This window comes from Parasteatoda tepidariorum, chromosome 11 (genome assembly GCF_982258835.1).
Source record: "Parasteatoda tepidariorum strain Cologne lab strain chromosome 11, Ptep-v5.0, whole genome shotgun sequence".
Lineage (NCBI taxonomy): Eukaryota > Metazoa > Arthropoda > Arachnida > Araneae > Theridiidae > Parasteatoda > Parasteatoda tepidariorum.
This window is the reverse complement of record NC_141765.1, coordinates 12476448-12620626: the sequence shown is the minus strand read 5'-3', so window position 1 is coordinate 12620626 and position 144179 is coordinate 12476448. Positions and strand designations below refer to the sequence as shown.

General features: G+C 28.1%; 3 protein-coding genes across 12 annotated transcripts in view; 1 reads left to right on the top strand and 2 right to left on the bottom strand.

The window, feature by feature from the left end:
* Window positions 1–18175, bottom strand: part of LOC107448402 (transcription factor EC) — a 25345-nt gene extending 7170 nt beyond the window's left edge. The window contains exons 1-6 of one of the 9 annotated variants that reach the window (XM_016063581.5): window positions 18113–18175; window positions 9137–9224; window positions 7902–8127; window positions 6876–6923; window positions 5243–5342; window positions 2737–2812 (exon numbers count right to left, since the gene is read on the bottom strand). In XM_016063581.5, the coding sequence (XP_015919067.1) occupies window positions 2737–2812; window positions 5243–5342; window positions 6876–6911 (212 nt within the window). In that variant the 5' untranslated portion in view covers window positions 6912–6923; window positions 7902–8127; window positions 9137–9224; window positions 18113–18175. The other 8 variants (XM_043042944.3, XM_016063579.4, XM_071187420.2 and 5 more) reach the window with 8 other exon arrangements.
* Window positions 18176–26262: 8087 nt separating this feature from the next.
* Window positions 26263–82361, bottom strand: C3G (C3G guanyl-nucleotide exchange factor). 2 transcript variants are annotated; one of them, XM_043042948.3, is made up of 19 exons: window positions 82231–82361; window positions 80807–80967; window positions 76606–76778; window positions 74455–74602; window positions 71186–71277; window positions 69063–69281; window positions 61494–62091; window positions 60388–60547; window positions 56277–56548; window positions 53772–53890; window positions 48702–48807; window positions 47123–47198; window positions 41425–41596; window positions 39817–40084; window positions 36264–36358; window positions 33768–33948; window positions 32811–32908; window positions 29690–29821; window positions 26263–28092 (listed from the first exon to the last, which is right to left on the bottom strand). In XM_043042948.3, exons 1-19 carry the CDS (start codon window positions 82250–82252, stop codon window positions 27951–27953), a joined length of 3234 nt encoding a protein of 1077 aa, XP_042898882.1. In that variant the 5' UTR covers window positions 82253–82361; the 3' UTR covers window positions 26263–27950. The 2 variants fall into 2 exon arrangements, with proteins under 2 accessions (XP_042898882.1, XP_042898881.1); XM_043042947.3 differs by lacking the exon at window positions 82231–82361 and adding an exon at window positions 82011–82059.
* A 20526-nt stretch (window positions 82362–102887) lies between these two features.
* Window positions 102888–143866, top strand: LOC107448389 (uncharacterized). The gene is made up of 4 exons (XM_016063560.4): window positions 102888–103045; window positions 134280–134513; window positions 137076–137246; window positions 142659–143866. Exons 1-4 carry the CDS (start codon window positions 103009–103011, stop codon window positions 143021–143023), a joined length of 807 nt encoding a protein of 268 aa, XP_015919046.2. The 5' UTR covers window positions 102888–103008; the 3' UTR covers window positions 143024–143866.
* The last annotated feature ends 313 nt before the right edge of the window (window positions 143867–144179 follow it).

Below are 144179 nucleotides of genomic sequence, written 5' to 3'. Positions count from 1 at the left end.
AGAAAATGACATATTAGTTTAGAAGTTTTAAAAACAGTCATTTTAAGTTAATGGTAAGTAACTTAACTTAAGCCTTTATGTTAGATGAAAATTAATTGATTGTATAAATTAGTCTTTTTATCCACTGTAGAAAGAATCAAATTTTTTTGTGTTGCTGATATGCACAGAATAAAATTTTGTATAATAATCAATCATTAAATAAATAAATAACTTTGATTACATGCAAGCATATTACAATCATACATAAACTTGGTATTAGGTTAATATTTGCTTTCCCTCCTTACATTATTAGCAGTTTAAAAAAAATTCTGATAATACTTCAATGTCCTGGCATTCATAAGCCAGGAAAAAGATAGCCGGGATAATGACAAATTCGCCATTTTATAGCATATAACTTTATTTTATTAATTTAATATTTTGGCCTAAGACGTTTATATTCTGCAGAAAACAACAGGATTTTTTAAAATAACTCAGATAAATCTATGTAGTTAATGTTATTAATGATCTCAAGAAGCCAGGAAAATGACAACACATAAACCTACTCACCTTGAGAAATTTTTCGAAATAGATTTTGAACCAGAAAATTAGTTCTTTATTTATGCAACGAGTCATGTTCATATAGGAGGGTATCTAATGAATCCATTAACATAATATATTGATTGCCGGCTCTATCTATTTTGGTCATAAACCAGTAAATAAAAGTAGCCAGGAAAAGGACAGATTTTCTTGGGACAAACAAATTATTGACAGAAAAAATTAATTTAAACGAAGTTTTTGTAAATAATACCCTCTGCGTATATTCTATAAATGCTTACACTGGTTGAGATAAAAAAAATTAGATATTGAAAAATTTATGGGAAGCTTTGAAGCTGGTTATTATTGGAAACATTGTTTGGGACATGCCAGGAAAATGACATTTTGATATTCAATTAAATTTTTCAACTATACAAAGCAGTCAATGCTAGTGCAAAGTCATTTTAAAATACTAACAGCGATGCTATTTATAATTTTTTTTTTTAAAAAAAGTTATTTTAGTATTATAGTATTAGATCTTGGAGCAAGGGACAGTGAATTGTCATATTTCGTGAGATAGCATTTCAATTAGATTTTCAATTTTTCACTCTGGGGTTCATATTTCAATGAAAAGAGTTTCTGTTCTTGTAACCGTGAGAACTGAATAATCGTTTAAACGCATCCCTTAAATAAACTTCATTTCGTTTTCTCAAACTGTATTCTCACCAAGATGTTATATAATATACTGGACGATTATATACTGACCGACATTTAATATGACTCATTGTTAGGGGTAAAAATTGCTTTAGAACAATACTTCGGCATTTGTGAAAAATTTAAATGCTAATTTAATACATCTCAGATCATTATTGAAAAACATACTTGAATTAAAAAAACCTCTTCATTTTACTGATATATTTTAGTGATTTAAAACAGCCTATAACTACACTTCGAAATACACAAAAATATATTACTTTGAAACATTTTTTACTGTTTTCATGGATCTTTTAAAATATATTACATAAACTAAAGGATGCCATCCCAAAGAATAATTTGAATAGTATATATGAAATAACATTTAATTCATTATTATAAAAACGTAAAGTTAAGAAATGAGGCATTTAATTGAATGCAGAACTTCCATCGTATTAAAACAATTTTCTAGATAAAATGTCCCTTTTTTTTATCTAATTAAGAGCCTTGTACGGTCAATCCAGATAGGATTTACAGCTTATCATTCGTCAACTCTGTAGTTTTGTAATTTTGAATTTAACTCATAAAAAATCTTGAATAAAGCATTTGGAGAAATTCACCTTTGAGTAAAACTAATCCTCGTTTGCATAACATAAAGAAGAAAACCAAGATTAGCCTAGTGACAAGGGGCCTCTAACCCAGGATCCGTCTGAGTTTTCCTCCTTCGTCAGCATTGTGTTTGGTGTCAGCATGGAGTGATGCATAAATTGACCAGTCATCGTCTGGATATGAAACTGGATCACCTATTGAAAAGCAAGCACTCTACTTTTTGAACCATCCTGTTGCCCCATTTGGAAAAGGCATATTTGTTAGTTTCCAATGTAAATAACAAAAAATCTCGAAGCTTTTCTTGAACCTAGGCCTGAATATAGTACTATTTATTTAAAGGTGTGAAGTCTAATTAATGTCCTAAAAACCATGATTAATTTTAGCTCCAAACGGATGAAGCCAATGAGAAAAACTTGAGCGGCGGTGACTCAGAAGATAGTGTTTGCCTTCCAATGAAGTGACACACGTTCGAATCCCAGTGATGGCTGGTTGATACGATCTCTGCTCTTAAATCGCACCGACCACAGTGTTGAAGTAAAATATCCTCAGCGGTAGACGGATCATAGGTTAGAATATCTTTATAACTGTGGAAGATCTTCGTGGTTTCCATGTAACGCAAATGAGGGTTAGTTCCATCAAAGAAGTCCTCCACGAAGACTAATTTGTCCCAATGCATAATCCATTAGTTCCCTTGTCTTTTGGGTTGCGTTCAAAATTACAAGGTTACGGTATTAAACATTGATAGTTGTAAACCCAGAATTGGGTCGTCTGTTCAATGTCTGTTATAAAATAAAATTTGAAAAACTTTTTTAAAGAAAAATTTAAGCACTATGACTTGAATTTATTACTCAATATTTTGTACTTTTTAATCTTCTACTTTATCCTAATTGAGTGAGGATAAAAATATGTTTTTATACTTACGGATCATTTAAGTCTGGTAATAGCGTACCTAGTTCTTTAATTCTGTCATTAATGTTAAATCGTCTTCGCCTTTCAACTAAAAAGACAATTAGTATAATATGACATTATAATTATTTTTCTACAAAATAACTAATAAACTGTAGTAGCTAATTGTCATTAACAATTTCCATTTTATATCCGATTGCAAGTACAAAATTAAACCATCAAAAGTCATTAAAGTTTGATCGGTAGATGATTAATGTGCGTAATATCACCGAAAAATATGTTCAAACTGTAAAAGACTCAAAGACAAAATTTGCAAAGAATCATTGAAGTAATCCAATTATTGTCATTAATAATTCACACTTGACATGTAGTTACAAGCAGAAAGACAAATAAGACCAGATTATGTTTTGAAAGCTTACACTGGTCGGTAGCAGTTCGATGTAATTGTACTAAAAAATGCTGAGTTTGGAAATATGGAAAACAATTAAGTCTAAAATACTCTCTTTGGTTATTGAATTAAAACTAATATTAAATCCATCACTCACATTTTTAAGCAATCAGTATTATTAATGAGTTAGTATTAAACAATTGCTAATCATAGTCTAAGAATAAATTATTAATTTAAAATAGTGAATGAATAAAGATTCGAGGATCACAGTCGTCTTTTGTAAGTTATGTCAATGAATGAAAATTAAAGCTTAATTAGTTCTACTGAAATGGTATCCATAAGGAAGATTTAAATTAGAATAAAACGCATATGTATATTAAAATTATGATATCACGTGAAATAAAAAGCAAATTTTAAAATTTTTCTTACTCAAACTGTATTTAAAAGCAGCCTTTTAGAATCAACAGTGTTTTTTGCTTGTCAGTAAGCAGAAATTTGTGTTACAAGTTGAGGAAAAAAAATTTTTGACCAAAGAAAATTTAATAAACACTTCGAGATACAGAGGGGCAGACAAAAGAAAACCGAACATACACTACGAAATATAATGTGGTTTATTTTATTTAAATGTAATTGCCGAAATCGTTATTATGTACATTTATCATTCTGGAAGAAGAGACTGTCATTGGACAAACAGTAAACTTTTCATTTTGTGACGTAGCTAAGTAAACTGTTAACCGAGCTTATAGCCAAAACGTAAATATTTTCCTCATAAAGACCTCATCTTTGCATTTAATCTAAGCAGAATCCGATTCTAAAGCGTTTACAATGAGGTTTACCTTTCTCAAATAGGCACAAAGCAGAGTTGTTACGCAATCGAACCTGTTGAACCTCTTTCCTGGCTTCTGAGATCTCCTCAATATGGTATAAAGATTGAAAACGAAACTGTTAGGAAACTCCGCTCCATTCTAGTTGCATATCCAAATCTTGTAAAAAGAGGCAGGTCAGTGACTTTTCAGTCTTTGTGCTCTTTATCGTCGGCAAGAAACCAAAACAATGTTTCTATAGTTGAATTCTAAAACAGGAACACCATATATACTTCCCCCTTCTACCATAGATATAGAGGGTCTGCCTATATTAGGTCCATTTGACAGAAACACATTGCTCTTCTTAGTGTTACCGTTGCAAATGACTAAAGTATGCAGTCATTCTGTCAAACCCTCATTCAATTGATGCGGAGTCCAATTTAAGCGATATTTTCAGAATTGCTTAACTTCTTGAATTTGCTGTCGATAGCCTTTTGTCCTGAACAGTGTTAGCTATGAATAGCAAACATTTCGTAAGAAATACCTTCATTATGTTCACTTTCTGGCACTAATTATACTCCTGCACGTTGTTCTGTACTGAAAGAGTCATGCATGTTTTCATTTCCTTCAAGCATTCTCGTGCGAATAGTTAACCAGCAACCAACTGTGTTAACCAGTTGTAAAAGAAGAGCACACAATCTGTAGCACGCTTCTCTTACCTTAAGCTGTAAGCCCGTAAAAGGGTTCAACCAACACTACTTTATTTCAGGTGCTATATCGCGAGTTTCTACCTTTCCTTTGGGCTATCCTTGGGATTAATTTGTAATATTATTAGTAGAAGTAGAGTGCACCAAAAAAAAACTTTAAAAGAGAATGAATTAAAAAAATGGACCACTTTGGGTAACCTTTGATCTAATGATCGGATCTTCACGTTCTAGGACTTAATAAAACTAACATTTAGAGGTCCGAACTTTGGATCTCCTGATGAAACTATGGGGACCATATTTCCCAGATTTCAGCCAACCCTATATTTTGGGAATGAAAAATATGAATCCGTTGAAAAACATTTATTTTTATCGAGAAAAAGTTCTCTTTTGGGTCTAATTTCGTATTTTAAAATATCGTCTGCACTAATTAATTAGCATAATGAAGGTGACCCCCTCGAACCATTAAGATTGAGTCCCAAAACATGAAGTTCTGAAAAAGATCGTAAAATCAAAATTTATTCAAAATCGTCAGTTTTTATTAGTTTTTTTTTTAAATTTTTTTTTTTTTGCGCTTTGTGCATTAGAAGCGATCATTTGAATGGTGAAAATGTCTTCTTACTTACTCATATTATGGTTGTCTTTCTTTTGTCTGTCTTTAACTAGGGAAATTGGGCTTTTCGATAAATAGACTTTTCTTATTTTTGGCCATTTTAAATCATCAGACTGAAAGAAAAGTTTAAAAATATTTAATTTTTAGCATCGAAGTTTTGTCATAAAGTGAAAAAAAAGTACGCCTTTAGTTTCATACCCCACTCATGCTCGAAATTTTCTGAAAATATTTTGAACAATATGTCGTAATATCAAGTGGGGGAAAATACTGTCAAAAACTGTTTAAAAACTATTTTTAACCAACTAAGTTAATATCTAATATTTATAATAATTTTTCTACTTTCTTATATAAAATAAATTACGAACTTTTCTCTTTCAAAAACCGTTTGAGTTTTGTTTCTACGTCAAACAAAAGTTATGATGATTTAAAATAACATCAATATTAGTTATTAAATTATGTTTTAACCTTTTTCTCAAAACTAATTTTTCAGTTTTTTTTCTTTCATTTTAAATGCAGCATCTCAAAATATTTTAGATAAAATTACTTGAAATTTTGCATGAATTTTTTCTATACTAATGTAATGAATCTATGAATCTAAGGAATAGGCAACGGAAGAGTGGAATAATATAAGTCATTTTATATTTTATTGCTAAAATAACAATATTTAATTGCAATATTGGGCCTTTTTTGTCAAATAAGTTTCTGTGTTTGCTGTAAAATATCTGAATATTAATATTATGTCTAATGCTTAGTCTATTCCCTAAGTAAGTATTATAAAGCAAGAATAATGAAAAAAAAAAATTCTTTAACAATTTATGAGATCATGAAAAAAAAAATTTTAGTCTCTTTTCACCAGTTTCCACCATATTTTTTTAAAAAAAAAATTCATGTTCTTTTGCATTTATACATCTGTTAGTGTATAACATACGCTACATAAAAAAAATTATAAAATGAAAATTTTAACATTTCGTCTCCGAATGTATTCTGATACCTTAAATTTAAAAAAAATAAAAATGAAAAAACGTAATTAAATAAATAAAAAAATGATAAAACTGTACAATATTGAACGCAGTACAAAATGTCAGGAAACTAATACTTCCAGGTAAAAATTAACTACTAAAGAAACTAATATTCCAGGTAAAAACTATTTTTATCATTGCATGCATTAAAATTTATGGCGAGCGTATATTAGCTACTCTGGAATCGGAAATGGAGGGGAACAGCCATACATCTAACCAAATGCATAATATGCTTTATAATTCTATAGAGATGCTTGAAATCAATTAATGATTAAAAAAGGATACGAGAAAACTACATTGTAAAGTAAAGAAATCATGTAATGTAACAGAAAATCCCTGGCAGCAAAATTAGCTAGTTCTTTAGGTAAATCGCCAAATAAATAAACAACTGTAAAACAGCTATATCTGGTTCTATTTAAATGCAATTTTTGACAATTATTATTAGAAAACATCAAACTAAATCATTAAGAAAATTTAGAAAAATAGTATTATAAATAACTATTATTTCACAGCAATATATTCAATTGTAAAAAAGAATATTAGAAAACAATTGGTTTGTTGCATAAAAAAATAATAAATAAATAAAAATTAGTCATTAAAAATAGTTGTTTCAAGATCAAAACTTACAGAATCACTAGACAGAGACTTGCAGCTATCATCCATAACATATATCCCCTATAAAAATTTGTTTTTCCTTATAAAAGAAATAAATAAAAAACTTTTCATAAGGATAACATTCAAAATGAATTTTCTTTAATTATTTTTCAGCTGTTATGTCACACATTATAGCTATATTTTAGCCCTAGTTACAAAGAAAAATTCTTAAACTATTTATTAACAGTAATTCTATTTAAAATCTCTCTAAAATGTTTATACCGAGCGAAAATTCACAATAATGTCTATATTATATCTATATACACACACATATATATAATATAAACATCATATTTATTTATTTTTTTAAATAATATTTTTTTTAAAAATTTGACTAGGATCACCATGAAAAAATATAAATTAAAATGAGTTTTTTCTAATAGAGTTTCATAGAAAAACTATCCGCAATGTCATAATTGTCTGACATAGTATTTTACTTTTTTAGAGCAAGTTTATTATTTTTAACTTAATATACCGATTTTATTACAAAATAGTTATTCGAAATAGATAAATCTCATCGTTTTTTCTATAAATTCTAATTCCGAGTTTCAGTTTAAAATAATAAAAAACATAAGACTCTGCTTGTATTGTTTTACATTCGTGAAGTTCTAGATCTTGGAAAAATAAATTCCGATAAAATCAGAAATGTTAGAAGTTCCGAATAATATATATATATATTTCTTTAAAAAAAATTATAAACCAAAAATGTATAACTTTTTATTGTTTCATACGTAAAGTGTACCCTTATAAGACTATTCGTTCGCAAAAAATTTTTTTTAAATAAAATTTTTTAATGTATTTTCTAAGAATGTAAAATGCAAATTCTTAAGAGAATCTTATAGATATTAGGAAAGGTAAGCCGCTTGAAAAAGTGAATTAATATAAAACTTGAATCTTGAAACTATTTTTATAATTGAAGAGTTGAGTGGATGAAGAAACCAAGAAACATTTTACTGAATTTAAAATATTATTCAGTAAAAGGTGAAAACTATGCCTTACCTTTATTTTTTGATCGCAAGCTTCCAATTGGCGAAATCTATCTATCCATAACCCTCATTTAAGCTTTTTGCGTAATGGCATTTGCATTTTTGGCGTTTTAATTTGCTGCCAAAAGACAGGTTTTCTAAAGTTACTCCTCAGCTGTTTATTGACAAATGCACTTGGACCACTCTTCCTCTCCAAAAACGCTCAAAGGCTCTCAATTGATTTCTTCATCCACTCAAACCTTTGGAATAAAAATATATATCACAATAAATGAAATTTTTATAGATAAATAAGACTAAAGTAAGAACTTTCTTAAGATGAGTTAATCTTTGATGTTCTGATGAATAAATTTAAACTCCCTCTGGAAAATCTCGATTTTTTAACTCACATTAAACCCTTTGTCCATTGATAACAATATTCTTCGCCATTCTCTAGAAGTTTTTAAAAGAGGTTTTTGGGAACATGGTTCCGATTGGTGACAGATTTTTACTATAGGAAATTTTATTTAACATCTTCGAATACAAATTAGATCGCTCTCATGAATTTATCAGTCCAAAAGTTGAGTTCTTAAAGTGCTCAGTCAGAAAATTAAACATATAAATTAATTTTTCTATATTTGCACCTGATATAAGTCAGACATAGTTTATAAAACCTTTTGACTTTCTTATTTTTGGCACAGTTGATTTGTTGATAGTTTTAGTATAGTTGGTTTTGGCTCATTTGCCTTTTTTTGTCTCTATATTCAATCAATTAATTAATTAACTGCTAGATCCACCAATAACTAGATTATGAAGAATTTTAAGGTTGTTTTTCAAAGCTTTATTTTCATTTTTTTTTCTTTTTTGAAAGAAAGTCGCAGTTTTAGTGTCATAAACTCTAAACCAAGATTTAACTTATCTAACTGCAAGGAATTGACAAAAAATTTAAACCTCCGTTTTCAAAATTACTAATTTGACGAATTTTTTTACCTATATGATAATCAAATAATAATTTACTGTTTACTTATGATACCAAATTTCTACTTTATGAGAAAATAAGAACCCTTCTTTTTTAGATTACTGCATTTTTTCCAATTGAAATTTCATATTATTTACAAAAACATACCAGAGATTGATAAAATTTAACCTAGCTGTAATGAACTACGCTAGTTAGTAAATAGCATACTAGTTCATGAAATGAAAAAAAAAATTCGGACCTTAATACAAGTTTAACATTGAAAGATATTTAAAAATAAGGGAATTAATACTTACCTTGCTTCAGTCTGCCAAAATTCATAATCGGTATAGCTTTTTTTCTTTTATTCAACAAACCCGTAAAATTATTCAGAAATAAATGTTCCTATAATGGAAGAGTAGATTCTATGTTAGAGGTTTTTTGTAATAACCGCACTCAAATATTATATTAAGAAAACATGTAGAAAATGAAGTAAAAAGTACACTCATTAGAAGACACAATTTCATATTTAAGCGAAAAATTAAATAAAAATGGTATTGAAATCTTATAAACCACTCTTGAGAAATACAGGACTGAAAATTTTAAAACAAGTTTGATTGCATGAAGAAACTTGAAGGTGCTTCGAATTATCATCTTCCATTTTCATTCTGATTTATCCGACTGTCAAACAGGTTTTGATATTTTCAGTCTACCGTTCTTAAAAATGATTTGTTAGATTTTGATAGCTTTTTCTTCCATTAAGTATTAATTTGGAATCCCTAATGAGGGCATTGCTTTGACTAAATTTTTGATCTGGATCCAAAAAATATATATTAAGGGAGGTCATAACACAACAGTTTGCATAGTCAGTCCCAAAAATGAGTGTGTCTCTGCAGTGCATTGCTCTGAAAACAGCAATCAAGTTGCTTTCAAACCTCAAACGATATTTTGAAAAGTCGTAATCAAAAAGGTCAGAAATCGTATATTTTTGCAAAATTCGTAAAGATATAATAGGTGGAAACAGTTATGAACTAGAATTGATAAGCAAGAAAGTAATATTTGATCGGTAATTTGCTTATTTGCCATTGTATGGATTTTGCATTACAGTGACCATATTTTACAAAATAAAATGTTTGAAAGTGCTGTTCTTCAAAAATGTATCATACGTTAAATTTCTTTTGGCAATCACAGTCTACATTAAAATAAATAATATAAATTCTGAAAGTTTTACTCTTCTAAATTGTAGTTGTCATTTATTTACTTCGCACCAGACATGCACACTGGGATATTAGCGACGGTTTGGGAATCATCCCTGAGGATGATCCAAAAACGTGTCATCGCAATTTTGATTCTCTACAGAGGGGATGGCACCCCCGCTTCGGTAGCCCGACGGTAGAAGAGTTTGACTAGGACCAATACCGCACACCCTCAGTCCCATTGCAGGCTTATCAAAGTGGTCACCCCTCACACTAACCGTAACCAGTGATGCTTGATTTCGGTGATCTGCTGGGAGCTGAGTCTCAACGATCAGTCCACTGCTGAACGCATTCTTCTTGCATATTTAAAAATTTTAAGATAGAGATATATGGCAGAAATTACATAACATTTCAGTTACATAAAAGTCAGATGGAATTATATTTAATGAATATGTGGAATATATATTATCTGGTTATTTACTATCCGTCATGTTTTTTACATTCCTAGCTCGAAAGTAGATATACAAGTAGGTAAGATTTCAGACTTACGAGGGAAATTAAAATTCTTGTTACAGTTACAGTCAATGTTACGATTATATTCGATACTGCACTCCCGCTTTCTAATACTTTTAGTCCCTCAGTGGACTGGTCATGAAAACAAGGTTCCCAGTAGAATATCGAAGTCAAGCATCACTGGCTGCGGTCAGTTAGCGTCAGGGTTACCACTTTGAGCAGCCTGCTTAGGGTTCGAGGGTGAGCGGTATTGGTCCTCGTTAAACTGTTCCATCGTAAAATGCTCGAGTTCGTGCGCAGGTCGTCGGGCTACCAAAGCAGGGGAACCATCTCCTCTGCAGAGGATCAAAATTGCGATGTCTTCGGATCATTCTCAGGGATGTATCCCAGACCGTCGCCAATAGCCCAATGTTCAGCTCCATTGAAACGTACATAATTTATCTACCTATCTAATACTTTTAATAGGGGCGAGCTATTAGAGAAATAGGAAAATTAATGCGGAAGTAGCAGGTTCGAGTCTAGTCATGGATGTATCTTTATGCAACTTTTCTCATCTTTGTGTTTTCAACTTTGACAAGTCATTATTTATTCTACAATAAGCATGTGAATAAATATAGAAAAGAAAGTAAAACTATTTTTTTACTATATACCAGAAATGCTTCATACTTTGAAGGTCTATATAAAAAATACTTACGTAAATTTCAACCGATTACTAAAAGAGGTTGCAACGAAAGGTAGTGTAATTTTAGTAATACATTTATTAACCTGTTACAAAATTTTAAAACATCAGGCTTCATAAAACCGCGTTCAATGCGTAAGAAAATTAACTAAACACCCTGAATAACTTCTGATAAAAAGCTTGGTACTAAGGTTCAACTTATGATTTATTAATGGTTTAAAAGACCTCATATATGTAAATTAAATTTTTAGTATCGGACGCAAAAACGTACCTTCTCTAAATAAACATACCTTTTTCAACGAATTCGGAATTTTTGACTCCTCCCTCCAAGGAAATATGGTCAATCTGGTGAATATAATGCTAATAGTATAATCAAAAGAGCGATCGAAAAATTGAGCCACTTAATGTTAATTCTACTTTTTGCTCATTTCGTTGTATCACCACAGCTGTTTAAGAGAGTAAAAAAAAAAAAAATTACGCTCAATTATAAGATTTGTATGTAAAAAGAATTCCTCTCAAATATTAATTTTTTCATAGCTATTCTTATTTTACAATTTTAAAAAAATCGATTGTTTTTTTTTTAAATTGTAAGGTATAAAAATTTTTATTATATTTCAAACTAGGTAATTTTAAAGGACAAAAACAAAATTTAGACAAATAAGTCAATTAGTTCTCGAGAAATAGGAATTTCAGTTCATTTGACTGTAGTGAAGTTTTATTGCTTCGACCGATATACGAAATTTGAAATTTTAACATTTGAAGTTATTCAGAAGATATTTTTTTTTTACAATTCAAACAAGCATTTTTAAATTGAAGAATGATAAATGCTTAGAAATAAACGTTTGCGAAGTATACTTAGTAGGTTTCAGGTAACAGGTTCATGGAAAAAAAGAAATAATTTAGAGCTGTGTGGGACTTTAAAGAACATGGTATTGTAAAATTCATCAAAATTCAGCGAATTTAATGCGCTGGAGGGTCGATGCTGTAAGAAAGTCCTTTTGGGAAAGCACATGGGAAAAGACACTCGCTAAGATAGATTGACTGTGTTGAGAATGATCTAAACATTCTTAGGGTTTAAAGTACGAAAATAGTAGCCAAATGTTGAGATGCTGGGAGAAAACTTCTGGAAAAGGCCAGGGCTTATCCAGGGCTGTCGAGCCCCTGAAGAAGAAGAAACGAGTTAAACAATGGCTATCATTATTTTTTTCCCACTCTATTAGCTTTAGAGATATGGGAAAATATGAAAAAAAATAATAATAATAAAATTTACATCTAGAGCCTTAATCTTTTAACTACTCATCTGAATTATCTATTGAAAACAAATTTTACAGATTGCTGATAATCCCCATGATTTGAATAAAATCAATTCCCAAAGATATACATCGGAAAAAAAAATTATGTTTTTTTTTGCCAAAGATGTGGTTTTGTATCTGATTTTATAACTTATCCTTGTGAAAACCAGCTTCCAATATATTGAACAAATTTTTGCCCAATATATTGATGTAATTTTATTAATCAAAATTATATTTCAAGGTTTAATTTTCATTTTTTATACATTTACAAAGCGATTGACTATCTAAAAATATAATTGAATTTATTCTTGTTGGCCGAAATTTTTCAATACAATAAAAAATTATAAGAAAGGTAAGGTAACCTTTTAAGAAGTTTTTATAGGGCATATAAACATCTTTTTATTTCAGTCTCTTGGCTTTTATTTCATGAACAGATATTGAAGAAATACTTTATAAAAAATATACTACATTATATAAAACGAGCAAATTGATAATTTTTTTATGTAATAGTTAAAAATAATTTCAAAAATTAATTAAATTTAATTAATAAAAATTTTTAAAAAACTTTTTTTTATCGCATTTTGAGTTTCATTTATTTTAAAATATAAATATCCTCGCAAAAACCATATTTTCTGCCAATATTTAAAGCTTGAGCCTTAGAGGCTAAAATTAGTCGGCACTTATTGATTCATATGTTTAAAACTTGCGGACCGGCAAGTAATATATTTCTTTAATTATCCTTCGACAGAGATAGGTATAATTAACTGTAGTAGTGAGAATTTACACAATGTGCATAGGTTTTTTAGATTTCAAATACTTTGAAGTAGAAAAGAAAATGCACGAAGAGCCGCCAGCGGCTTACGAAGTGTTAAGTTTTAACCTCCAAACCACTAAAATTGAAAAAAAAAAACTAATTTAATTTTTTTTGATTTAAAAAGTAAGCTGAATTTAAATGATTGCTGTTAAAAAAAAATTTAATAAATAAAATAATTTTTCATAAACAATTTTATTTTCAATTTTTTTTCTATCATTTGGAATTAATATCTAATTTTTGATGAAATTTTATCCAACAATTTTCTAGTAATAAACTCAAAATACCTGACATTATTTCATTATCAATATTCACATTTAATTTGAAATGAGTCAGTCTAAAAGACTATGAAAATATAGACTATGAAAAAGCGAATTCTTAAGATGGTACGTTTTTATTCACTACTATCTTAAAATTACTGAGTATAAAATAATTATTATCGCTTCATTTTTTTAAATCCCAGATAAAATGAATCTCATTTTTAAAAATTCTTCGACACCTAATTTTTACAAAACTAATACAAATTTTAATAATAATGCTGTTATAACAAAAATAATAGGAGTTTCGTAAAATTAATATGGACTGAAATATCATGCCATTTAGATTATTTAAGATGAAGTGAGTCATTGACCACCAACACATCATTTCATATTTTGATGTAATTCAGCATGTGGATATCAAAATGTGCAAAACCAAATTCGAAAATCTTTTTAAAGAAAGTTCAAATTACTTCTAGTTACTTATAATTAATTTCAACCAAAATTATAATAAAATAAAATAGTATCATAAAATGTCTAAAAAAATTATGAAAATATACAAAAGTAACAATACTTAATTTAAAGAAAAAGTATTTTAATATTCCCAGTTATTTACCCCAAATCATATACAAATATTATGTCCTTTCTAAAATCACGAAAGGCATCGAGAATTTTTAACAATATTGTAAATATTATTTTGCTTTGTAAATTAGCAATTCCTAACTCTCTTTATTCACCATAAAATCTTCGTCGAAATATTTATAATATTTGTTTTTAAACAGATATTTGTGACAGCAACTATAATAATATCAAGTTTTTATTATCATCAGTAGTCATTTATTAAATGCAGTTAAAATAACTGTATTCGCATGTGGGCAGAATCCTGACAATTTTGCAGAAAAATTTCAAAATTGGTAATTTTTTCTCCCTACATAACTAAACATCCGTCCAATAAACTACTGACCTATGCCGGTTTAATGCATTGCAGATGTTACTGAAACACTAAATTTTTACCCCTTTTCTACATTTTAATAAAAAAATTTTTAGCCTAATTTTTTGATATAAGTAAATGAAGAATAAAAAAAAAAGTATTATTTTAATTCATAGTCTATGAGTCGAATAATAAGTTACAAAGTAATGCTGATTTAGGTTTAGTTATCTTGGGTTAAAAGGCCGTGATCCATATATTGCATTATTTATTTCGATGCAAACTTTGCATAAAGTGTAAATTGCTGTAAAAATTAAACGCATGATCCTTTTTTGAAAATCAGAAAATACAAAAGTGCATTTTTAGAAGCTTGTAAACATATATTTGACATTGTATGAGCTTTCACTTTCTGTTTCAAATAAAATTTTACATTATATCACTTATCTATATTTTATTAAAATTTTTATGTGCCTACCTAGGCTAATATTGTGACTTTAAAGAAAAACATTTTTTAATTTGTAGTGAATGTGTTAAGTAATAAGTTACAGAGTAACAATGATTTAAGTTTAGTTTAGTTATCGTGAGTCAAAATACCACAAATTGCATTATTTATTTTACTGCAAAATTTGTATAGACTATAATTTGTTGTAGAAATTAAACGTTTGCCCCCTTTTTGTAACTTAAAATTACATTTTTACAACATTTTACATATATATTTGACATTGTATGAGCCTTCTATTTGAAGTAAAATATTAAATTTTATCACTTATTTCAATCAAAATTTAATGTACTTAAGCTAGACTAAATTTTTGACATTAAAATAAAAAAAAGTATTTTTATTCGTTGTCTTTGAATCGAATAATAAGGTACAAAATAACACTGATTGAATGGGTCAAAAGGCCGTGATCCACTATTTGCATTATTTATTTTTTTACAAAATTTATATAAACTGTAATTTGTTGTAGAAATTAAAAATTGACCCCTTTTTGAAAATCAGAAAATTTAAAATTGTATTTCTACAAACTTGCAAGCATCTAATTAACATTATATAAGCTTTCACTTTCTGTTTGGAATAAATAAAAATTTGCAGTTACTTATTCGATCCGAAAACAAACATTTTAAAAACTGTTGTTATTAAAAAAGTCAATAGCGTTTGTATCCTTCTAGAAATTATAGTCTACAAATTATATAAATAAATATAATTATTCAAATCATCAAGGTTTTCCAAAGTATATTATAAATATATATAAATATAAAATGTGCTTTTGGAAACTGTACTAAGTGATAATTCTGCTCTTACAGAACAATGCTAGTTTGTCTCATAAAACTTTTATAACTATATTAAACACAAGAATGCAAACACAAAAAAATGATGTAGTTTTGACTCAGCTAATAAAAAGAGGAAAAAATAAATACTGACCTCTATAGAAGATGCTACAAAATAACTGGGGGGAGGGCAACACCAGTTGCAACAGATAATAAAATTGAACTTCGAACCCTGTTATCAGATCTGTTTGCATTTCTGATTATGGTTCATACGTATCTTTCTTTGTTTTTTATTCTTTCTAGACAATATACTAATTTAGTAAATATAAATTTGAATCAATGCTTATTTCTTTCCCTTCAATTTTTCAAAAGAAATACGGAACTGAAATTATCGAATATGTAGTTCCATGCATGAATTTCATGGGTACTTTTCTTTTCTATTGTCGCTTATTAAGTTCGCATATATGAGTATTTAATTACCGAAAATTTAGACAACAAAAAGTATAATATACTATCTCCTCATAATTAAAAAAAAACATTTAATGACAAATTTTAAAAAAAAACATTAAATAAATAACAAATTCTTGGAAAAATGCATTGAAACTTTGAAAACACAATACTAAGAAATACCTCAAAGCTCAGAAAATGTTTGCTAGCTCATATTCAACCGCATCAGTCCGAGCCCAACACGAGCTTGAGCTACATAGTTTCAAGATTATTTGATGACTTTTACAGATTAAGCTGTAATCATATCCTCATCAAACAAGACTGTTTCTAGAAAGTTAATAGCTCACTCTGTCTAAACAAGAATCAAAAGTGATCGGATTGCCATTCTCAAAATTAAGTTTGCTGCATTAATAATTTCAGTCAGCGTGGGGACCGAGGGTGTGCGGTATGGGTCCTCGTTAAACTGTTCTACCGTAAAGTGCTCGACTTTGCGTGCAGGTCGTCGGGCTACCGAAGAGGGGGTGCCAAAGAGGGGGAATCAAAATTGTGATGGTATGTCTTCGGATCATCCTCAGAGATGTTTCCCACACCGTCGCCAATAGCCCATTGTGCAGCTCTAGTGCGACGTAAATGAACTACTACAACAACAACAGCATTAATAATTTCGTATTTATTGGTAAAATTACGCCCTCCAACTTCATAATTGATAGCGCAACAAATTCGCATCATGGTACATCATCAACGCATAGGTTTCCTAGTTTTCCAACCTTACGTATAGGTACAAATTTGCCAGAACTAACATTGAATTTTGGGTTTGTCATTAAAAATTGCATAAAGGAATATAAAATTTGTGCACCTAAAAATTCAAAATTTGGTTAAAATGCGAATTTTTAATTAGCATTTATTATTACACCCCGGGAAGTATTTAATTGATTTCGCTCATATTGTGCTAATCATTGAAAATTATATTATTTATGAGGATATAAACATTTGTATATCTGATCATTCCAAATATTTTCGATCCTATTAATTTAAATGATAAATAATAATAAATCATTATGAATTATTTTTCTCGGGAAACAATATTTGGGTAAACAAGTATCATAAGCTGGTGCAAGAAATATTGAATTTGCATCACTAGTTTTTAAGAAAAAAGGCAAAATTTCAACCACTTTCTTGTATATGGGGTCTTTCTTTTTTTTCAAATTGTGGTTACTGTGCATTTTTTTATCCGAATCCGTCAAAAAAAGGTATATTTATTTAGAGAAAATACGTTTTGTGTTTGATTTCATTACTTAATTCAAGGGCATCAATAATTAATTAGAATGTTTAAAGTGTACCTATAATTGCATTTTAACTATCGAAAATCCGATCATATTAAATTTACGGCATAGTTATGAAGATATTGCAATTATTTTGTTAACGTAAATTTAATTTTATTTGCAAAGATTTTTTTAAATAAACATATTTAAATCATGATTATAATTTGAAACCTAGAGACAAAACAGTCAACAGTCTGATTATTACTTGCTTAGAAAGAAAATTAATTTTTCTAAAATCATTTTAAAATGCAATTAAAAATAAATAATCGTTATTAATAATAAAAATGTGATTGTTCTTTAAATAGGTTCGATTATAAATCAATTTTGTCAAATCCTGCTACCTATCGTAAAAATAACCCTTCCTTAACAAACACATTTTTACACCCTAAAGAAAAATCTATTTACAGTATTTAGTTAAAACTGAAAATGTGCTTGATACAGAATTCTTAAAGATGCGTTTTCATCAGCTTAAATATAACTCATAATTTATATACAGTATGTTATATAGTAACTTTTTTTACTTACTTAAATCCATTCATTAGTTAATTAAGAGTATTATGTCAAAAGTGAAAAATTATTAACCTTTTTGAGCCGCTTCGTCGACAATAAATCAAGACTAACATCCCATTGTTTTATCTATGTAGTGGCATTCTTTGAAGCTTATTTTATTCGGCGATATTTTCTTAAACCTCAGTTTCAAAACATCTAAAGATTTGGCGTCAAATGGATTTAATAGGATGCAATCACGTCACACAAATAAAATAAATAAATAAAAAAATTTTTTTGAATGAAACATATAAAAAAGCATTGCTTTGAAAGCGCATCTAATTTTTTTAAAGTAAATAAGACTTGTAAAAAAGGAAGCAAAATTTGTCTGTTACTCCTTTAAGAGAAATAAATGATTATTTAACACAGTTCGAGAAATCTTATCGATAAGTATGAAAGCCGAAAACGTGATGTATTAGTGCACATGTACAGTGGGCGAAAGAGAGAAAATAAAATTAAAGAAAAGACCACCTTGTATAACTTTTGTTCTACATCGGATCTTCACGTTTAAGGACTGAATCTTATTGATTCAAAAGGGTGACCTCAAATATGCTAATTAGTGCAGATGATATGTTAATTAGACACAAGAACGTACTTTCACTGAAATAAACCTTTTTTCAACAGATTTGGATTTCTGACTCCCAAAATATAGGGGGTAGCCATAATCTGGAAAAGGTGGTAATATCGATTTTTAAATTTACAACTTCTTTAAAATTTGATTTCTCAGGAACTATTCGACCAATTTTACATACTTTAAAATAAGGTAAATATTGTATACCTTACAATTCAAAATGTTTCGACTATTATTAAATAAAATAATAAAAAATAATAAATATTTACTAAAATTTGTTTTTTGCTTAGAATTATCTTTAGATAAACGTAATTTTTAATTGCGTGCAAAATTTTTCAATTTGTTTAAAAAAAATTTTAAATATGGCGAAATACGCAAAAATTAAAATTAACATTAAGGGGTCCTAACTTTGAATCGTTCTCCTGATCAAACTGTGAGGATTATATTTTAGGGGTCAGATATCTGAATCCGTCAAAAAAAGGTATTTTTATTCAGAGAAAATACGTTTTTGTGCCTAATTTTGTAACTTAAAATATCATCTGCAGTAATTAATTAGAATATTTAAGGCCACCCCCTTGAACCAATTTTTTTATATCTGTCGTTGAACAGCAGATACAATTATGGGTTTACGACTACTAATGTTCAACTCCGCAGCCTTGTAATTTTGAACCAATCCAGAAGACAAGGAAACACCTGGATCAGTAGCCCCAGAGGTATTGATTTGTTATGGGAACATGGAGGACTTTGCGACTCGACAGATTTAACGTGCATCAGTCACCATTTACTACACTACTTTCTAGTCTTCGGCCAGCTGGGATCGAACCCACGAACTCTTAGACATGCGCCCAGTGCCCTACCAACTAGGCTATCAAGGCCTCCCCTTGAACCCTTAAAATTGAGTCCTAGAACGTGAAGATCCGATTATTAGATCAAAAGTTTCTTTAAGGCGATCTGTTTCCTTTTATTTCCGCAATGCACAGTAAAAGACGTTATAGCAAAAGCTCACAATGGCTGTTTTATAGTGAATTTGTTGTAAGCAAATGCACATATTTAAAGCTAAAATGGCATTAAAAAGACTAAAATATGAAATAGAATAATGGTCTCTCTTCCTTTTATTTAAAATACATATTCATAGTAGACCGATTTAGACTGAACGGGGAATTTTCGCAAGAAAAATACCCCGTTCAGTCTATTTTCTGTTCACACTAAATTTTTTTTTTTTTAATGGCGGGTGCTTGGGATTTGTCCCATTGGCCACAGAAATGCCAGAACTGCTACTCTCTTCTCGTTACCCAGTGGCGAAGCCACGGCGGTGGAGCAGCGTCGCCCACGTCACGCAAACCCGTTTATAGGGCAGGTCACATTCACACAAAGAGGAAAGGACATAGAACACAGAGAGTGAAAGAAACATCCATGCCCTGAACAGGATTCGAACTCGAGCGCGGCCAATGGCTCCGCAGACAGACACGTTAACCACTCGGCCACCTGTTCACACTACATAAATGAAGTGAAACAGCTTTTGACGTCATCGACAATACTGATTTATGATTTCCATAGTAAGTTGTCAAGATGTGTATATATATATATATATATATATATGAACGGATATATCAACAGAAATTCAAAACCTAGTTTTATTTTATGAAATTATGAGCCTCACTTAGTTAGGCTTTTATTTGTTTAATCATTGGTTAAAATACCCCCTCCCCCCACAAAAAAAGACTAAAATACAGTAATTCATAGGGAATTGGATTTTTTTACACTTAATTATTTTAAAAGTAAATTTACAAGAAATTTCAGGTATTTTGAGAAATAGTAAATACTATTAAATATGCATAATTGATTAAAGGGTAAATTTCAAGAGTTTGATAATAATAATACATTCGACTTTAAAGGAACTGAAGTTATTAAATATTTTGCATTGCTCTGTTTGTTTTTAAGATGATAGTGTCTTTTTGTACTACGAAAATGAAATTTCTTCGGTTATCATAATAACTCCTTTTCTCCTCTCATATGATCCCTTTTACATTTTACCATAGCAACTGACTACAAAAGAGCAGTTCCCTAAGAAATGGGGAATAACAAACAATGCAAATTTTTCATAACTTTATTTAAAATGCCAGACGATTTCTTTCTTTGTTAAATCATTTAATAAAAATCTCATTTAACTGTTTATTTTATCTCTACATGGCGGAGAATATACTTTGATTTACTATAAAAAATTTTCTTGCAGCATTATATTATTTTGTTAATGCATTTAACAAATTTTATATTTTCTTTTAAAAAAAAAAAAAAAGACATCATTTTACATATCAGAAATTTGCCTTCATTTTCCTTCAGTAATTCTTGAGATTTAAATTTTTAGTAAATGAGTGAAAAGAAATTCAATTACTTATAACTTACAAGAAATTGGGTTTTTTTTTGGAAAATTATTAAAATAAATAAATAAATAAGATAGCGAAAATTTTTACCTGCTTCTTGAAGTTTTACTTTTAAAGAATTGTAAAAGATCTTCAATTTTCAGCATACAAAAAAAATTACAGAAAAAAAACTTTCTTACAGCAAACAAAAAAAACTGTAAAATTGATGAAAAACGGCATTTTTTCGAAAAATTACCCTTTTGTATAAGTTGCATATTGCAATTTCAAAAATCTATTTTTTTATATCAGTTTTCTGACATTCTTTTGTAAAGCTTCTTTTGAAATATATAGCGAAGAAAATTTTTTTTTAATTGCATGGCACTATTGTCTTCTTTAATTTTGTTGAGATTGATGTCACATAGCATTTTTGAAGTTGGTTAGAACCAGGGTATCATGTGATTTGAGCCACGATTTAAATTTTTTACCTCATTAAAAAATTAAAATAAATACGATAATCTACTAAGAAATTAAAATTTTGCGACATGGTCAATATATTAAAAGTGCTCATTGTTAACATGATTTGAGATAGTATTTGTATTTTTCACCTTTTTGAAAATTAAAATAAATGAAGTATTATCTATTATGAACATATAATTTTATGATACTGATTAATTTATCATTAATCAGCATTACAATTACTTTTGTTTTAAAATATACTTAATTTAGAAACGCATACTATTAGGTATAGTTCACTACAATATAATTAAATAATAAATACATATTGAATAATAAAGTGTTTAAATACATTTTCATTGCTTTCCCCTTCATTAAAAAACATAGTGGACAAAGTTACCCATTCAACTAGAATAACTTTGTCCATTAGATGTCTCGTGCTAAGAACTACCTCTAATGTAAATTTCTAAGAAATGTTACTTTTGCGAAGCAAAATGTGCAAAAATATACTTAAGAATTAATAAATTATAATCGAAACTATTTTTAAGTTATGCACTCTCTAAACGGCTAGATTCTCGTTATAAAAATTTAGCAGGTAACTATTGACAGAAATAACATTAAAAAAAAAAAAAAGAGTACTAGCTGATATGTAATATAACTAACGATGTTTGGAAACAATCTTCATCAAAAAGAAATTTGCCTTACCGTTTCCTTGACGATGGAGTTTTGAAAACAAAGTCGATCAGAGAAGTGGTCGATTCGTCAACTTTTTCAAGAGAAGTAAACAACTTCCCTTTGTCTATTTCCTCAAATACGAAACTTTCTGGTCATCATCACTGCAAATCCTTAACATATTTGCCTGAAAACATTTCCTCCCAAGAAATTTCTCCATCTCAAAATTCATGTCAGCAACCTTCAAGTTCTATCGTTTTTCATAATTTGAATATTTTGTTTCCTAATTGGATCAAGAGTAGAGATACTTGTAACTTCCTAACTACTGAAGTCAGAATTGCGCTTTGACACTCTGTGACTGTGCGAGGTAGACCAAGCAATCCCTATATTATAATGGATTATGGAGCAACATTACCCAACATAACATTTAAGTATAAAAATTCCACAATCATATTCTTCAAATAGGGCTCAATGTTCTATGAAACACAAAATTGAAATATGAAAAAAAAAAAAACTTACCTGTCATTTTTATAGGCTTAACGGATCTTGTTAACAGTCACTTTACATACAAACTAATCATTTTTGCACTGATAAACTATCACTGAATGGAAATATTTCTTTACTTTAAACTCTGTTAATGAATGGGCAAAGTAATTCTTCAAGAAAGTAATAAGAAAATAAAGCAGGTGTTCACTTATCATTTACTTTTTAATATCGTTTATAAGTATACTTATGACTAACTTTCTGATCAAAATGTTTCGCATTCCAAACATTTTAAACACAAATTATAACTAGTGATTTCGAAAGCGAAGCCAGATTTCAACACAAATTCAAAAATTGGGCTCTATTTCGATAAATGAATTGTGGCACACCAAATTGAGCCTTATTTCTAAAAATGAATTGTGCCTAATTCCGATACTACATTGAGCCTAACTCCTATAGCAAATTGAAAACGATTTCGATACTGACAAGTGAATTTATTTTGATACTAATAAATGAATTGTTTCCGATTTTGATAAAGATTTCTGAGCTTGTTGAGTCAATGTTTTTTAGAGATTCTGTAAAATTACACTGGCAGGCCTTGTAGTGGGCCAAAAAGATCAGGATATTTTTTTTGTACAGTACACAAGTACCAAGACTACTTAAAAAAAAAAGCCACAACAAACTAAAAAAGTATAACTTTCTCTATTAATGGAAATAAGGCAATTTTTTTTGCAAAAAATAATAAAATATACTATTTTTAACTTCAGAATTACTTTCTTCAGGTCTGAAGGTTTTAACTATAATTTTATTCATTGTAAGCAACTCAGAATAGTTTGATAATAAAATATAGAAACTTTTTACAGTACTGGTGCATTAAAAAAAAACCAGTATCAATTAGTCAATAATTCTTTTTAGAGATATTTAATTAAAACTTCTAATCAAGCTCTAGACTTCCATAATTAAAAAATATTAAAGCAGGTTTTTCATAAACTAAAAATGTAAACGACACACAGTAAATATGCTGCTTCAACATTTTTGTGCAAAAGTAATTTTTTTATCCTTCAACACTCCATTTGAAAAATCTATGATTATCATTGATTGGGATTGTTGATTGGGATCAATAGCTGTGAAGCTATAAAACTCCATCCTACAAGATTTGTTACTGCACAATAAAAAAGTGTATGACCCTTGAGTCAAAACGTCCTACTGTAAAAATATAATGTAAAATTGTTAAACTGCTATTTGATAAAATGACTGGATTCTCAAAATATTTGAAGCTATATGCCTGAAACATGTACAAATTTGACGGATGCACCCCTAGTTTGAAATATTGAACCAATTTTCAATATCAATTTTTACAAGCATTATCAATCAAAAAAGTTGGATCAAGAATCCAAAGCCTTTCGATTCTTCAAATCATTTTAATATCCACATTGTATTCATAGAAAACTGAATGTTCCGAACACACACAAAAATCAGGAAATGGGGACAAAAAAATAAGAAACAAATAAGATCAAGAAATTTTTTAACAGGAAAATAAGAATAACTAAGATCACATCATCAGTGGCCATATTAACCCCAATTAACGGTATTATATTATGACATATTAAAATCAAATATATTGATAAACTCCATTGTCATAAAAATAAAATAGTAGTATCACTGAATTGTTTATTTCAGAAAAAATTTAACATTTTTGTCACATTTTACACAATTGTGAAAAATATTTTAAAATTGAAGTATATGTTTTTTATTTCCAAGCCACATTGTTAATTAAAAAAGAGAAACAATGTTGATAGATTTTGTGAACAATTAAACATTTTTTCTTTGATTTCATTGTTCCATAAAAGAATAAATAACTAGAGGAAGAGAACTAACTTAGATTCAATTACAGCATCTCAATTATAACAAAGGTTGTAGTTAGATTCTACAACAAAACAAAAAGCAAGACTAAAAATAGTTAAAGCATAATAGACAAAAGAAATGAATCTTTTTTTTAATATACATATATTGTAAATAACAAATACACATATGATACAGAAATATTTTTTATTTTCCTTTGAAGCATTCAAAAATAGTAGTGTAGATAAAGCATATATTCTCTATGAATTTCATAAAGAAACTTTCTTCAAACAGAGAATTTAAACTTCTTTAAATTTTAGAACATTATATTTTTGATTAAAAATGTGCATATTGCAGATTTTTAATGCAATTTTAAATATTTTTTTGTGTATTAAATCTCTTGAAATCAACTGGAAAAATAATAAAAAGAGTCTTGCCTAAAAACATGTTTAATTTCAAAAATTTATAAAATTTTGAGTAGTAATGCAAAGTGCCAAGAAAACTATTAAAATATAACATCATATGAGATTCTGAAAAAATGCATTCCTAAAGTTGTTTTAATAAAACTATGAGTGAATACAAATTTATTAATAAACAACTTAAAAAATTCTCTTCTAGACATTGTGAGACACAATTTTTAAGTCTAACTTGAAAATGTGAAAAAAATGCTTATTAATAATAAAATGCTTGGTACAAACTGCCATTGACAAAAATTTGAAAGGAAAGGATACTTTAGAAGAATTTACATGAAAAAAAAACAAAGCATTGTGAGCTTATGATGTATTGTTAAAGTCAACTCCCAATGGAAAAAGCATGATTAAATAGTTGAATGAATGAATGATCTAAATGATATTTTAGTCATTTTGAGTAATTAAGCTTTAAAGTTCATAAATTGACAGTAAGAAAAGAATTCTACGCCTTGCTTTTATTTCTTGTTTGCAAGCTTAATTAAGGATAATCTTGACATTTATTTAAGTTATTTGCTTCATGGCATTCACACTCATAACATTTTAATTTGCTGCCACAAAAGAAATGTTATAAAGTCAACTGATAACTGTTAAATGCACTTAAATCTTTCATCAACTCCAAAAACATTCAAAGACTTTTAATTAGATTCTTCAGTCACAGAGATCTTTGCAATTAAAAGGCGTAACAAAATAAATGAATGCTGTTGAGTTAAATAAGACTAAAATAAGAACATCCACTTAACTCTCCAATTATGAAACATGAAGGACAGTGGACACATGTGTTTTTATGATAGTATTAACCATTCGTGTCCACTGTCAAGGGATAAGTAGCATCAGAGGGTTAATAAATTAACATGTGTATTATAACAAAAGTTTTAAATTATCACACAGATGAAAGACGTCACTAGTGACCAGTGTCTCAAATGTGTGAGATCAGCACCCAGGCATTTTAAGGGTGGCGATAATGAAAAGTGGACAAAATGTAATAGAGCCATTTTCCATGGTTAAAAAGTAAGGTAAGACGTTTGCATGAGAGTATTCAAAATAAAATGCTCTCACACAAATTGAAAGCTAAGCAAGGATGCATCCAAGACAGAACAATGCAGGGTAGTATGCTTAATTTAAAATGATGAGTGTAATATTTCATTGTTTGATGTGTATTCAAGCAAATTAATCATAAAAATAAAAAATAAATTTGAAGACAAAAGCTTGTGTTAAAACAAACTAACATTTTCTGGAGTTAATGACAGTTTTTAAACAGTTAGTTCTTGACTTCATTCCCCTTACAGATATTTACCCAGTAAAACAAATAGATTAAGTAGATTATTCCCAAAATCATGCGATCTGCAGTCTTTTTAATGTCAGATATTTAATATTACATGGTGATAGAGTATATATTTGGGCAAGACAAGATTAGACATAATATTTTGAGATACATACAAACATCAAAGTTTCTTTAATTGTTAACAGATAAAGAACCTTACAAATTCATGCAATTGTAAAAGATATAGTTCAGATCATTTTATTTTGTTTCAGAAAAAAAATTATGGTATAACAAAGCGAATCTGTACTCTATCTGCACTACTATTTAAAAGGAATAATTTTGTGATATTGTTTAAAAAGACACTATATTTTTATGATCAGAGCAAAATAGTATAAGGAATAAAGTAGTAAAAATAAATGCAGAAAAAAATTTATTTATTAAATAAAACAGAAATTTGTGATTCTTGTATATTTATAAGCATATTAACTCTCTGGCATTATAACAAACGGGTTTCTTATCTGCACATAATTTTTCTACACACCAAAAAACCTATTTGAATGGCTATGCAGATCAAAAAAATATATACAATGATGGGAATCAGTCACTTCTTAACATTCAAAATTTCTCAAATTTAAAAAAATGGTGCTTTAAAACATACAAATTATTTAAAAAAAAATCATAGGCTTAAAGCTGCAAAATCAAAAATTAAGCTTCTATTTTGTGACAAGAAATTTGTGATAAATGTTTTTAAATCTTTCCCTTGCATTTAGAAAGATGCTAGTATACATGGATTTTACATTCTGGGTTCAATGAAACATATTTAAAAAGTTGTAGTAAGTTTTCCATGTAGGATATAAAGTCATTTTATCAGTAAAAATGTAATGTGTTATTTTTCAAATTTAATTCCTTAATCTTGCCTCAGATTTTTGTGGGCTAGGTCAATTGTGGGAACCTCTTAAATAAGTATTCAAGTAAAAAGAGAGAGAAAGAAAAACAATAATACCCTTGGGAGGTCCGATGTCTTACAATTTAAACAAAATCTTCCAAAAAAATTCTGCGGAACAAAAAGTAAATAAAAGCCATTAAAATGCCTAAAGAGTTAATTTATTCAATCTGAAAATACAGTTACTATCAGTTGAAATTAAACAACAGTTTTTTTAATTATTAATAATTAGGTTAATCAAAAATTAATGACTACAACAAAAAGCTTTTCAATTGGAATTATAATAAATATAATAATTTTATCTATCTCTTATTAAACAAAATAAAAATTCTTTTATTTGCTAAAAGATATTCATGCTGTCTAATTTTTAAGAACAAAGAATAAGGATTGCAAAATAAAATTGAAACTTTTTTCCTAGGGTGAAAATTTAATAATATCTTAATTATTCATACATTTCCATTTTAACTCTATGTAGATATTTACTTGGCTTATATCCTTATGTATTTTAAGATATAATACATATTCAAAATTTTGAATGCATCAGTTCTTGAGTTATTTGAATCCCATCACTGTCTATAAGCTAGATAGGCAGGGGGTTAATGTAAAACAAAAATAAATTCTAAAAATAAAATATCGCAAAATTGTTTCATAAAACAATATAGTTTTAGCTGCCAATATACAAAACTATGATCATAATACAATGAAAGATCTAAGTAACTGTACAAATGAAATTAAAACAATATACAGCTTAGTGAAAAATGACTGGTGTGATAAATATTTTCAGGCACTTTATCTTGTAACAAAGCTGCCAAAAAGATTTCAAGCTGGGTCACAACTTTTTTTCTTTCTACCTCTTGGCTTAATAGTCTCAGAAATTTGCCACATAGCTTCTTCACATAAATAATCATCAAAATTGTTGAAAAATGATATGATTTGTTCATTCCTTTTGACAGGATATTGGCTATAATAAAGCAAAAATAACTTAGAATTAAATACAAGAATAAATGGGTTTCTAGAAATTACAAAGATACTCACTTAAATGAAATTCAATTTTAGATTTATATAAATTCACACATTTAATGAAAAAATACTGACAAAAAGCTAACAATTGTTTAAAAAATAAATCAATTTGTGTTGAATACTAGTATAAACTGCTATTGCAGACAAAAATTTAACAAAAGTAAAATTATATACATTTGGCTAAAATCTTTTAAATTTAAACTAAGAAAATTTATTTAACTACAATGAACAGACATGACATATTACAATAAAAAAAACTAACTAAAATAGCAAAGATGACAAAGAACATCTTGAGATCCTGATACATTACAACTATTGAATTTTTTAGAAGAATTGATTCAACAAATATGCAAAATGGTACACATATTCTGTATGAGACATATATGTTGCAAACATATTAAAAATAATTATTTTTCCCCATCTTCTAAAGGACAATTTGATGGATTATCAAGAGATAAATTGATACTTTTTTTGTTCTTTTCCTTTTTATCTTTTAAGCTGTAACACTATTTAGGTAAATTAGTTGAATAATTTTTATGCCAAAGACTATTTTTATTGAATACAGATAACTAGAAGTCTCTGCTCTCTGGTAGCTAAACATGCTGATCCCCAGAAAGTATTGCACAATTCCAATATGGTGCTTGGCAAACCAATGGATTGTTGTGAATTTCCTGTAGATGGCCTCACTGTTTGATAACAAATGCCCAACAGCTCATAAACAGCTGCTTTGCATAATAGTTTGTGATTTTTATAATAAATGTTAAAAAAATTATTTATCATAAAAATAAATTACTAGCATCATTTTTAAGTGGCACAAAATCTAAATAATTTTTGAAAATTGAATTTTTTCTTGACCACTCTGGGTACATGGCAAAAAACAGATTCATTATCCTATTTAATTTTCTAATTCAACAAATTTTATATCATCTTCTATTCTCTGTTATTTTCAAAAATAAAAATTTTCCAACCAATATTGCGCATTAATATTTAACTAGCATGAAAAAAGCATAAATTAGATTTATTTTAACTTTTTACTTTAAATAAATGCTTGTTTTCTATTAGTATTAACAAAATACAAATTTTAAATCTGTTTTTCAAAACTAAAATTTTTACTCTTATCTTCCTATTTTTAATGACAGAATACTATTTATAATGTCACAAAGTGTTTATTTCACATTATTTTTTAAGAATAGTAAACATTTATAACAACCAAATTAGCAGTGAAAATCAGTTAATCATAGTCTGTAAGAATTTTGAGAGGAGCACATAGGACTTTCTAAGATATTATTGTTAATTTGGCATTTTAAGAAAAGAAATTATAATTAAAATTATGAAATCATTAAGAAATCAACATTATCCAGAGCTTAAAACTTATATGTTTTGGACAGTTCTAGGTAGTTGCCTGGTAAAACATTTATTTTGAACTGGTAATTGATGGACATCATAAATCTCTAGTCACTTCGCATAGCTGATAAGCACTAAATAACAAATTTCGTCCAAAAGAGTCTCCATTCTTTAAAGAGGAAAAAAAGAAATACCTATTTTTGAATCTCCTCATATTATCAAGTATATTAAACTGCTGCCATCGTTTTGAAAAATTTACTGCTTCTTCTGTAAGCATGTCACTGTTGCCAATATGAACAAATGTTAAGTCTTGTAAAATTAATCCTCTGTGAAAAAAAAAGGAAAATAATTTATATGTATACAAATACTCAAATTTTAAATACTTTTGACAAATCTCAATTACTAATTTATTTTACCTCTTATTTAGTTAGAATATAATATTCGAGACAAGAGAACAATAACAGAATAACATAAGAAACACATAAAACAGAAAAAAACTATACAAATTATGGAGTATTAAAATTTTGTCTAACTCTCTCTCTCAGGTAAATACAAGTCTGAGAGCGAAGAGAGAAACTCAAAGAGATCTGAAAACACTGGGAAATTTATCACAAGGAATGGTTGTTCCTAAAATAATTTTAAAAAAACATAAAAACCTATTTAGCACCTTTTTTTATGAATTGCACAAAACCGATTTTCAGAATGTATAGAAACATTAGAAAGACTCCACTCACCACATATTTAAGTGCTCGCTTGCAGTTACTTACTTTTTCTCTTTAGTATGTTTTATAATAATGAAGGCAGGATTCAGCAAAGTAAAAGAAAGGCAATTGTCCATAATAGCTTCATAATGGAAATCAATGTAACAAAATTAACATCCTGGAGTTAAGCAGAATTTTGTGTCTAAATGAAGTTTAGACAGTTAGAGCATTTGGACAACAATCTGTCATAGACTGAGAGTCAAGTTTCATCAAAAACAAAACTTATTTATTAACATGGAGTGCATTGTTAAGATATCTATCTTAATCTCACAAATATAGACATTTACTTTTTTTGCATTTTAAATTAATTTGTACTATTCAAAATAAATGCATAACTGGTTTTAATTAATTATATCTTTACGGAAATATTTATTTTTTGATATTGTGTAATAGATATGCTTGGTATTTCTGCCAAATTAATTCTGCCATTATGTGGCAGATTTACAGTTTATAGAATTAGTTTATTTTTTGTAAAAAGTTACTTTAAGTTATAAAATTTGCAAGTGAACCAAAAAAAATATATAATTTTATACTTTGTTGAATCAAATGACTAATAATTTGCCCAACATCAGCATAATTACCTGACTCTTAGTTAACATGGAAACTAAGCAAAACATAGCTCAATGAATTTAAAAATATTGTGACATACAGAAAGAAAACAAAATTTGACAGAAACCTTCACCATGTGAGGTAACTGATTCTGTTACCATTTGCAGCCAAAATGAACAAAATTTTGAAGCTACCAGTTTTAACTAAATAAGTTCAGCTAAGATTAAAAAAAACTCTAGTGTAAAGTTGGATTATAAATATTAAATTTGGAATGAGACATATCTAAGAGCACTCCACAGTTAAAAAAAACTCAAACAAGGAAATGAATTCTATAATTACAAACTTATTTATCTTTGTGCCACATACAGTTTAGTTAGAAATGTTAGTTTCTAGTCAAATGTACAAAATAGTAAACCAACCCACATTCTTGAATGGGAAGGAAAGTTTGCATTAAACAAGAGAACTCCTTCATTTTCTGAATGGTTTTTAATGAATAAAATTTCCATTGAATTCTTTTATGAAAAACATACTTTTTTGCTATCTTCTTCAAAAAAAACTTTTACAGTTTCAAAAGCCACCTATGATAGACTAAATATTTTTGATACAGTTATTTATTGTAACTGCTGAAGAGATCTGGCTTAATAAAAAAAGTTCGTCTTTCCTTTTTTTGCTGAACTATAAGAAATATGTAAAGATACAATATAATATTTAAATGATGTATATACAGTCAAACCTTGCTATAGGGAACACGGTTTATAGTGAACTCCCGGATATAGTGAACGAAATGTTCGGTCACGTGCCTTGCTATACACGGATAATGTTATTTTTTGTGGATATAGTGAACCAAAAAAGGGAGGAAGTTGGATATAGTGAACTTTTTTCTGTCTTTGACTGATTTATTTACAAAATTTTTTGTAATAATTTTGAAATTTCTACTTCAAATTAAATACATATACCGATTTTCAAAACCATCTATAGAGGGGAATGTAGCGATAAGCATTTTTTCTTGTTTGCCTTTTTTATCTCACCTTCCCATCCCTAAACAAACTAAGCAGATGTTTCCAACCCTGGCAGACGATGCATCTGTAAGGTATCAGCGGGATCAATATCCATTTTTTTCAGAGGGAATGAGTAATTATTGATCAAAGAGTTGGACACTAATATGTGTTGATATGGCCTGCATTTCAACTCCTTTTTGCTCTCAGTTCAGTTAAAATAAATCCAGCAAACAAGTGTCTCAAATTTTACTATGGTTAGCAGTAAACGTAAAACGTTCTCCATTGATGATAAAATGGGCATAATCAGAAAAATTGAAAATGGATGCAGTCAAGCTGATATTTGCAGGGAATATAAACTATCCAAATCTGCAGTTTGTTACGTATAGAAAAATAGACAATTAATAATTTCTGCTCATGAAAAAAATTTAGATGGTGGAAAAAAGTTGAGAAAAGCAGATCACAAGGATAATGAAGAAACATTGCTGAAGTGGTTCACCAATCGAAGAAGCCGCAATCTTCCAGTATCTGGCAAATGTCGATGAATTTGCTACGTGATTTTAAGAAACTACTTTTATGTGCTCGAATGGCAGGTGAGACAGGTTTAAAAAGCGGAATAACAGAAATTCAGGAAAAATTTTCTGAGAGTCGGGAAGTGTTTCCATATCTAATGGGGAGGATTGCTCATCAGCTAAAGATTACTAATTTTTTTGTACGCAAGACGAAGAGTAATGAAAATTAACACATTATTTGCTACTACATAATATTTTTCAGTAATTTTTTGAATAATGTGTTATAAAAGGGAGGAGTTAAGGAACCATTAGTTAAATTGACTGCGTAACGGATATAGTGAACTCCCGGTTATAGTGAACCGAAACTTCGGTCCCTTGATGGTTCACTATAGCGGGGTTTGACTGTATATATATAATATTAATAATAGAATAGACAATGACTAATAATTTGAAAAGATATTAACTTAGTAAACAAATATAATGAAACACTGAACTTACATATACGGAATGCAAGGGGGACTAGTTTCAGCTAATGCTTGCCTATAAGCCCGGAAAGAGGAGGAACTATCTATCAATGCACAATACTCCTTTAGACCCTAATAAAAGTATAACGTTAAAATATCACCACATTATGACAATAAATACATGTGATAGAATTAATGAAGCTCAAGCAAAAGTGGGGATTAGTGTAATTTTTTTGCAGTTTGTTAATATATATATATATATCAACTTTGACAGGTCGATTTAATATCAATTAACCATGTTTGGAGAATTTAACTGGTTTCCTTGTACTTAAATCTTAACTGTCATTTTAGAAAGACATCTCCACAGACAGATGATGCTCCTCCAGCAATCCAGAGCTCCCATTTAAGCTCTTTCCATTTAAGCTCTTTTATTCAATAAATGTTTTCTTATGGTAACTCTTGCAATAGTACGAAAACTAATCAAACATATGATTATTTACAACAAAGTAAATTAAAAATAACAAAGGAGTACCAGAAGATTACATAAACAGTTAAATATTTGCAGTTATATCAAACTGTAATCATACAACTAAATTTCATTGAACTGACAAAACTTGTTTCTGACAGCTCATAATATGTTTCATTCATCAACTAGAGCAATTTAGGTAGATCCATCGAACCAAACGTTGGAAATGGCTCCTAATCTGATTATGAAAATATTATTATGAAATAAACATGAATTGATCAATTTTTATTTTAGGTGACATTTCTTATTGAGTTATTTGAAATCTTACTACCAAACAAAGAATCATGAAGGCATTTTACAAGCTTATTATTTAATTTTTTAAAAAGTTGGCAATCGAACAATTTAAAAAATTTAATTTATTTATAAATTGACTTCTGTTTTCAAAATGTTTACAAACAAGAAAAGATCAATGTAGCCCTATCATTTATATAAAATATTATTTAAGAATCAAAACAAATAATTTACCTCTGTTATATTTCTTTGCCATTCTAAACGTCTTATAGGTGCAGAATCTAAAGCAGATAATATAGCTAAATAGGAATTAAAGTTGTTAAGCTTCCTCAAGCATTTCATGACTTTTATAAACTTCACCACATATCTTTCTCGATCTTTTGCATCTTCTTGTTCTAGAATTCGAGATCGAGCCCTAAAAGAATGTTATGCCATTGAAAAGCACACAATCGCACAATAAAAATAAACTATTCTTAACAAAAAATTAAATAATTTTCATCCAATGAATGAAATCTTAAGCAATATGCTCAATATGTAGAGGTTAAATTTAAAAAAAAAAAACAATAGTAAAACAATTTAGCTTAGTAACTATTGAGACCTTAGGCAAAATTGTTCTGAAATTTCCCTGTTCTCATTATTATTCTCACTATGTTCGTTGTCATTAAATAAAATATGAGGAAAACCTACAGTTTAAACCAGGAGAAGGAGCAACCTAAAAAGTCACATGATTAGATCCCATACTTCAATATTTTAAATGTGATACAAATAGTGTTATTTAGTATAACTGATTTTTTTTATAAAAAGTGAATAAAGATTAGATGAAATATGAGAAATAATTTAAAAATAAGAGACATAATTTTAAAAATAAGCTTATAGGAAATTGACATTTATACAAATAAAAACAATAATAAAATAATCTTACAGCTAAGATAAATTGCAACTGTAATAGACAATACTTATGTTATCCACAAAAATTTTTAAAAAATAGATTCTCGTGGTGATGAATAAGATTATTTTTACACTTTGAGCATTTTCTTCAAATTTTTCTGTCTTTGGCTTGTGGGTGTTCATCACATTTTTTTGTACTTAGACCTGTTGCATGCCAACAGTATTGTAACTATTTATGTTATTGTAGAAATATAACTATTTATTTAAAGAAACTTATTACTTTGAAATCCTTCTCACGTACTAGAAAGACAAAATAAAATAGTAAAAAAGAACAAATATTAAGAAAGAAAGAATAAATTTTAAAAATAAAGAAAAATCATGTGTTCTGATATTGTTGAATTCCAAAATTTGATGCAGAAGTTAAATTAGAGTAGGTAAAATGATTTCACTCTCGCCTTAACTTTTTCATTTAAATTTCAACTATTATAATAATTATTTTTTATGCACAGCAATTGGTGTCAGTCAGCATGATTAGGGAATAAAAAATTAGCTTTGTTTTATAAATTTTTATTTAAAATCAAAATTTGAGGAAGTTCTTAATCAGCATTTTAGAGTATTTGTGATTAAATGACTATAGGCCCAGTCAAGCATACAAGGTTCATAAGTACATGCTGTTGTTCTGAAGTCCACAGTTAAGTAGAAAGTAAGATATTTAATGTAGAAGCAAATTTTGGGTCCACAAAATATGAATAGCTTTTTTTTTATATAATGTTGGGGTGTGATGTGTGCCTCCTCATACTTTAAAGTTTAAAAAAAACCAGGGCTAATACTTAGACAAATAAAGATATTATACATAAAGCTTGAGTAATTTATAAAGGACACGTTTAAAATAATGAATATCATTTACCATTATGAATATCAGTTATCCATATACAAGGAAAATTGAAGAAAAGTTTTATAAGAGGCAGCTGTTTTTGGAGTAATGTATAATATTGTTTTGGAGTAATGTAATTGAAGTAATTTATAATACTTTAAATTCTTACAAGAACACTTTAACTTGAAGCCTCAAACTCATGCTATAGTTTTAGTTAGCTCTATAGTTTTTTATTTAAAAAAACTGTCATTTTAAAATTGACATTACAACGATTAGTTCAAAGATTACACTGAAATAAAAAAATGGTTTTAGTTTTTAAAATTTAAATTAAACTATATTATTGCAAATAAATTATTTTGATAGCTTAAGGGGACTTTTTTAAATAGCCAAGACCTTAACAGACTATACCAAAATAGGTCTTTAAGGTTCAACAAAATTGGTAGCAAAAATTGTAGGACAAAATTATAATCATGTTGTAATGAGAAAATTTGCCTTTAGTAGAAGATGATATTTATTTTCAATTGTCCATATTTCATTCCAAGAATTAGATTTGATAAATAAAAATCATTTCATTTTTTGAAAATATGGAGCTCCAAAGTAAAAAGGATTTGTCATTTTTATGTGCACATGAAATATTCAATATCATAAATTTCGAAAATGTCTCGGAGGGTGTGGCTGCAGGGCCAAGACCCACAGGACACCTCTATCCAATTCAATTCTAAAAATAAAATATCGCAAAATTGTTTCATAAAACAATATAGTTTTAGCTGCCAATATACAATATACTTTAAGTCTAATTCTTCCTAAATTCAAAATGCTGAGTGTGAGTGTTTCAAACTGCCATTGCAGAGTTGAATGAAACAAACATAAATATTATAAGAAGTACAATTAGTCAATCATACAAAACATAACTATTCATAAAAAAGCATGCATCCAAGAGATACATAATATACAAAATATTAACAAACCAGTAAGACATTTTGTTGAAGTGCTCAGTAAAAGTTGTGAGATTAGGACTAAGATCTTCCTTTTGCTCCCTTGCCCAAAGCAACACTTCTGGTATCTAAAACATAACAGCAAAATTACAAGTTAACTTGTTTGATGCTTTAATTTTCTCAGTTCTATTGAGTTCTATTCTTTCTCAATTCTATTGAGTATTGAGTTTTCTCAGTACATCAGTTCAGTTCTATTGTTGACATATATTAAATCTAAACATCTCAACATAAGAAAAAAAAAAAAAAAAAAGAAGAAGAAAAGAAAAGGTAATCGAATATTTCGGAAAAAATAATTAACTTTGTAATCTGCTTAATACTTTATTTTTTTTGCAACTAAATTTTATTAATGTATTAGTAATATTATTAAATGGTAACTGTAATTGTCTTCTCAGTTAAATTAAGTTACTTAATGGTATGCTCTTCATTTGATAAGTCAATAGTTTTCATAGAAGAGACAATACAGCTTTAAATGAAATCACTAATTGTCAAATTATAAGGTGAAATTTGTATAAAAACGTACTTGAAATAAGAATTTAAGTAATTTTTCAATTGAAAAGCACAAGGAAAAGTTTATTTGTACAACGGACAGCAAAAAGCATAAATTAATGTAGTATTTAACACACATATTTAAAATTTTTGTGTTAAGGGTCAAGGGGATAATGGTTGTAGGCATCCAGTCAAAGGGAACATGGTTGGCAGTTTCAATAACATTTCATTTATACACTTCAAACAACAAATCCTACTAATCAGTCTCTTAATTCTTTTAATAGACATGTAATCCAGAATTAAAATTAGATTTCATTTTTCGAAAAATATTAGTATTTTGCTATTAGTAAAATTTTAAAAAGCTTTTAGTATTTTGTCTTACTATATTTAATATTTCGAATTATGTATATGTTAAAGAATCTTTCAAATTTCAGTTCTTCTTTGTGAACTTGTTTCATCAATAATCTTTGGTTTGAGCTCTAAAGTAACTTGATCTATTTTCATTTTTAAGGATTCATCATTCGTCTCCTTCCCATTCTTTGACATAAATTTTTGTTTTCATTGTTTCCAAATTAACAAAAACACAAATTATCCAAATTATTAAATCACAGTATTATAGATAAAGAGATTTTTCGTAAATGGTAGAGAAAAAAATACTTATACAATATTTCCATTTAATTAATTAAATAAATAGTAAAGGAATGGTTAGCACAAATTTACTCAGATGAATCTTAAATTTTATAACCACCGTTCAACAGTCAACCCAATTTTGAGTTTACACTACCAATGTTCAACTCCATAGTCTTGCAATTTTGAACCTAATCCAGAAGACAAGGGAACTCCAATATCAAATATTGGGAGAAATTTTGTCTTTATGCAGGATTTTTTGATGGAACTAACCCACATTTGCCTTACATGGAGAGGAAAACCGTTAAAACCTCCCATGGTTAGTATGGCGGCAAGGAGACTCTAACCCAGAGGTCGCCAAAGTGGTCTATATAGACCCCAGGGGTCTATTTAACAAAAGTGGGGGTCGAATGGAGGTCGATCCGAATCTGAAGGGCCGATTGGGGGTTGAAGAAAAAACAGTTCCTTGTACACAAATCACACATACCTAACTAAGTATGTAAAATTTGTGAATTTCTTTATAATTGACTTAATATCAGTTTCTTCATAAAACATAAATTGATAAACGTATTAAACGTATATTTATTTGGGTGAAACAAGTATTTACGTACCAGCCGCAGTGGCACGTACTCTGCACTTCTGGTTTATAAGTCATATGCATATGTGCGCTTGTCCAAATGTCACGTGTGACGAGCATTGACGTTACAAACGTAAATATCATACGCAGTTTCAGCTATCTTTGAAAACTGTGAACAGTGTTGAATATTTGCAGTGTCATTATTAAAACTTTTATAGTTTTGGATAATTAGTTATTGTTTCAATAAAACCATTCGTTTAGTTTAGATATCAATTTTAATTATCAATGCATGTAAAAAAAGAAGGTAAGCATTAATAATATGACAGCAATATATAATTAATGTACAGCCCACCACAAAACTATGGCACTCTTTGTATTTTTTTACGAAAATTACAAAATTGACCAATTTCAACAAAAATTAAAATTGACCAATTTTGAAATCAATATAGCGAACCTTGCAAAAAAACACCCTGCGCACCCATCTAATTGATTAATAAGCAATAAATCTTTAGTTACTTTACTTATTATTTCTACTTATTCAAAACTACTTATCATTTAATAAATATTAAGGTATTTAAATTTCAACATTAATATATTTTTCATAAAACTATAGTTACACAATGTACTATTATTTTAATAAATGTTTAAAATCCTAAAATAAATGTACAAACTAGAGTTTTATTTTAATTAACAGAAAATTACTTTTATGAGGGTCGATGAAGATTTCCAAAAATTATATAAGGGTCGATGATCAAAAAAGTTTGACGACCCCTACTCTAACCAATGATCTACCTACCACTGAGAATATTTTACGCCAGCACAGTGGTCAGGTTATACTGAGTGCGGAATTCGTATCAATCAGCCATCGCTGGGCTTCGATCCAGGTTCACCTCATTGGGAGGCGAACGCTCTATCCCCTGAGCCCTAACGGCTCCAAACCATAGATTTAAAATTGTTGAATTAGTTAATGAGTACCTACCCTTAAAGTGTGAGTTGCTTCTAGTGAAAATAGTAGTTTAACCTTTTGCTTATGGCTGGTACAAGTGAAGGGTCAAATAATTAGGTGCCGTAAGCAAAATGTTAAATAAATTATTCTATTTTAAGCTGTTTACACAATCAGGAAAAGCAAATTTGTTTATAATAAATGTATTCACACCTCATAACATCAAAAAAATGTAGTTATTTTTTCCAAACAGCAAAAATATGAAGACTAAGAAATTTTCAATTCAAATCACTCTAATTAGAAAATATAAATTTATCATTTTATGATTTATTGTTAAATGTAAAGTAATTATTCAGCAATGAATGAAATCAGTTGGTTCTACTGCTATTTTCTTACTTCTTAAGCAATTTTCCTTTTGGGGCGTATACTAAAGAAAAGATTCATAATATAAAAATATATTTTGTGTTTAAGGAAAAAATTAAGAATATTTTGTTAGTATTCTTCAGTATTTTTTTTAACTGAAGGGATTTCTTTTTTTTGCTTTTTCCTGTGATTACACACTTCTTTTTAGGAGCATTGAAGTAAGAAGATTTCCTCAGCATTCACACATCTATCCACACTACTGAAATCAGTTCAGGGTAGGACAATTAATTGGGCAAAACAAGTGAAAAATATTTAACACCAATTTTTAAATTGTTTGATTTAATTAAATAAATTTTGATTTAATCACAGTAAGAAATATTTTATATAGTTAAATATTCAAACACAACAAAAAGGAAAATCAAAAGATAATTTCGATTCCAAACTTATTTGACCAATTTTTAAATAACAGTTAAATTTTCATATACAAAATTTTAAATCATATAATTAAGAAAATTTTCTTTTGTACTTACTTCAATTTTTTGAAAAAGGTCAGAGTCTAAAACAGTCATCTGCTCAGCTAAATTTTCTGATTTGAAGTCTAACAATAATGCCTTATGAGTAGAAATAGCCATTGAAGGTAAGAGAATCGGAGCATTCAATAAACTTCTTTGTTTTAAATAGCATTTCTCAACAACTTTTTTCCTTAAAGCTCTGGCAAGCAGAAGATCACCTCTGCATACAAGCTGACAGATGAAATCCATGAGTAACTTTAAAACATTCTCATGTATATCTGTAAGACTGATGAAAAAAAAGTTTGAACGTTTTACCTTACTATTTTGGAATAAACATAACATTTTAAAAATTGCAATAGCAAATCTGTAATGTGTAGGATACAAACTAACCTTATAATTTTCAGAAACCTGTATCCATTTTGGTTATTAAACATTTTATCATAAAATAAATAGAAAATTGACCAAGTCTTACGCTAAGCATATATAAAGTATATAATAAGTATGTTTTTGGAATATAAAAAATACAATAGCTCTTTTGTATTATTGTATATAAATATTTCATTATACATATAATTATCATATACCAAATAATAATAATTAGAATTTTAATTTTTAATAAATATAAGAAGCATTTTTAGGTATCTCACATTAACCGCTACAAGTGTAACTAATAAGTCAAACAAAGTGTAATCTAAAAATAATTGAAAAAATAGAACCAAACATTGTCAAATTGCAAGATTTAAATTATGAATATGAAATGAATTCAGTAATGGCTGCACAACTAGGTATATTCTGCAAAATAGGATCATGTGCCTAAGAAATTATTCCAACTTAGCCATTTACATTCCAAAATATATATAATTACAGAATAAAATTTGGGGAAACTGAATATAGCAAATTTAGTATATTTGTTATCATTGTCAAAAAACATTTTTGAGAGTGTTTGATTTCAAGACTTGAAAGAAAAAGATTTTATCTTCACAAAACCTTTTGTTTACTTATAAAATATATAACCAGTTATTAGTGTGATATGCAAATAAAAATCTTTGCGCTGCAGACTAATGTGTAACACAGTTATTAAGAACATTCTAAAACGTTTTTGAAATGTATGCTCTCTTTCATGATTTCTACACAACCTATGCCCATAATATTTTTCTGAAGGTTTAATTTGTGAAGAGTACCTTTTTACCCCCTGTGATGAACTTGGTGAAAAAACAATCACAGTTTAACCCACATTTATCAAGTACATTAAAAGTCTTAATATTTTTTTCCATAAAATAAATATAAAAATAAATTAAACAGCTTAAACACTTGAATTTATATCTCTCCTTTATCCCTGTATTAATTCAACCAATGTTTTAACTGTAATATCTGATATTTCATGTTCATTTCTTTCCTTATTTTTTTTATTGCACACATTTAGTATAGAATTTCATAAACTGCGGTTTAGTAAAAGTGCAAAAGTATGTTCAAAAGTGTGGCAAATCAGGAGGCATCAAAAAAAATTTTTTCTTCATAAAATGACCAGTAAACTGTTCAATAGTAGAATATTTAATATAACAAGGCAATATTCATGCATAGAAACTGTAATAACACAGACACACGAAACTGTAAGAAGAAACTCACCATAAGTCATCAACAACCCTAACAAGTAATGCAAATGAATTTCTTGCTGCTCTTTGTCGCATATCAGACACATGTATAAACTTATTATATCTGTAGAGTAACTTGCAAATAAGATCATGAGGAGAGATGAAAGTGCGATATGTGGTTAAAAAAGCCTCTTGATAAAGGAAATCTAACAATAGACAAAAATCAAGACTTAATATTTATGTCATTTATACAACAACATAATTTTTTTGATTACATTTTTCTCTGACCCACTAACTGTAAAAGATTATATGAAACGAAATAATCACTGAATAAGAATTATTGAAATGCTATGCAAATTTTGAGAGCATCAATCAAGTTTAATAGTAAAAGTTAAAATAGAACAATTTTAAATTTAGAAACCTTATGAAACCAAGCATACTTTAAATTATGAATACTTATTTCTCTAATAATTTATATTTATCAATAAACTTTGAAAATTGAGATAATTATATACAATGCCATGTTTTTCTTTCAAGCAGAAGTGGAATCAAAAGACGGTCAAACAAAAGATAGCAAATTTCACAAAAAATGGTCAGTTCTTTTCAAGCCAAGTAATACAAAGACAATTTCTTACTAGGAAGGCCTCATATAGAGATGTGCAAATCTCTTTCATTAATTAAATCAGTGATTCAACATCAAAATTCTTATAATGTTATGTGAGATGAACGAGATTAAAATAATTGAGGTTTACTATGCAAACATTTTTGTAATAAAATAAACTAATTGACTAATAACAATGAAACTTGCTTTTAAAATATATTTGTATCATTACATAATGCATATAAAGTAGAAGTTTGGTTGATCATTTTTCATGTTGCACTTTGTTGGGAATGATAGATAGGGGAAAGCGACAAATTCAGGTCAACATAAGATATAAAAAAAAGGACTTTAAAATGTTTATAAAGTAATAAAGAAGCAACGAACTTAAATTTACAAAAACATTATTAAATATTTTAATAACAAAATTTTGCACTTAGAGTAAAAGTATTTAAGATTCAAAAGAAATATGAATAAATGTATTTATTTATTTAAAATATTTGGAAATTTTGATTTGAACACTTTTTTTCGCAGAGCAAACAATAAACTTTCAACATACACAGTAGTTTGTTGTTCATTTATTATAAGTTCACATGAATATAGAAATTTATTCTTAGTTTTAAATATCTAAGGACTACAATAAATGTTGGCACTTGTTGTGGCTAAATTTTGCTGTCCTCATTGGTATCACTTTGTACTTTTTCAGCTTCTGCAACCATTTTTCTGACCAACATGAACAAGTTTCAAAATTTTCATCAATTCATGCATAAAATCAAGTGTGATGTTTGAAGCATTTTCCCCTAACTGCTGAGGTGCCAACTTTCCAAACTAGCGATCATAAATCAGAAGCACAATAACACAGATATATATATACAATTAGTGTTTACAACTTTCAAATAGCGTAATATTAAGATGTATATACTACATAATTCTATATAGGTATATAATATTAATAAAATTATGAATTAATTTACAATTAAATTGAAAAGTAAAGCTTGTATAAAAATACTAAATTAAAAATACAACACTGAAATTTTATACTTCATTATAAAATGCTAAAATTAAATTTATTATTTGGAGTCAAGATTCCAGCTTTTTGGTTAAATTGGAACTAACCTCTATTGATTTTTTATCATCTATATTTGAACTACTAAAAATTTTTGCTCACAGTATTTCAGATTTGAACTTGCTTGAAGGGTGAAAGATAAGTTATTTTTCGTATATCTTGTTTTTGTTTACCTTTGCCGTTTTTGTTTCTAGATTTTTATTTATTGTTTTTTAATTGCTTAAGGAGTAGAAAAAAATTAATTTATAATAGTTGAAAATGACAAAATTTCATAACTTTTGTACTTAACTTCATGTAACTTTTATTACTTAACTGTAAGACAGTAATCTTAACTAGGAAATAAAAAATAATTACCGATAAATTGCATTGGTTTGCAACTCTGTAACTGCAACAAACCTTCATTTTCTTCTTTATCATAAGAATCAGGAGTTACTGTTTTTCGCCTCAAAATATAATAATTTCAATATATTCTTTTAAATGTCAGTAAACTATCTGAATGATCGATGCAGGAATCTTCTAGTTTCGAAAAACGATCTAAATGGGTATTATTAATGTTATAAGATTAGCATTTGAAACGGAACTATCAAAACAAGGATGGGAGAACGATGGATCAAGTTTCAACTGCATATAGTATATTGATTTAAATATATTTATAAGAGAAGGTTAATTTATTTTTTCTTTAATTCCATTAATAAGAAAATAGTTATGAGGGAAATTTTTTTTATTAAAGGATGCAAGTAAGGCAACCTTGTCTTCCTTTTGTGTTTTCTAAAAGTAAATGTGGGTCTCCTTTCAAATAGAAAATAAGAACACATATAGAAGGATCATTCAAAAAATAAGTTGCCCATTGTCCACAGAATGAAAAAAAAACATAATCAAACACAGGGTTGCCATAGTAAAAAATGAACAAAAATAGTTGCTTTTAGTAGCCTCAAGCATGAAAATAGTTGCCTGAACAGGAACAAAAATTTATCAAAAATAGTAGCCAAATAACTAAAATTATAGCTTAATTATTAAATACTATTATTAGGACTAGGTGATGTCAGAAATTTTAAATCGTGATACATCGTCAGTTAGACATCACAATATAGTGATGTATCGCTATTCAGCATATGCTCAAAAATTACCTATGGGAAATCTTTAAATCAATAAAAAATAAATAAAAAGGAACAAATCTAGTACAAAAGAAAATATTAATTCTAAACATATTCTACTATGACATCAATACCATTGCTTAATTTTTTCAATTAAATTAATAAAGAAGTCAAAGTAAAATCAAACCCAAGCTTTATTTAATTTTTCTTAAATCAAAAATGATATAAGATTTATTGGTTTAAAAATAATAATACTGTAACAAATTATTTTACATACATGCATTAAAAATTAAAAGAAAAAAAAACGAAAGTGGAAAACAAACCAAAGAAATGTTCACTTTAGAAAAAAAAATGTTTTTTTTATTATTTGTTGAAAAAAAAACATGCTTTTGAAACATCATTAGACCCTTTTTTACTTATTTAAAATAATAAAAAGTAGTAGTAACTAATGGTCAAATTCTGTACTTAATAAATGTAAAAATATTTAACTTATTTATTATTATTTTAATTTTTGAAAACAAAATCGACTAAAGATTTATTTGTTTAAAAATGATACTGACTATTGAACAAATTATAAAACAAACAAGTATTGAAAGAATTGTAATAAAAATTAAAAAAAAAATTCTTTAAGTACTAATGTTAAACTATTAAAAACGTCAAAACATTAATAAACTTTTTATTTAATTAAAAAAAAATTTTGTATTAACTATTAGCCAAATTTTTTTAAACCTTTGTTTTCACTTTCTCAAAAATAAAAGCAAATTAAATAAAAGTAAGCTTTGTTTAATTTTTTTATAATTAAAAAATACAGCATTTATTGATTGAAAAACAAATTATTATACTTAACTAAATTTTAATAAATTTAAAAAAACTAACTTTTTATAACAAAGTTAAATACAAAATACCCCTATTAAATTGTACCGCTTAAAATAAAAAGCAATAATTGAAAAAATCAATGATTTGTTCTATTGAGTTCAGAACGAAAATTTAAGAAAACAGCGATTGTGCAGCAATCGCAAAGTAACAGTAGGTCTACTAAAAATAATTGACAAGAATCGTTAAACCCCGACAGAAAAAAAAATGGTATGAAATAATGCAGGACGAAACGATCGCTGCAAAAGTCTCACTGAAAATTATTTACAAGAAACCCGACAATTATTTCCGACAAAATAAAATGCACAACGATCGCAAAATGACTTAAGTCCCATTGAAAATAATCTTCAAAAAACGCAAAATCCCAAAGACAAAAATGGACATAAAGAAACTATGCATTGCGTTCAATATTACAACGCTGATCCTCGCACGAAACCGGGAGTTCTGATTCAATTCGCTCTTCATCATTCAACATCACAAAACTAACATCTTAATAGCAAGACGCTATCTACATCTCTGCAGCTAGACGAAATCAAAATCGTCTTCGTTAGTGCGGTAACAGCGTTAGCCTTGTCAAGGATCCTAGCATATTAAATCGTTAAACCGCGATTGTAATCCAATTCCGGCGGCTTAAATCAGATTTCTAATGCACCGCCTAAAACGAAAGTCACTACATCGGCCTACTGATATATGCGTTAAATCGATATTTCGCGATACATCCATTTATCGCCCAGTCCTAACTATGCTCCAATTAAAAAAAAAATTTAACAAATATAAAAGGTATACACATTAGAAAATAGGTACCTAAATGAAAGTCGAATCAGAATAAAATATGAATGTTAATAGAAGAAAAAAACAATTAAAAATAACAAAACTGCCCCTCAGAGAGAACATATAACAAGTACTTTATTAAATCCAATGGAAATTTAAATTTTTGGCTCTGTGGTCATAAATGAGTGTATAAAAGTTAGCTTTCTTTTATTAACGTTCTGGAAAGTAACGTTCATTTTTGCGAAAAAACTTCGCCAAGAGTAAAAAAAGTCTCCTAATAGTCGCCTATTCCTGAAAGTAGTTGTTTTTTAGACTTTTCAGGCAAAAAAAAGTCGCCATAGTCGCCTAAGGCCGTAAATAGTAGCAAATAGTTGCATTTTAGTAGCCTGTGGCCACCCTGTAAACAGGAAGAATTATTGTAAGAGATACAGCAATATTTAATCTATTTTTCAACTACCAAAACAGCAACACTAATCCTTAAATATGTTTTTTTAGTTCAGTATAAAAAAGATCTGCTGTTCGGGAATGACGTTAGCTTTTCATTGCGGACTTTATCTGCGGGGAAGTGATGACAGGACAGTAATTTCTTTAGGAGCAAGAACAGATGAAAATCACGGGGAGAAAGATTGGGACTATAGAGTTGATGATCTAATATGTCATTTCTGAAATGCAGATGAGCATTGATGTGGAGCAACACAACACTTGCATTGAGCATACTACACCTGTGTTACTTTGACCTGTTTTTACATGTGAAGAAATTCCTGTCTCTGCCTCAATTTTCTACAGACGAAGGTATCTGTACAATGCTGGATCCATTTCCAGGCAACAGGCGTCTACGATATAGGAATACAAAACCTTATCCTACGATAAGTTATAAATTTCTGGTGGTTCTCAAGTTGATAAATAGCTGAATATTAACATATTTTTGCAAAATCTTTCTAGGTAATTATGCTTTGTTTTTTTTTATGGGTGACGGGAAGCTAACTTTTTGAATGATCTTCATAAATGACCATGTTACACAACATAAGGATTTACCCACTGCCGACTATTATTGAAATGCAAAAGTAAACGGAGAAGGAAAACTTTTATTTGGCTGGTAAGCACAGTTCTGATGAAGGCATGTGAGCTTTTGCATGGCAATTCTGGAAATAAGGAAATTATTTCAAAAAATTAGTTCTGTACATATTTGGAAAGAGTGATTTTAATTTAAGGATTAATAAAATAATGATTTATCATTGCTTTGTACAGAAAAACAAATGGAATTTTTTTTCTTATTTGAACAATGGACATAAAACTATACTGAAAAAAAGATAGAACAGTTTGAAAATACCATTTTTAGAGACCCTTGTAGCTTGAACAATCAAAGAATCAACTGATCCTCCTCTCAGATCTGGACCTTCTTCACCCTGTAATATTTAGGCAAAATTGAAATGAAAGCAATAATTAAATATTGATATATATTTATATGTAGGATTACTGAAATAAAGTGATTTTTTTTTTTTTATATATGAATAAACAGATAGACTGTGAGCACTTGACTCCAACAACTACATGTTAGAACAATTTATGTACTTGAAATGGTATAGAATTAGGGGTATTCATCATTTTTTCATTCAGATTGTTGTCAAGGAGCAAAAAGTTAACATATGATGTTATATAATACTAATACTGTCATATGTTGAAGACATTTATAGGGAAATAATTGATCAACCCATGTAAACACCTTTCATTAAGCACTGGTACAGAGCATGGACGTCACTGTAGCGGAGGCTCAGGCGATAGAGTGCTCACCAACCAGTGACATGCTCCAGGTTCAAATCCCAGCTTTGGCTGGTCTATATGAATTCTTCTCCTGGTTTGCAATGACCCCAGAGCTGATATAAAATATCCTCAGATGTAGACAGATCATGGGTTAGAATTCCCATGAGATTGGACTAACTGTGGGAGGTTTTCCTCTTCATGTAACGTGGTTTAGTTCTATCAAATAGTCCTCCATGAAGGCTAGTTTGTCTCAATGCTAGATTCAGGAGTTCCCTTGTCTTCTGGATTGGGTAAAAAATTACAAGGCCACAGAGAGAAATTGAAAATCGTAAAATCAGAATTAGGTTGGCCGTTCAACTCTTGGTTATAAGATACTAATACAAAACAGATAAGTAGAGTTATGAATTTATTTTGTAATGAGAAAATTTAGAGTCAGATTGTGCATTTTAGTCTGTGTATATTAATTTTGCCCCCCCCCCCTCTAAAATTGAGCAATTGCCATGCCCGTGGACACAATAACTCCCATAAATGTTTTTATTTATTATTTTTTTTTTCAAATTTTAACAAAGGTATCATGTAATGGAAGAAATATTTATCATAGCTTACAATATTCATGATATACAAATAAAATCTAACTCTATCCCTTTTGTGGCAAATGGATGGTTGAAATGAAGACAAATAAATAAGAGCAAATATCATATTAGAGGCATCTTACATCTGTTATTTGACTATTTTTTCACTGAAATTTGCACATAATTTTTTTTTAAATGTAGATTTTGTTTGTTTATTAAAAGTCAGTATGTATAAAAATGTTACATCATCTTGTTCAATAAATTTTGAATTATTTTAATACTTTAGAAATGTAATATCTTTTTTCTAACTATTCTTAATATCTTGATTCAAAAACTGTTTTTCACCTAAATAAATAACATTTAAATGATTTTTAATATGATATGATATGTGATTAATATAATAAATAAAATGATTTAAATCATTGATATCTTGATAAAAGAGCTTCTCATACTCTTTACTTAAAGTTGAAAAACTTCTACAGTAATTCACCCGGAACTCTTTTTTTTCTAATTAAACATTTCAAATAAGAATAATTTAAAACTTCCAATATTATATTTACAAGAATACTAAATTACATTTCTTTTCCAAATCAAATATTCAGACGGATCCAATTCATCTAATGCACCTTGAATATCAGAAGAAGATTCATTTTCAACAGGACTCAAGAGAGATTTTCCATAACTGAAACATTAGAAGTAAATTATACATATATATAAAAAAAAATACAATAAACTCTCAATAATCCATAGAATTGAGTAATTAGACAATAACTGAAAAAAAGAATTTTGTAGATACTCCTAAAGTGGTAGAAAAACATCTGTTTTAACCTATGTTAAATAGTGATAAAAGGAATTAGCATTTTTTAAACAATCTTTTGTCATTGTAAAAAATAACGTATTGACAAAAGTCTATAATAACAAGGGGCATCCAGTTAAAGTATTGTAGGCAGACTCTTAAGAAGACTGAGGCACAAACAAAATATCTTAGGACTAAGTTTGAAATTTTTGAAGCCTGATAAAATTTTTAAGAGCAATAAGGGGTAGCAGAATCTCTTGTCAACAAGTTATCATGTTACGGAATCTTACATAGTCAAAATTTCATGGAGCTCAATATGACATGATCAAAGCAGCCTTTTATGTTTAATAATATTAGTTGTCAAGAAAAACTTGTTTTTACGTTATTACTATTTTAAAATAGACAAATGAAAGTTTAACGCATAACTTCCGAGCCTTTAAATATATTTGCACACAAAATTCTAGCTAGATTGACGAGTGATGCTTGAAGTTCTTTCATTGTTAGTTTAATATTCATGTTTTTGGTTTGGGAAGAAAAATTCCATTTACATTTCAAAAATTATAATGCCAGCTTTGAAAATTTTTGTTAAAAAGTTTGCAAACATATTAAATAAGATAAATAAACTCTCTAAATACCAGTTTTAAATAACCTTGATCAGTGTTTTCATCTCAGAAAAAAAATGGGTGAGAATTTCTCACCCTTTCTCAAAAACAGGGTGAGACTTCAAAGATTAAAAAAAAAAGACACCAAGAGTCTTGAAAAAAAATCATTTCTTTAATTATAATGCATTTTTAACATCCTCTAATTTTTAAAGCATTGAATATTTTTACTGCATCATCATATGGAAAATGTTCTACATCTACTTTTTCATCAGCTATTCTCATTAGGTTGCTCAAATGCGTATTTGTTTGGTTTTGATCGTTTCTACCCACATTTGTCCGTTTAGAAGTAGAAGATATTGGCTTTACAAGGCATTTGTCCATCTTACATTAACGAGCAAAAAATTTGAACATCTTACATGAAGAAACCTTACCTACGGTAAACACATGGTTGCAGAGAAATGCCTTCTGAAAGAGGTTCCGTGGTTCGGAAGGATGGTGCTCTGTTGTTCTTAAAGGTTCTGAGCAATACTGGTAAATAGGGAAGCTAGATAATGGTACAGATGTTGAAAATAATAAAAGATCCAGGAAGAAAAGTGAAAAGAATTTTATTCTAAATGGCGCAAATGAGAAATTCTTTTCAAAATGCGAGAAATTTGCGAATTTTGAAATTGGTTTATAGAATGCGCGAATTTCTTGCGGTAATCATTTTTTAATGCGAGAATATAAAAAAATATGCGAGATTCTCCCACTGTAGTGAAAACACTGCTTGATGGATGATATTTTCAGTGCTAATTACAAATGATTGCTTGACAGTAGTATTCCTCACTTTTACATTAAAGAAAGAAAGCTGCCAAGATAGAAACACTCCAAAAAATTTTAACGCACTATGAAGTAAGCATAAATTGAGAGTATTATTTTTGGCACATTATCTAAGGATAATCTCCAAAATAAAGATATAATTTTAAAGATGCAAATGATGTAATGCAGTGCAGATTATAGACAGATTCAGATAAAGCAGTAAATATTTTTCCATGGGATTAAATGGGATTTTCTTACCAAGATAGTGCCAAAAATATGATATTTCAAAAATAATATTTATTATCATAGCAACAATAACAGTGAAAATACAGAAATTTCATAGAGAGGAAACAAGTTTGTTACATTGAATAATTTTTCTTTTGTTATTAATTGAAACTCAATCACATGACATAATACAGTCTTTTGTCCATCAAAACTACAGCAACACATCACATTTAATAAAAAAAATTAAAAAAGGAATGCTATTTTTTGAACGAACAATTTTGTATATTATACGCGATTTTTGAATAAGTTTTCAGATTCTGAATTTTCATCTTTTGTTTTAGAATGAACTATGATAATCATAAAAAAATATCCAGAACTGGTGCTTTTCAATCTCTTAACTTATCTATCCTTTCCTTATCTTTTTTTCCTTTATTCATTCATTTCGTTGAATCGATTTCAATCTTTTTCTGTTAGTACTTACAGCAGCTGCCTTGGTTGTTTCAAGCAGCTTATTCCATCTCGATCATGTGATACAAGTACTCTCCATCTATTTACCCTTACACTGGTCAGCTACTTTTCCACATTATCTACTCTATATGGTCTACCTTACTTCCCTTTTCCCTCAGACACATTGAAAGCTATTTTTTTTCATTGGGTTATGGCTTTCATGTCAATAGATATGACTGAAGCCAACTTTGAAAGTTGAAAGCAGCCACACCATGAACAGATGAACAGAAGAAAATGTTCAATTAATCTGAGAAGAGAGAATGGAGCATGCAACCCTTACAGAAAGCACAGGAAACAATTCACGTTTCCTCAATTGTATTTCATTATGTTAAGGAATAAGTAAATTTGGTTCTTCAGCTATTTTAATCTAATGTAAATTAGGTAAGTATTTCTCCATTTAATTTCAGTGAAAAAAGATGTGTGACTAGAGTGAAATGAGAGATAATGACTAAAGTAATGAGAGATTTTGGACAAAATCAACTCATTTCAAAAAAAGAGAAATAAAAAAAATAAGGAATACATTTAAAATTTAAAAAAAAACACTTAAAAATGATTAATGATATAAAATTTATCAAAAAACTCTGTATAGGAAAAAAATATTAATAAAAGTTTAGCTACTCAAGTCCTTAGCAAAATTTAAAATTTTCATTCATAAAAATCGGTTGGACACAAAATATAATTTGGAGTAAGAGGGAGGAAAATGGACATTAGCAGAATTCGGTAATACAATTTTATTTAGTATTTCTGTATGCTAAGTAAATAATGTGTGATATGACAGTATAAAACTGTTGTTCTATGTTTTACAGCTTCACAATACAGAAAATTAAGTAACATTATATTACCAAATTATTCTACTATCGTTTAAATCTTCCTCTTGCTTATTTCAAAAATTAAAATAAGGATAATAAAAAACACAAAAATCTAATATTATATAACATCAAAACCAATGTTAAATAATATTAGGGCAAATGCTAGATAATATTATTTTGCATAGAACCCAATGTTAAATAATGCAGAGAAAACAATGACTTTTTATAACTTTCTAATAATCAACAGTTGTACAAAATAATGTTAGATTTTCTGATGTTACCTAACATTATGTGCTACTTGGATATGTAGAAAGTCTTAAAAATCACTTTTCAATACAAAAACATTTGTAAACAGGGAAGACTGAGAGGGATGGGACATTTTTTAAAAAATAAATTTTATTTTCACTGGTAAAAATAAATTTTATTTTCACTGGTAAAAATAAATTTTATTTTCACTGTTGTTAGTCTCAGAATTATACCTTAAAAAAATCTTAACATACTTAAAAATCAAAATTTTATGGTAAATATTATAACATCATCTCTATAAATGAGCTAAAATCGAAAAAAAACCCAGTGTTTTTCAACATTTCCAAACAAACATTACAACAAACATTTTCGTGAAACATTAATCTAAAATTTTATGCAAATCTTTATTCAGAAGAAGATACAACTTAAAGGTTCAGCCTAACTGGTGATTCTCAAAAGTTATTTAATTGGGTTTTGAAAACAATAAAAGTAATTATTTTTGTGACATTGAGCACTATTGAAAACTTGCATACAAAATATTGGTAGGTGTTATAAAATAGCTACTTTCTGATAAAAATTCATAGGTAAAGGGCCAATCAAATATTATGTGAGCACTTAAGTGCGGTTGTGATTTGCTTAATTTTGCTGACAAGGGGAGAAGTATAAGCATAGCATATTGCAAGACACTAAAATTATCCCTTTTTATTTTTTAAATTGGAAAAAAGTACCCAAAAAATTTTAAAATTATACTTGGAAAGATGTTAAACATTACAAAAAATTTAAATTTGAGGTAAGAAAAAGGATTTCATCACGGAATTTCAGAGGTCAACAGTTCAAGGAAATCCTAAAGATTAGAAAAATTTTTAGTAAATGAACTTCTGTGCATAATTAAATATGCTGAAGGCATGAAAGATGCTGAATGAATAGATGATGACGAAGTGCCCTATGATTCATACCGAGTAAAAGAAAATAAGAAAGAAACAATGTCATAAAAGATATGCAGAAATGGCTGCAATAACCTTGAACACCATATGATTAGATGCTTAAGTGTTAAAATTTATTATTTCATGCTTCAATTGTTCTTGTAGCAAGACTTTCTTATGCACTTGAAGTGTGTTAAATTGACATTTCAACTCAAAATTTTATAAACTGAATTACAACATAAATTTTGATTTATGCAAAGTAAAATCTTTTATTTCAAATTAAAGGTAAAATACTTATTAGACTACTACAGTAAAAGACAAAGCAAATTACAAAAGGTGATAAAAAATTTTTAAATAAGCATGAGAAGAAGGTTTGAGATTTGGTTATTTTGTTGGTAAGGGGGAGGTCCGAAATTGACTAAAGCAAGCTAACATAATATTTAAAAAGTGCCCCAACTAGGGAAAGACTCAGAAACTAAAAACAAAATTGTGTGTATCCCATCTTTTTCTTATTTTTTGTCTTAAATAAGGTTTTCAATAATATATCACAAGATCAATTTTAAAGTTGGCCTTATTTTTCTTCAAAGACCCAGAAAAACAAACTAAGAAACATTACTCGCGTTGAATAATTATTTAAAAATAAACTAAATATTCTTAGAACAAAACCGTATTTTCACATATCTAAATATTTCCTACATTATCTTTCATAAATGTGAATTAAAAATTATTTTTATACATACCTAGATGTATCATAGCTTGAAGGTGAAATATTATCACTATTTTGATTATCTGAGAAAGATCCAGGGAAAGGGGTCACATATTCATCATGTTTGGAATGGTTACTATGTCTGAGAGTACCCTGCAATTAACAATTTCATAACTTTTAATACAGATTTTAAATCATGCATAGATACAAACAGAAAAATTTACATGTATTAAAAACTAAAATAATTATTCCAAAATAAAGAAAAGCATATTAAAAATATGGAAATGCTTTAGAAAAAAAGTAAAATAATTACTATATTAATTTATTAAAAAGCAATGTAATTAAAATTTGAAATATTTCAAATTTAGGCTGTCTTAATATTTATGCAAAATAAAAAATAATATCAGTCGAATAATAAAGAATTAAAAATTTGAAAACTAATTTATAAAGATTTAATGATAGTTGTGTACAAAAAGAAAGGAAGTTGGAATGATGAAGTGACATGATAACATAATTTAAAACTAAGAACTAAAACAATTCCTCATCATTTAATCCCCTTCTAAGAAAAGCCTCAAGTCCTTGCGAAAATAGATTGAAACAGCAATTAGACAGCAATGTGATATATTTTTGACATAACTTGTATAGATAAAAATTTCTCAACTAGAACACCAATTTACAATGAAAATTCATTGCCTGAAATTAGATGATTCTTTGCATTATTTTCATGCCATTATATGACACGCCCTGATTTTTTAAAAACTTTCAAATTATGAAAAGCGATAAAAATTTATTATAATTTCTTAAAAGAAAAGTGAATGAATAACTTGCTTAATAATTAAAATGCACAGAATTGTAAATGTATATTATAAAATGTTTTTTCCTTAAAGTATTTAAAATATTTTAATTTTACATTTTTCAACTTATTTATTATTTTTTCAATAAACAAGTATTTTTTAACATTTAAATTATATATCAGCCAATCATTTGTTATTTATCATCTTGATGATTTCTTGTACAGAAATTATATTCTAGCATAGAAAAACGTTAAGTGAATTCGTCTATTTGGCCTCTTTTTCACAAATTATCTTTAGTTAGTGTTTCCAATTTAATTTTATTTTTAACTAGAACAAATCTAGTTTAATTTTTAACTACATTTGCCAAATCCCCTATTTTTGGATGCAGTAAGATTTAGCACTAAGGAGAAAAGTTATGTCTTTTAAACTCAAAAAGTATCCTTTTGAATAACATAAAAAGAAATTTGTTTCATTTTAAATTAAAAATGTCAGGAATATTAATAAACATTGCAGTGCACTTGTCTGTAACTGCAGAAATCATACACATATACCTTAACAAATAGCCATACATCAGCTGGTAACTAAAGCAATAGTGTAGGAAGGGTTTTTCCTTAGTTTAGTTTAGTTCAGTTTTAATTTTCAGTTTAAAAGTTTTCTTTCATTGAAACTGATGACTTTAAATGCAATATTTTTTTATTTATGAAGTTTATATTTGACTTTCACTTCATTATCTAGTAACATTACTTGTTGAAGCGCTTAAGAAACAATAAGTCAAGTAAAAATATTTTGATAGGGACTTTCTCAAGAACTTGCCAAATCTTAGGGAAATCTAAAAATACATAAAAACAAGTGCAATTCATTGTTGAACCAGAAAAAACAGAAAAAATACAGTAAAATCGACAACTATGGAAGCATGAAAACATTAAAGACTGAAAAACATAAAAATAACAAGTGAGATATTATGAAGAAATGATAGAAGTTAAAAATTTCTGACATTTATTTGACATAGGTCAAATTCTTAGTTGAGTAAAATAGTTATTGATGCATGGAATTGAGTTTAAATCATTAAAGAGCTTGTACTACATTTTCTTAAAAAATGTTCAATAAGTTTAGCGGTATATATTTTTAAAAAAATGATTTTTTTTTCATTTAATATATCAGCAATTCTGTATATTAAAATAGGTAGCAGTTACTTAAAACTATCATTACATAAGTAGCACTCTTTTCATTTTTCCAAAAAATAATGAAAGTTATCCTATAATTTTTTATATTTATTTTTGAACTTGTTTTGGTATGTAGAAATAAAATGTCTACAAGCGTTTTTAGAATATATTAAAATTGATTTAAATAAGAAAGAAAGGATATATTAACACTTATCATTATTTCTTATTACAAAAATTCACATTTTGTATTACATTACATCTTATAAGGAAAAATTTTATTATATCTTATTAAATAAGATAAAATATTTTTTATTACAAAATAAAGCCTATTTTTAATTTGAATTCATTCCAGTTAAATTTGATGTGATTTTGATGTTTCAAATAACATAAAAGTTTTAATGTATTAGCTTGAAATTAAGAAATATTTTTAACTGTGGTGTCGAAATTTGTGTTTTAAAAACCAATGCACACATAGCAGCTAAATTTCATTACTCCTAAAATCAAAGAGCAAGCTCAAAGTTTGCATTAAAATATTATTAATCCAAAATGGTTGTTTTACCATAAATATTTTAAAAGAAATACCTTGTTTTTCTTAGGAGGGATAGATGGAGGATTATGATTTGACAAGGCATCTTTTTCACAACTTATGCTTGAAGAAGAATTAAAAGATTCAAAAAGTGAAGACTCTTCATTACTTGAAATAAAATTGCTACTAAATGATGCTTGTTGCATTAACGAAAGTTCAATTTGTTGCCAATTTGTTTGAACAACTTTAAGAGTATGAACTGAATGACGTAAAAATTCAGACTCAGAAGGTTGAGAATAGCTACCAAACATCTGCATGTATGCTCGAACTGAAAACAAAATTTAATGTATTAAGATACATATAGAAAAACAAGTTTTCAAACAGGGACATAAAATTTCATTTTATTTACTTTTCTCTTCATTTTATATAAATATTTTAAAAATGGTAATAGATGAGCTTTTCTAATAGAGTATCACAAAAGAATTCAATAACATTTGTGATAGTTACATTTCTAATTATTTAAAATTTATGCATAGGAATAGTATAGTCTTCTTAATAAATCTGAAAATTTGTGTAAAATTTAAATAAAAATAAATTGAATACAATTATTGTAAATATACTTGATTTAAGGTCCTTATTGCTAGCACTGGCGTTGTTTTGATAAATACATACCTGAATACTATAAAATAACCTGAAAAATCATATTTATTTAATTACTAGGCGAGTAAACCCACAGTTTGTGCCAGTCAATAACCCTGGTGATTGCTTTGCAATAACTATGATTTCACAGCATAAAACAGTTTTTCTACGAAAGTTGAAACTATTCACTTTAAATGTATGTGCTAAAAAGAATTTTTGTTTGCTTACGCTTGTGTCGCCCTTTCCACATTCAAACATTTCCCTGATGATTCTATTATGATCTATAAGTGAATATAAATAATTTTGCAAAGCAATCATTTTTCATAATAAAATTTAAAATGGATACATTGTTATAACAACTGAGGTGAGTACACAATAGTAATTCAATTTTTTCACTTAACAAATAGACTGATACAAACTATACTAAATACAGTACACATACGCATGCAGACTTATGTATCAATTACCTAGGTACCTCTTATAAGCCTTTCAAAACGCCTTTGTTAAGTAGAACAGATTGCACAATTCGGATAAAGAAATACCTTGTAAATAATAAAATAATAACAAAGATACATCCTAAAATACAGCATGAATTAAACCCACTACCTCCACTCTACAGAGCCTTTAATGGGTCATATCGTTCAGCCATGAAGGCCCCTTAAGCATAAACTGTTCATTAAGTTAAATCATTCAAAAAATCTCTTTAACTGTAATTTATAATAGTATATTACTGGAATTTGCATAAAAAAATAATAACTTTATAGCATTTAATAAGTTAAGACACAGTTTTAAATTAGTCTATCTTAAAATGTAGAGTAATTAGTTAATATCATAGAATTACGTTATAACAAAAAAAAACAACTGCTTTAGTTTTAAACTCTTTATTTAGAAAACAATCAAATTCAAAAACTTAATAATAGCAGAGTAGAAAAAATATTACAGGTAAATACCTTAAAATTAAGGATACAAAAATATTTTATATCCCTAATTATAGGAAAGCGATACCTTTACGACTTTTAATAATCTTATGCTGATGACAACCAAAACCATAAAGAAATTAATGTGTGAAAACTGGATCCCACAATGTAATTTCCCGGCCTATAAAAATGCACAGGAAACAATGGAAAACTGTGTTATACTATATGTTTTTATGTATATGGAGAATTATCATTTTCATAAATTCCAAATTTTCAAGTTTTAAAATATGTTAAAGCCCAGTGCATAAGTCAACTTTTCAAACCCCCAAAATATTATGAAAATTAGGGGGTCAACTTATACACAAGTAACATAGTTGGACATTTGTTGATTGTGAAATGGGTCAATATATGCCTTTCAAATCTCATATATTCTTTTTAATATGTTATGTATAATTAATTTTGCATTTTCTATCATCATATTTTCTTTACAAATAAAGGTTTTTTTAGAAACAATACTTGAAATTGAGCTCAGAAAAAATTAAGAATAAGAAAAGTTAAGCAATTTATTGAAGCGTTTCAATAGAAAATTCAATAGAGAGATTGAATAGAAAGAGAAAATTCTGTAGACTTAATTTTGTTTATACTTCTTAATTTTTGAATTTTTTTTATTTGATTTTTTCAGCGATAGACTTCTACTAACACTGGAATATACGGTAAGTGTGCATTTTTAAAATTCAAAAAAATTAATTTAATATACGTTTACAGTTTTTATTTTCTGTTTAAAAAATACTGTGAAATTATGAATTTGGATACAGTATTTTTTAAAAAAATATGGAAGTTTTAATAAAGAAAAGTTAATACTTCCTCACATTTTTTGTATAAACTTAATTTTTCACTTTCTTATTTTGCACGTAAAACTGAAACTGGTGTTTATCTAACAATTTGACACCATCTTAACTATTGCCAATTCACAACTTTCTTAAATTAAGTTGTAACTGTCTAAATGAAATTATTACTCCCCCATTTCCTTATCTTTAGCAAAAATAAATACAGATTATGTAAAGTTAAGGGGACAGGCAGCAAGGAGTGTAATGTGCATAGTGTTTTGCTGTAGAAAATGACATTCAAACTGACAGTTTCAGTACTTATAGAATTTTAGGAAGGTTGAATTAAGGTGTTTTAAAAAAATCATTACAATTAATAATTAAGTTCAGACTTGAATAATTTTAAGGAAACTAAAATGCTTCAGAAAACATTTCACCAGTTTGCCCACCCCTGACTTAATCAGAAAAAGTACCTTTTTGTATTTCATTTCATAACCTAATCAAAAGTTAGCACTAATTAATTAGCATAGTTGACATCAATCATTTGACAATGTAAAGTAATAATTTAGTATGTAAAAATTTGATCACTAGAACAAAGGGGTGATATCTTTTATTTTTAATTAAATGTATATTCCATTCCCCTCTTAAAATAACTGATAAATTGTGTTCATGTGTGATAAATTGGTAAATATAAGTGTGTCACATGAAATTGGGGGTAAAATGGTTTGTAGAATTGGGTCACACAATAAACTGATGGTAAGACTCGGTTCCCAGTGAGATCACTGAAGTCAAGTACCACTGTCTGCGGTCAGTCAGCGAGTGTGTGCCCACTTTGATCAGTCTGTGAAGAGACCAAGAGTGCACAGTATTAGACTTTGTTAAAGTGTTCAACCATAAAGTGCCCAACCATGAACACAGGTTGTTGGGCTACCAAATTGGGCAAGTCATATCCTTTGCAGAGGTTCAAAATTATGATGACATATCGTCGGATTATCATCAGGGGTGTTTCCTGAACCATCACCAACAGCCCATTGTGCAGCTAGAGTGTAACATAAATAAAGTGCTACTACAACAGAAAACAGTTCATCAAAATAAAAATAATTAGCTTTAAAATATTTAAATATGACTGATCAAGGTTATTAACTATGCACAAACTTTACTAGCTGCACAAATTTTAAAATCTTTGATGTATCAATAAAATAAAATAATAAAGAAAACAAAATAATAAAGAAAACAAAAATAACAATAAGACTAATTCAATTTCAAAATAAAATTTTAAAACTGAAAGTCACAAGTTATTAAAAAAAATATTTAAAATAATAAACTAGTTTATGAAAAAATTACTTCTTCACTTAAACATTTACTATCTCTTGATATGGCTGATCAGATTCAAAAATTATTTTACAAAATGAAGTCTCAAAAATATTTTGGAAAAAGTAGTTAGTAAAAAATTAATCTTAAATAAATTAGTTTTCAAATCTTTCTTCTTTAGGAAAATTAATTTGAAACATCCAATTTTAGTAGATTTGAATATAAATTGTGTTTTAAATTAAAGGGAAACATAATAGAAAATATTAGAACAAATATATTAAATTTATATGCTTAGCCTAGCAATTAATAAAGTTAATGGAATTTAAAAGAAAAGTTTTCTTTTATTCATATAAAAAAGTAAAAATGTTTTAAAATGCAATTATAATACTTAATTCAGTCCTTCCATGCAAACCTTTCAGTTACAAAAATTTGCAACAACTGATTATCGTGAAATCTTTGAAATTTAACATGCATACTTGTTTTTTCCTTGGGAGGAAGAGGGGGTGGCTTTCCATTTTCTCTGTCTTTGGAACCAAAATTATGATGAGGACATAAAGACATATGATTGCCTTCAGACCAGGTATGAGGGTGGTTACAGATTAATGAGCACTGTGGATTGAAACCATCTGGTTCTTTCTATTAAGAAAAACAAATAAATAAAATATTATTTCGTTTAGTACCTATTTTAAAAAAAAAAACTTAACATCAAGTTCATTTTTTTTTAAGCTATCAAATGTTTAACACTAGAAGTGAATTATAGTATTTGAATTATAGTGACTTAAGTATTTTAGAAACTTATCTAATTTTTTGCTCATAAATTTATTTTCATGTTGAATATAATGTGTATTTACATGCTTGTCATGCTCCATTAATGCTTTTACCCTAATAGATGAATAAACATGCATAAGTATCATTTCTTATACTCTTATGCTACATAAATGCTTTTCTATAAAATATCAATATAGATTTTTCATCTCCTTGTTTATTAAAGAAAACATAATATATTGTTGTTGATGAAATGTTTGATATGAAAATACAAATATTGTAAACTTTTAAAAATTTTAGAACTGCTTAAGAAAAGCATTAGAATGAACAATATTTGGAATAAACAGAATTAAGTACAAATATAACAGTAATTTAACAGAATTATAACAAAGCATACAATATGTAAAGTTATGCCGTGATTTAAATTTTAAACCTATATAGTATGCAAGCATAAAACATTTTTTTTTTTCTGAGCAAAATTCTTTTCTATTTTTATTTAAAAATCTAAAAAAGATGCAAGTTCATTTATATACTTCAGCATTTTGACTGCAGAAAAAACTGTACAGATATTAGTTCGTTATTTGCCACTTTATCCCAGAATAATATGGGAGAAATTGATGCTTTGTTGAAAGAAACCACAAGTTTAAAAAAGGGAAAAAAATCAGGACTAACAAACAAGTGTTAAAAAGATAATTAGATTAAAACCTTTTTTTAAGGTTTTATAACTTTATTTAGTAAACAAAACATTTGAAACATAAAGAAAATATTCCAACAAATTATGAATATAAAATGAAATGAAATTTTAAAAACTACTTACATCAATATCCGAGACAAAAACTTGCGGCATATTGTCATACTGTGAAAGATTCCGTAATTTACGTAGCTTAATTGGTAAAGCTGGAGGATCAGTCTCTGTAGTTGAAGAAGTTTGATAACTTATTCTACTAGTAGAAACACTGAATTCATTGACTGAGTTCACAATTTCATGAGAACTACCAGAAATATCATTTGAATGCAAGGATACGGAAGTAGTTGCAGTCGTCATTGATGAAGCAAATGATGAAAGTTCAGCATTATAAGTTTGAGATGTTAAACTAGACATACATTGTTGTTGATGAGTTTCAGAACACTTTGTATATTTATGCTTAGAATAAGATAAATCATCAATCGAATAATTTAAATTTAAATTAGAGTCCAAGCTTGATGCTGATGATTTACTAATAGGAGTTAAGTTATCTGGAGACTGACTAAAGGGCCAATCAATAGTACATAATGAATTGAAATCAGTGTTTATAGAGCCAAAACTACCAGTCAATTGTTCAGTGTCTGGTTTTGTTAATTCTAGATTATTTGTGTTCAGCTTTTTCTTTGGAGGTAGAGGTGGGGCAGATTCACAACTAGTGCAATCAGGATTACTAAAAAAGAAGTGCATACTTAAGGATACTTTATACTTAAAATTATGACTTTTTCTCTAAATGCACAACTGTCAAAATTATTTAGCAGAGTTTATCAAATAATAGAATTTTCATGCATATTATTGATAAAAATATAGAATATTCCATACATAAAAATTTAAGGTATATTTAAAGTAATAAAATACAATGTATGTGTATGTATATGTAATAACAGGGCTACATCCCTGTTATCATTAGTTACAATTAGCTTAATTAATTCAGTCGTGAATCAATCATTCCTTCATTAGTTTTGTTTACGGGTAGGCTGGTGGCTATAACATTTCACATCCACTCTCTGCAAGGTAGGGGTGGACAAAACTCCAGATGGTTCCAGCACATCTTACATGGATCACATCATACAGCAAGAGTCATGCAAAAACAATCGCTCCTGCACTAAGTACTAACAGATAATGAGGTGAAAAGGCTCAATCGTGGAATAGGTACTTCGTAACCCTATGAATTAAGGAAAATCATTTAATGCTTCCTAATATGGAAGTGAAAGAGGGAAAGATTCTAAAAATAACTCCTGTGAAATATAAATCTAATTGTAATTCAATGGAATGTTTTCAGCCTTGAGTCCCAAAATAGAATATCTCTACACCTATTCTTTACCAAAGACATTTTATGAAAAGAGTTTTAATGCTTTTATTAATACAAAAATATTTATAATAAGTGTATTACATCCCCCCCCCAAAAAAAAATTTTGGTAAGCCAAAATAAAAAATTTAGAATACTTTAAATTTTTAAAATTTAGGTTGGTACAACTGTTCCTTTTCCCTACTACAAATAACAATTTTTCAATTATGTGTAAAAAAAAAAAACAATTATTTACAATGACAAAAATGAAAACATGATAATGTAATTTATCTGTTTAGTCAACTAAACAGAAAGAAAAATGAAACATATTTATATAACTATTCTACTAAAATTTTCAAAAAATTTTTTCGCACAAAAATATACACATTTTTTATGTGAACGAACTGGACAACAAGTGTCATTTAATCAGAATTTAAGATTCTGTGCGGTTAAAGGGGTTATTTACTTGATGAAAATCTGTATTCCCCATTAAAATGGAGGAAAACAGAATTTCATGAAGCACAGTGATATTGAGAGATCCAGACTGGTCAATACAAAAAAAGTTTATAAAATTTTTTTCACCTTATTGAGAGAGAAAAAAAGTTCAACTTTCCTCGCCCTCACATCCAAATGATGCTGAGGTAAACATCTCAACACGCGATTCAGATCTCTCAAAAATATCAGGCTTACTTCTTCCATTGAAGAAAGTTAAAAAAAATTCTTTTCATTTGGACACTATTCATGATTTAATGGTGGGCTGCGACAATTGTGGGCTGCGATATTTCCTAAGCTTTGATACATGTACTATTTCAAAATTTTGTTTACTTAAATTATTTTATAATTAGCTTCTGAAATTTTTTGAAGAATTTTATATGGTCCACTAAAAGGAGGTGACAACTTCCTCGTATTAGGATAAGTAAATTCCTCAAACATAACTAATTCACCAGTTTTAAAATCTATGTCTAAAAATCTAGCATCATAATAAATTTTATTTCTTTCATGATATTCTTTAGTTCCTTGAATTGCTATCTTTTTAGCTTCCTCAACAGGTGGATAGATTTCTTCCTTTAAGGGATTTTCATAGGGGAGCCAACCATGCATGAGATATGCAGGTGGAAACTTTGTTACAGAATGGGGGAGTTAAGTTATGAGTATTAACTATAGCTTTTAACAAAGTTGACCAGGGAGTTTTAGTAGGTTTTTCATTAATTTTACATTTTAAACGCGTAATTATTCTTTGACCAAGGTGTTCAACCTTGCCATTAGACTGCGGATGACGTGCAGTTGTCAATAATTGTTGAATTTTATTTTGTTTCAAAATTTTTTTTTAAAATGAGATGAAGTAAAAGCAGTGTTTTGATCAATGGTATGTTTTCAGCCTTGAGTCCCAAAATAGAATATCTCTACACCTATTCTTTACCAAAGACATTTTATGAAAAGAGTTTTAATGCTTTTATTAATACAAAAGTATTTATAATTTTTGTATTACATATACAAAAATTATTCACTCACAATACAAAAAAGCATCAAGTATACATTGTTCCATAGAATTAATTAGCTTTTAGGAGAAAGAATACCATGATTTCTCAATAGATTCTTGGAGTTCTTTTGCAGTGCTACACTGTTTACGATTTCTATATAATTAGCAGTTTAAAATTCCCTAAATGTACTCAATTGGATTTAGGTCTTAACTCAGAGCAGGCCAATCTATCTAGCACCTGAATATTTTATTGAAAAAAATTAATTTTTGTTGAATGTAAAGAGGCTTTTTTTTTTTTTGAAATGTACAATCAGTTCTTCCTAGAAGGTCTTGAAACGAGAGATTAGATGTTTCTTCAGTGTATCTTGATACATTTCAGATGTTTAGTCTTCCCATAAGGAGATGCAGGTATGTCGTACCATAAGGGTCGGCGAAAGTAGCTGGCAAGGTGAACGCCTTGGTAAGCGCCGAATGAGACACAGATTTAAAGCTCTGTAAATTATTTATTTCCTCCTTCTTTAAAGCATTGTTTGCTTTAAAAATATATTTACAGGTTGCTTTTTATTAAATATGTATTCTTAGGTTAATAGCTTAATTAAAGATGAAAAGAGTGTGCAGCAGAAAAACCACTCGTTCAACATTGAAAAGAATGAGTTCCATATTTTACATGGAGGATCTTTTCTGTAGAGTTTTTTGGTTTAGAAAACCATGCAACAAACAAGGGAATATTCTCAAAAGGTGAATGCAAGAGAAAAACAGGGGGAAGAGTGACCTTGGAGAATGACCATGAGTTCAAATTTATGTCAATTTAATCTATGTGTCAAACATTCTCTTAATATAATGTGAATTTGCTGATACAAATTTCAATATTTTATGTAAAATATATTTCTATTTTGTCTCAAAGTGTTATTTCAATTTAAGCTTTTCATTTAAATCTCAGCAGATTTTTTGAGTAATAGGGACTATTTAGAAACAGGGGCAAAAATTCAATTTCCACGATTCCTTCAAATCAACATATATAATCAATCAAGATAATTACCAAGATCTTAGTAAATGTTAAGTTAGCAACAAGAAACATACACTTTTAAAATATCTTACAAATTTTGTTCTTTGACATATATTTAAAATAATTATAAAAAGTCTTTTCTGGGGAACTGAAGTAAGACTTTTTATCTCTAAGAATATTTGCTTATAGCAAGCTCGATAAGTTCTTTATTCATCTGATTTATCTAAGCGATTATTATTGTATTTAGCGCTGTACATTGGTTTTGATTTAATTTTACATATGGTTTTATATACCATTATAAGTCTGAGTAGAGAATATTAAATCTTTCCCAAAAGTTATTTGATAGGAATAATAATTTAAGAATACTATGATGACAGTCCGTTTTTTTAATGTGTTTTAAATGAGGTCATTTTTTAAATTATTTTAAACGGTTATTTTCAAGATTGTATATTTCAGATGCAATTAATTACAAGAGCGCTCGTCGCTTTGTTATGAAAACTGTCATCATGAACAATTTTAGGTACAGCGAATGAATAAAGTGAGAATGAGGAATGAAAGGATATCAATCAATGGATTGGTGAATAGTGAATTAATTGGAGTCAGTAATAATTAGCAGTGATTTTGTTTATGAGGTATTCATTGAAGGACATTTTAGAGAATAATTGAATGAAGAAATTAGTTTACAAATGCATAAAAATATTTATAAACTTATAAATTGATTTATCACAGTCAGCAACAAACATTTTTCAATTTCAAAATTGATTTTAACAAAATGACAACATATTGAATGCAAATTACAACAATTATGTGTATTGAAAATAAAAAACCTGCAAAAACAACTGGTTTTAAAGAGTCAATTAAACTGCTTGAGACTGATAAAGCATGAGAAAAATAGATTTTAATGTTTACATTTGTATGTCACAAAAGATTATACTCATTAAAAATATTTCCTATAATAAATATTCATTCTAGAATAATTTAGGTGATATTTTCATTAAATAAACTAACGGTTTTCTTTTTTAACCTTGAATGCATTGATTGTAATTTATCTAGTTCACATGCTTAGCAAATCAATATTTAGGATTGACATAGGTTTTATAATTCTCTAATAGAAATATTGTAATTGAAAATAAAAAAAAGCATTTCTCTATAGCGTTATGACTACACCAGCATGACAATTTAAAGATTTTTGTTTGTTTCCCTTAAAAAAAAAAGAGATTACTTTTCCAAAATTGAGTTAAGGGTGTCGTTTCCAGTTTTGCCGACAATGTCTTCTGCTGACACTTTTGTCCATCAAATCCAAATGTTTACCAAACCATTACAGATTTGTCTCCCAGCTGCCTGCTGAAAAAATTCACCGGATCTTTTCTATTTTTTTTTCATGACTGAATGGTACAAATAACCATTCTGCAGCTTTCATTATTTGATTGTCGGAACTCTTGATTAGAAATAATATGTCTGCCTTTATGCTTTACAGAAAATACCTCACTTCATCCAACCAATCCTGCATTTACTAAGAAACTGTTAAAGTACTTAAACTTTAAAGACAATCATTTTAATCAAAATTTCTAAAAATCACAATATTAAATAATAAAATCAGTTTTAATTAACAAACATTTCTTGATAACATTTTATTTCAGTTATAATTTAAGAATTTTCCTGCTATTGTGTCACATAATTTTTAGTTGTATAGTATCAGGAAATTTTGCTGTGTACTTAAATGTGTTAGACAGACTGCATAATTGGCACAGCAATAATGATTTTTTATATCGTGTTTCATTTTAAAGTCCACATTGAAAAAACTGCTCTAACAATAAATACCTTCGCTTTTACTCAAAGTTTGACAAGTTACTTTTTAGTTAATCCATTTTGAAGTGATTTTTTAAAAAAATTAATACATAAATAAACTCATAAAACAGTAGTACAACATATTTCAATAATATATATGTTATTTCCTAGTTAGTTGATACTTAGAGGATCCATTCTAAAGATTTTTTTTAATTAATATAGGAATAAAATCCGAAAGACAGTAATAAAATGCATTTTAATAAAGTTACTGTAACATTATTTACAAAACAAGCACCAGCATGTTTGATAAATCATCAATCCTAGTCTGGCATTACTACAGTCTACTTAAAACTTTTATAATTATCAATACATTTTATAATAAAATTTTTTTTATATCTATAAATAATCATCATGTGTAGAAAATTGTTCTAAAAACATAATTTTTTGTTCTAAAAACAGTGGAAATCTGGTTGTATGTTATTTGCCTCATATGTTATCCTGTTTCCTACATTATATTCTACTGGTCCGTAAAAATTGGCTTATACCGATAGTGCTAAATTATTCTGAATTTTACAATACTCTTTTTAAGAAATTCCCGCTTTATATATTTTTTCTTGCAGATCAACAAAGCTCACACGAACTACTTTAGAGTTCTTTCTTTTTTCAAAAACTTCATTATTAGCTGTTTGAAGCAGTTTTGACATTCTTTCTATCTTATCTTACTGTCTGCTACTTGGGTCAAAATCAGAAGGGTAATGAGAAGGCCAAAGCACAGTAAGCATGGTTCAAGTATGTATGGAAGCTCAAATTATAAATTTCGCATGTGGAATTTTTACCAATACCAATAAAAAATTTTAATCAATCTTAATACAGTCAGAACCATATTTTATAAGGAAATAGAAAATGCATTTCAAATCAGCCTTTCTCATAAGGCTTTACCACATTCAGAACAATTTTCTTGCTACTAATTATATGCGGAAATACCTTTAATAAATTTAGAAGACTGACTGTGTACAGTGTGAAGAAGAAAAAAAATAACCACGCTGAATAACTTTTGGTCTAATGATTGTATTTTCATTTAATAGGATTCAATTTTAATGGTTGGAGGGGGTGACCTCAAACATACTAATTAATTAGTGCAAACAATAATTTAAGTTACAAAATCTAACATAAAAATGTACTTTCTCTGAATAAACATATTTTTTCAACAAATTCAGATTTCTGACCCTAATCCTAGCCATAATTTGGGAAAAATGGCCCTAATAGTTTGGTCAGGAGAGCTGATCGCAGTTTGGGCCCCTTAACGTCAATTTGACTCTTTGCACATTTAACTATATCTTGAGAATTTTTTAAGAGAATAGAAAACATTTTGCACATACAATAAAATTCTTTTATCTGAAGGCAATTTTATGCAAAAATAATTTTTTATAATAATTTATTATTATTATTTTATTAAACATTAGTAAAAAAAATTTTGAGCTGTAAAGTATACAAATTTTTAAATTAATTTAAATAACGTAATTTTACAAGGCAAGATACTGAATAAAATCTATCAAATAGCTCTTGGGAAATCGAATTCTAAACATAAGACTTCTTAATTAAAATAACTTCTTCAAAAAATTTGCTTTGATTGAAACAAAAATTGTTTTTGTGTCAGAAAACATATGTACTAATTAATTAACATATTTGACGTAAGCTCCTTGAACCCTGAAGAATAAGTTTTAGTACATGAAGATCCAATCATTAAATTAAAAGTAATTAAGGGTGATTTTTTATTTTTTTGGCACATTGTACATGTTTATATTTTCATTATATCAGAAATTATTTCGTTCTTCCAAAAAGTATCCTTTTTGCTACATCTCAAGAAGTAAAACAAAATTGTTTGTTAAAAGAATACGCTCTATTACATTGATAACTTGTTATAAAATAAAAGACTTTTAAACTTTTATCAAATAAAAGGCTTTTTCAAAATATAAGAGAATTTAAAAATTTTAAACTGTAAAACTTTTTCTAGTTAATTGTGGCCTCTTTACACGTGGGACCTACTGTATGTTTAAAATCTGATCATTATTTCATTGTTACCTTTTTATAGAAGTCCTTTCTATAAATGAAGGAAGTGGAGGCTTAGGAGGTGGTTTTGTATCAATATGTTTTGAAGAATTTCTTAAACTCAATATACTATCTGATGAGGTAGAATGATGCAATTGAGTCAAAACAGGAAAATCAACAGTTTTAGTTTGTTCAAGTATCTCTAATTCTCTGGGTGTTAATGGAATATCAGGTAATGAATTTCTATATGGGCTGAAAAATAAAACAAAATGTGATAAAATTATGAAATAATAAAATCAACAGTTTTAATTTGTTCAATTTTTATCTAATCCTCTAGGTATTAAGCAATATCAACAATAATAAATATAAATTCCAAGGAACCAATATTGACAAATGAAACAGAACATGACCAAGGAATCAAGATATTCCTAAGTTAAAGTAAATGGTAAGATTTAAAACCAGGAGGAGTGTCCACTTTGTCAGACATTTTTCTAAATTAAATGCAAATTGTAAAACACATAATAAGAGTAATCCATTTTTTTTCCTCAGAATTACATATTTTTTAATATGAAAAGAACTTTATGCTAAAATATTAGATAGCTTACAAATTAATCAGTTTTTTAAAACAACTATATTAAGAAGATTAAAAGCACATTTAACATTTCCTCCCTAAGGGTCGAACTCTATTACGAGAGAAGAGGCTTCTTAATTAATTAATAGTGAGTATCCATTTCCAAAACAATTTCATCCCTCAAAGAATAGATCCCATATAGAATACGAAGATCTTGCTTGATTTAATTTCATATATATATATATATATATATATATATATGTATATGTGTATGTGTGTGTATATATATGTACATAAAAGATTTCGTGTGCTTTTTAACAATCATTAACATTCTAATGCTGATTCTTTTTTCTTTTAAAACAGCCATTTTTATATTCTATCTATGCACATGAAAGCCATCAATATTTAAACGTGAAATCTTTCTTTTCACTGAAATGAGGGAAATATTGTGAAATGCAACTAAAAAAATGGGTGAAATAAGTGACTAAGCCTTAAAAATAGTGAATAAAAGTTACTATTTTTTAAGATACTGACAGTAAGTGAGAAAAACAACTGATGTCGATCCCTGTAGGTTTTTCACACCTCTGCCTACAACAGTTTGCTTCCTGGAGACTGGAAGTTTTTACGTAATAAATTTGATAATGTGAAATGAAATTCATAACATAAAATGCATATTATTAAAATAAAACATGACATTTTTTTTCATAGTATCCCCTAAATAAAGATTTTCTTTTTAAGATGATTTAAATCCACTTGTAATTATACTATTCAATGATTATCCAGTGGAATGGATGCAATAGTCGTTTAATAGAAAATAAAAACTACAAATAGTTTAGAAACTTTTGTTTTGTTTATTACTGTGGGGGAAATAGTTATCGACAATGTCAACCGTCATCTATGAAAAGGAACCCCCACCATAGAATCGAGTTAGCAGGTCTTACATACTAGCGAATTGTATTTGTAATTTTTTAGTGGTAGATACGCTACAGTACTTCCCCACCAGAATTATATCTGTTATAGAATTCGATGAATGGATACCACTAGCTGATTAATTGCTGTTTTGTGAGAAGCCGGGAGAGCTGTATTAAGATCACCGTACTTTTTGTGTGCTGATTGTGAGAGCTGTATTAAGTTCACAGTCGTGGTCGCTCCTGTGTTGCCTTTAGCAGTTGAGTGTATACGTTGTGTGTGATCGAGACTGAGAAGCAACAGCATGAGGAGGTGGATAATGTCGCAGTCACAAGTAGCAAGTCAACTATTCAATGTGGACCATCCAATGAAGTAGGCATTACTGTCGATGTAGGCGTGCTCATATCAAACTGGGCGTTACTGCAAAGGTAGGCGTGTTAACATCACATCCAGGTCACCAATGTGGGGGGAATAGTTATTGACAATGTTAACCGTCATCTCTAAAAAGGTACCCCACCATAGAATCGAGTTAGCATGTCTTATATACTAGTGAATTGTATTTGTAATTATGTAGTGGTAGATACGCTACAACTACTAAAAATTCTAGATGATAAAATTTGGTTCAGGCATTAAGTTGGACTTAACCTTAGAGTCAAAAATTATTATAACTGCTTACCTTTCAGGTTTAGCAGAGGATAAAGTTTGTTCATCACAGGGGTTTTGCAATTCTTTTTGTTGCAAGCGATCCAAAGAAAGCTGAACTAAACTCTGAAATAAAAGGTAGGAACAATGAAAAGGAAATAGGAATAAATGTTTTTTTCTTCAGTATCAATTTCATGAGTGTTTTTAAAGAAATTAACATCAGACATCTTGTCATAATTTACATACTTCCAATAAATTATTTTCTAACTATTGAAAAATTAGTTTTTCTTTTTTTAAGCATTACTGATCTTAAAAAAAGGTTTCCTTTCCTCTTTTATAAGACACTATGAGTAATTTACAGTATAATATGAGTAAATAATAGGCAAAACTTTATTTTTGCTTTCTCACTGTCTCAATTTTGTTATGAGACAACTTAATTATTTTTATTAAAATGTTTACTAAAATGACATTTAAATTTCCATATTTCATTAAGCTTTCATATTTCATTATACATTTTCCAAGTAGACTTTAATATAGAAGCAACAGGAAGCACATTAAATTTTGACATGGATAAGAATTTCTTTACTCATGATACATATTTCAATTTGAAAATAATAAAAAGTATTGAAAGAAACCCAATCATTTAGAAAAATATGGATAACACTTAATCTTGCTGAAAATTTGGGAAGAGTAAGAATTAGGCAATTATAAAAGTTAGCAAAACTACTATATCTTCCTACTTCTAAATCTAACTGTATAATATTTCAAATAACATAAAAATTTATTTTATAGATGAATTTTAAAATCTTTGATGTTATCATTTGAATCATCGCTTTCCAACCTTCCATTATGGGGGTCAGCAAATATATTATGGTTACTGTTACAAAAAAATAAGTCTTTGTACCAATATTTACTTCAATGTTAGTATTTTAAAAATGTTAAGATATAAATTAGCATCTTTTTACCATGATTCTCATCTGTTTTCTAGTAATTTCCCGTTCTTTGGCTGCAAGAGTTTGCAATCTTAGTTTTCATACTTTGTATTAGATTAATCAAATCTATCACTACAAAGCATATTTGTCAACATGTTTAATGTGTGGGACTGTTTAAAAACCAGTTATGGTATGTTGTATTTTAAATTGTTGGTTGTTTAGAGTTAAAAATAGTTCATCTTTTGAATCGAATGTCAGCAGAAAAATGAATACAAATGTTTTGGACATTTTAGAAACTTTTAATCAGAAAATTCCACTAAACTTGATCAAAGCATTAAATATGTAAAAATTTATACTTAACTTCCATGACTACTTTACAACCAGATACAAAAAAAATTACTATTAAGCATCCGAGTACAGTCTTTAACAAAAATATAAAAGAAAAACCCATTGGGTTATTCTGTGATAGTTTTCTAAAACAATTTTTAAAAATCATTATTTAAAAATAGATCTTTCTAATCTATGATTGATTCTGATCTTCTAATTTAGGATTAATAAAATAAACTATTTAGGTAATTATAAATTATTTTATTACTTTTACACAACATATTCTTATCATGAGACATAAATTTATACATAAACTTAGATTAAAGCTAAATGCATAGCCTGATATGAGACTGAAATTGTAGGTTATTGAGTCAAACTTTGAATTTCCTTATTCCATCAGATAGTTAGAAACATTCCATTAAGATTGTCTCAGATGTAACTTATACTTAGTAGAGAAACATTTGTATTGTTAAATTGATATTGCATAAATTTTTTATTTCAGATATTTTAATTTTATAAATGTCCAGACTAAGATGCTTAATGATCATGTTTCAATTTTTGGTCATTAATTATTGTGCAGCAAAAAAAAACAAAAAAAAAAGGTTCTTTGATATTTTTTACCTGTTACTACAGATTACAAAAGAGGTTTGCCTATTTTTCTTCAGATTTTAGTAAGAATTCACAAAGGAGAAAAGATTGGGAACCACTGATTCAAACAATATTAAATACAAAATTTTATTTTAGGGGTAATTTTCTATACTTAAAATAACTATTATTTGAAAAACAACAAAAGCATAAAACTACATAATTATTATTTCAAAGTACTTTTCAAAAAGTGTATTTTCATTTAGTTATTTCAAAATAAATGTCTAAAAGAAATATTAAAACAATAAGCCTGTGTTACACACATACACAAGTTACTACTTATAGGCTGTGTTCAACTTTCAAGCACTTTTTCTTAAGTTCGAATATTAAACTTAAATTAATTTACAGTATTTAATTATTAAATAAATTGCAGATCGATTCTATAATATCCATAAATATAGATTCTGTCACTCAAAGTTACACATTATTACAGGCATACATGCTGGTCAATTTATTATAATTACATGATTTTTTTTAAAAAGTATGCAATGTCTTCTTGTAAAAAATAATACTTTTAGAAGTCATGAATAAATTTAAAAGGTTTCAAGTATTTATTCAAAGAATATCGTGATTTTGCAACACATCCAGGATTTTATAACAGTGTTTCAACAATATGAGATTGAGACTAATTTTCCAATCGTGTCTGGAATGTTTTAAAAAAAGGTTTGTTAAAGCATAATTATTTTTTGGAATATAAATGATGTATGGATTGTAGAAATATATATTGAATCCGTGGTCAGACAAATCAAAGCTAAAATCCAGGTCCAGGGAACATTGGGTCAAACCATACGCTATGTCCTATAACCGAGAAATTTTAATAAAACATGTTTGAAAGTAGCGAATTCATACTTTTGCCTTATATTCTGAAATTTGGGGAAAAAATTATTGTAAAAACTTTGCTGGCACTGAATTTACAGTATAATCACAACTAAATTAAAATAATCCTAAAAACAATCTAACTATTTAAATTTAAGTAAAAAACAAAGTTCAAACTAATCCATTCAGGTAATTAGTAATTGAACAGATTAATTAAGAAAGACAAAAGAGACCTAAAAGTGTCAAATGAAAGCAGTAAACCAATAAATACAAAAATATGTAAATGGCAGAAGTTAGGAGAAGATGTGTTACATATGTCTTTAAATAATTAAATACAAAATGCATACAAAATAAAAAGTTTTCAGTTTAGCTATTTGAAATATTAACTGTTGAAAAAAATAAATGCTCTGAATCAATATGGACTGAATTAAGATTTTTTTAAAAAGTTTTTACATACAACTAAAAATATTAAATAAAATAAAAATTTTAACATAATAGATAATGAAAATTGCTTAGACACTTAACAAGAAAATAATAATTATTATTAAGATATTAATACATTTAAAGCATAGAAATACAGTACTTTTACTGCATCTTTTACAGCTTGAACTATTTCGCAGACATTTTCCTTTTCAGCAGCTTTTTCACCATACAGCAATACATTATCAGCCCATCGAATGAGATTTGAAAGAGTTTGGTATACCTGATTGGATGCAGATAACATCAAAGAGCTATGAAAAAATCATTATTAAAATATCATAATAATATATCATTATAAAAATACAATAATACAAAAATTATTTTTAAAGTACTATAGTAGTAAAACTAATACATTTCTAAATTTTTTTCTATTAAACTTACATCTTACAAGGTATAAGTGTCTGCAAATATGTAGATATAAGTACAACTGTTTTAATTAGACAATACACAAACTTTGAAAAATTAAGTGGTTTTATTGCATTCTTGTTAGAATGGTAACAGTTACATAAAGGGGTGAAAACCCCAGTAGTTAAACCCACAAATCTGCTTTGAGTAGTTAAGTTCAAGGATATTAGTGTTAGAAAGCAAAATAATGACATATTTTGAGAAAATCTTAATTTTTTAAAAGTTCCAATGAATGTCAAATATTTAGACAGGATTTTCTTTCTAAGACAAAGAAAGCATGTGTGAGCCTTCAAATAGTTTTTCTGGGTATACATTTCCCACCTTCATCAAGGTTTACTTAAATTAACAGTTTAAACCTCACAATCTATCTGTATTTAAAACTTAAACTATCATGATCTGCAGCGTATCCGTTGAATTCAGTTTCCCATCTGCTTTGAGCAAGAATTCTAGGTTCAACGTGGATTTAATCAGAAATAAATGTATAAAAAAATTTCTAAAAAAGCAGACCAATATCAGTTTGTTCGTAAAAGGGTATATATTTCTCATTTTTAACTAATATTTCATTTTATTATAATATAGTGGGGTAAGACAAGTTTTTGATTGATGATGGGATGTGATATGAATGTGCACATAATTCAATTTACAACTACAGAAGAATTATAAGTCTGCTTCTGTTCTGAAGATTTGGAAAAAATGTGTTCCGGGTTTAAACAATCATGCAAAAAGAAAAACAAAATTGGAAAAGACACATATCTCAAATGGAAATTCAAACTCACATCTACAAGAGATTGTTCTCGGGAGTGAATGAGTGAGTAAAGCATGTTCATCGAGAAGAGAAGAAAAAAATTCTTGTTGTTCTTACTGATGAAGTCACCAGACCCACATGATTGACATGTTATGTTTCACTTCCATTACCCTTTAGAAAGATTTGTTCTTAAAAGTGAATGAGTGGGTGAAGAGCATTGGTCAAGAAAAGAGGAAAAAGTGCTTGCTGTTCTTTTTGATGAGATCACCAGCACCACATGATTAACGCATAGTGTTTAACTCCCATTCCTATCCCTTCAACTGCAACCAGTTAGCAGTTTCGATTTTCTTTTACATCATGACATTAGTGCTTCCAAAGTTACACATGGGATTTTGAGCTCACACTTTCTACGTTAGAAAGTTTTTGAGTTACTTTCATATGTGATATACCGCAGCTAAAATTTGTAGTCTTTCTTTTTTGAGCGCAAAAGGCCTGCTTTAAACTTATTAGTGGCTAAAATTGGAAGTATGGTGTATATGGTGGTGCAGCCTATAACTTAAACATTTATCTTCTTTATAAACTTTCAATATGCTTTTCACGGATGTTGGATGGTGCGTTCTATCGAAACTGTAGTGTTCAGTGACAACTCTTTTCTAAGTAAAGTATTAAACTAAATAGTAATCAAATATAAGCTTAACTAAGCATTATAATAAATCTTAGCTAACATTAATTTGGATAATGTAATATTTTTCATACATGTTTCCATAGACTTTGACTAAAATGCATAAAAATTATTCTTTCTAAAAAAACCTATTTTAAGATTCAATGACTATTAAAACATTCTGTGCTTTTCATCAATTTAATAATTCAATTTTAAAAAAAAAATTTTAAAGAAAGTCTGAATTTTTTTTCTTTTTTTTTTTTTACATAATGATGAAAACAAGTGGATAAAATACAGCAGAGTTATGTAATATTGCTCTAAGGTGAAATAAACTTATAATTTGACATGTATTTTTAAATGATATATTATGAGACTAAAGATGCATAAATTTGTGAAAAAATCAAGTGATTTAACAGGGGGGGGGGAATTTATAAGAAAATTACCTTTGTTCATTTAATAAAGATTCTTTCAAAATGGAATTGATATTAAAAACAGTTTCTAAAATAACTGTCGCTGATCCTGGAAGCATTTCAAGGATATTCTTTTCCACCACATCTTGAAAGTATCTTAGATCAGTAGAAAGTAGATGCACAGAATGTAAAATGGTATTTATATCCTAGAAAAAAGTTCAAATAATGAAACCTACTTGCAACTATAAAAAAGCAAAATATACATAGTATCTGAAAAAAGAATTGCATTTATAAAAGTAGAGAACAAAATACAGATAGAGTTTTTTGGTGGGTCATTTTTGCAATTTAAAGTATTCTTCCCATGGGGAAATAGACATTTCTTACTTTTCATTTTACACGCCATAGTGAATCAATAAAAATGAAACTAAGTCATAATATTTAAAAAAATTTTTAAAAAAGATGCAGCGAAGCAATTGTACTGAAAATAATTGAAAAGTATATTTGCAACTCATAATGTTGCTAATATCGATTTTTAATTGAATTTTCATTTGGCGTTTTATTAATAAATTCAAGATGCAATATATTAATTTATAATGGATGTCAATAAAAAGATCATGAAACTTTTAAATATAAAATGATAGAATATTAAAATAATAATTAATAAAGATTAAAATACACATTAACATAAATTGAGAGTTATCTTTTTTTTTTACCTGAATTATTAGCAAAACTTTAAAATTACAGTATAAAAATTAGAATGTAATTCTTCATTCTTAAAATTGTCTATTATAAAACATTAAAAAAAATTCACGTTTTCATACAAATTTTAATTTATTAGATTTTAATTTAATTGATTTTAGTTTAGATTTCTATTTCATAGAATGCTTGGAAAAATGAAAATTTATCTACAAAATATAATTCCAAAAAAAAAAAAAAAAAAAATTCCAATAAATCTAAAGAAAAAACATCTCTGTTTAGAAATCACTTTATTAATAAACTTCTGTTTCATTTTAACAGGGATGAGATTAGCCAAAACGCAAAAAAGCTGAATTTCGACGATAGTAAATTTTACGCAAGCGCAACCCTTTAATAACAAATTCCAGACAGTTTAAGGTAATAAATAATGTGTTGACATACAATTGTGTACTAATCTATTATTATAAAAACGATTACATTGATACTTAACATTTAGTGAAAAAAAAATTACTAATTGAAAAAATAAAGCTGGAAATTATATTTTTCCTCAGTTCACATAAGAGACAATTATTACTTGAAAAACTACCTGGTTTAGCAAATTAAAACTACTGAGAATATACATTAATATTACATTTCTTTTAATAAATACTGTTATGTGATTTATAGCAAATATATCAGTAATATTACTTTTTAAATTATACTGGAAAAAAAATTTAACAATGGACCGAATCATTATGTTCATATTATAGTCTAATCTAACTACAGCCCTCTGAAACATATCAATAAGAGTGAAGTAGAAATATATAGTAACTCCTTAACATACAAAAATTGTTATTTTAGTTTGAAAAATTACATGACAATCAGCAACTGTTTAGATAATTGTTTTTTATTTGATAAGAATTTTGCATTTTATAGCATAAATAACAGCAATTATAAATAAAATTTTGATGATGAGTTAATTAACTCTTTTTCCCCAAAATTTTTTTAAAAACTAAATCCCTTTTAAAGTGATTGCTTTTGTTTGCTAGATCTTTTATGTTTGCTATATTTAGTCGTTAGTTCATCTTCAAACATCTTGTGACGAATCCTACTTTTTCTTCTTTGCAAGCACAGAATGTAAGTTTTGAATATATTCCCTTCCAGTTTCTCTGATGTTGTAACACTTACATATACTAATAATCGTCATTAGAAAAACAGTCACCTTTAATGTAACTAATTTTAAAAAAATTTACTTCTTACAAGAATCGCGATAGTTGATCTTAAAATTGCGTGAATATGAATAAGAACTACGGATTTTGAAATCACATGAATATGAAACTAGATATACGATTTTGAAAATGAGAAAATACAAACTGGGATATAGAATTTTTAAAACGTGTAAATACAAATCACGATTCATAATTTTTAGATTGCGTAAATACGAATCATGATGCGTAATTTTTAGATTGCATAAATAAGAATTATGATGCATAACTTTTAGAATGCGTGAATGCGAATCTCAATGCCTTATTTTAAAATCAAGTATAAATACGAAAATTAATGTTTGATATTATAAACCGCATGAGCAAGTCAACACATCGAATTTGAAACTTGCGTGAATACGAATCGCTACATAGGTTTTTAAAAAGACGTAAATACTAATTACAATATCGGATTTTTAAATCTCGTAAATAAGAATCGCAACGTACAATATTCAAATCGCATGAATAAGAATCGCAACACACAAATATGAAAAGCTATGTGTGATATTAAAATCGATTGAATAAGAATCGAAATATTAGCAGATTCCAGGTTTGGGACCTCTAAAAGGTTTGTCAGAAGCAGCGCCGTTTGAACTACGAAAGTCAGATCTATCTGGAGGGTGGGTAAAAAATTCGAAAAATCTTATGTGCTGCGTGTAAAAGGGGAGAAAATAGGTAAAATCAGTAAAAATGAGAAAGGATGGAGCTATGTAGTTTGAATTTTCTGTTTCTCTTTGAAAATCGGTGAATTTTCTGAAAAAGCGGAATACTTATTTAAAAAAATGAAATTTTTAGAAAATCTGAATTTTTGATAAAAAAGCTGAAATTTAAGAGATAAAAGTGAAAAAAGCGGAAATCCGCTAAAAAGCGGAAAAATCTCATCCCTGTTTTAAGAGCATTAAAATTTGTCAAGAAAATCAAGTTAATAAAACCATATTATTTGGCCACATTTGCACTTTTCAAACAATGGGAGACATTTTCATCCAACTCAGCATATATCCTTGTTTAGTTCAATGCAATTTGAATTTCTGACCCAAAAAAAGTTTTTTTTTATTGCTGAAAATTAACATATGTTCTATTCTAAATTTGAAAATGCAAAACATTTTTGTCAGCAAGCAGTTTATTGCTAGACCTAATGGTAGTGAAATATGTGATATCCCATCCAATGATTTCCAGTTCTCCCTGCAATGCACCCAAGTTTTATCTTAAAAAAATACACTGTGTATTGGTAACATATTTATTAACTCTATGATAACACTAATGAAAGCAAAATTACAGGAAGAACAAAATGATTTTGATTTCAATTCAAGGCAGGGTCTCTCACTCCAAAAATTTTGAAGAAAGTGCGCCCTTTGCACCATCTCTTAGCATTATTCAGAAATACAAAAATAATTGCGAGATTTAAAGAGACATGCAAGTAGAGACGAATTCAATTTCAATTATGCAATTTTTCTCTTTGTCACATAGCATGCAATGGTGACCATACAGGTAAAAAAACTTCAAACTTATGAGATGCATTGCCGACAGAGATGGGGTTAAAACTACTCAGAAATGTACATTTTTGGGATGGAGTATCCCTAAAACTAAGTTGAAATTAAAATAATTAGGTTACATTCAAATAACTAGATTAAAAGAAAGCTTAATAGGTTAAAGATATAGTTTAGTTGAGCCAAATGCAGTGATGTTGTGCCAAACCCATACAAAAATTTAATTATGGATAATCAATATAACAAAATCAAATGGTTATATGTCTTATGCAACAGCAAACTGGATCACAATGACACAATTTTATTTTCAAGTTTGACTTGAAGGCAATTTTTGCGATCAATAGTAAATATTTGTTTGTTCAAATTTCTATCAATTGACTGATTCAGCATTGCACCCTCTATTAAAAAATGAACTATAAACATTCCCTCTTTAGAACGGTACTGTTATTCAGCATAGGCTGACACTGTTATTGGAACAAGGGTATTTTCCTTTCTAAATAATGTCCCAGCAAACTCCGTACATAGTACTTTCAGTCTACAGGTAGAGAGATCACCGGTTGACGGTTGTGGCACTTTTATAACAGATTGGCTGAATATACATTGATTTCTATTCAACAAATACTTTAGGGAATACAATAATAATCTAATTTTTTCTGCAAGTCTTACAGAAGCTTATATTTTGATAGTATTTAGACATTTTGTATTTTATTAAAAAAGTTTTGATTTTTTTTTTTACACAAGACCAAAGTTTTTTAGAAGGATTGATTTTAGGACATAAAATATTATTAAAATAGCATAAAAGAAACATACCTTTTTTGGTTCATCTTGGACTTCCGGAACAGTTTTGGTTTTATTTTTTTTACATGGTGAAGCAGCAACAGAAGGACTTCTGATTTGATTAATTCTACCCAAAAAGTCTTCTTTAAAAGACCTTGCTCGGCGTGCAAGTCGTCCACCACGTGAAAGAGTTTCTATTAATATTTTAACAAGTTAAAACATCATTTTATAGCAAAAAAAAGTAAAAAATTAAATCTTTTCAAATCTTCTAAAAATTATGTATCTTAATGCCATATTTTTAAGCATTTAATATTAAATACATTATGTGTTTTTTTAATGTATTAGAAGTTTTAAACACAAGAAATAAAATCATCATTCTGATATTCATAAATATTTGTAACATTTAAGAAACAAATAATTTCAAATGCCGATGAAACAAGACTAACAAGTCATTAATCATAACAAATTATTAAAATGTTTCAATATTTATACATTTTGTATAAACTTGTCCTGTCATTATATGTTTATTTAAGCTAAAAACAGTTAAACCAAGATATGAAATTGAAAAATCTACTAAAAATTTGTCTAAAAACAAAGTTATACAAATATTAATTTTTAGATTTAACCAGTTTCTTACACTTGTTAGTTTTTCTCACTCATAGCAGGTTTTACTATAAAAAAAATTAGTATCTGAGGCTCAAAGCCAACTTAGGATAAAGAATCCAAATTCAAAACACAAATGAAAAGAACCAATAAAATGGACCCAAATAGAAATGACCGTTTAGAATTTCAGTCTTTTTCACTTAAAATAATGAGACAATCAGTATATGATCAATTATTTATGTATCATGCATATTTTTTTTGTCGCTTGCTATGCCATCTGCTATGTCTGCATCAATCACAAAAGGGTTAAAGTACACGCCTAAAAGAAGTTAATTTGAAATCGTTTAAGCATCTAGAGAATAAAGATAATTTTCAAAAATAACAAGAGAGTTATATTTTGAAAACAAAACGGGGGAAAAAAGTAATAATATTTACATCACCAGAAGTGACTCATCCCAGAAAAAATAAACATATTTCCTTACAGTACAAATAAAATTTATAAAGAAAACCAGCATTTCACTAATATATTGCAACACACGAAATACACGAAAGCAAGCTTTAGAAAAAGCTGGAAACTAAAAAGCAAAGAATTGTCAGGAAGAAATATCTAAGTCATGAAAATGGGGTGTTCAACCTCTTTCACATTGGCCCATAAGAAAAGCCCCCATTTACTTCAACAAGTTTTAATATTTTTTATATCTTAAGTTTTGAGAGCAAATAAATAATTCAATATATAATAATATTTATTTAATATTTAACAAGCTTTTAAGTTACAGGAAATTTGACCATATTCTTCAAAGTAAGATGGTTGAAAATAACAATCTCAAAAAAAAGAAACTACTGAACAAACATACCAGATTTAATATGTTTTGACATAACTAAATTAATGTTTACATTTATAAGAATATAAGTTTAGTTTATCGGTTTCGCATTTGTATGCCTATTTCTGTTAGCACGAAGTTAAGACTTAAGAACCACATGAAACCTTCAAAGCTGAGGTAAATATCTAATGGGGCAGTTCAACAATAGATGGCGCAACCATAAAAAAGTGCGTGATAATGCAATAAACATCTGACTTTTAACAAAATAAGTAAATGCTTCTCAGCAGAGACAAAGTACAAAAATATTAAGGGAAAATACCTTTTACTACATTTATCCAATGATTAGGAATTGCTACTGCATATTAATATAAATTAAAAGAAAGGGTTACGTTATTCTGCTACGTAAAAATAAGGTTAACGCAGCACTAATTTATATTTGTACATAATTATATAGTTGTACATTGAAAAAGTTAAATAATAATACATGCGATTAGACTAATAAATAATAAGACATACGGTCACTTCAGTACAATGAATGCTGTTTCCTAAAGCAGACGAAACTGCAGGGAAGAATTGGACTAAACCGGGTTACAGGATAAAACCAGAAATCAGATTTTTTGGACGAATTATTGTAGCTTTTATTAGAAAACGCTTGAAACTAGTTGCAGAAAGGCTCTTATTTGGAAATGAATGAAAAACCAAGCAAGCTGTTTTTTGTCGAAGCTTATGTTTCTTCTAATTGCTTAAAAGTTTATTTTAATTTGGTTCACTATCTGATTACCCCTTTTTATTCATTCTCTATTCATCTAAACCTATAGGAAAATAAAAAATAAAAACCTTTTCGCAATTCAAATTTTAAATATAAAAGAAGAAAAAAATTGATTTGTTAAACGTTTCTATATGCTAATAAAATATTCACGTAATTTTGAGTACAAAATCTACATTGAATGAATTAAACATATACACAACTAAGTTGTACGTCATTTTTAAATGCAGTTGTATAAAATTTCAAAAATATAATTATATCACAGTTTTCCCTGTTATTGAATTTATTTTTTTAAAAAAAATATGTTAAGCTATATAAAAAGTTTCATACTTTAACTGAAATTGTCTCCAGATATATAATTTTTTTGTCGATCACAAGAGATTCTGTTTTTCATAATAAATTATTGTATTTACAAATTAAGAATTGAAGCAATACAAAATACAAAAAATTTCAAATTGAACGGAAAAGAAAATCATTAATATACCATATGTGTTTTAATCATAATAAAATTGATTTAAGGTAAATCCCGTATAAACCCTATGTGGATTGAAATGCATTGAAATACAATATTTTAAAAAAGATCCCTTTAGTAGAATAAAAATAAGGTTTAAACTGGACATCCAAGAAAAAATGTTCTAACCTGGAGCAAACCACCGTCTTGTTTCCCTTAACAACCTAGTATTGGGTAAAAAAATGCATTACCCGATACGTCAGGTTGACAAGAGGGGTAGAAAAAGGGTGAGAAGTAAATACAGCTAAGCTAGAGAGATAATGTTTATAATATAAATTTTCACGCTGAATCGAATGAGACTAAACATTAGACGATAAAACTGGAGCTAATAGTTTAAAAGTTAAATGGTTTTTATATTATAAAAGGTATAATTTGTGACTATCTATTCTCGAACCTGACATTATGTTATCTAGACATGTAAAGTATTGTTAAGCCCGTATATCCCGTATATGCCCGTTTGTCTACAGAATAAATGCCATAACTTCTTTTTCGAATGATTAGCGGAAACATTTGAATGTAAAGTGTGCAAAATAAAGGAGTGAACACCATAAATAACTTTTGATCTAATGATAGGATTTTCACTTACTAAGACTCAATCGTAATAGCTTGAGGGTCTAACTTTAAATATGCTAATTCAGTGTTCCCCAACCTTTTTATCACTGCGGACCTGTCAACGTTTGATAATTTTACCGCGGCCCGTAGGAGGGGGTGGGGACGTTGATTGTTTATATTTTAGATTATTGTGATTTATTAATTTTAATTTAATTGCATTTAAACACGCCTTCAAAATAAAATACAGTTGCACCAAAAAATAAATATAAAGTGATTTAACATTTTAATTTACTAGAACATTAAATTAGTGGGAACCCTGAGCTTGTTTCTTTGGAATGAGACGATTCCAACTGGGGGTGATCGTTTTAAAACGTTAAAAAATTTATGTCACTACCTTCGGGAGCCCTTTTTTTTTTTAATAAATAAAATATTGGAACACAGATATTTTTAATTTTTGGTATAAACCTAGGAATTTAAATTCAGTTTTAATGAAATGGGCGGCCCCGTACCATTTGATCCACGGACCTGTACCGGTCCGCGGACCGGGAGTTGGGGAACACTGTGCTAATTGATCAGTGCAGATGATATTTCAAGTTACGAAATAGGGTACAAAAACGTACTTTCTCTAAAAAATTTGCATTTTTTTCAACGTACTAATATTTTTTACCCTTAAAATGGGGAGGGGGGAATAGCCGCAATCTAAAAAATATGGCCCCAATTGCTTAGGCAGGATGAGAGTAATTGAAAGGAAGAGCAATAGGCCCCTTTATGTTCATTTTATTTTTTGTGCTTCTTGCATATTTTGCCATATCTCCAGGGTTTGTTAAGCAAATTGAAACATTTGTACACACAATTATAAAATTCATTTATTTAAAGATAATTCAGCGCAAAAAATAATTTATAATTATTATTTAGTGTTTTTTATTACTTTATTTAACAATAGTCTGAAAATTTTTGAATTGTAAAATACACAAATTTTTTCATTAGTTTAAATAATGTAATTTTAAATGACAGAATACAAAATTTGAAAGTGATCATTTGAATAGTTTCTGAATTATCAAATGTTTAAAAAGTTGTACATTTAAAATTTGATTTATTATAATCTACTTAACTGGTTTCGTTCAAATCTTGCATTATGTCATTTAAAATTACATTTCTAAAAATGATGTAAAAATTTATGCACCTTACACTTCTAAACTTTTTTGACCATTATTATATTAGTAATAAATAAATATTAAAAATTTATTTATTCATTTATTTGCATTGGATTATCTTTGGTGAGTAAGTTTTGTTATCGTGTGTAAGAATTTTTCAATTAGCTTAAAAAGTTTTCGAAATAGGTCAAAATACACAAAACGTGAAATTAACAGAATGGATTCTAAGGTTTCGACTGCTCTCCTAGCCAAACTATTGGGGTCATATTCTACTGATCGAGGCTAACTCGATATTTTGAGGGTCAAGAATCTGAATCCGAAGAAAAAGAGAGTATATTCATTCAGAGGAAGTACGTTTTTGTTTCAAATTTCGTAACTTAAAATATCCTTTGCTCTAATTAATTTAAGGCTCGGTTCTGGAATCATTAAGATTTTGTCTTAGTATGTAAATATTATGTATCATTAGATCAAAAGTTATTTAGATTGTTCACTTTTTTGTTTTGCGCACTGTAGCTATTATTAATTTGTTGAAAAAAATGACATTAACAGCATTATATCGACATAAACTTTTTTTAAGGTGTTAATAAGAAATAATAAGTATTATTTGCAAAGTATCAGGTATAATTACAAAAACTATTTAGCCTGAATAAGCATTAATAGAAATATTTTAAATTGGTCGTTGTTTCGTATTAATGAAGTAAATGCAGGACATTATTAGTAACAAAGAAGTATTATCAGAATTAGTAAATAATTGGAAGAATAACTATTTAATTGCACCTGATGAACCAAAATATAAAAGTTGCACAACAATTAAAGTAACCTTTTTTAGATAGGAAGACACCTTATTTATGTCGTACTAGAACTGCCCCATGAGCTATTGGAGACGGTCTGGGTAGCATCCTTGAGAAGATTCGAAGACATAGCATCGTAATTTTGATTCTCTGCAGAGAGGCTCTTATTCGTGAGGTCACTTCCTCAAGTTAGACATAGATCTGAAGGGGAAGGAAATTTTTCTCCAGATTCGTGCACCCATGGTAGTGCTCAGTGACGGACAACAGGACTTTCGATTCCACAGATTATACGAGCGCGTATATCGTATGCACTCGGTGGTGGGTCCTAGGGGAGTCGAACTCCGGTTTCTCCTGACCAGAGTCCGACTCTCTAACCACTGGGCTACCTCGGCAAAATTGTTTTTTAATAAGAATAGTCCTTTTTCTAGGAATAAGACAGAGTAATCTAACTTAGTTTAATAAATTTTTATTTAGATAACTTAATTCAGTAATGTTTAGTTTTTATCAGTAATATTCGGTAAAATAATTCCCCTTACCTATCTACCACATCTCAACTCTTAGAAATTTTTGTCAAAATGTAAGGTTGCGCTTCAACAGAATTTTACAGTACTTCAAATTAAATATTTAAATATTTATATGCTCATCTGAGTATGTAAGGATGAAAAATGCGTCCCCGGATGGATTTTTTTTTTACATGTTCCGGGGGCGACTTTACATATTGTCGACTCCCGGGCACTTCTTTGTCACCGTATTTTGAAATTCGCCTATGTTACATTCGCCAAGTCGGGTTTCAAATTTTCTCGCAAAAATCTTCGAATGTTTCGATTCGCGCATGTTTCACTTGCAACATACGATTTAACAAACGCATGAGTGAACATGAGGTGTGAATAAATTTAGCTGCTTTCAAAAGTTTTTGTGTATTATCAGTCTCTTTTTATTCGGACTTCCTAAACACATATTTATTTCTTACTTTTTTATTTCCTTTTTAGGATAAAGCTTTGTTGTATGTGTAGGATATAAGAGTAGGGTACAGCTTTTTAATTATTTTTATAAATTTATTTCAAATAATTTATGGTGTCTTTACCAAATGTTGTGGACGCAATATTCAATAATACAGCAGGGTTTTGTACCGTATTGTTTAGATTTTAAAACCTTTAATTTAAGTAACTACACAATTTATGAGTTTTAAGCATTTTCTTTTTATACGTGTAATGATGAGGAGATTGTTGCTGTCAGCTTTATACATGAATACATGAATGATATCTATGATTAAATTTGATGTGATGATTCCCATTTGAAGTGCCAATAATATTTGGGTCTAAACAATCGCACTTAGATTTACCACTTTTTTCTAAATGTTATGTCCTAAACGATAAATTCCTTTATACTTATTAGCCAATTCCACAGCTTTGGTCGCCAAGACTTGAAAATTTGTCGCAGTTAAAGCATATTTATGAGGTGAACACAATTTTGATTTAACGAAAACTTTTTATGATTTGTAAAAAATTTTTTTATGTAAACAGTAACCATCAACTTTGACATTCTCATATCATAACTGTATAACAATTTAAGGACAATCTGTTTATTTATTATTCATTAAAGACAAGATAGTGGGTCAAATAAGAGAATCTTAACAATTTTTAAATTTAACAATTTACTTTAAATAAAAAAGTAGTTTTAAAGCAATTGGGTTGAAAGGCTGAGGACTTACACTTTTCTCTAAAACAATTAATCGATGTTATGATAATAAAACAAAACTCTTGCTATCAGTTATCTCAGCAAAAGTAAGATTTTTATTACCAAATAAGAAACAATTATTACCATACTGCAAGGGGAAGATAAAATAAAATAGGTCGTACAGTTTTCAGACACACAGAATGCATGACAATATAAGAATAAATTTTTGAACTTTTACAGCAAATTACATACAATAAAGCTATTGTGTAAAAAAAAAATTAAAACCAAGTTGTTACAAATGAGACTATTATATGATTCGATCAACTAAAAAATTCTTTTGGAATTTTAAAGACTAATGAATACTATTAAATAATAACAGAAAAGTTTTGGGTGTTTCTTTCGTCTCATTTTTGAAGCAGAATATAAATTAAAATACACATCTCAATTTTTCTGATCCTGCTTTTCTCTGAATCGTTCTTATTAAAATAGATGAATCTTGTTAAATTACGTTACCTTAAGTTAGTAAATGTGTTTTCGTACTTAGGAGGAAAAAAAGGCCTCATTTTCGATTGACAATAAATATAATAATTTTCATAGTATTTTTTCCATATCTTATTTAGAAGCCCAAAAATTGAATAAAAAAATTATAAAATATATAGACCAATTGTTGAGTTACAGAATCTAATAAGCTAAAGTTGTTATATAGTTATGAATAAAAAGTTACAAGATGGATAAGTTATGAAATTAATGAAGCATAGCATGAAAGGATAAATATATATAGCAAAATATATGATAAAATTAATTAGGAAGCAATTAAAACTAAGGTAATTAATTTCTGATATATACAAATAATAGTGATAGAAGCAAGAAAAATAGAAGCAAGAAAAATGGAAAATATCGGAATTTTTCCTGACAAATTTAAGAAACATTAAAAAAAAGTTAAGCAGCCACAATTTTAAGTTTTAATAAATATGATTTGATGTTATAAAAAATAAATCAACTATACGAAAATAGAAGTGAATATGTCATAAAATTGTTTCTTTATGTCATGGCTTTACTAAAAATATTTTTCTCCTTGTTTTCATAATAGCACGCATTTTACAGAAAATATTTGAACAAATTTAATGAAAATATTTTCAAATTTTTTTAAAGACTCTCTTATGAAGAAAATATTGTTAATCAAAAGTTGTTCAGTATAAAATATATGCAATTTTTTTAAGATTTTGTAAGCATTTTGAAGAATATATATTTTTTCTAAAATAGAAATAATTGAAAAAACCTGGTAAGAATGAGGGAAATGAAAATAATTATTTTTCAAACTGCGCAAAAATTTTTTTTAATACTTTTATCTTTAACAATATGAACACTTAATAATGTGATGATTTATATAGGGGATTATTTTTTTAAATTTTGTTTATTAATTAAGGGATTCAAAAGAAATTGATTATTCTGAAGATATAAATATTTTATTATTCCAAATTTTTATTTAATTTACAGGAATAGTTTCTATTTGAAAATTTATTTTAACCGAAATATTTATGTAATTAACTGAAAGAATTGTGTGTATGTAAATTTTTCTTCCTCTTTCTTTATAGAAGAACGAAGTATTTTGCTCTCGTTATTTGAATTTTTCTAGTCTTAAACGAGGATAAAATTTTAACTTAATTCAACAAGCAACTTTTAAAAGTATCCATGAGCGCGAGGATTCGTTTATGACTTTTGCGAGTGCTGTATTGAGGCGAGCATAGGGTTGCCTCTCAGTGAGGGTTACTAGATAAGGCGGTGAAACAGTTGTCAAATAAAACCGCGGCGAGTGGAGGTGCCCGGGAGTCGACAATGTGTAAAGTCGCGTCCCGGGCAATAAAAGTTTCAAGCCCGAGTAAATTGCAGAATAAAGATTAAAAATATGTAAGCCACACTGTTAAAAATTTCGCAAATAAGTTTTGAAAGGACAATTTATTGAATTGTTATTTTACTATATTCAAACATAACAGTTAAGTAATCATAAATAAAATGGTACTGTTAACTGTGAGAAAAAAAAACGTTTATTCACTCCTTTCGCCTAGTACGCTTAAAGAACCAGAATTTTATCGTATCAACTACCAAATGAAGCCCCTTAATCACTTGCAGCTGAGTACATGTTATAGCCAAGAGGGATAATCTCATGACCGATAGAACGGGGGTTCGAGTTCCAGTGTTGACACCACCATATTTTCTCCATTCCCTTTCAACACATGTAGGGTTTCCAGTGTTTTGCACTCCTCAATTTGTGATCCTGGACAATTAGAATACGATATTCTCATCTACGCATAAATGGCAGCACCGTGAAGCTGCTAAACACAAAAAGGTCCAGTATTTCCGATGTCTTACGATTGGTGAAACAACCAGATAAACTAATTAAGCAACATTCCACGGTTCATTTGATAAAATAATACAAGTCCACCACAACCTTACTCTAATGCTCATTATCTATCAAAATGCTTAGTTCCATTCTTCAGTTAAATTTCTTTGAAACTCTGCTAGTTGTAAATGGTTAAAAATCCATATAGTTTGTATTCATGGCTTTTTAACCATGCAAGTTGCAACGGTTTCAAAAACATGAAGGTAAAAAAATTTCATTTACCTTAAATTAATTGGATGGACAGACTGCTGACGGCTATTTCACAGTAATTTTATAATGAAAATTCTGACAGTGCATTTATTAAAGAAAAATTTCACAATCAAGCTATTTTCATAATTATTTTTTTTAAATCTTTTACAAATAAATCGCAATTTCTTTAATGAATGGATCGATTTATAATTATTCAGCTAGTCGCTAAATAGTTAAATTCAAAAATCCATTTTAAATATTTTGAAATCAGAAAATTTACATAGTTTAGTTTTCCTCTTCTCATAATGATTTTTAAATGGAATGAGTAATGCCAGTCGTAGGAAAGTAATAAACGTTAGTTTGTTTTAAGCTTATAACAGCTTGTTTAAAGATAATTTAAAGGCTTCCATCTGCTCAATTGAGTAATTTTCAATTGTTAAAGACAATCAAAATGAGTGTTTTTCTTCGTTCTTTAAATTGGATAATGTCTGTATTTTCCTAAAATGAGTTGTTCCATTGAGAAAAAAAATTACAATTAAAATTAATAATTCTAAGCAAGAAATATATCTACTTCTATGTATTCAAAATAAACGGTTTTCTAATGTATACAGAATTAGCGTGACAGACGTTTCAGTAATAAGTCTACCACGGTTTATTATTTTTATTTTGTTGTAATATATTCCATCCTTGACATTACAGAATGAAAAGAAAACAACTGCAATCAGCATTTAGACAATATTAAAGTGCGCAGGATCGATGTACCACTCCTGAGAAACACTTTAAAGATTTCATAGTCTCTATTATTCAAAGCATAAACTGCAATACCTTAAAATTTATTGAAATCACGTAAAATGTATAGTTAAGTGTAAAATGTTTACATTATTTCTAAGCAATGAGCTTTATCAAATAAAAAAAGCGTTGTGAAATTAATCTCGATTTAGGACAAAAATTTTACTGTTTGTAAGAAATTCATAAAGGAAAAGCAACATAAATGAAAAAAAAGCCATTACGTTTAATATTGGGAAAATATTCTAATATTAGATGTTATAATATTTGGTTGATATTCCAAATAGCAGACATATATTTCGAAGGACAAAAATCCAAATCCGTCGAGTAAAAGGTATACTTTAATTAGTATGCTTGTATATATTCATTTTATTCTACTTTTGACAAGTCACTTATTTTGTTTTATTGCGAAAATTTCAAAACGCTAATTTCACATTACGAAAACTGAACCAATTTACCATTGTTCTGTAGCATAAAATTTATTTTTTAAAAATTTGAAAGTACTTATACGGAGCCCATAAGATTTCAGCAAAAAATTTTTCTTAAAGTTTCCTGAGTTTTATTTTATTTCCTAAATTACCGCCTGAGCTAATTAATTAGCTAATTTAAGTTCTACTCCTTGAAAAATTAAGACTGCATATAAATATAGCATACTTTTAAATAAAATCATTTATCATATTCCATTAACTAATAATAAGAATCATAAAATTGACTATCACACCATCAAATGTTTTATTGTGAAAATTACAAAAAGTTTATTTTATATCATGGCAACAGCACTAAATTAACCATTGATTTGATACTTGTCAAAAAAATAAATATTAAAAGCACCTATGTGGAGGCCAGGGACCTGTGTTGGGAATTAACACATTCCATATAAAAGGTGAGAGATTTTGGAGATTTTTTTCTTTTCAGTTTTACTTCACTAGTTAAAATATCATCTGAGTTAATTAATTAGCATTTTTCTGCTCCTTGAACCATTAGACTGTAGGTTAAAACGTTATGGTATGGATTAAGGTCTTTGCTTATATTCCACCAATAACTAGTAAAATCATTAACATGACAAGTTCACTTTGTTGTGTCTTATTGTAAAAATTACAGAGAGCTTATTTTACATTACGACAACAATACCAAATAACCATTGTTTAGTCATAAAAAATATTAGTGGAATTTAGGTCCTCTGTTGATATTAAACTTTCCCCGTTTGAATTTTTCGAGTTATAAAAAAGCACTTTACTTTTTAAGGCTTTGCTTGGATCAAAAGTAACATTAAATGTCTTTTTCTTAATTTTCGAAGCTATCTTTTTCATTTGCTTAAATTTCTTTATATTAACTTCTTTTTTAAATAAATTACTTTTTTTAAAATTTTTTCCATATTTTTTTCATTAATAAAGAAACAAAATCTACCAAACAACAAAATTAGAAAAGAAAAAAGAACTTTTCTGCTATGTTTCACACCAATCCCTGAATTCAAAAAGATATTTGTTTATTGGCAAATGAGAGTAAAAATTAAAATCAGAAAAATTATAGCAGAGCTGCCAATTATTAAAAAAAAATCTCTGAAATCAAATGGCAATTTTTTTGAGTTTTTAACCGATTTGATTAAAAAATGAATAGCATCTGTAATTATTAATGTAGTATCATTGCAGGATGAATCTTTTACTGTGGTAGGATCAGATAAATCAGGAAAAAATTAAGTTCATCTTCTAATTAAAGGTAAACTTAGCATAACAAAGCCACGAAAACGGAAATCCTGTGCAGCGTAATTTATATGCATGCTGCTTTTTTTCTTATCTGTTGAAAGTTGAAGAAAGTATTGAGCACTTTTTATTTCTCATTTGTGGAAAAATTTATTAAATTTCAATAATTTTCGTTGATGTTTAACTCTTTAAAATATTCAGGGTGTTCGGTAGCTACCGTCTTAATAAATATTTTTAAAATCCTTCTAAGAAATGAAGTCGAGTAAGTACACAAAGTATCCTAAATTAATGCTTAAGAGAGAAAAAACACAAAAATCAAAACCTAATGAATTGCTGATCAAGAGTGATGGTTGAAATTCATTGAAACCAATTTTATTGCCACAGGAGTCTTGAGAGTGTTTCTATTCATCACTTTTCAAACTTTTTATTTTTTCTTCAGGTAATTAAACAGCTTTTGATGCTTTCAGTACCGCCTCACGCACTAGTGATTCGACAGTTTTCTATAGCATTATTGTTTCTCAATCTCTTAAATATTAATTTAAGACTAATCGCGAGCATACTATTTTTACTTCTTTTTTGACAAGGATTATTAGATATATATATATATTAAGGTTGGTCCTTTAGGAATACCTTGCATATATATTTTAGCTCTTTATACTATATGGAATCAGCATCCCCGGAGTTGATTATATTGTGATTGCAATTAAATCTAATAATTGTTGTTTAATGGATTTTTTTTTCTAATTTTTAATTCTTCCGAATAAATATAATGTGTTAACAACTGTTTAATTATCATTTGATTTTCTTAAAAAAACAGCAACCAATTTTCAACAAATCTCTCATTGCCAACGGTTTTATTCAAATATTAAGGACCTAGTTGCATACAAATCGATTCAACATTTTTTCTTTTTAATATAACTTTTACACCATGTTTTGTTCTCATTATTGGATTTTCTAATAATATTAATATTGGTTCTGATTTCTTAAAAGCACATCACAATTTGTTCGCGTTATCCATTTTTCATTAATTAAAAATATAATTAAACTTTAATTTAGGCTTCGTACAGTCCTTAGAAAATTTAAAAAGTAGAAGCAAAGTTAGGAATATAAAATGTATTTTATTAAGTTTGTATTCACCACTATGCTAAATATTTCCAATATATGTATTTGCAAAATCTGAGGTATGTTATTTTAAATTTTAAAGTGAAGGCTAGTAAAAAGAAATTTATAAAATTTTATTAGAATTTTAACACCACTTTTTGATTGTACAAACATAGCTTTTAATATCATTCTAAAAATAAACTCTAATTCTTCTTCGAATGCTAAAAATCATATCAGCCATATTCATGATACAGCTATTCTTTCATGTATATGGAAAAAAAAACTTAAGTACTTGACGATGGATTTCAAGAAAAGTGACTTGACAACTTTTTTCTTTCTAATGCTAATGCTTCGAAAGCTAAAATAAAATTTCATAGAAATGATAAAAGAAAATTCATTTTTGAAAAAAAATGTTTTGCAATATGTAGCTTAACATACGAAAATGTCAAATATATAAAAAATACAAATTTAAGTTTTTGGTCGTTCCTTTTTTTCCCATTGCACTGCAATATTGAAGTCCCCTCCCCTTTTTTCTCCAAATGTTAGATTTATGTGATTTCATATTCAAAACATTTACAATATGCCAATTTGCTTTAAATTGTATATTTACACCTGCCTTTGACCCAGTTTAATGTAATCTAAACCGCAGATATGGTGTTTCCATTTCTTCTAGATTTTGAGAATGTATTTTCTTTCAAAATTATTATAAAAATATGTCGGACTTGATAGCTAATTTCTTCTTAACCCTTATTTGATTGCTATAAGTGGATATATGCGTCCAACGAAAACCATCGGTGCTACCTATGGCGCATATGTGCGATCCGCGCAATGCGTTACCAATACTTCCCATGGGTGCAAATGCGTAACCATTTTAAACTTAACCATTGGTGAATAAACATTATATATAGAAAATACAAAAGTGTTTGGATCAGTTTTGGAGTGGATAAAGTATTAATAGTGTTTGGGTTGTGTATTATATTATAATGTCTTAATACCCTGCTGATAAAATCAATATTGCTCGAAAAAATATTCAATTCCCAACGTTCACTTCAGCACTGAGCAGTTAGCAGTCAAAAGGTTAATCTACAAAAGTTATGTTTTCAGTTTCAGTTCATGAAATTTACTACAATAATTTTGATTTTGCATTTGATTTTTAATCTATTTTGTGCACTTAGAATTTTAAAAACGAAAAAAATCTGTAAAAAAATAATAATTATTACTTTTTAACCCGCGGTTGAGTTACTTGAACACATGATATGCTACTGTAATGTAATCTAGAAAACAATAAATAAGTTTGCAGTAAATATGGTTGTTTGCAGAAATGAAGTAAATTTTGCACCAGTAAATGCTAAAAGAAACATAATTTTAAGCGTCATTTCAGATGAAATGAAATTATAATAAAAATCAGTTTTGTGATACATGATATAGTTTAAGATTTCTAGAATACGCTGCATTGATAAATAATATAACTAAGGAACAAATATTTTGAATTCAACTAAAAAACAAATCAAAATTGCAAGAAAAAGGCGAATTACTCTATTATTTACCTCTAAATATTGCATTTTAAGGAATTACATTTCGCCCAATTTCATTTTGAAAAAAATGTATTCATGTGAAGCAACTAAAATGCTACAAAATCAGCATAAATTCAATAGTTTGCCGGCTACTCAATTGAGTTTAAAGAAAATTTTGAAACTTCTGTCTCCTTTTTTTGATTTCAAATGTCCAGTCTGAAGCTTTGACGTGCAATTACAGAGTTTGATGTCCGTATCTTACTCATTTTTCGATTCTAAACATGCTGACCAAATGTCTTGTCACTTTATTTAATATTTGATGCTTCACCGGCTTTTAAGCCCAAAAAATTCAAGTACTCTCCGCATTGTGTCTTGAAAGATCTTTGTTTTCCAGTTTAAATTGAGCTCTTTATTAATTTGTAGAAGTGTCAATCATCTGCTTTCTCTAGTTTTCGTCACAATTCGTTTAAATCTTCTGTCATTTCTGACGTTTTCTCATTTTCTCATGCCTATGTTTCCTTGGAATTAAAGTTTTTGCGCTACCTTCAGTTAAATAAGGTTTATATGATATTTTAAATTTTCTTTGAATGTCAGATACTTTCTTGGCATTTTATCTCTAAACACAATCTGCCCTTCTTTAAACTCACTAATAGCTTTAGTTAATAACATTATGAAACAAATCAACCTGTTTTACAAAGTTTAAACAGTCTTAAATTTAACTAATTTAATCGTTTATTTTGACTTTAACCTTTCGAAAGATATTATTGAATACTTTCCGTAATTACAATTTTAGAAAAGTAAAAAATATTAAAAAATGGTAGGTGATAAGTAGATACGTTTACTTACGTCTACAGTTCACTGGTGAAAATATGAAAAGTGCACTCCGACTCGTTATTCAGTAAATTAACGTTCAAATTCGAAAATCCCAAAGTTGAAATTTTTTTTCAACTTTATAACTTCCTAATAGCAAATTTAGTTTTTGATGCACACACCTCAAATTTTAGGTGTTCGGCATGAACTAATTAAGAAAAAAAATTAATTAAAAATCACAATGTGGGCAAAAGCGAAATCAAACTAAATTTTTGGATCGCCGTATTAACAAAATTGTCTCGTCTGATGTATTAACAAATTTGTACCGTCCCACGTTTTAACAAAAGTAATGATTAGTACATCAATTAGTATTTAAATACGGGAATTTCTTTTGTTTGTATTATATCACAGTTTTATAGTGAGAAAAAACACAACTGTCTTATAGTGGTTAATTTTATAAAATATTAATGATAAAAATATACGAGATTTTAAGGGTTTAGAATGAAGTATGCTTACTGTATAGGATGCAAAAACAGGCATCTAAACATTAATTCGAAATTGATAAACATTTACAATGAATGAGAGAAAAAAATTCGAGAAAACTAAAATTTAAAAAGAAAGTTATTAATAATATTTTTTCTTATATCTTCCTAAAATTTACATGAAAGTACTTTAACAATATAATAAGATAAAAGCTATTTATAGTTTTTGTTAAATGAAACGAACTAACAATTATCAATATAATTGTTGATCTGCCAAAATCCTTTTCAAAACTAGATGAAATGCGCAGTTTTTATTAAAATAAAATTATTACAAAATTAGCAAACCCTTCTAAAAACGCTTAGAAAATATAAGCTGTATTCAAATGCTTGATTGAGAAAAATACTTTCTCTCTTGTTAAGTATCAAGGAACTGAAAACAAGCGTACCACTATCCGCAAGCTCAAATCAAGAAGCTGAATTCAAAAAAGTACTTCATATTATTTGTAGATTTCAAAAAGTTTGGGAACATGAGCTCCAACCTTTTCCTTTACTTTTTAGTTAAACAGCGACGCTATTTTTGGAAATGCCCAGATGTGCCCCAAAAGGAACCAAACTTTCTTTCGTACATTGTAACAGATCTAATGGAGATACTATGGTCTAATTGTTTCTCAGACGAATCTTTTTGTTTGCAATTTAAGTTTACAATTAATAAGTACTTGAGAAAATTGGTATGTTAAAAAAAATTTGAGAAACTTGACGTTGAAGTTTGAAAAATGGATGCCTTTATATATGACGCATAAGAGTTCAGAACAATCGTAAGTGGTGCTTCCAAGTAATCCTCGGATTAAGCTACTAGCATGCAGTTCGTTAAATCCATTATAAAGTAAAGTAATTTAGAGTTAAAAACTTAGATTAGAATCACATAAGAAAAATCTAGTTTGAACCTTAGAGGTATATTTTTAAAAATATTTTCTCATTGGTTCAAACTATTATTGAAACGGAAATAGTACATTTAAACTGAAAAGAAAATACAGTCAAACCCCGCTATAGTGAACTTTCAAGGGACCGAAATTTAGGTTTACTATAACCGTAACTTCACTATATCCGTTCCTCAAACAATTTTAACTAATGGTTCCAAACTCCCCCTTTTATGACACATCATTTAAATAAATGACCCATAAAATGAAATACAAAAATGACTGAAAAATAATACGTAGTAACAAAAATGTGTTAACTTTTGTTTTTTATTACTCTTCGTCTTGTGTACAAAAAAAAAAAATTAGTAATCTCTAGCTGATGAGCAATCCTCAACATCAGGTAGGGAAACATTTCCCAACTCTCCGATAATTTTTCTTGAATTTATGTTATTCCGCTTTTTTTAAACCTGTCTAACCAGCCATTCGAGCACATAAAAGTAGTCTCACCAAATCGCTTAGCAAATTCATCGACTTTGACTTGAAGCCTTTGTCCAGATACTGGAAGATTGCAACTTCATTGAATACTGAACCAATTCAATAATGAAGCAAACAAGAAAAAATGCTTATCTCTGCATTCCAGGCTATAAATAGTTTTAAAAATCGGTATATGTATTTATTTTGAAGAAGAAATTTCAAAATTATTACAAAATATGGAGAAAATAAATGAGAGAGAAAAAAGTTCATAATATCCAACTACCTCTCTTGTTTTAGTTCTCTCTAACCACAAAAAATAACATTATACGTATGTAGCAAGGCACGGGAGTAGCGAGCATTTTGTTCACTATAAACCGTGTTCACTATATCGAGTTTTGACTGTATATCACTAAAAAACTAATTTCACAGGAGAAATTAATAATGCGTCTGACAAAGAACCACGGCAGCAAATTTATCATATGGGAATGAGCCCAGCATAGAACCACAAAGAGATAAGTAAAACTGGGTTAGAAAAAAATTCCTCCTTCTTTTCCCAAAAATAAATTATGCGAGACTCGAATGTCCATTAGAACAAAATTGAGAAATAAATTTTATTACTTTAAATACAGGGTCTTCCATAATCATGCCTTTGATATATATTTTAAGACTTCTTGTCAAAAATGAACTAAAAGGTTATTCACATTTGGGAGCACAAATGAATGAAAGTGAAAAATTCAAAAGCCTTAATGAAACCTAGAGAAGTATTAATGAAAAACGAGATTATGAACGTCAACATTTTCTGTATTGTGTGATGCAATTGAAAGGGAAAGGCGACTATTAGGAAAAAAACTTTCAAATTTCAGATGGCAACTGAAGGTGAAAATAATTTTTCTCTCAATATTTATTAGCCTGCTACTAATATCTAACTTGTTTATATTCACATAAATATAAACTTGCAACCGGAAGTTTTTTTCTTCAATTTTGAGAAGGATTTTAAATATGCAGGCACAGGGGAAAAAAAGTATGGTAAAAATTACTGGTACGTGGCAAAATTTACCGTGTTCCTGGTTCCGTGTATCTGAAAATTAGGTAATTTTTAACGAAGCACTTTCGTAATGATATTGGTAAAATTAATAGAACAATATGGTTTTATGCGTGATAAATATGGTAAATGAGGTAAAATTTGGTAACTTTACCATGATATCTTAGAGCATGGCATGAAAACCATTTATTCGGTTGCATTTATTTTTTAGTTTTGTATTTTCTACAAAATGTGTGGTATTAAGAGCTATAATTTTTAAGCCGGAATTTCCGGTAAATCGTTACCATATGAAAGGGAAAATAACCAAATGAATGACTTAAATACCGTATATTATGTCTTTATTACACAGAAATATGTTTTTTTTTCTTCCAGAAATTTCATTACAGTACGTAAATTTTACCAGAATTTTTTTTTCGCGGGATGTTCCGTAGTCACTTCCTTTATCAGACAATTTTAGAATCGTTATCAAAACCAAATTCTAAAAAATGTATTCGCTGCGTTTTGAAAATCAATATTTAAGCGAGAAAAAAATGTTGTCGAATTCCGACGAATCACTATTGATGAAGGTGTAATTAAAACGAATCGAAACATCTTTGATGGGCCGGAATGAGCTCGGTCTTTCCACCAATTGCCTTTGAAGATCTATTTTTTCCTTAATCTATCAAGGAAAAAATAGATGTTTAAAGACTTTTCTCATGTTTTTAAAACCGTAATTCTCAATATTCAAACGTCAGAATTCAATAACATTTTATTTACAAATTCTTAAAATAGAATCTTTAACGTATTCTTCTTTGAGTTCGTTTTCGGCAGAGATTCTAAAAAAAGTGTATTGAAAGCAGTGATTACCGAATAAAGATTGCTGTTTGAAAATTTTGTTGACCTATGAAATGACGCTTTTTTGCAAATTATATGCTATTCTCTTAATTGATGTGCTGTTTGAAACAGTTATTCATGAATGTTAGATCAAGTTATACGCCTAGCGTCCTGAATGCTATTTATGAAATGAACAAAATGTCAGTATCAAGCAAATCCACAGTTTTGTGAAAATGAAAAGTGTTTATGATGTAATTTTCTTAATATTTAAAAAATAACTTCAATTCTACATTTTTTAGACCCATTGAAATATATAAAATTGAGAGTTATTTCTTGCTTTTAATGAATTTAATCGAAGAGAAGTTTTTAGCCAAATTGGTGATCTTTTAAAAAGTTTAATGTTCTTTTAAGCTCTGGTCAGTTTTAAAGTTTAGGTAATTTCTCTTATTAAGATACTACCAGTTGTTTAAATTTATAAATTAATTAATTAATAACATTAATTAATTAATAAATTAATTAATAAAATTAAGTAATTAATAAAATTAATTAAACGAAAATAAAATTAATTAACGAAATCTAAATCGAAAACGTAGTTTAAAATTATTGCTGCGAGTTTATGCCATTATGATTACAGGATTACAGAACCATCATACATTTATTTAATGTCTACTGCAGAAACACATGTATGAGGTTTCTGTGATCTTGTAAAAATTATATAGGTATCATAAAAAATATTAAAATAATAAATAAAATTAAAACTTTATTAAATTAAATTATATATTAGAATTATAAATTATATTTAAAAAATTATATTTTAAACTTCATATTATAATCGTGCCGTAAAAGCAAGCAACTTATATCGTTTAAATTTAATATTTTTAGTACTGAGAAAAAATTCTGGTAAAATTACCATACTGTACGGTAATGACATTCTGGTTAATAAAACCAAATTGTATGGTACTTAAACCATCATTAATTTTGAAATTTTTCCTCTCATATGGTAACAGTTTACCGGATATTCTGGTTTTCAAAATTATGGTACTTATAATAACATATTTAGTAAAAAATACGGAACGGAAAAGTAAATTTAACCGAAATTATGGTAATATGCTCTAATGTATCATGATAAAATTACCAAATTTTATCGCACTTTTAAAAAAAAATATTTTTTTATTAATTTTACCAGAATCATTACCAAAGAGCTTTGGTAAAAATTATCGAGATTTTGGTGTTCTCATAATGGCAGAGACACGGCAGATTTTACCATCTTCTGGTAGTTTTAAACAAAACTTTTTTCTCAGTGAGTCCTTTTTATGATATATCATCCTCTTTATAACTTCAATTCAGCTTACAATATGTGATGTATCATAAGAACAATACTTAACGAATTATATAATGGGATATATGGATGAATAATATATATATATATATATATATATATATATATATATATATATATATATATATATATATATATATATATATTATTCATCCATATATCCCATTAATTCATCCACAGATAGTAATTTTGAACTGAACCAGAGAATGAGAAATCACCAATTCAGTACCCCTCCCAAAAGGTATTGATTTGTTATGGGAACAAGGAGGATTTTGTAAATGGACAGATTTAACATGCACCAGTCACCATTCACACGGGGAGTCTTCTGACTGCGGGGATCGATCTCACGACCTTGGCCATGGGCACAACGTCCGACCAACCAGGCTATCCCTGCCTACTTTTTGATATATATTTAATATAAATTAACTTTGAGCATACTTTTCTTTTTTCCAATGGCAGTATATATTATACTCTTGGTTCAAAAATGTAGTTGTTTTTAGATTATGGTCAGAAATAAATGAAGTTTTTTTAAATGTTCAGAAGAAAAACCGGTACTTTATTTAGTAAATAATTTATATTTTTATCATAATTCTTCTTCTTCCCTGGCGTGACAGCCTTGGTAGGGCCCTGACCTTCTCCAGCAGTTTCCTCTTACTGCCCCTCTGTTTGAAAATCAAAAGCTGTAGGACAGTCGCCAAAGTGTTGATGTCTTTTTCAATACTGTCCATACGCCTAAGACATGGTCTTCCTCTTCATCTTGTTCCCATTGGATTTGATAAAAATATTTTCTTGCAATTTTTATCTTCCTGCATTTTGATTAAATGTCCAGCCCATTTTAGTCTTTGTATTTTAATGTATTTGTAGACATCAGGGGAGGTTTCCCTAAGATTTTGTACATCTCTGAGTAATAATTATGTAAATTTTATACTTATTATCTATAATTATGTAAAGTGTACTGAGTTATAATTAGGCTTTATTATAATTATGTAAATAATAATTTTTTAGCTGATTAAATTTAGAAAATATTTCAGTAATTACAATTGTACGATTTTTTTAAATTTCAAAAAACGTAATTTTAGATTTTGATAGTTTTATTATCTTGACATTTTACATTGGGTGTCAAAATTTGTCGAAATGATTGATTTAATAAAACTTTTTTGACAGGAATAATTTTTCGGTTCATTTCACGGTATTTATCAAAACTATTGAAAAATAACGGTTTTAAAATGATCTCAAACATTTGTAAAATAATAACATCTTTTTTATTTAATCACTATTTTTTATTTTTTATTTAAGAATAAAATTAAATGTCGTTATTTTAGACTATGAAACCCATAATGCCTAATTTTAATGCACTTCTTTATTGATTTTTTGCCGCAAAACTTGACCCACTTTGGGGCAGTGAGATGAGGAGGCTTTTTATCAAGGGTCAGTTTCCTTTAATTTAAAAAATGTATATATTTAAAAATACTCGTATTTTTATTTCTATATATTCTAGAACTTTTGAAAAAAAATTGCAGATCATTTATAATCTAAATTACATCCTTATGTGAGTATTTTAAATGATTCAAAAAAGAGTAGATTGTTGTCATTAAATCTCTCAACTCTTGTTTATTCAATTTTTCTCCGTCAAAAACATGTTTCATTTCGCGGGAAAGAAAAACAAGACAAGGATACAAACAAAGTCACCTGGCGGACGATATGAGAAACGACGTTAGAAATAAAACATTTCACTCGGTTGTTGTCATTTAGAGTAAGACGAGTTCTTATATTTCAGTATCACATCTTCAAAATGAAAAGAGCCTATCAGATTCTTTCTCTTGTTTCAGGTAAATAAGGCCTTGATCTATTAACTCATTCTTTCATAATTTGTATACAAAGTAACAAAAATTTGTAAATACAAACGGTTTTTTTATTTTATTATTGAAATTTTAATTAAAATATTTCTAAATATTATTCTGTAATTAGACTTAATATGTCATAGTAGGAACTAATGATTTTAACAAATGAAGGCACCCCAAATAAATGCACGTTGGTCAGGATTAATTAATTTATAAATATTCAATTTAAAAGTTTGTTTTAAGAGGCTCGATTTAAAAATGCACGCATTTTTTAAAAATTTTTTGAGTTGATATATCGAGCAAGTAGGTACACAAAAATGAATGAAATATGCATTTTTCTTTTCTTTTAATAATTTTTAGTTGATAAGATTTTATCCACGCAGTAAAATGGGTTTAGCAAAATTGAGCAAAAATTTTTGAGAATAGAAGTGAAAGAAATAAAGTCAAATTAAAAACTCCATGTGACATCTCATATACTTATTATTGTTCACTCTCGTTTAAACAACAAATTACTCAAAATGATGCATCATTTTACATTTTTATCAAAAATGAGTTTAAATTTTTTTGAACAAATCACTATACTCAATAACGGGTGCTTGGGGTTTTCAAATTTGACTATATTTGTTTCGGCACATTTTTGCTCAATTCTGGGAAACACTTTTTAAAAGTGAATAGGTGATGAAAACTGTCATGCTTACTATTTGCTACCCGGATGCTAACTTACAATCTAGTGGCCTTTAACGACTCACTCTCTCTTTTTTTTTGGAGATTTTCATCTTGGCTGTAGTTGGTAGCAATTACAATGCAAACTTATATTTCTTTTAAAATTTGTTACCTGATATAGAAAAAAAGTGAAAAATCAAGTTTTATTTTATTTTTATTTAAAGAAAATGCCAAATAGGAGAAAAGCCTCTGGATTGGAAAATCGGTTATCGGATAGGGTAGCAAACCAGAGCTGAGAAAGAAATGGCATTTTAAAAAACAAGCATTCAGGAGCTAAATAATTCTAAAAAATATAAAAATCTTATTTTATTTAGACCAAACACTCAATTAGCTGAATTAAATTGTTAAATAAATAAATGTTTTTAAACAACCAATTGTGGTTACAGACATGACATAGTAAAAAATAGCAAATCGCCACTATTAAGTTGCTGCTTCATATTCCAAACATAGAAAGTTCAAAATTGCTGCTTATATTTCTTTACTAAATGTTCTTAAATGGTAAAGTGTTTTCATTTAAAATCTAATTGTTTAGTTTAAAGAATAAGTATATAGTAACAGACAAGACGTTAATGAAAAGAGAATGGGATTTAGGTATGCAAAAACTTATATTTTAAGAAATTTTTTTATAATCTTTTTTGAATTTCAGAGTATTTAATTCAAGAATAAAATATGATGGAATAAAACTTTTCACTTTGAAAGTAAATCTAAGAAATCGAACAGCAGAAATTTTAGCTTCTTTTGACTGATTTCTTAAGAGATGACCTTTGAATAATTCCATCTATTTTTTCTTAAGTTATGTTTCGTAACTTTATAATTTTTGTAATTAAGAGTATCTAACTAACTTTTTATAAAGAAAAGTCGCGTAAATTTTTTAACACTTTAACACCTTGAGTGTCTTAATTTTTATAAAAAAAATCATGCAAATTATTTAGCACCTTAAAGAAACTTCATTTAACACATGGGCACCAAATAACATTGATTGTAACTGAACGCACTATAAGATTAATCTTTATTATCAAGTGATACAATACAGAATTATTGTTTTTAAGCGGCTGAAACCGGTTTGCACTTGCTTCGTTCGTGTATGAATTGGTCAACATTGTAACTCAATACGTTAAAAATAAATACAAATAAGAAGTATATGAGAAATCTCCTGAATTAAAACCCATTACATGTATGTTTAAATATAAAAATATTGCATACAAACTCGTGCAAAACATGTAATTATTTAAAAACTGCAGTGTGTCTAATAATTTGATCTAATTATTATAATATACTAATTAAATACTTGATCTAATAATTATACTATATTTATATGATATAGCATCTAATTTATCCAATCGTCGAATTTATATTATATATCATCGATACACGAACGTAAACAAATGCAAAACAGTTTCAGTCTTGTAAAAACAATCAAGCTGTACAAACAATCAAGCAAATATATATATATATATATATATATATATATATATATATATATATATATATATATATATATATATATATATATATATATATATATATATATATATATATATATATATATATATATATATATAAATATATATATATATATATATATATATATATATATATATATATATATATATATATATATATATATATATATATATAAATATATATATATATAATATATATATATATATATATATATATATATATATATATATATATATATATATATATATATATATATATATATATATATATATATATATATATATATATATATATATATATATATATATATATATATATATATATATATATATATATATATATATATATATATATATATATATATATACTTAGAATTTCATCTTCCAAACATATAAATTTAAAATTTTAGTTTAAAATGAAGTGAAAAAAATATACACATTAGAGGTCTGAAATCAATATTTATGCCAAAAAAACAAAAACTCTATGTAAAAGCTGATACATGATTTAATCCAGAAATAGATGCATAATTTGTAATTATTTTTACTCACTGTATTAGCTAGCCACTAAAAATAAATAATTTTTGTATTTTTGCATTAATTATCCTACTTGAGCGAACTTAAGACGGATACTTGGGCAATTAGGGCAGTCATTATTTTCTTTTATGACATAAACTCGAACAAGTTGGTCTAATTTTAAAAATGACTGAAAGCATAATCATTGTAAAAGCAATCATTGTTCCTAAAATATATACATCTTAGTGGGTGTCACGTGAATTGATGTAAGCGTGCGTATCTTTATATTTTTATTTTATTGTAACTGATTTTATTTCACTTCAATTACATTCAAAATTATATGGTGATATATCAAATAAAGACGGGTTCTGGTCAAGGATTGATATTTTAAACAACAAACCCATACTTGGGCCTCATTCGTGTAGGATAAAAGTGCGCAGAGAAAAAATTCAGATAAAATAAATTTAAAATTATTTTTATATATTTTTAATTCTATTTTTCTATTATTACTCAATTTTATTATTATTTTATTATTATTCAATTTTTCTATTATTATTCAATTCATGTTTTTAAGTTTGTGCATTGTATGGTGTACTGTACAGAGTTTAATACTTTGTAAAGAATATTAAAATAAATTTTAATAAATTTTTTATTAAATATTAAATTTTAATATTCAGTAAAAAATTTTAAAATTTCTTTTCTATATAGTTTGCATGACAAAGGTATTTTCAAAGGTATTTTTCTAACTCTTATAAGGAAATGAACATTTCATAATTAATATGACTGAATTAAAGCTCAATTAATTAATATATTCGTAATATGGGAATTGTAATTTTATCTAAACTTGGAAATACTTATTTTATTTTTTAATTTCTTTTTCGCGGAATGTAATTATTCTTCAATTTAAATACACGGTTAATTTTTATTAGAAATTGTAAGTAGGAAAGTTATAATCGTAAGGCAAGTCTAGCAAGAATTGCTTAAAATTGCGTAAAATATTTCTCTATTTATTTCAAAAAAGACCGAATTTTTTATAATTTTTGTATCCTCCTAACTTAAAGGGAAAAAAATGTTTAAATGGTGCCTGATAATTAAAGGTTTAAGAAAGTTATAATTTTTTTAAAAGTTTAACGCTTATATCTGCATTTTAAGAAAAAAAAGGGACGAAAAAAATGAGCTGATTTTATGCGAATCGCTCAAAAAAGTTAAAAGGACTTTCTAAAAACTTTATAGATCAATATCAAAAATTTAGAAACCACCTATTTGAGCCGCAATGGCTCAGGGGATAGAGCTTTTGCCTTCCAATGAGGTGAGCCGGGTTCGAATCCCATTGATGCGAATCCGCATCCGGTTTGCACCGACCACAGTGCTGACGTGAAATATCCTCAGTGGTAGACGGATCATAGGCTAGAGCAGTGGTCGGCAAACTTATTAGCCAAAGAGCCAAATATGAACATTACAACAATTTTAAAGAAAAATTGGGAGCCAAATCTGCTTGCTTAGTAAACTTTTATTACACTAAATAAGTAGTACACTAAATAAAACTAAATTTCATACTTAATAAATATTTATTAATGAGAACAATGTGCTTGCATCTCCTTGGAAAGTTTGAGTAAATCAGGTTTGTATGTTGTTGATTTTAATTTTAGGCATGATTCCAAGTTCTCATCAATCTCAGTTTACTCTTCTCAGTTTACTCTTGATAATGTTCATACTTAAAAAAGATTGTTCGCATATATATGTAGAATCGAAAAGGGAAAGAACAGCAAACGCGAGCTTTTTCAGCTGATCGTAAGAGTCAGGAATACTATTCCAAGTGTTGAAAATGATCATGTCTTCCTTCTCCAGGTCATTCAAAGCAGACCACTAAGATCAAATTTTTTCTTCTCCAATATTTCCAATTCAACACAAAGACTTTCGAATTTAGAGCGCCATATCCTCTTGTTTTTTAAATCCAGCAATTGTATTTCAAAGCTACCAATATCAATTTCAAATGGAGAAAATTTCAACTTGGTTATCGTAGCATTAAGAGCATTTTTGACAAATGCTAAAGTTGCTCTGCTGTTTTTAAATTCCTGAAACCTACTGAGAAATGCTTCCCTCATATTTAAAATTATTGTTTTAAACTGGTGTTTATCAATAGAGGAATTATTTCCTTGGCGATGCTTCAGCAGGCTCGAAGGTTTATTAAGTTTTTTTTTTAAATGAAAATATTATTGCGCCTTCCGTGGATATTTGTGCCAGAGCCGCACTAAGGAGCCAAAGAGCCACATGCGGCTCTGGAGCCGCACTTTGCCGACCACTGGGCTAGAGTCCCTTTGCCGTTAGGCTAACCGTGAGAGTTTCACGTGGTCTACCTCTCCATGTCACGCAATTGCGGGTTAGTTCTATCTAAAAAGTCCTCCACGAAGCTTTTTTTCTTTCAAAAGTCCTTCAAAACTTCTCCTAATACTTGATCCAGGAGTACCCTTGTATTCTGGATTGGGTTCCAAATCAAAAGGCTACGGAGTTGAACATTAGTAGTCGTAAACCCAAAAATTGGGTTGGCTGTTCAACGACGATTATATAAAAATAAAAAATAAAAAAAAACAGCTATTTCATTTAAAGCTTAACAAATAACCTTTGAACATAATTAAGTCTTACTTCTTGATATTCCATAAAAAGTAGTTAAAGACACCATTCTGAATAATTATAGGGAATGTTTTTTTCTTTTATTAATTAGTAATTTTTATTATTTATTTTATTATTTAATAATTGGATTGCTTTTGATACCAAATATCCATACCTCACAAAAGTATCTTATATCAGAAATTTGGTTAAATAGTTCCCAAATGCTTCATTGGTTTCCATCTATTTGCGAAGTACTCAGAGCAAATGCTTATTCAAGCAAAAATTCATGACCTTTTCATTTACAATTTCCAAAATTGAAATTTTCGTTTAATTATTTTAATTAACACTTACGTTTTCTGTAACAAAGTAAAGATTCTGTAAATTTTTGCTTATAATTTGCTGTTATATGTAGGTCATTTCAAAAATAGAGAGGTAATTAGAAAAAGTTTTCTTAAACTAAATATTTGAAATAATACTTATATAAATTTTAGTTGCAATTGGAGTGTTTCTTAAACGTAAAACTCAATACAGCAGTGCACTTTTTGATTTGGAACATAAAATAAAAAATAAAAAAATAATAAAACATTGACTTCATTCAGCATTATGTCCCTATTGTTATCAATGTTTGAAAGTGTTTAAATACAACAATACGTTACCTGAAACAGTAAACAACTTATACTATAGTCAAATTAACGCTGTAAATACCTAAAATTGCTTTTTGTTAAATTATATGGTGAATTAAAGCTTAATAAATGGGAGGTAACAAAGTGAAAAAGATAACAGACTGGAAGGTAACATAAATGGTAATATAAATGGACATAAAAGGCACATATATGGTAACAGAAATGGACATAAAAGGTATACATAAATGGTAACATAAATGGAAAATATAAATATAAAAGGTAACATAAATGGAAGGTAACAAAGTGAAAAGAAGGTAATAGAGCTAAGTTTTAAATGTTCTAGCATTGCAAATTAATAGTCAAAAAATAAAGTTACCATAAGCATGGTAATAGAGTGGAAGAGTAGAAGAGGGAGAAAAGGGGAAAGTCAATTTATTTGGACAGGTTCAATGGTAAAGAAGAAATGTTTATATAAAACTGTAAAGCGTAATTTCGTCTTGCCATTAAAAAATCAAATGAACATTAAAACAATAAAATGAACTATTATTCTACTAGCAAAGGGAAAAGTAAATAAAACATCCTTACCTTGCAAAAACATTATTTTCTTAGAATTCAGCAAATATAATGACAATTTTTAAAATGGCTACCTAATCTAAAAATAAACCATTCAGGGAGTCATGGACCCATTTTTGCCAACTCAACAGAGTTAATTTAATACAATAATTATGGTAACAGAATGGAAAAAAATCCTGGGACATCCTTCAAATGTTCGATTTTTACTCAAAAGTAATTTTAAAACTGTATACAAATATATAGTAAATATAACATAGTTTTCACAACAAGGGTAATTATCTTCAGTTAATAATTGGTCTTGCCTCTTATTTTAATTGTAGTAAAATAAGAGGCAAAGAAGACTGAAGCAGCAATTTAGCTTTATCTGATGCATTAAAAAGGTATTATTTTACCGCCATTATTATTAAAATACTAATTTCTGGGTATCCATGGTTTCTAAAAGCATATAATAAATTAATTTAAAAGCTTAAAAAATGTTATTTGGAATTTTATTTTTAGTAATTAAAATTACTTTCCATAACTTTAAAATTAAGTCATGGAACATCAAAAGTTACCCCCCCCCTATTTATAACTTTTTTTAAAGTGATCCTTATAGTGATTTGCATAGTTTATTGCTGATACATTGTTTTTTGTCTATTCTGTTTCATGCGTTATATTTTTCTTTTCTTTGTGTAAAGGTAATTTAAAAAGCTCATATGGTCACCATAATGGACCATATGCTATGGCTGAAATATTTCTTGTTTGTTTGTTTAATTAAAAATAATCAGTTTTCCTTAAAATGCACGATGTCAAACAAATAGTGAGCTTAAAGGTAAAAAAAAATAATAGCACCTAAATTGTATTCTGTTTCTTTCTTATGATTAATGAAATGACATACATGTGAACAAGCAGAATGCCTTCAAAAAAACAAACAGAAATGTTTGTTTAGAGTTGTTTGTTATGAAGGAAATATTTATAAATTTGAAAATAAAGGAAAAAGTTTTTGAAATAAGTATTTGTGTCATCCAACAATAGTCATCAACAGAGAAGGATGAAATAGTTTCATTCCTATAAAGATAGCGCATAAAATGAATCAACAATGTTTTATTATACAATGCTTTCCAAAAATGAATCACTTCCAAAATTATCCTGAAACTCTTATTTTTATTTAAAACAATGACTCAAGTACAGTCTTCGCGATATAAAAAATTTTAAAATTCTCATTAGAAATCTAAATTTTTTTTCCAAAGAAAATAATATTTTCTATTCTATTGTCTTAATACTTATGGCATTGGTTTAGCTTATTGTTAGATATCTTAAAACGTAAAATATTTTCTTCCGAACAAAAAACATTACTATTTTCAATTCTGAAACATTTACTTAAGGATATGATGAGGTTAGTAGTCTGGCAGATGAATTTTTAAACCGTCATTTTTCAGAAATATTTAATCGTGCTATTAATTAAATAAAAATTTACTTCAAAAGGAAATTAATATATTTTTCAGTTTAATTATATATAAATTTTTTAATTTATAACTTTTCAGTTTAATTTATATCCTTTCATTATTTTTTAATATAATGAGGATCTAAATTGATATTTTAATGCATTTCTTATGTTTCTTATTTTAAAATTGTTATTCTTAGGAGTTAATTCGCTAATTTATTTCAAATGTTTGATTTTGCAGCTTTAAATTATGTAAGCAGTTTGTATATCACATCCTTCGGAATATTTTTATAATTACTAAAATAATAAATATTAAATATTATTGGTGCATGAAAAAACGTATTACGACATTGGACTAATAAAAATGTAGTATAATTTTTTAAAAAATGCGAGAAGCATATTTCTATGAATTTCACTCCACTTTGTACTTTTACACTTCCCGTTTTAAAGATTTTATTACTAAATATTAATTTTTGAACTAAAAATACGTGATAGTGTTTTATTAATTACTTTAAATTTTTATTTTGAACAGTTAAAAAGGTTGAGGTATTTTCATTTAAAAAAAATAATAGGACATGGGAATTATTTCAAATTTTTTATCTTGAAATACGAGAGAAAAATATGACAGATTTAATTTAAAAATCAAGTTTTAATTGGAAAGGAAACACAGTTTTATCTTTTAAATAATTGTACAACCATAATGTAATTTATAACGTCAAGCTAATAATAATAGCTATCAAGTTCCAATTTTTGCAGAAACATTTTGTTATGTTTTTAAATTATAATTTTTAAATTAATAACCAAATATTTCAATTTTTACAGAAGAAATAGAAATGGAAGTTTATTTAGTATGTAAGTTAAGATTTTCATCAATAATAGTGTAAGAAATAAAATATGGATACGTATATGATGACATTTAAAAAATAACAGAGCCAAGAAAAATTTATTATGTTCGTATCATAAGCTTTATTTCAGTCATACTCTTTTTTTTCCCCTTTCCTTTCCTCTTCTAATGTGACTTTTATTTATTATGTTGAAACTTTACCCATCAACTGAAAGGGGATATGCAATACAATTTTATCAAGATCTTGAGTTTTTGAATATGTACATACAAATATGATATCAATTTTGCCAAGATATTAGTCTTTGTAATATATTTTGCACAAAATAAAAGAAGTTAACGCTTTATTAACTTGAGATATAATATTTGGATTTTATATAATAAATATGCAATCTTAATGAATCGAGAAACTTATCTTCAATATGGTAAAATATTTCTACAAAATATGTTTTAAAGTAAATTCTTTTTGCCTTTTAATTCAAAATGTTTTTGGCCATTATTAAAGTAAACAATTCAAAATAAAAAATAATTATAAAGATGTAAATTTTACGCTCAAATTATTTTATGATAAATTAGTTTTATAGTTGTGTGACAACAATATTTCATTATGCATTTCTATGGATATAATGAAATACATAAAATGAAAAACTAACATTAAGGGGCTCAAACTTTAGACCGTTCTCTTGCCTAAACTACAGAGACCATATTTTCCAAATTGCAGCTACCTCCACACCTCATTTTGAGGGTCCAAAATCGAAATCCAGTGAAAAAGAAAAGCATGCTTATTTTCCCGCATTTGCGTTACACGGAGAGGAAAACCACGAAAACCTCCCACGATTAGCCTGAAGGCAAGGGAACTCTAATCTCTGATCCGTATGTCACTGAGGAGATTATAAGTCAGCATTGTGGTCAGTGTGAGACTGATGCGGAATTCGTATTGGCCAGCCATCGCTGGGATTCGAACCAGGTTTACGTCATTGGAAGGCGAACGCTCTATGCCCTGAACCACCACTTCTCATTCTCAAAAAAAAATTTAAAAAAATAGCAAAGCCAAGACGTTTGCATCAAGATCTTAAAGAATATTTCGAAATGAATGTTAGAAAATTTCGCAGGAAGCGATTTAACAGTACATGTCGATACTGATTTATCGATACTGATTGGATAAATACTTTTTTATTCTTATTGATCCACTGATTCAGTGACTTTTCAGACAAACCATTTATTTTCTTTTGTGAACCTGTTCAAACCGCACTTGAAAATATTTTAATAATATGGTATAAACCATTAAATAATACATGACACAACAAATTTAGAAAGTTAAATTGCTTCATGACCTAATCTGTAATTAACATTCTCTGACCAACAAACCAATTTTGAGCTGATTATACATTTTATTATTTAACTTTGTCGTGAAGTGACATTAATAAACAATGAAAATTAGTAATAATTTTATTTCGAAACAAGAAAACCCGAAAGTCAATAAATTTTTAAAACTGTTTTTGATGAAATAAAAACGATTTTGCAATTCTTTATCATATCTTTTTCACAGTTTTTCTAAAATTGTAGTTAAGTTTCGTCAATTTTAATATAAATGCTTTTTAATAGATTTTTTTTATTGCTCTGCAATGCTTTGTTAATTTTACTTGTTACTAAATGAGGAAGTATGTTTTGTTTCAAGGAAAAGAATTACCTAATGCAAAGTGATTAAAATGATTGATTGAATTAGAGACCCTGAAATGTTCGCAGTGTTACGAAAAAGAAAAGAAAAAGATTACTTGAATGGAAGAGTACAGTAATGGCCCAGAAGGAACAAATAAAAATTATGACCCCTTCATGCGCAGAAAAACTTAATTTTTGTAGAAAAAGCAATATTGAAGCAAAAAAATATTTAATTGAACTTATTTAAAACAATGTGCAAATTTATTTGCTAATAGACTTGCCTTAGAATTTTCATATTGAAGTTGAAGCTTTCTTTTTGCAATATCAAGCTGAAATTTTGAAAAAAAATTAAACGATTTAAATTTTAAACGTTTGTTTTTGTTCATAATTAAATAAGAAGCTCGACTACAGTAGGTACAAATCGAAATATATATATATATAAATTAAGTATTATGCAAATTTTTTAGAAAGTTTTTCTAAATATAATATATTTCTATAATAATTTCTTATGTACTTAATTTCTTAAATACTTAAAATATTTTTCGTCGAAAAGTCCGATCATTTATTTTTTGCGAGACAGTATATGCAATACAAAATAAAAAAGCCTTACTTCGAATTCAAGGCACTCAAATTGTGACTTCTTTTCATATTCTTTGTGAAAGACCTTTTAAAAAATGTTTGTTTTTTCCATGCGCAGTAATGAGGTAAATAGCAATCTTTTTATTGCACTACTCCCTTTTTTAACACTGTTTTTGGAAGGTCCTTCACAAAGAAAAATAAAAAAAAAGCCACAGTTTTAAGTGCCTTATACATGAGGCAAAGCTATAATTTTCAGCTATATGTACTACTTTGCCTTAAAGAACTATCTAGGCCTTATAATGAACAAGTGACTTAAATATTTTAAAAGTTAATACACATTTTAAAAATTTGGCAAGTTTTTTTCGCTTTGATGAAAATTAACAAAACCAATGAATAATTGTCAATTTCTGCAAATTTTTATGATCCCGGAAAACTAAGAATTAGAGTAGCTTTTTACATATTAAAAAACTAGATCACAAACGCTTTTCATTTTTACAAAATTGTGGCTTTTCTTCTTGTTGACATTTTGGACCATTTTTTTTTTAAATTAGCATGTAGGGCACTGGCTAAATATAGGCTAAAGTTGACTTAGCAGGCATAAATAACTGTTGAAAACTGACAACACTTAGGAAAATAGCATATTATTTTCATAAGGCGTATTTTCATGCGATAACAGAGACTTCGTAAAACAATCTATGGGTAAGCACGAGAGACTACTATAACAACAGATATTTTAAATCAACAAAAAACTAATTGAATATTCTGTCAATAAAACGGTGTACTGTGTTTATTATTATTATTATTTTTTAATAATACCCGAACTATATCTTTCATGCGTCAGTGACTCATTTTATTAGCCTATATCGATATTTTTTCGGTTGGAAAAAAGATGCAAATACCGAAACCTCCACGGCTCGAAGCATTTCAAATATTAAACATTTAAAAATAATTACGAGTTTTTCTTTGAATTAAATCTGCAATAGATAACACTGGGGACGGGGGAAATTTTTTTGTGGCATTTATACAAATACGTGATCTCGACTAATTCGGGTGTGGGGATTTTAAATTTTAAAATAGTTTTGCTCTTAAAGCTGCAATTTTTTTTAAAAAATCGACATCTTTAGTCTAATTTTTGTAGAAATGTGCAAGTTTAAAAATATTATATATAACAGGGGTTGCGTTAATGTTGCGAAAAACTTCTAGGGTAGTTAGAACATTTCATCAGCATTAAAACAGCATAGGAATCCGTGTCTGACAATATCGTCATTCGCGGCTGGTGCGCTTCCTTATTAGAACCTGTTACGAAGCTCACGAAGAAACAGTTCATCAATTTCATAATAGAAAAGCGCACCTAGCCGCTTACGATAACATTTCCGGCCATGGGTTTCCATGCAGTTTTGATCCTGATGATGTGTTCTAACTCCGCTAGAAGTTTGTCGCAGCGTTTATGCGACCTTCTGCTGTATATAACGTATTTTAACTTGTACATTTCTACAAAAAGTCGACTAAAAATGTCATAAAAAAACTGTAGTTTGTCGAGAGAAACAGATTTAAAATTATAAAGCCATATAAGATCTCTTAATAAATCTAATGCAACCGACAAAGAAATTTGCTCCATAGTGTAATCTAATGATAAGAAGTAGTGAGAAAAGTGAATTCTTCCTCTAAGTTTTTTTTTTTCAAACAGAGCACATGGAGTTTAATTTCTGATCGGAAATGAAAATTGAAAATATTGAAATTGTGTGTTTTAAGCTTTGATTAAAAAAATAAAAGACATAGAAGTACTGTTAGTTGAAGAGACTAATAATAAATAAATTGCATGCTAATAGTTATTAATAATTAATGAATGTCGAGCATTTCATATTGTATTTTCATTTGTAAGATCACCTTAAAACAAGTTCGCAATCAATATTTGTTTGCTTTGAATTATCCATTTGCATTTTAATTAAGTATTTTTAAGCTTTAAGAATAATTTTCTTTGTCAAAAAATATTCGGATCTCATCTTATCGTTGCTTAAAAAACAGCGTAGTACGTAGAGTTATTATATGCATGTGCTCAAATACTTTCTATTCTAAGTATATTGCATACATTCTCTTAAAATATATTTTTTAAAAACCAATGAGCCCGTATTATTAGCTTTGTAAGAAGAAATTCGTAACCTTTTTCTCAGTTGAAGTGCGTTAAGGTTACTTTTTATTGCTGGATCTGCTTAGCATTTGTTACCGATTTATTGTTAGAGGAAAACTTGACTAACCTGATATTGACTTGACTGCTAGAATTAACTTAGAGAAAAATGAGACATTTATTGCAGTTTAGAACTTGAATAAAAAATAATCTCTCCTTTCTTGGTTTAACAATTCTATTTTTTTCCTTCGTAGTTTACCAGAAGTTTTTGTTTTGAAAAAACTAATCACTATTTATGTTTGAAAGAGCCGCTCTGTAATTTGAAGTGTCTAGAATAAAAATATATGTTTCTTTTAAGGACTGCTGCGAGTTGAAATTTTTAAACCGAACAATGTTTTCTTTATTTATTTTTCATTTATTAATTTATTTATTTTTTGTTTTATTTATTAGTGTTTTTTTTTTCATAGACTGTCTGAATTACTTTTTACACACCGGAAGAATTACCATTTCGTAACATTTTCAGTTTTTTTGTTCGGTAAAATTCAATTTTTTTAGGGCAAAATGCATTGAGATAATTTTAAAACTTACTTTGACAAAGAATAATTTTCAAATCTTTTATATAGTACATTAAATTAGTGAAATTAATGTATATTAAAACATTACGAAACTATATAAAATTACATTGCAAACAATGTTATGTTTTTTTTTGTTTGTTTTATGACTTCACACATTTTAACTTTTATGGTATACTTTTTTTCAAATGCTGCTTTATATATTTGTACATTTTGAATTTGCACATATGCTTAATACATATACATACTGAACTTAAAATATAGCATGCTTTTCATAAAAATAATTATATTGCTAATATTTAAAAATATCATGTCAGATTTTGATATAAATTAGTACGCCACCAAGTTTAATAATATTTTTGTTAAATTAGATTTACTTTAGATTTAAATTAAATTATATCCACATTAATGAATACATCTATAGTATCTTTACACGAACGAAAGGTTTCTCAATTTCACTTTGGCGTCCATAGAATATCATAATAATCTATAGAATAATACTAGAACCACTTGATTTAAACATTGCTCATTAATAATAAAAGTAGGAATAATGCAGAATTCCTTTGTTTTCAATGTTTTCAGGTAGTGTCCCGACGTATGATTTTATTTCCCTTCTTTGATAGTATTTGTAACGGTATTTAGGAAATAAGATTGTTTTTTGTGCTTTTTTAAATTTTTTCTACTGCTATCACTTTTTAATTTCGATCCCTTTTTAGAAGTTAGTGTTATTTGTGACGTTTTCAAATTCTTGTTACAGTTATCCCCTCTTTATTTGTTATCCCTTTAGAGAAGTTACTGTTTTCTGTGATATTTTCAAATTCTTGTTACAGTTATCCACTTTTTATTTGCGATGTCTTTTTAGAAGTTAGGAATACTTTAGTCCCTTTGGTGCCATATCTGCGTTTTCAGGGATAGTTCTGAAATGGTATCATAAACACGTGGGGAAAAATACACAATTATAAAGTAAATTTTACCGAATTTTTATGGCATATTTTAAAAAATCATAATATATTTAACTAGTTTTGCGACATTTACCATATTTTATCACTTCGTATAACATTCCATTTTATGGTTAATTTAACAAAAATCATTACCAAAGCACTTCGGCAAAAATTACCAGCCTTTTTAGGGTTCCCAAAGATCCAGAAACAAGGTAAACTTAACCATATTTTTGTAGTTTTAACCACATTTCTTTTCTCAGTGTAGATAGATAGTTGAATACTTAAGAATTTGTTGCAGATATGTGGAGCAGGTTAAAAAATGTCTGGCCAAACACGCGAACTCATTCATCTTCTAATTATCAATCTACAACAAAAATCAGTAGTATTTTTGAGTTTTAGTAGCTATGTTTCATCGGGCAAAATAGCATAATTGAAAAATATCTATTTTGCATATTATTTTAAAGTACAAGTTGTAGGCTGAGATTATCTGTCACTTGTTAAAGCATGTTCTCTGTAAAAATTTCCGGATTAAATTGCGGCTAAAAGCATCATCCCCAAAATCCATTTTAACCGTAAAATTTTATACTTTAATTTTTGCAATAATATTAATGTAAAAATTACGGTGTATTAGGTTTTTTACTCCTTAAAATTTTGGGGTAAAAATTAATTTTGCAGTAAAAAGTATTGGCACCCTGAGGGACGCCGGTGCTTTTTACCGGAATTTCATCCAGAATTTTTTACAAAGGTTATCCTTAGCATTTTTCTTCTAACTACTGGCTTTCTACGCGTAATTTCGATCATGGTGAGTCAGTACTAAGGGTTTGTATCGCTACTATCTGTGGTGATCCATCAATATAATATACCAAAGATGAATGAGAGAAAACTCCCACATTTTCTACTAAGTTTTCTTTCTTTCTTCTTTGTTTTTCTTCTTTTTTTTAAGAAAGAAAAAAAAAACACCTAAAGATTACCTCATTCTGTGAAGTAATAAATATTTTCTAGAGCGTCAGTTGATATTAGTAGAATAGGCAAAACAACTACATGTACCATAGTAGAATCGAAGATATTCAGACTTTCAGATTTCCGACTGAGCCGTGGTGGCCTAGGGGATACAGCATTCACCTTCCAATGAGGTGAATCAGGTTCGAATCTCAGCTATGGTTGGTACAAACGAATACCACACCCGGCATGCACCGACCACTATGCTGACGTAAAGTATTCTCTGTGGTAGACTGATCATGGGTTGAAGTCCCCTTGCCATTAGGCTAGCCGTGGGAGAATTTCGTGGGTTTCCTCTCCATGTAACGCAATGCGGGTTAGATGTTCCTCAGAAATTCCACCACGAAGGCAAATTTCTCCCAATACTGGATCCAAGAGTTCCCTAGTCTTCCGGATTGGGTTCAAAATTTAAAGGATACGGATTTGAACAGTAGTAGTCGTAAGCCCCAAATTGTGTCGGCTGTTCAACGATGGTTATAAAATAAAACAAAATTTTCAGATTTTATGCCAGTAAGACGTTTTTTAACATTATGGAGCAACTGTACATTCTAGTCGAAGAGCAATTTATCATAGAGCCCATTTCAAGCTTAATCAAGCTTTTAAAATAATCATTTTCTTTCAAATAATAATTAATTAATTATTTTAGATGCATAAATTTTAAAGCTTTTGTTAAACGTACAATGCTTAAATCAGAATTTTAAGAATTACTAAATTGTTTAGTTATTAAAGTGTTCAATTTGTTAGTAATTAGTACTTGTTTAACAATTAGTTACTAAATTGCATTCATTTTACTGGATCTCTTAACTCACTACGCTATGAAATTTTCCCCTAATGTTAAATTAACCTATAAACAGAATAAGTTGGCATAATTGGAGTAGTTTTGTAAAAATACATGCGTAAATTCAACATTGAATAATAATAAGTTTTGATTTGTAATTAAGCAGTTTAATGAGCCATAGGAATAGTCATACTTGTTATAAATATTGAAAAAATAAAATAGGAAAATCAAAAACGAAAAACCATGCCATTAGCACCCTTCTTCCTTAAATACGTTAGAAAAAATTAAGTACTTCAATATAAAATGCAATTTCAAAGCAAATATTGGTTGAGTTTTATTTAAAGTTTCGAGAATTTTCGAAACCCGACTCAGGCTCCAAATAACATCGCAGTGACATAATATTCTTTACAGTTATGATTTATTTCAAGCCATATACTTTTGCTTCAGGAAGGAAAGCTTCGTTTCAAAAAATCCTTTTTGAAGTTTTTTAAATTATATTATATTTTAAGTGAAGTTTTTTAAATTTATCAATACGGGATTAAAGTATTTTTAAGGTTTTAAATGAAAATTTGTCAATCGTAAAAGAAGTTTATTTAATAACCCTAAAATTCGTGATAAACCAATATCGTAATGAATGATTCGTAACAAATAATGAAAATATAATTTTAAAAAATGCATTAACTTTTTAATCCTATATCTGTTTCTAATCAAAAATTTTTCTGGAATTTAGGGCTCACCAAGAAGTTTGCAACGCGAGATCATGGCCACTAACAAAAGCGTAGGATAGTTCGAAGTAACAAAATTTATTTTTTAATGAGCTTTTGCTTCAGAATGTGAGTATAAACCTTGTGTTAAACAATAATATTCTAAAGAATTTCTCATAATGATATATGACACATTCGAGATACATTTGTCTAAAACGGTTCTTCGTAGTTGCGAACGTATGTTGCAAATTTTTAAGGAATTCACGAAACTTTTCACACAGAGCTTTCATAAAATTACATTTTAAGCTCTTTATTATTGCACATCAAACAGAACATATTTTTTTTCGAAGGACGTAAAATTTATGTCTATATTGTCAATGTTTTTACCACTGTTAGAACTTAATTAAATTATCCCCAAAAACTAAAGCGGTAATAAATTACTTGATTAAAAACTTCGTTCGCTTCAAAAATGTACACTATTAGAACTATTGATAATGCTAAGAACCGTGAACAACATTATTATAACAAAGTATCATACAGAATCTTACTTTATAACCTATCCTCCGTTTGCTTTTTCATCGTCTTTTCCTGACTCAAAAGACAATTGAATCCCTACTAGGTCCCATTATCAGTCTCGTTGAACCAGGACCAATAAACTCTCTCCACAGTCAGTGAATAATAGTTATTATTTTAATTATAGGATCTTAAAAGGATTTTTATCAAATCAGTTATGTAAAAGTATCAGTACTATAATGCCCAAGCAAAAACAACCTCACTCTCTATTTACCCTTTATAGATTTCATTTAACGAGAGGTGATGTATAGAATTAAAAAAAAGAAAAGAATTATACTTACAATTTGAAAGTTTTAAACTTTCAAATAAAATAAGTAAAATAAATTTGAAAGAACATTATTCATACTTGAAACTAATAAAAAAGGGAAAAATGCATGGCGCCCGTTTTTGTACAACAATTTTCGCTATGGGTTGAAATAAAGAGGATTTGCAAATTTTTAAAAATATTTTTTAGCCTGAAAATCTTTTTAATATGTGCATTAATTATTAATACTAATTAAACTCTTTAAATGGATTCAATTTTTCCTTCCTATATAATGCGTTATAATCAGCATTAAATATAATATTTAACTAATATAAGCTAATGTATAAAAGAATTCACTAAGAAAATCAAGTTTATAAAACTATGGAACACTATGAAGCCTCCTAAATGTATTAATCCTAACGCTATGATCCCTTATCTGAATTATTATTTCTTATAAAAAGTTAACTGTTTGTGAGAAAGTATTTTTGATAAATTATAATTCCAAACAATGTGATAAAAATTTGACTAAACAGAAAGAAGAAGCGAAATTTAATAACGTATGTAACGTCTGAAAGAAAGAAAATAACACTTGTGCTTCAGAAAAATATTTTTCATTAATGTTAGTATATTTAATTTAAATCAAAACTACTAAATTCAAAAATAAAAAGAAATGGTTTTAATTCCTAAAAGAATTGAAAAGTTGCATCTTTGAAAACTCATTAAAGCAGTCCGTATAAATTGTAAATAGAATTTTGAAATAGCATGAAGAATAGCTGTAATTTTTACAGTTAATAGTTCGCTTTAATTTCTCAAATTAATATTTAAATATGAGAAGTTTCTTTGACGTAATGATAATAAAATGTCTTAAGAATTTTAAATTATATATGTGTGTGTTTTGTATAGTTTCTTTAAAATAAACAGATTTACAAAAAATTTTTTGACTTACACGATGAAAAAAATTCTGGTAAAATTAATTTACTGTATAGTAATTTCATTTCTGATAAAAAAAAACGACATAATACTTGCAACAAAACCAAAATATTTGGTACTTAAACCATTTATTTGATATTTTTTCAGCTTACAAAAGTAATGGTCTACGAGAAATTTTATGTTCGAAATTAAAATTTTCATTACCACACAATTAGTAAAAATGCTAAGCATGAAAATAAATTGTACTGAATAAATGTTTTTACGCCATGCCCTAAAGTATCATGATAAAATTACTAAATTTTGCACACATTTAGCAAAGTTTAACTCACGTTATAAAATAATAATTTACTGTCAATTTCCCAAAAGACATTAAGAAAGTGCTTCGCTAAAAATGACCGAGCTTTTTGGTGTTCAAATAGAGCCAGAAATACAGTAAATTTTATAATATCTGGTGGTTTTGATCATACTTTTTTTTCTCATTGCTGTATTTTAATGTAGAAAAAACTCATAAATTATTAAGTTTAATCAATTTAGAAGTATTAAACATCATGATTCGAAAATAGGAAATCTCAATATCTTCTATATTTGCGAATTTCGATCTGAGATGCATTCAGAATTTTGACCTTTAAATGACAAGTTAAATATCGGGTGATCTAAAAAAATCGTATTGATCTCGCATAAATTGTCTGGGTGCTTGTGTTTCCAGAAGTAAACTCATTTTTATACTTTATACTGCAAAACTCTCCTAAATATTGTCAGATGATTTGGAAAATTTCATTTAGGTTTGAATTATTAAAAGAAAACATTTTTTTATGCCAAGAGTAATGGTGTATTTTTCTAGATGTTCTCCTCTCTATAAGCAGCCTTGTTTGTTGGGAAAAGTTTTGACAAGATTATTGTTTGTACTATATTTATTCATGAAATAAGATACAAGTATGTTTGACAAAGGGTCAAACACTCAGTTCCTCGTTGTTGAAGAATGTTGAAAGATTCACCAACATCTGGTAGAGAAGAAGTCTAACGGGCGCCTTTTCTTCTTTTTATGTAGTTTCTTTCGCCTTTAAGGGTCCATCTTTAGTATCTTTATAAATATTTTTTATTTTTTGAATAAAACAAAAAAGTTGCGAAGATTTCGCTTACTAATGTTGCAAGTCTAGTTGAAAATTATTTTATTTAATTGTTGCGTTTTTATTTCGTTGTATCTGTCTCCACTCTGTTAAAAATCTCTCTGAAAAAAAATGATTACATAACAATTTATTTAATAATTATTTTATCATATTTAAACATAAAAGTCAAATAACCATAAATAAGACGGTAACTGTTAACTGTGAGGAAAACTGCTTATTAACTGCTTTCACCTGATATGGTTAAACAACCAGAATTTATCGCACCAACTAACCCCACCTAATTGAAGCCACTTAGTTCCTTGCACCTGAGTAGATATTATAGTCAAGAGGGATAAGCTGTCAATCTCATGGCAAACGAAATGGGGGTTCGTGTCTCAGCGTTGATACCACAATATTTCCACCATTCCTTCAATGCATGAAGAGTTTCCTGTGTCCGGGACTCTCCACTCCCCTAAACCTAACGAAAAGCTTATCTCCAATGTCCAGTTAAATTATTTTTACTGTTCTGAAACTAGTTGTAGATGGTTAAAAATAGTATTGTTTAGTAATCTTGCTTTTATAAGCATACTAGTTGTAAATTGTTTCAAAACCGTAAAGGTAAAACATTTTATTTACCGTAAACTTTACTGTTAATTGAATGAATAGACTGCTACCATTATTTAGCCATAATTTTAGATTAAAAATGTTAACAGTGCAACGCTCTATCTTGATAAAATAATGAGCCAACTTCTTTTGTGCATGTTTTTTGAAGCTTTTCTGAAATGGTTTTAAAAAAATAGTTTGAAATTAAAAAGCTTTAAATATATCAGTGATGAGATACGTTGAAATTTATACTGGCCATAACTGTAGTTTCAGCTCGTTTTCTATAAAATATCCTTTGTAATATACAAATGCTAAAAATGGTAGACTTCGATGCATATGAAGACATTTGAAGATCAAGGGAAAGAATGGTTTGTGTCCATTTTTCAAAAAATGATGACTGGTTCGCCATCATGTGCGTTTTGAGGATTACTAAGTTTTCACAAATCAACAACGTGGAAAATAGGTTTTTCCCGAGAATTATTATACAGTGAAGATAGACCGTTCTGGGGAAAAACGGTTTATGTCATGCCAAGGAGAACAGAGAAACGTATAGCGAAGAAGACTATTGATCGAGTATTGATTGGGGAAGAATTGTGAAGAAAAAAACAGTTCTAGACAAACTCGACTTTCAAATTTTGTATTTTTCAACATCAAAAATTGTGAGTTTTGCTTTGAAATTTTAAAGGGGCACGAATAAATCTTTTTAACATTCGTGTATATTTTAATTTTTACGATTTCAATTCTTGCTCCCAAAAACTCTTAAAATTTGAAGTTCGTTTTTTCTCAGAATCAGCTTTCACGAACATAAACCGTTTTTCCCCTTGTTCTTCATTTATGTTCACGTGAGATTTTGTTCTTCAGAGATAAGGCTTTCAATATTATGGGGCAGTGGAGTCAGTTTGCACCTGCATTATACTCCTCATTGTCCCAACTTTCCTTTTTTTTAATTCGAAGTTCTTAAAATACATAGTTAAAGAGAAATTGCATTATTTATTTTAATAAATGCAGAGAACTACAGTTCGTGATATAAATAACAAAAATTTATTCGCTTTTTTGAAGAAAAGGTAACTTAATCTATATAACGTTACAAATTGACTGTAATCCGGTCACAAAATCTAGTGTAAAAGTGCCACGATTCTCATTTCCATACGTTTGATCCAAGGCGTTTCTTTGGAAGAGGGAAATTTTAGTTCATTTTCTAAAAGGGGTGCAATCTTGAATAGGTTAAACAGAAATGTTTTGATGCATAATAAAAGTCCATGGAATGACAAATCTAGGCTTACTTATTTTAAATATGCCTATTATTTGACAAAAATGTGGACTTTAAAATCTTTCGTTTTCAGTTAAATTTTCGGATTTGAATAGCTTTTAAGTGTTCTTTTTTTTATATACTTATTTTCTATAAGTTAAAAATTCGTTTTACACTACAATTTTTGATGACACAGATCTTTCGGTACAAAGTTATTTCATGCATAGACAAATACATAGTTACAAAATTGTTCTTTTTTCTAATTTAAAAGAAAATTAAAATATAAATAATTTGATTGCGAAACATTTGAATTAATAAAATACTATTAAACATCTAAGAAAACTGTCATTGTCTTTTCAAAAATTTTCATACACCCATAATTATTTAAAAATCAGAAAAAACTTATCTTCACACCTATAAAGGAACATTTGAATATAGAAATAAAATTTCAAAGTTTCTTGCTATCAAGAAATTCTTCGAAAAATAAATCTCAAAATATATATAAACATTAATTCTAGAAGTAAAAACTCATAAAATGTATGTATTTATAGATTAGTTTGAGTTTTTTCTTTAAATAAAAATAGTAACCCATGTCACCTTGTTTTCAGGAATTTCTGCGAGCAAAAATAATGAAATGAAAAAACGTTTATCTTGCGGCTTTTTCGTTTGTTTGTTTTATGTTTTCTAGTTTCCTTGATTGATGTCTGTTTTTTTTTTCTTCAACTGTACTCTTACGAACTTTTTATTGCGTGTTACTCTTACTTTAATTTTAAATTCCAAGCTATAATTTAGATTCTTACATGAAAATTGCTATTTCTATCCAATAATTTACACAGTCAATTTTAATAATACTGCATTAAAAAAATGCACACGTAAACTTACATTCTGTATATATATATATATATATATATGTATATATATATATATCTATATCTATATCTATATATATATATCTATATATATATATATATATATATATATATATCTATATCTATATCTATATCTATATATATATATATATATATATATATATATATATATATATATATATATATATATATATATATATATATATATATATATATATATATATATATATATATATATATATATATATATATATATATATATATATATATATACAGTGGTGGCCAAAAGTGTGGACATTTTTTTAAAGTTTCATGTTTTTCATATTTGTGTGCTTGTAGAATATGTTAATTTTCACTTAAATACAAACGTTTATATATCAAATTGAAGGTTATTTAATGTGGAATTTAATAATAAATACAGTATTACAATATCTGTATTACAAAAACAAGTTCTGCAACTAATAGTAAGATCTATCTTAAATTTGCATTTTTCTAAAGGGATACTTACACAGTCAATACTTAGTAGGATAACCCTTATTTTTTAAGACAGCTTTGCAGCGTCTTTTCATCGAGTGAACGAGTGTTTGGAGTTCATCGTTCGTAATCACATGGTGCCAAGAATCAATTATAGCTTCAATAAGTTGTCTTTTATGGGATGGACGTTTTTTTCGTACAAGAATTTTCAAACGTCGCCACAAATTTTCAATTGGATTGAGATTAGGGCTGTTTCCTGGTCATGGTAATATATCTATGCCTTTACTTTGAAACCATGCTTTGCATACTTTTGCTGTGTGGCATGGAACTGAATCCTGCTGAAAAATAAATGCTGTGTTGTTGGGTAGGACATCACTGATGGAAGGTATCAATTTTGGTTTCAGGACAGTTTTCATGTATTTTTTGGCATTCAGGATGCCATCAATCACTTGAATTTGGCCCACACCATCTGAAGACATTCATGCCTAAATCATGACATTTGTTTGGTTTTTTTGTAGTTGCTTCACCTACTCTACGTCTCGCGTATTTTCTACCATCACTACCAAAGAGCGATATTTTGCTATTGTGGGGAGAGGAGTAATCGACCATGTCAACCGTCATCTATGAAAAGGTACCCCGACATAGAGTCGAGTTAACACGTCTTATATACTAGTGAATTGTAGTTGTAATTTTGTAGTGGTAGATACGCTACAGTACTCCCCCACTAGAATTATATCTGTGATAGAATTCGATGAACGAATACCACTAGTTGTTTCATTGCTGTTCTTGTGAGAAGCCGGGAGAGCTGTATTAAGATCACCGTATTTTTTAAGTGCTGAATGTGAGAGGAGTATTAACTTCACGGTCGTAGTCGCTCCTCTGTTGCCGTTAGCAGTCGAGTAATCATAAGTATGCAAGCCGACGTTGTGCGTGATTGAGACTGAGTAGCAACAGTGCGAGGAGATAGATAATGTCGCTGTCACAAGTAGCAAGTCAACTGTTCAATGTGGATCATCAATCGAAGTAGGCGTTACTATCTAGGTAGGCGTGTTCATATCGAAGTAGGCGTTACTGCCAAGGTAGGCGTGTTCACATCACGTCCGAAGGTCACCAATGTAGGGAGAGGAGTAATCGACCATGTCAACCGTCATCTATGAAAAGGTACCCCGACATAGAGTCGAGTTAACACGTCTTATATACTAGTGAATTGTAGTTGTAATTTTGTAGTGGTAGATACGCTACACTATCATCGCTCCAGATTACTTGCTTCCATTGATATTCTGACCATTTAATGAGTTCTTTTGCCCACTTAACTCGTTTTACGCGTTGCTTTTGATTTAAATATGGTTTTTTCCTTGGAATTCTAGCTTGTAGTCCAAATCCAGATAACCTTCTTCTTATTGTTCTTGAACTTACTGCAATACCCGCTATAATTTAAATATTCAAAAACAGCAATACTCTATTTAATTGTACTAGTATGAAACATTCCGCAAAATATTTCCACAACAATAACTAACTCTTTTACCATCCAAATAACCTAAGCTATAGTTACAGGCATTTGATTGGTCCTAAGAACAGTGTTTGTGATTTGCTAGTACGCTTTTATTACAAAACACGTCCTTATTCAAAACGATTTGCGTTTGTTTGTTCTACTAAAATAAGGCGGCTTCTACTAAAATGATCTTTCAACGGCTCAAAGAGACCTTTTTTTTCATATTGACGACAGAGAACTAAACAGTCATGTTACACTTTTTCGTGGACAACGATAAACTGAAACAATCTGTAACTATAGGTTGGGAAGAAATAAAAGGTCAACAGCGAACAATACGTATTAACAGGAAAAAACGGTTCTATATTTTTGTTTTAACTACTCTTATCAATTTACGCAAATTCAATTGTAAATTCGAGGAAAATTTTAGAATGTGTTTTATCAACGAAGATCGATCGGTATTTCATCAATTTTTTAAAATTTTCTTATCATTTCCTTTAGTTTTTATTAATTTTGCGCATTCATGTTAGAATAAAGACATTATGGTTTTATGTCAGATCTATATAAATATAAATGATATGTTATTCCTGCAAACTCCGAAATTTATAATTTTATATTAATAAAATCGTAATTTATATAAATTGAGATAAAACGTGGGGAATAAAATTCTTTTAAAATTGCTGTACTTAATTGGTAATGACATTTCTGGTAAAAAAATCCATAATTCTGGTAATAAAATTAAAATATTGGAGTTTAAATCAGTCATTCGATAATTTTTCCATTTGATATGTTTACGGTTAACAAAAAATTAAGATTTTCCAAAATTATTGTTCTTCTTACCAAACATTTAGTAAAAACACAAAGCTGAAAAGTAAATTTAACAGTATAAATGGTTCTTATGCCCTACACTAAGGTATCATGATAAAATTACTAAATTTTACAACATTTACTTCTAAGAAGCATGTTAATAAAATCATACTTTATATTAGATTTTACCAAAAGCCATTACCAAAGCACTTCGATGAGGATTATCGCACTTCTTGGTGTTCCCATAGAGCCAGAAATACGGCAAATGTTACCATTTTTCATAAGTTTTTACCATACTTTTTTTCTCAGAGAAATTTTATGAATCAAAAGTTTTTTCAAGCTGTACATGTGGAACCGCTATGGCTCAAGGGATAGAGCGTTCGCCTTTCAATTAGGTGAACCGGGTTCGAATCCCGGCGTGTCTCTGGTCGATACGAATCCGCATCTGGCGTCCACCGACCAGAGTGCGTAATACATAAGTTTCTTATGAGTGAGTGAAATGAGTTTGAATTGCGAAGCAATCCGAAAAAGGATTGGTGACTTTTTTCTTTCTTTCTTTAAATATCTATCAAGATTGTATTATCACAATAAAATGCTTTAATTTCTGTAAAAATAATACATTTAATGGTGATTTGAATTTAAATTATTGCTTAAGCGTGCTGCTAATAAGTGAACGCCTGGTGGTAAGAATTTTAAACCTTTTCTGTACTTTCCCTCATTGCAAATATGAATTTCCTAAATTTTTAAGGTAGACACGAATACTTTTTTCTTAGTGATATTTTTTTTCATGATTTTTTATCTCTGAAACAATTTTTATTAAAGACTAAGAAAAAAAAGTTGCAGAAAATTTAAAATATTAGTGTTTTTAATACTTTTTTTTTACCTAGTTTTTAAGACATAATTTTTTTCTTCATTATTACAAATACAAAACAAAAAAGAAATAATTTAAAAAAATGCGAGCACTTGGAGTTTAGAAATTTTTTTGGATGTCATTAGAAGAACATTTTTTAAATAATATACAAAATTTGTAAATAAACATGAATATGAAAAGGAATATGTGAAATGTATGTATGAAATTAAAACATTTTCAGCTATATCAAAAGCTATATCAGCTATATCTATGATCATCATTTTTTAAAAAAGTTTTTAATTTCGGAAAAGTTCTACAAATATCTTACAGCAGATTTGTGAATAAATTTTGTATGCTTATTAAAGGGCGCGAAAAATTTGAGGCAATTTCAAGAGTCTTTCTCAAACTTGCTTTTTGATTATTGGGAAATTCTGATTAATCTTTGTCTTTTTAATAATTATCTTTACAATGGTAGGGACATTTTTCTTCAAATTAATGGAATACCACAGGGATCTAATTATTCATCTCTCTTAGCTAACTTATTTTTGCATTATTATGAAAAAAATTTTACTCTTAGTATTAAATTTGTTTTTAGATATATTGATGACTTAATTATCTTTAATTTCCTAGATTTTACTGTTTTATTGAGTGATATATACCCTGAGGAATTAATCTTACTTCGTAATCATGATGATAACATTAATTTCAATTTTTTGGATTTGGGTATTATGAAAGTTGAAAATATCTGCTTTGTTGATTTATACGATAAAAGAAATGATTTTAATTTTAATATTAATAAACTAGTTACTTGGAATTCTAATGTTTCTAGGAGCATCTATTTAAATACCACTTTTAATGAAATGAACAGAATTAAAAGAATATGTAGTAATATTTATTTATCCAAAAAACAAATCGATAAACTCTTTCAAAATCTGATAAAAAACAATGGATACCCAACTAATGTAATAAAATTTTATATAAAATCATTGAATTAATCGTATATTTTGGTGGATATATTTATTAAACATTTTTTTGTTAATTTTTATGATTTTCCCATGTGCAAATCCATTTCAGGTAAATCCATTGCCAAAGTTATTTCTTTGTTAATTTGTATAATTTTTCCATGTGCAAATCCATTTCGGGCAAATCCGTGGTTAGAATTATTTACTAAAAATTCCTTTACTAAATAATTTTCTTTGTTAATCTATACAGTTTTTCCATGTGCAAATCCATTACGGGCAAATCCGTGGATAAAATTGTTTGCTAAAAATTTCTTTATTAATTTATACAATTTTCCATGTGCAAATCCATTTCGGGCAAATCCGTGGCTAAAATTATCTACTTGGGTTTTTTCTTTGTTAATTTTTCCATGTGCAAATCCATTTCGGGCAAATCCGTGTCAAAATTATCTATTGAAAGAATTTTTTCTTCGATAATTTAAATAATTTTTCTATGTACTAATCCATATCGTGCAAATCCGCGGCTAAAATTATCTGCAAAACAGGCAATTTATGCTTCTCTTTTCTATTTTATACTTTTTCTTAAATAAACATCTATCTTCTAAAACTATTTATGATCAATTTTTAAAATTATCCAGTATAATATTACCTTGCGCACATCCATTTCGGGCCCATCCTTGGTAACTAACAAATCAAGACTCAGAATAACAAATCACTTCAACAGTGCAGTAAGAACGACACTTTATAACCCTCTTGTTACACTCAATTTGCGCTTTTGTTTTCATCTTTTGTTTTCATATTTTGTAATCTGGCAATCTTTCTGCGAAAACATTTTTAAATCATTCTTGAAAAATATCCGTCCATGTAAGTTGAACTGATTTTGCTGCTCGCTTTATAGTCTCCCCTTTTTAATGTTTTTTTCTTTTTATTTTATTTTATTATCTGTTTTTACATGTTATTTTTACTTATTTGTACTTTTTGTGATCTATTTAATTTGTTGTTATTTTTTAAAAAAATTTTTTTGAGTGCTCCTCACACTATTGTATTAATTTATTTAGCTTTGGCTTTATTGATACAATATCAGAAAGCACTCTGTTTTGCGGATATAATCGTGTGGGCTGAAGAAAAGATTATATCCCTTTTTTTTCCGGTTTTTTAATTAACATTTCATGATTTTTTTTTTTTTTTTTTTTTTTTTAATTTTTTAATTATTTATTTTTATTTTTAATAAACTGTTGTTTGTTATTTTTTACTTATTATTTCCCCCCCTTTTTCATATGTCTATTATTTTTCTTTGTTTTATTCTTCGTTATGAACTTATATATATATATATATATATATATATATATATATATATATATATATATATGCAGCGATTACGACACACCCTGCGTGTTTAATTGAATATAAAAAAGTCTACACAATAATTGTCGCGTTGTTATAAAAACAAAACTATCTTACATAAATTTTGAAAATATTAACAATTATTTTTTAAAATACATTAAACCTCATTCGACTTTTTGCATGCTATTAATTTTGAAGCATTATTTTAGGATAAATATTTTAAAATTACTGATCACAGTTGACATAAAATACCTTTACAAAATATTAAAACATTTTCATACCTTTCACAAAATATTAAAGCATTTACTTGTTAACAGTAATAAACTTAACTGTTAACAAGTAAAGAATGCTTTTAAATAGTTTGCATTTTGGTGCTAGAAATCAAATACAATTTACCAACAAATATGAAAAACTCTTTATTTCTTTAATTTTTATTATTTTTTGAGATTCAGATTTGCCATGTTAAAAATAATATGCTTTTTTGTATCTATATAAAAATTAGTAGCGTTATTGCACTCATTGAAAATCAGATTTTCGATATATTTGATTTACTAATATAGATTCATAATTTTTGCTCCTCACAGATTTTTACAGACAATATTAAAAATTATATATATCAACATTGTCTTTAACTTAAATAAAAAGTTAAACAAAAAATAAATAATGCAATAAATTTTAAAAATACTTTTTAAATAAAATAAAAATATATTTCAAGATTTTTTTTTAACTTTTAAGATTTTCAAAATTTAGTATAAAAGTATTTCACTTAAGGAAGGAAGCAAATTCTTATTTATATTAAATTAATTTTGCACGAAAAAAAATACTAGTAAAATTACCGTACTGCACGGTAATGACATTTTTGGTGAAAAAAAAAACATTTGGTTAATAAAATCCGAAATATACGGTATTTAAATCATTCATTTGGTAATTTTTCTGTTCATATGATCATGGTTTACTAAGAATTCAGTTTTTCAAAATAATACGTCTTATTACAACACATTTACTAAAATTGCAAAATTAAAAGTCACTTTAACCGAATGAGCAATTTTTACGCCATAGTCTAAGGCTTTAAGGCATCATATAAAATTACAAAATGTTTCCACATTAACCAAATTTTATCACATATTACAAAGCCATATTTTATGATTAATTTTACCAAAATCATTGCGAAAGCGCTTCTGTAAAAACAACCTAGCTTTTTGAAGTTTTCATAGAGCCAGATACACGGTAAATTTTACCATATTGAAGTTTTAACATTTCTTATTTTCTTAGTGTAATAATAAAATACGATCAATAAATATTATGCTCGCACTTCATGATTATATAGCTTCGACTTCATGATTAGTATAGCTGATATTTTTAACTTAAATCTAAAAGTAATGTGATTTTACTTTGCAAGCAACTATTAAATAAAATTAAAATTACTTGTTTTCCTTTTGTACGAAATTAGCCAGTTTATAAAATGCATTATAATTGTATTAACTGTAACGTAATCTAAATTTGCGTTATATTTTTAAAAACCTATTCTTTCTTCAATATATTACAAAGTAGAATGAATTAACATAAACAAGTTTTGTTGATTATAAGGATATCGCAGTTCAATGAACTGCTGAGACCTAATTATCCTAAACATAATTAACACTTTGTATCAGAGATGATTGCAAGAGTTTGAGCTAGATTTGAAATCACAACACATCTTCATTAAAAGAAGATATTAATAAATTTTGCATTTTCAATCATTCTTTATAACCAACTTTTCAAATTTTACTCTTGTTTGATTTGGACAATTGTGTAAAGTCCCAACTATAAAAAAGCCCATAATTTAACGTTACAGATTTTTTTTAAAAAACTTTTTTAGAGAAAAAAAATAACAGAAAGTTTTCAAAAATTAATATTCAAAAAAATATTTTGAATTTATTTTAAACAGTTCTCTGTTTTTGCTATGGATTTTTAATTACCTCTACACTATAAAGTGTCAGTATCGTACTACGGTATAAAGTACCGGAACTTTGGGTGCATCATCCGTAAAATATTATATCGCAATATTTATTCAATTGCAGTGATTTAGTGATTTTCCGATAATTATTACTGTAAAAATTATGGTATATCATATTTATTGTTCCATAACATGTTACGAGTGAAAATTGATTTTATTGTATAAAGTACCGGCATTTTTACCGTAATTTGATTCGGAATTTTTTTATAGTGTATCTTTTAACATTTATTTTCCATGTTTAAAAAGTTCTACGCGTTTTTTTATTCCTTTTTTCAGATTTCTTCAACAAAATAATTCTTCCCATTTAAATTATTTTTCAGAATTGAAAAAGTCTGAGAGACAACTGAGATTTTTTTTCTTTCAGCATCTTAAGGGTTTGCTGTGTCTGTTAAGCGACTGGTAGTAAAAATTTTAAGAAAGGATCTCTTTCCACAAACTAAATGCGCACGTTATGCTTGAATTTAAACATAGAATTAAAACGTTTGCTCGCAGTTGTTAAATCACTTGCTCACATTCTTCTGCAATCTCTTCTGCAAAACACTTAACTAATTCGATTCAGATAAAACAATTTGATGTGTATTAAATATACTTTTACTTTTTTAGGTTTCATTCTGTGCTGCGCGTGGAACAACCTAAACTGTCCAGCTCCTAGAGCACCAGACAATGGATTGAATTTTATATTTCGCAATGGGGAAGTAATTCACTTCCGTTGTCATCCTGGCTATATAATGTATGGTAAATCAGTGGCTCACTGCGTCAACAATCAATGGACACATTCGGCTCCTTTATGTTTTCCAATTAAAAGAAGTAATTCTAACAATGTACCCAATATACCAGGTCAGTATAAATTGTTTATTAATTTATATTTCATTATATATTAAATATTTGTAAACTAAATAAAAAGGGTGATGGTACCATTTTCACCAATAATTACTATGGAACTAAAGGAGGACTCCTCCTTGAGAAGCTGAAAAAGTGTAATTAAAATTTCAACATGGACTTACAATAAAGCGATTAAGCGATACCAAGTTATTATATCAAGTACCATAGTTATATTAAGTTGCTCAATCTGATGACAAATACTCTCAAAAAATGCTTAAAGTGGCTTCCACGATTGTCGTCGCACAGTTCTGGCGTTGGGTGAATTTTGTTTGCGGCAACTACGATTCTAGCTACGACATCTTCGAGTCCATAAATGCCTCTAGTACCAAAGATTTCTGCCAGAAGAAAAAGTCCAATGGGTTGAGGTCGGGAGAGCGAGGATGTCAAGTCACGACTTAACTCTCTTTTTTACCTCTCAGAGGTGAATATCACCCTATGTTCCATGGAATACATTGCTCATTTTAATGGGTACAATAATAATTTAGCCTCATCCAATGTAGAAATATATTTTTGTTAGGCGCTGAGCTTCACGAAATATGTAATATCAATATTTATTCTGGAGAAATCGATTATTTATAATCTTTTGTTTTTTCGTTTTATAAGTGTTGCGCAATTTGTAAATTTGCAACGTTTTGTTTACCCTATGGAAGGGGTTTGTTTGCCTACCTTTCACACCCGGGGGGCTACGTCAATAAATTTGGAAAATCTTACCTGTCATAGAACTGCTAGACAAGCCAAAAAACTCATTAGCAGGGGATTGGATTGAATGTATGGTTTAGTGTTCCTTAGCAGGGGAGATATAACAGTAAATTGTAGCTTAGATTACAATATTTCATTAACATGTTCATATTTTCTTAAGAATTGAAATGAAGTTAGAGTAGAATGAATTCATAGTAGCACATTTTTGTTATTGTGTGAAATAAAAATTGAGTATGATTACGCTCAGACCTTTCTATATTGCTATATGGCTATCGGATATACAAATCCTTGTCATCACAGAAAAAAAAAATGTTGCTGACACTCAATATTTTATTAAATGAAAAATAATAACAAAAAGAGCAAAAAACTTATGTCAATAAATTAGAGCAAAAAATATATTCAGAGAACAAAATCTAGATCATGCCCTAGAAATTTTATTTTTTTGCCAACCCTTGATTATTCAGGCATATTACAAAACAAGGATGGCAGCAATTACAAGGATGACAGCAATTATCACAGAAATATTGAAATATTTGCTAAATATTCGTAATTCACAAATTACAAAATAAATTCTGATCTGACAAACATGTTCTTGTTTTCGATATTGTGTCTTTTGAGCAATTAGTCTATTCAGTGCTTCATTTCAAACACTAAACAACCAAAGTCATTAATTTTTAAACAATAATCTTCTTTCAAATTTGCCTTACAAGTCTGAAATAATTGTCATTCCACGATTTTTTTCCTTATCTTGTCGAATAATTATCTTGAACTCATGAAACACACACTCTCCTTATCGAGGTAATTTAGCTAAACAACAAAACATTATTGATCAACCACTTATAACAGCATAGCATACTTTATAGTCCCTTAGCTTACAATCATGCTACTTCACACCACAGACGTTTCGCTCAAATTTCGTCTCACTATTTCGAATTATAATTTATTGCCAAAGATATCAAATTTTTAAGCATTTTTTTACTTGCTTAGTAACATCTCTTTTTGATCTCAGACGTAAAACACTCTTTTTTAAGTTTTATTTCATATTTGGTTCAAATACAAACAAAATTTCAGCAACAGTCAAAAAACGTTCATAAAATTGTCACTGTTTCCAATAAAGATGTTTCTGCCCGTAGTGAACAAAGGCAAAATTCGCTTGAAAATCGGAGATCTCTGAATTCGCCAAAAAAAAAAATCCTTTTGTTCAAAAAGGAATTTGCTTCATCTAGCTCTACAAATATACTATCATTTCTGCAGCCAACATACCAACAATTAACATATGAACTCAATTTTTTTTCCTTTGGCGATCGAAAACACTTGCCAAGAGTTTTCTCCGTCAGTCTATCTGTAACTTATAGAAAAGCAGCTGTCTTCCCACCTTGGGGTCTTTATAGAAATCTAATTATGTTTATTCAGAGAAAGTCCATTTTTTGCCCGAATCCATAGTTTAAGTTATAGAAAAGTCGCTAGCCGAATGCATGATCTCAAGATAGCATGTTTGAACGTGAAAATACGACAATTAGAAGATAAATTATCAAAGATATTAATTATTTTGTCAACTAAGCCACAATAATAAAAATCTATACAATTTTTACATACAAAAACATTGCTTATCGATATCTGATATTTTTTATAAAACTTCTTAGATGATGGGGGGAAGAAATAAATTCATAAAGTGGTAATGATCAAAAATTAACTTTTTTAAGGACACGGTTTTAATAACTATTTTCCCCACTTGTGAATTCATAAATGAGTAATTTAAAGTTATTATTTATGAAAATTTTAAATTATTTTTGTTAGAATAAAATTAAATTTTTTTAGGTGATAGAAATCAGACTGGGCTGTTCAATTGGGGAGGACATGAAGATGGAGCAAGACGTTTACCTTTAATAAATGGAATTGGAGTACCAAACACGCCTGTAATGGTAAAGGAAGAAATAGATATTGCCGAATTGCGACACAAACAATTACAAGAGTTGCGCCGAAAGCAAGGTAATTTATCCATCACTTGGCTACATACTATAATAGAATAATTTTAATAATGTGATTACAATCATTTTATACATGAACTTCCAGTGCGTCTAAGTGCTAAACAATTTTCATTTTATGAAATTATTTTTAAACTAAAAGTATTTTTTATAGAGTTTTATCCATTATGAAAATTTTTTTGTACAATATTTGTATGAAGGATATTGTATAATATTAATTTGATTAATTTGATGACATTTTTTGAGCAATATTGCTTTAAAATTAATTATGATTAAGAAGTTTATGAGCACACTGCAAAGCATTATATATACTATATCAGATGAAGAAGTTTATCTATTAATATCATTTTTGAAGTTTCTGGTAAAATATTATAATGAAAAATATTTATAATGCACTATTATTATGAAGGAATTTATAGTACTTAATTACTAAGAATAAATTTATGGAATAATAATATTATTTAGTAAATCAAGCAAAGTTTTTACTTAATGAAACTCAATATTATCTATGAAGTTAAAAAATAATTATAACTTTTAGACCTTTTATTGTTTCGTTTAAATTTTTTTTATTTTGAAAGTTTTTTTAAAATATCCCTGAATTTAAGTAGCAACAATGTAATACATTTAGATGAAATCTATACTAAATTTTAAACTAGGAAAAAAGATTGTAAATATGAAAAAATCTGATCATATTAAGTACATTTTGTTAACTAATACAATAAATTCAAATTAATTCCCGTCATCTTCGAGCATAAATTTATTAAAAAACATGCAATATTGTTCGTTACTTTGTTCCTTTGAACCGGATTCAGAACACAAAGAAAATGTTTGAATGATATTACCCCGATTGCTTTGCATGAAGAGGAAGACCACAAAAACCACTCACAGTTAGCTAGATACTAATAAAACTTTAATCTATAAATCATGTATCATTAGAATTGTTTAGTGTCCATATTGTAGATGGCGTGCACTGAGTAACCAATCCTTGTTTAAATTCAAACTTGCTTCCCCAACCACCCTGTGAAAGATTGGCCAGGCAAAAAATTTAAAACTTTAGTTTAAAAGCTAATGAGAAAATTTATCTCTATTTGAAAAACACAATTTACTCATAAAGTACGTTTTAAGACTCTGGTAGAAGAATAATATAACGACGGTCGATGTAAAAAAAACTAAACACGAGTATATTAGGACATGATTTCTAATAAATCTAAATGTTACCAGCCATCGTTCATTCTGATTCACTTGGAGATTCTACATAATTTCTCATCCATCCCATTAAGAAATATTTATGATAATTGAACTATAAAAAGACAATAAAAATATAAAACTTTGATGTTGCTAGTTTGGAAACTAATGAGAAAGTTTATCTTCTTTCTAAAAAAATACAATTTGCTCATGTAGTAGCTCTTTACTTTAAAACTCGAGTAGAAGCTCGGATTGTCAACGAATGTAGATGTAAAAGAACTAAACACACGTATATTAGGACATAGTTTCTAATAAAATTAAGTGTAACCGGCCATTGCCTAAATTTATTTCTGGTTTACTTGGAGATTCTACATATTTCGTTATTAATTCCGTTAAGAAATATTTACGAAATTTGGGAGAATAGAAGGGCAAAAGAGAATAGAAGGGCTGGTTCACTCCTTTGAAGTAGCTCTCGCCGCGCCAATCCTCCGATTTTCTCTAGTGAAGTCACTTTGGCGCAAAGCTCGCACTTTTACTTCAAGAACGGAGCGTTCGGCCTTACTAGCTCTAACTAGTATTGGAGCATTTCCTTTTGCGAGATATTCTAAGACATTTGTTATTTTGTAAAATGATTTTCCTCAGTTTTTGCAGTGAATTAACAAGAATTTAAAACTATTATCGAAATGCCAGTTTGCACAATTGCAACTTGAAAAAATTTTGATAGAAAAACAAAAGGAAAAAATATAATTTTCCGTGTGTTCCCTAAAGTAAATGAACAACTATGTAAAGAATGGATTCCGAAATGACGCAGTTAATATAAAACAGCAATACGTTTATTCTATCGTTAAGAACTTTTATAAAAATTCATTATCTAAATAGAAACCGCCTCGTTTCTTCAAAAAGAAAGGCAGGTGAAAAAAATTAAAAAATGGATAAAGTCTAAGAGAATTAAAATGTAAATAAAAGTATAAATAAAATATATAATAGTATATAGTTGGAATTCTCCTAATTTCATAACATATTTTTTAATGTAGTTATTCTAAATATTTATGATTTTTTTTAAAAATCATATTCCCTTAAATTTAAATATCTATAAATTATATCATCGTAAATTTAAATATCTATAAGCAATTGTAAAATTTCTAATGTCATTATGAACCTAAATTATTATTTTGTTTCAGTAATTAGCGTTTAAGGTTGATGTTTCCTAATGTTTCCAAATTGCTATTAACGGCATATTTTTAAATCAGGGATTCTAAATTTAACTCAACTTATTGTTATAAAAGAATATGTAGATAAAAAAAGTGTCGATATATGCTTTCATTTTTCTTAATAATTAAAGTTAAAACTGAACTTTTTGAAATAAAGTATTCATAATGTCATTTTCGCCAACTAGTAAAACATTTTTATAAGTTTAAAATGGTATTTTTTTAATATAATGGCCAAGAAAGTTTTTTTGAACTATGTTTATGAACGGATATAATGCGCTAATTACGTAAAGTTTGAAGGCTAATAACCAGAAAAAGTCTAATTTATTTTTACAAAGAGAAAGATGCAAAGTTATCATAATATCTTTGCTTGCGATCTCCGAGATCTGTGGACACAGTGACGTCATGAGGAGGGAAATCGTAGCTTCAGCTCTAAGAGCGGAGTGAACTAGCCCTTCTATTCTCTTTAGCCCTGGGCAAAAACTATAAAATTTTGATGCTCCTTGTTTTGACGCTAATGGGAATATTTCTCTCCTTTTTTAAGTAATACAATTTGCTCATACAGTAGTCTTTTGTTTTAAGGCCCAGGTACACTGTGAAAAACTCCGGATCAAATTACGGTAAAAAGTACCGGCCTTCAGGATGCCGTCACTTTTTAGCGTAAATTCTATTTTTACCAGAACATATAACGGAACGAAAAATCTGAGTTACCGTAATTTTTAAAATGATAATTACTGTGAAATCACTGAATCACTCCAATTAAATAAATAATACTGTAAAAATTATGGTATAATATGGTATGTTAAAAATGAGTTTTATGGTAAAACGGTGCTCCTAAATGCCAGTACTTTATAGAGTAATTTGATCCGTAATTTCTTACAGTGTAGAAGCACAATATAACAAGAACTTTCCACAAATATATTACGTTATATGGTTTGTAAAGAATTAAATTTTTCTCTTTTTTAGATTTTTAATTAAAACAAATTCACTTTGTCTCACGCTACTGAGACTGAACAAACACTGAGAATGCCTCTAGACATCCTTTTTAGTTATAAATCTATACATAATAATAAAAGCGGCTGTGTGTGTGTGTGTGTGTGTCTGTAATCACAATATATCGCCCCAGAAGTCTCGCCCAGGCACGAAACTCGGCACATAATTGTGTTTTGACATAATGAAGAAGTATTTTTTTTCTTTTTCAAAAATTTGGATTAGTTTCTTAGTTATCAGTCATTTTGTAAGAAAATCTATGCTTTTTCGTCTTCAAAGAGTCATATTCAAGAAACTATTAAAAAATGCATATACTTTTCTCCACTCTTATAAATGTATGCTAATGCGAACCTTATAATTGAAATATTAATTTTCGACAACTTAAACCAATAATATACGAAAGAATTAATAATTTAATTGTAAGGTTCGCATTAGTTTACATTTATCAAAGTGGATAAAACATTAACTTTTGTACTAAAAATGTGGCAACATATTAGATACGTAAATAGAACGCTACGCTTTGATATATTTATCGCTGTTCATAATTGTTATAATAAGTTTTTCTTCTTCTTTCCACGCTTTTTTCTTTTTCTTAAGTGAAGACGATAAGGGAAAATTATACGTGAGGATGCCCCTTGGCGAAATTGGTGACTTATGTTTGGCGCTATTCCTGTTTGCGCGGAACACCGTGGTAACAGAAATAACGGCCAAAACATAATGATATTTCAAAAAACATTGGAAAATTTCAACAAAACATCGGATAAAGCTTGCAATGAACCCAATATAAGCAAAATTAATAAATCCAATAAAAAGGATTTTGAATCGAAGCAAAAATTAATGGAGTAGGTGCAGAAAGAAAAGGAAAAAAAAAAAAAAAAAACTCACTTCTTCATTAAGCTTGAATATACTCAGATTTAGGTGCACAGAATTATCTAATAACAGTTAGATACTGTCTAAATTTATCGTGAATAGAATCTGTGTACCTCCATCATCACATAAATTCGGCGAAATATGAATCGAAAATGGCGTTTGTGGTACCGAACTGGTGATGACATTTTTTTATAAAGTCCCTTTTTATGAATGCCCACATACCTTCGATCTTATTGACCAGAAGTAAAAGTAACCTTACCAGCCGGTATCTAACGAAGAACTAATGGACCTCTGAAATTACGTATACCGTTGAACATTAATAACGCTAAAATCTAAACCGTTGAGAATCACGATTGGGTTTCAACATCGCCCAGCTTGGCGATCAACCGCGATCACAACTTGGCGAGAATCAAGGGGCACCCTCAAATATAGTCTACCCGACGTTAATTTTTGTAGCGATATAGAAATAGAAATTGATACCATAAAAAAATTATAGAGAAATAGATACCATAAAAAATTAATTCGTTTTCGTGTTCTTTTCATGTATTTAAAGCAACTTTTGTATGCTTTTACAATTTCTGAGGCCTTTTTTTAAGAAAAAAAAACAAGTCTCCACCTGATAGTTATATTATAGGTTAGGTTACCATAGCAAAGTTACATCCTCAAGAGCTATAACACATCTGCAGCAGAATTGGATATGAAGGCAAAATTGCAGGACAGAAACACTTTAATTGTCCACTAATCTTCAGATTTCCTGCTATGTTTTAAAAAACTTTATTTGTGGAAACCTTTAGCGTGGCGGACAGCTGGCCGCCTTAGGCGGCTAGTTAATAATAATAATGGATAACTCATACAAATGAGTGATCAATATTTTAAAAAAAAAGCCATTCAATAATGATGTCATATTGAATAGATTTTAGCATTCTTCGGTAAGCTATTCAATATTGTTAAAATCTTGAATGAGCATTCTTTAATAAGCTAATTGATACTGCTAAAATACTAAATAGTTCTAAGCGATCTTCAGTTAACCATTCAATATTGCTAAAATCTTGAATCGTTCTTAGCATTCCTCAGTAAACTATTCAACGTATTCAAACTCTTGAATATAGACTTGAATATTATTTGATAATTTCGTGATTAAAAAAATTAAAACTCTTTTTTAGGAAGAAAGAAGAATTTAGAAAAGAAGAAGAATTTGGGAAAGAGGAAGAATTTAGGAAAGAAGGAGAGGTCCGGAAAGAAGAAGAAAGTGATATCTGAATTCAAGCGAAAACCAATTGAAGAAGTAGGATTCGATGCATCCTGTGTGGAAAATGCTTATGGAAGATTATTACCTAAAATTGCACCTTCCATTCCACATGCCTTTGTTTATGCATATGAAACAAAGAAAAATAAAAACTATCCTTTCAATACTTACATGGAAGTGAAATACAGATGTCTAGCTGGTTATCGGTTTGCTCGAACACAAACTTTATTTTGCAGGAATAACTCATGGATTGGACAAAAGCCGAGATGCATCACGAGTTAAGAAATATGCAAAAACTTTTTTTACTAACATGAAAGTAAATTTTATAGACAAATAAACTTGGTGGCTTTGATGAAGTATATTTTTCAAGCAGGTTGTATTGTTGTAACTAGCATAACTATTGTTTCAATATTGTTACAAGATTTGTCTTCCTTTGTTATACTTTATTTTAAAATATTCATAACTAAAAATGTGAAAAACGATTAGTTTTTTCAAATTTCATTGTGAAAATAACTTTTGAATACGGTAAGAAACTTTGCATTTCAAATTTAATTGTCAGTGTATTATTTACTTGATTGCTGTTTAAATAACGCTTTGTAAAAACTATCAAAACCTCTGTGTTGTTCACGTTCTATTTTTTCTAATAAATAGAAAAACTGGTCCATATCCACCAACTTAACTTTCAAACTATTCTAGATATTGTTTTAAATGACACCTTCTATTCCGCATTATGTTATGTATTCCGTATGTGTACGAAAATAAAAACTATCCCTTCAATACTTGCATGCAAATGAAATACACATGTTTAGCAGGTTATCGGTTTGCACGAGCTTTATTTTGTCTCATAGATTGGACAAAAACACCTCGAGTTAAGAAATATTTTATGACTATTTTATACTAACTAGAAAATAAGTTTATCCACAAATAAAGACTTTGTTGAAGTATATTTTTAATGCCGAAAGTAGTACAACTATTGTTATATGATTGTTACATAAGTCTTTGTATGTCTTACTTTGTTTAAAAATATCCATGCTTTAAAATGTGAAAAAAAGAACAATTTTTTTAAAATTTATAGTGAAAATAAAAATTTTGAATATAGTAAGAAGTAATGAAATTCAAATTTTATGATTAGTGTATTTACTTAATATCCGTTTTAATATAAACGCTTTGTTAAAACAAACAAAATCTAAGTGTTGAATACGTTTTATTTTTTTAAATAGAAAAACTCGCAAAATCCGTATTCACCCAGTTAAATGTATAACTTTTCCAAGTATAGCAATTATTATAGAAAATGGTATCTTGCACAGTAAAGTAAGAAGAAGATAAGACCTCTTACAGTGCCACCTGGAGAAGAAGTGAGGAGTTAGAAGCGTTATCTCGAAAGAGAGACAAGATAGAGGAAATGCAAAATTTTGTTTGTATGTAATTTCATATTCTG

Excerpts from the sequence above, each read along its gene's own strand:
- LOC107448389 (XM_016063560.4), top strand. The coding sequence starts at position 103,009 with ATGAAAAGAGCCTATCAGATTCTTTCTCTTGTTTCAG. Across the intron at positions 134,514-137,075 it reads CAATGTACCCAATATACCAG|GTGATAGAAATCAGACTGGG; the intron begins GTCAGTATAAAT and ends AAATTTTTTTAG. Across the intron at positions 137,247-142,658 it reads AGAGTTGCGCCGAAAGCAAG|GAAGAAAGAAGAATTTAGAA; the intron begins GTAATTTATCCA and ends ACTCTTTTTTAG.
- C3G (XM_043042947.3), bottom strand. The coding sequence starts at position 82,044 with ATGGGGGCTTTTCTTATGGGCCAATGTGAAAGAG. Across the intron at positions 74,603-76,605 it reads TCTTTATTAAATGAACAAAG|CTCTTTGATGTTATCTGCAT; the intron begins GTAATTTTCTTA and ends ATTTTTTCATAG. Across the intron at positions 47,199-48,701 it reads ATTTGATTTGGAAAAGAAAT|GGTGAAGAAGGTCCAGATCT; the intron begins GTAATTTAGTAT and ends TAAATATTACAG.